General features: G+C 45.2%; 2 protein-coding genes across 6 annotated transcripts; both read right to left on the bottom strand.

Annotated features, from left to right (window-relative positions):
- Positions 1 to 825: 825 nt before the first annotated feature.
- LOC130871309 (cytochrome P450 2J5-like) lies at positions 826 to 5,242 on the bottom strand. The gene is made up of 5 exons (XM_057764664.1): positions 5,078 to 5,242; positions 4,604 to 4,745; positions 3,693 to 3,880; positions 1,133 to 1,274; positions 826 to 1,034 (listed from the first exon to the last, which is right to left on the bottom strand). The coding sequence occupies exons 1-5, from the start codon at positions 5,240 to 5,242 to the stop codon at positions 826 to 828; spliced, it is 846 nt and encodes a 281-aa protein (XP_057620647.1).
- A 21,776-nt stretch (positions 5,243 to 27,018) lies between these two features.
- Abcc5 (ATP binding cassette subfamily C member 5) lies at positions 27,019 to 115,299 on the bottom strand. Of its 5 annotated transcripts, none has more exons than XM_057763427.1 (30): positions 115,175 to 115,299; positions 109,250 to 109,430; positions 91,327 to 91,484; positions 90,984 to 91,139; positions 90,298 to 90,445; positions 85,594 to 85,827; positions 85,292 to 85,465; positions 84,593 to 84,740; positions 83,032 to 83,180; positions 82,105 to 82,212; positions 78,341 to 78,697; positions 74,684 to 74,755; positions 64,871 to 64,995; positions 64,684 to 64,756; positions 63,198 to 63,401; positions 62,166 to 62,309; positions 58,410 to 58,512; positions 56,177 to 56,361; positions 55,612 to 55,758; positions 55,235 to 55,364; positions 53,654 to 53,807; positions 53,047 to 53,175; positions 50,431 to 50,617; positions 49,008 to 49,097; positions 45,919 to 46,108; positions 37,948 to 38,107; positions 33,542 to 33,620; positions 31,485 to 31,598; positions 30,666 to 30,830; positions 27,019 to 28,358 (listed from the first exon to the last, which is right to left on the bottom strand). In XM_057763427.1, exons 2-30 carry the CDS (start codon positions 109,376 to 109,378, stop codon positions 28,257 to 28,259), a joined length of 4,314 nt encoding a protein of 1,437 aa, XP_057619410.1. In that variant the 5' UTR covers positions 109,379 to 109,430; positions 115,175 to 115,299; the 3' UTR covers positions 27,019 to 28,256. The 5 variants fall into 5 exon arrangements, with proteins under 5 accessions (XP_057619410.1, XP_057619411.1, XP_057619412.1 ...); XM_057763428.1 differs by lacking the exon at positions 115,175 to 115,299 and adding an exon at positions 114,772 to 114,898; XM_057763429.1 differs by lacking the exons at positions 53,654 to 53,807; positions 55,235 to 55,364; positions 55,612 to 55,758; ... (16 more) ...; positions 109,250 to 109,430; positions 115,175 to 115,299 and adding an exon at positions 53,302 to 53,317.
- Positions 115,300 to 144,179: the final 28,880 nt, after the last annotated feature.

Raw genomic sequence — 144,179 nt, 5'->3', positions numbered from 1 at the left:
GTGGGTGCTGCAACCACCACCAGCAGCGTGAGCTCTGCAGCAGTCACACCAGCAGTGTGGGCGCTGCAGCAATCACCAGCAGTGTGAGCACTGCAGTCATCACTAGCAATGCTTTTAGTTCTTTGCATTTAGTTCCTAGGATTGTCAGAGTTTTGTTTTTAGCAATTCTAGAAGGTGTGTTGTGGGGTTTCTCATTTTTATTTTAATATCCATTTCATGCAAGTAATTCTCTTTTTAATGAGATTTGTTTGGAGACATAATATTTCAAAGCACTGGGGTTGTTTCAAGGAAAGTAGATCCAGGGTCCTTGATGGACAATTTGAAGGGAACAGTTATCTAGACAACATATATAGGTACTTCTTCCCTCTAGTCCAAAGAGAGCAGGAAGAGGACAAAGAACACTGTGTGCCCCCCCACACCCCGCCCCATCCCACCCCCACCAGTTACCACTCCCCAGCGTTTTCCTGCTCTACTATTTATAGTATTGTGGGAAAGCCTTTCCCTTAGAATCTACTTGGCTACATTGAGCCACTTGACTTCCTCCAAATGATCTATGTGAACTGATTCAGTATCAAGCCTTACCAAATGCTACAAAATCCTCCTCTGCCAAAACATAATTATCTTACTCTAAGAACTGAACCCCCATGCCCAGTTAGTTCCTGGTGCTGGACCCCTGCCAAGTCCATTTGCTGGGATTACCATCGGATCAGTGTGAGACTGTGGGCAGCTGAGCTAGGTGAAAACCCACTTCTTCCTGTTGTCTGATTTTGCAGGGCTGAGAGCGTTGTTGGGGGCTGGAGTGGCAGGTCTGCTTACTCCTAGTGACTATGGACCCTCCTCCCTAGGGAGGCTGCTCAGGCGAAGCACTGCGCAAATCTTCTGGGGTTGAGGCTGCAGTGTCCCCCCAAAGACATAGTCCAGTCTGAGGCCCTGGCTCCCTTCTGGTAGCTGAAACTGGAAGGTCCTGAGGAGGGTGGCAAACATCAGGAAGAGCTCCATTCGAGCAAGCTGCTCTCCAGGACACACCCGATGCCCTGGAAGCAGAGGGAAAGGTCAGAGGGCAGCAGGGGACTGTTTCTGTCCCAATTATGTTCCCATCTACCACTCCAAGCCCCAGCTCTGTGCTTAATACCTGCAGAGAAGGGCAGGAAGGCCTCATTGGTCACAAAGTTTCCATCCTTGTCGAGGAAGTGGCCAGGGTTGAATTGCTGAGGGGTCTCCCAGCACTCGGGGTCATATAGCACAGAGGCCAAATTAGGCAAGATGATGGTCCCCTGCAGAGAAGAACTGGTGTAGCTCACGGAGGCTCAGACTCACCACTTCCCAGCTTTGGCCTGGGGCTAAAGTAATTCCAGTGTATGGGTAGGGGTGGCCAGGGTGCCGAGGACCCAGGGAGATCTAGCAGGCAGACCCTCAGTGGCTCTCCCTCCAGGCACACAGCCAATACGGAGCTGAGTCTCATTCCTCTGGATTCATGGCAGCCCACAATGGGGGAAAGGAAGAGTGGAGAGAATGAAAAGGTAGGGGGCTGGGGGGATAGGGGAGAAAGATCAAGTGTTGGAAAGAGAAAATGTCACGCCAGAGATGGAAACGTGACCGGGACAACCATGTGACCTTCCTCCATCAAATATGTCCTCACCTTGACACTAGCCACAGCCTTACTTCTAAGCCTTACCTACCCTGCAGCCCTAACCTCAGTGCCCACTCTGTCTCACGAGTGAAATGAATGTGTGACTGAAAAGACAACCACACTGAGCCAGTGGGAACAGAAAGGGCCAAAGGCCTCAGCCCCAGGAACCTCCAGTCCTTCCCAGGCCGGCCCTGGGCTAAAGAGAAACACCATTAGCAGCTAGGGACATAGCTCAGTGATCCAGCGCTTGTCTAGCACAAGGGCCTGAGTTTAACCCTGGAGTCCCAGCACAGCAAGGAAGGAGAGTGGGAGGAGCGAGAAGGGAGGCAATGAAAAGGTCCAAGCAAAGAAGAATGAGGGTTAGTTATGGCCCTAAGTCTTTGGATACTCAGCTTCAGTATTCGGGTGAAGGCTTCCTACCCTGTGAGTGCTTTATCAATTCCATAGAACTAGGCCGGTATCCCACGGACACCAAGAGACTGACATCAGGATTCTTGGTTTTGACAAAGAGAGCTTTAAGTTTAAAACCAAAGCAAAACAAAAACTTCTGAAGAATTTGAAGTCTGCGTCACAAGCAAAAACTGACGCAGAACACAGAAGGGGAGCCATGCAAAGACTTCCAACAGATGTGCGCTATTGCTGAGATTGCTGCACTACCTGGGCTGAGGGCACAGGCCAGACTCTAGCCATCTGGACCAATAGGACACCCAGATCTGGTCACCCTGTGGCTTTACATGGCGGTGTTGGGGAGGCGTGTGCTTCCACCAGTACCGGGGTGAGCGGCACATTCCCCCATTACAGGACTGGAAATGTCCCCGGGTCATAGCCAGATGCATTAGGACCCCTGCTCCCTCCCTGTGGTGCTGGGAAATACACCTAAGGTTTCATTCACATGCACTCTACCTCCAAGTCACACTTCAGTCAAGTCGTCAGTCCCTGTCCTTTGGATTGTGGGCCTAAGCCTTTCTAGCCCAGCTCAACAGTTCCTAAGAACCTCCTTTGGGTGAAGGAGACATCTGCAAAGAGGCTACGGTCTCTCATAGATGCCATCCCAAATTGCATGTAGTGCCATGCAAAGCACGGACTGATCTTGGTTGGTGGAGCTGGGTCAGAACACCCCATATCCACACATAAAAGACCAGCATGCCTTTCCCCCAGGTTGCAGACCCATCTGCCTCCTGAGGACTGTTCTAGCCTGTCCTGGGTAAATGGCAGTTTGAAGTTTACCATCACGCAGACTGTCTGAGCAGAGACACCTGGAAGGTCCACTGTGGTGGACCCGTTGCTGTTAACTGTCCCTCAGTTATTGAATCAGCATGTTGATAGTGGTAACTGTCAATTCACCAAAATCTAGAATCGCCTGGTAGCTGGGCCTCAAGCTTGGCTGTGGGGGATTTTTCTGGTTATGCTAACTGAGGTGGCTAGACCGACTCACAGTGGGTAAGGTAGCACCATACCTAGGCAAGGGACCCAGGCCTTTGTAAGGGTAGAAAAAGCAAGCTGGGCACTAACTTTGATTGGTTCATTACTCTCTGCTCCTGACTGGGTAGAATTACCAGTTCTCTCAGATGCCTTGACTTTCCCTCACTGATGACCAGGGTCCTCTGCAAGATCAAGATGCACAGAACCATCACCCCAGTCCCTAGTTTTGGGTTTTGAGACAGGATCTCATGTAGTCTAGCCTGGCCCTGACTATGTAGCTAAAAATGACCTTGAACTCCTGATGTTCTGCCTCTGTTTCCTGAGTTCCAGGTATGTACTACTAACTTTTATTGGTTGGTTTATTTGATGTGGTTGGTTATTAAACCTAAGGCCCTGTACAGGGTAGAACTACATAAAATATGTGTGGACCACAAGCACTAGAAAGAAAAATTACCCCTGAACCACAGGGAACTTCAAGATTATCAATGACCGCATCTTATCGTAGTTATATCCCAAATGCCACCAGTGACCGAGTGACTGCCAGTTGTCAGGGTGACAGAAACTGCAGCAAGTGGCTGTGCTGGGCAGGTGTGCTTCCTGCAGGTGCTGGGTCTGGCATGGTCCCATTGCAGACACTTACCTTGGGCACATAGTAGCCGTGTACCCAGGTGGAAGTCACACACTGGCGCACAGCACCCACAGCCACAACACTGCTAAGTCGCTGCACCTCGTGGAGGACAGCGCGGGTGTAGGGCAGTCGCTCTCGATCCTCATAGCTGATGGCCTGCGAAGCGCCCAGCACCTCGTCCAGCTCCTGCTGCACTCTCTCTGTGGATGGCTCAGTGAGGGTCTTGGGAAGGCGCCTGAGGCCCAGCCTCCCTCCCCATCCCACTGCACACCTCGATCCGGTTTTCCACCCAGAGAGAGCTGCTCAAGTCCACAGCCCTAGGTCATACCCCCACCCCACTACCAGCTGTTCCATGGGAGAGGCCCCGGATGTAAGTCCCACAGCCTAAGAACTGTTGTCTTCATTTGACATGTGACGAAACCAAGGCTCCACAGGGCAGGTACTTTTGCCCTCATAGCTGATTATAGCTTGGTTTGTTCCTTGGAGAACTCCAGCTACGTTCGTTCCTCACAACTGTAATCTTAATGTTAACCCAAAGCCTGGACTTAGTGGGTGCTGAATCATCACTGAGTGAGTGGAGCAACGCTTCCCCGGTTACAACAGTTCTGAGAGGTAGAATGAGCTCCCTTGGTCATGCAGCAAGTCACAGGCTGGCAACTGAAATCCCTCACATCTGATGCTGTGTCAGATCTGTCAATGATCTCTGTGCGACAAGGGATGAGAACAGGACCCTCCCCCATGACCACAGAACGGAGTGATGGGGAGGGGCATGGTGCCTGAACCCTGTGCAACAGAGATGAGAACAGGACCCTCCCCCATGGCCACAGAACAGAGTGATGGGGGCATGGTGCCTGAAGCCAAAAGCCTCCATTGGGACTAACAGACTAGGGAAGTTAGGTGGGACATAACTTAGGGCACCCTACCCTGGATGACTCTGTGATGGACCAGGTATATGAGTGCCCAGTGCAGTGTGGTGGCCGTGGTGTCGGTGCCTCCCAGAAACAGGTCAATCACCACTTGTATCAGGTTCTCCTCGTTGAACGTGGAGACGGGGTCATCCATGGTCTGGTGGGGTTGGAGAAGGTGCAGCCCTGGCGTCTTTCTAAGGTCTGATGTGTCCCAATATTTATAGGACCAGAGCTTCTTGAGGGTGGGACCCCTTGGACGGTCTGAGTACTGGGACTAGATTGGCTTCAGTAGAGGACTGAGGTGGAGTTCTGCCCCCTCCAGCTACACCCTCTGCTTCATGGCGTCTCATCTGCAGAGAAGCCAGCTCTGGTCTAGAAAGACCCTTTCTTAACCCAAGTTTCAAGGTCCCCAAAAGTTTGCACGAGTCAAACATGAGAAATAGAGCTCATGGCTGAGAAAGGAGGGACAAACCAGGAGCCCAGGCTAACCTTGGTGATCTGTGACAGGTAGCAGCTGAGGAAGTCCTTGGGGGCCTCCGGGGCCCTGAGCTTGTGTCTGATGATTTCATGGCGGATGAAGCCCCTCACAGCCTCACGGTACCGAAATATCTTCTGGTGGGGCCCCGAGAGGTAGCAGAGGGCCCAGGGAAACATGTCGTATAGCTACAGAGAGAATGGTCCACTCAGGGTCTGCTCAGGCACCAGTCCCGTGTTAGGACAGCTGAGCACTGCACTGGTACCTCCAAAATGGGCTAGGCTTCTGACTTAAAAGCTCAGGGCTGCCTTTTATGTGGAGAGCCCCAAATTGTCTAGACAGAAATGAGAGCCTGCGGAACCCAGAGTCAGACCCTGCCACGCCTCCTGCCTATGTTTACCCTCCCAGCCAGACCCTGGCTGAGGCTCCTGCCTGACTTGGATCCAGACATTCCATGGCCTGCATACCAGCCTCCCCCAAAGCCAATTACCCGGCGCCAAATAGTGCTGGCAAAGGCTAGGCCAAGGTTGATGGCTTGAATTAGTTCCAGGAAGATGGGCTCCTCCAAGAGGAAGTGATGGCCAAACACCAGGGCCCCGATGACTCTTGTTGTAGATCGGACAATAGGGACCTGGGGGTCAAAGGGTCTACCTGTGAGGAGAGGGACAGGGCTCAGTGTGAAAAGCCACAGAGAGCTCCGCTTCAGCGTTCATCCAGCCTCAAACACTTCTGTTTCTTTACTTAATTCTTTCTCATTCCTCCTTCAAGCGCCTGTCAGGTGCTCCTCAATACCTTCTGTGGGCCATGCTCTATGAAAGACACTGTGAAAGGCTGATTAGACCCTTAATAAGGGGCAGACCTGTCACTGCTGGGAAGAAGGTGGGATGGGAACTAGCTGTGTTTTTCTCCCCCAAGACAGGGTTTCTCTGTGCAGCCCTGGCTGTCCTGGAACTCACTCTGTAGACCAGGCTGGCCTCAAACTCAAGAGGTCTGCCTGCCTCTGCCTCCCGGGTGCTGGGATGAAAGGCGCGCACCACCACCCAGATTTCAGGGAGAACTTAAGTCTTTTGAGGCCTGACAGGGTGAGTATTGGTTCCACACAGGGAAGGAAGGGTTGTGGCTTATGAAAGTCTGGAAGGAAAATCAACATGTGCCCAAGGCTGCCAGGATGACCGGCCCTAGGTGCTGATGGAGAACACACCTGCCTTTCCACTTACTCAGGCATTCTTTGAGACAGGGTTTCTCTGTAACGGCCCTGCCTGTCCTGCAACTCGCTTTGTAGACCAGGCTGACCTTGAATTCATGGAGATCCACCTGACTCTGACTCCAAGCGCCACCACTGTTAGGCTTACTTAAGTATTCTTAGGTCTGTGTCCACCACTCACCTTGGGGAAACTTACAGTCAAATCCACTAGTAATGTTCTTAGGCTTCAGGGATACAACATACACACAACATACACACACACACCATGTATGGACACACACCCTGCACACACACACACACACAAGCCTCTGCAATGGTGTGTATGAGTGTGGGGGCGCACAGGGATAGCCCCACTTGCTCATACCCTGCTCCTGGTTGAACACCTTAGCCAGTTCTGCTGCCTCACGTTGCAGCTGCAACTCCAGCACCTGCTTGCCAAGGCCCAGCTCTCGAAGAGTCTTCAGACAAAAGCGCCTCTGTTGCCGCCACGTCTGCCCGTTGCTGCAGATAACTCCTGGGCCCAGGGAGGGAGAGAGAGCAGTCACCAGCCCCACTCCCATCCCTTAGGCAGCTCCAACAGGCCTTGAGAGCAGACCCTCAATAACCTTAAGCTGCGGGGGGCTGCTGCTCTGACCAAGAGAAGAGGGGGATTGTGGGGTAGTAGCCAGTGAGTCTAGGGCTCTGAGGGTGGGCTCCGATATGCCTGTCCCCAGCTCTCCAGTCTGTTCTGCCCAAGTCCCCCCAGAAGTGAAGGAGGAAATAAAGGAGGAAAGAGACAAAGAGGCATAAGGGGAGGACAGGAGGGACAAGGCCCCTTCTGAGATGGCACAGTCGTGGGCTCTCTCGGGTATTCTGGACGGCGTATTCTCCAACACCCGGGGAAGGAGAACAGTTTCCTAACTATGATGAGCAAACACAAGAGGGTCTGAGCAGGAAGAGGTGCACTCAAGGCCATGAAGCCAGGGAGGAGCTAAGCTGGGCTGGGATGTAGGCCTGTTTAACATCGCCCCTCACACAGAAGGTTTGAGTACGTCTCCCTGGTAACAGCCCTCTTGAATGCAGTGATGTACAGCTTCAGTCAAGTGCCCTTCCATACAGCCTACCCCTCCCTCCCTCCCCGCAAGGGCAGACTCACCTTTTTCTCCAAACAGGTCTCGGAAGAATGGGGTGAGAGGCCTCCCCGAGAACTGTTCTGAGTTGGAGACCAGTGCTTCCTTCACCGCCTGGAAGCCACTCAGCACTACAACGGGTGTGGAGCCCAACCACACGGTGAACACACTGCCATGAGTCTGAGCCAGCTGTGGAGAGACCAGGCAGCACAGGCCTTACTTGCAGGGATCGCCCTCTTGGCAGCAATCCCTGCCTTCCTGCACCCAACGCTCAACTTCCAGGATACCTCCTCAGAGCACTTACCCACTCCTCAGGAACCAGCCCAGGGTACAGACTCCCTGGAGTCGGAGGTCAGCACTCACACCCCACCAGTCCTAGGAACGGGTGTGCTCTAGTATTGTACATGCCGTAAACAGCCAGAATTTCTTGGATGGGCTTCTCCTGTGCCTGAGCTCCCCATTCTCCCAGCCCACTTCCATACGAGCTCGGTATGCCCCTGCATTTGGCAGGTGAGGACACAGAGGCTCAAGGCTTCAGCACTGAGAGTGACAAGACTAGGATCTCCTCCTTCTCACATTTGGCCCTAATTCTTCCTTCTACCTCCAGTGTCCCTAGGCTGAGAAGACAAAGGTTTCCTGTCTATCCCTTTAGGGCTTCACACTTGAGGTCCTTCTCCATACCTGAAAGAGTGTCTCTGGATGCAACTGAAAGTTTAGCTGCCATAAATTCCCCAGGAGGGGGAGAGGGAAGGGGCCAGGAGGAAGGTGGCTCCTTTTCCAGCAGAAGGTGGCAAGCTTCAGGACCAGGAAGGAAGCAGCCAGGAAAGCTAAGCCACTGAACAGGGAGAACATGTCTGCAGTCCTACGCCTCGGCCTCTTCCCTTTGCTCCCCAGTCATGAATCAGGCCACCTTACTGCCGTCTTCTCTGGTTTTTATGCTCTCAGGCCGCTTGGTAATGGGAGGCAAATCAGCAGAGTCAATCCACTCAGTCACACTACCCACACAGGAGCCATGTCGCTTGGCAGGGCGCAGGGCTGCAGTGGGGGGCAAGTTGCAACCAGCCCTGCTGCTGTCCCATAGAGCTCCATCTTGGGGAGGCTCCACTCAGCCTCTAGCCAAACGGTCTGTTAACAGACTACATTAGCCGGAAGGAGGGAAGCAGTAACTATGAATGATGGCATCTCCTCTGGGGACAAACTGCTCCATCAGGATGTAATTAAAGCTGGGCTTTTGGGCCTGTTCTTCACCCAGGTGCACAGAGGTTCTGAATCTCTCTCCCCTGCCTGTCTCCACCTGCTCTGCCCTCTGCTCAGCACGGGTCCTTCACTGTCCAGGATTTCAAAAGTTCCAGAGTCTTTGTTTATTTGTTGACTGTGCTGGGAGTAGACTTCGGGGGTCCCCTTGCCTCAGTTTTTCATGTGGGGTGGAGATGTCCACTCGCGTTAGCTAACTCCCCCTCAGAGCTGTCACACCAGAGCCCAGCCACAGAACAGTGCCACCCTCCAGTTGGGAAAAGGAGGCTCTGTTAGTCCAGAGACTATTGGCAGCGGCATGGACAGGGCAGGGCATCCACAGATCAAAGGTTAGCACAGCGGGAGTTCCTCTCACTCCAGGCTTTGGCCCGAGAAGATGAAAGAGTTTTGGGGATGAGCCGTGGTGGTGGCCACACAATGATACGAATGCACTCAGTGCCTCTGAATCACGCATTTAAACATGCCAAATGTTAGGGTAAGCCTAGTGTTTTGCTATATTTCTATTGTTACTGTTACATTTTTCTTGAGAATGTCATAAATACATACTTTTTAAAAAAATAACATAACTACCCCTATTCTCACCTTCCAACTCCTCCTGGTACCCCCAAACACATCCCCCAAACAACATCATGTCCTTTTAAAGATGATGTTTTGATTAACCTACTGGGTCCACCTAGTGATGCTCATATGTGTGGGCAGGAGACAGACTCTGGAGCATGGGCAACCTGTCGGTGATCACACCCCCCACAATATGATTCTCCTTCCCAGCAGCCATCAGCCGCCACTGAGGGAACAGCTTGATTGTGCCCAGGAAACCACAGCGGCGGTGAGTTCATGATTGCAACAGCCTTGCATGTCTAGAAGACAGTGGTTCACAGCACTCTGGCTCCTGAAGCAACAACAGCCTTGCATGTCTAGAAGACAGCGGTTCACAGCACTCTGGCTCCTGAAGCAACAACAGCCTTGCATGGCTAGAAGACAGCGGATCACAGCACTCTGGCTCCTGAAACGTTTCCACCCTCTCTTCTATGATGTTCCCTGGGCCTTTCTGGGTAAGGGCCTGGTACAGATGTCACATCAGGGCTGGGCACTCACCAGTCACATACTCTTAGCACTCTGGCCAGTCAGTAGCCTTTGCATCAGCTGCTGCCCATGACATGGGAGAATTGGGAAGAGGAGCTTCTCTGATTAACGTGTTTTGTTTTGTTTTGTTTTGTTTTGTTTTGTTTTGTTTTGTTTTGTTGGAGAAGGAATTGAAGGTAACCTAGGCTGCTCTCAAATTTGCTACACAGTGGAAGATAACCCTGTTTCCACCACACAAGTGATGGAATTAAAAGTGTGTGTACTACTGTGTCCAGCTTTGCTACATTGTTTTCCTAGACGGTGTATGTAATCTAGAGTGGTCTCAAACTCTAAATGGTTGAAGCAGGCCTTGAACCCCTGATCTGTCTGCTTCCACTTCCCAGGTGCTTGGATTACAAGCAGGACTACCATGACAGACTTTGTGCGACAATTTTCAAAAGGTCAGGAGGCCAAACTAGGGGGGAGCTAAAGTTCTTCAGATGGGTAGACTTAGATAGACAAACCCAATCAGCTTCCGGTACCCAGGACTTCCCTGGCATCTCCACTTCTGGGGGTTCTGGCCCCAGGTTCTTGACTGGATGTCAAACAGTGTTTAACTTGCTGGTCTCCTGGGAGCTGAGCTAAGGCAGTGAGGGGTTGAAACACTGTAACAAACAGTTAACGCTATGATCCAGGGACTAAGCCGCCTTCCCACTAACAAGTCCTGCTTCCCTTTGCGGAGATGTTTCTCAAAAGACTACAGGTCTTCAGCGACTGAACTTGGGAGGCTGAGTGTTATGATTTTAGCCAACCAGCACGGCTGGCACTTCTGGGTTCCAGGGCCGCGCATATGAGTTGTGGACCCTCAGGCAAAAACACCTAGCCACCCCGGGGACCTTAAAAGGCAGCATGGTTGCATCGCCTACATATGGTGCAGCTACGTAAACCCTGGCATGAGCTCCATCATCTGTGTATGACGTAGCTACATCATCCCCCTGTGCACATGTGCTAGGCAGCCTTTAAAAGCTGGACGCTCCATCTCCAGCCCTCTATTTCTGCACACTAACTTCACCAGGCCTGTACACATCTCCTCTAATAAACTCCTAAGCGGGTTTGTTGAGTGTTTCATGCTTCCTTTGCACTCATGCCAGGCAATTTCATTGAGGCAGGATTGTGAGCTGGAGACTACCATGAGCTACATACTAAATCCCTTTTCTAAAAACAAAACAAGGAAGAGACTTCTGGAAGAAAGTAGAACATTCATCAGCTTAGCACCACTTCCCCACACTGCATGTCTCCCACAGTACCCCTGGCCTCACTCGGGGCTGATCTCCTGGCTCTGGCAACCTTGCCTGTCCACCCCAGGTTTTTACAATGTGGCTAGCTCTAAGGATGGATAGCATCAAGTTTCCCTTTCTTTGGATTTGTCAGAAGTTGCTTGGTTTTTACTGTGGAAGGACTTGGTAGTCCATGAGTCCCTGTCCCTCGCTGTACTGTTCTACATGAGTACATGACAATCCTTTCATGTGACAGCCTCCTCCTGTCCCTACTGCAATGAGAACTCTTTGATCCCAAGACCTGTTCTCAATCTTGTCATGGCACAGTACATAGTGCCAGCATTCAATCGAACCTTTCGCTGACAGTCTAGGGTGTCACGGGGGGACTGCTGAAGGATATCAGAGTTTCGTCAGAAGCTTTGGTATAATGAAGATGTTCGTGCAGCAGCTGAAGCAATGACTGGGCTCCAAGGACAGAAGTGACATATGAAGATGGCTCTGTCATAAGTCTGCATGCTCTACCTGGGCTCCCTCTCCAGTTGTGTGGAACAGGCATGTTCCTCAGCACCTTCTCAAGTCAGATATAACATTTAAAGGCTTCTCTTTAAGGTAGTAAACCTATCACCCTAATGGGAAACATGTCCGCCCAACCCTCTCTAGTGTGTTGACCTGTGGCAGGCTTCCTCCCTCCCTTGCCCAAGGGTTACAGTGTTCTGGCTGGTGGGAAACATGGCAACCCAACCCTCCCTAGTGTGTTGACCTGTGGCAGGCTTCTTCCCTCCCTTGCCCAAGGGTTACAGTGCTCTGGCTGCTGAGCCAGGACTCAGTCTCTGAGACACACCCAGTATACTGGGCCACCATATTTCAGAGACGGCAGGCAACAGGGACATGGAGGCCCCCAGGAACAAACGTCTTTATTACTCATCTTCAGTGACTGAGCAGTGGCCATAAGGTTCTCTTTTAAAGGGATCTCCATGTAGCATGTGGCTCACATAGGTATAGCTGCCAGCAAGTTGTGCCAGGCCATTGGTAGACTCTTAGCTAGCATTGCCACCCAGGCCATGGGACTATTTTCTTTTTAGAATTCTGCAACGAGAATGGACAAAACTCAGACTGCTTCCCATGCCGTTCCTCTAAAGTCTTGTAATAAACCAAGATGCCCTCTCTGAGGCATCCACACACACTTCTAAGCGACTTCTACCCAGAGGACTGGGAAGGATGTTGCACTTCTGTTTAAACTCAGCAAGGTGAAGTCACTTGCACAAGGTGGGAATTTCGTAATTCAAACCCAGGTCTTCTGTCTCCAATTCAGTGTTCTCTCTTCATGGCTTCTTGCAGCTGGGGCAGAGGAGGCCCAGAACCAGCTCCTAATGGTAAAGAGGAGACGTAGAGGAGCCCAGAGCCTGCCATGCTTGTGAGGTTCTAATTCAGCCACAGAAGATCAGACTCTCCCAGGCTGCCACCATTAGACAATCCCTCCTGTGAGTAGCTGCATCCGGAATCTCTCTCCCGCTGCCGGAAGATACAGGGCCTGGGGATGACCACTCTTTCCTCTCTGCCTACAGACTTGGTCAACCAAGGTCCATTTCCATGACATTAGATAAGAGCAGATATGGAAGATTACAGCCTCAACCATGATGGCAGCGGAGTCTGTCTCTCACTGTAGAGGCCCCCAATCCATGTCCCCACTAAGCACAAAGAGGATCAACAGAGGTGCCCCAAAGGCAGAGAGGTAGACAGAGATGCCTGAACTGATCCCTCACCCACACAAAGAGGAGCTATTCCAGTGCTTCTTATGAGTTCCAAGAACAAATACAAGGGGACTGACCCCTCTGATGGTGAAGTCTCCAGAGGAGAGAAGTCATTTCTGGAGAAGGGTTGGAGACCTGAGGAGTCCTAACTGAAGAAAGGACAAACTCAGACAGTATTTGGTTTGTGAACTTTATTGACAGTGCTCTCTTTCCCTCTCTCACACTCATCGGCACGACAACACCGACACTCAGTGTCCAGTTGTGTAGTTCGGGGACATGCTGTGAAGCCGACCAGCCTGCCCTGACTCAGTGGTGAGAATCTCCAGGGTGTCTCACTGGGATGCCAAACTCACTCTGGAGAAAAGGGAGCCAGAACAACAAAAAACTTCTCCAACATGCTATGCACCAAGGTGTATGAACTCAGGGCTCAAAATAAAATTGCCTCCCCAACCACAGTCAGTCCTACCCACAGTGCTTCTGCTGTTGGAGAATTCCGGGGCTTGGGGGCCGGAGAGATGGCTCAGCAGTTACGAGTACTTACTCAGAGGATCTGAGTTCAAATCCCAGCACCCATATTAGGTTGCTCACAACTGCCCCTAACTCTGGCTTCAGGATATCTGAAACCCTCTTCTGGTCTAGAATCAGATTCTGAAAATGGACTGAACTACCATGTGCTAGACACAGGATCAGTGGAGCCTATGGCAAATACAGGGGCAAAGCAATGATGACTTCCTGTTTGGACAGCATAATTCAGGAGTGGTGGTCTCGGGGTAGGATGTGAATGCAGGAATGGGGGATAGTGTAGCTCTTCCCAAGGTATCGTTGCTTCTCTCTCTCAAGACAGTGTTTCTCTGTATAGCCCTGGCTGTCTTGGAACTCGCTCTATAGACTAGATCAGCCTCAAACTCTGATTCACCTGCCTCTGCCTCCCAAGTGCTGTGATTAAAGGAGTGCACCCCACCTCCTGGCAAACATTGCTTTGCCTAAATACAAATGCCAGTATAAATGGTACATGGCTGGCCCAGCCCTGCATTCTCCACTCGTGTGGGGAGGGATGGCCACAGAGGTGTTTTCGTCTCCACTGCCAAACAGTTGCCTGGCACTTATTAGATGTTTGATAATTTTTTTCAATTAATATTTTTCGGGGAGGGGACATACTAGGGGGTCCAAGTACTGGGAAACTAGGAGAGAAGAAAGTGGTGGAACAAGAAGTTAGGCAGCTGAGGGTCCTGAGGGCTGGAGGGAAGCCCAGTGGGGGTGGAGCAAAGGACACAGTTCTCAACAGAGGTCAGAATGGCTCCGGGAGAGTAACTTGCTAGATTCTGTCAAGGGCATAAAAATGGGCCAGACCCATGTCCCCAAACCTAGAAACCAACTGTTCTACGCAGTCAGTATATTCACCCCAAGTATTTTGTGTCCACAGGTCTACTTAGACGAAGCTGGGCCTGTCTCGACTGGGTGATGGGGCTCCCCTTCCAGAAGATGCTGTCACAGAGCTGTGGGGACCCTATTCTCAATCTGGGCAGCAGCTGACTAAGCTCTGCCAAGCTGAGTCACCTGAGAGGGAGGAAGAGATATCACCTGAACCAAGGGTGATGCTGTGCCCAGGCCAGAGAAAAATTCTGGGTACAGAAAACAATCCATGGGAAAAGGGGACCCCTATTCTCCTTCCTGGGACCTGAAAGTGACTTCAGCACAGATCTGACCTTACACGACCTCAGCAAAATCCAGGCTTTGCAGGTTATATATGCTAACATCAGTCATGTGTAGAAGCAGACGAAACTGTAGCTAACACCTAGTCAAGCCCTGGGTGACATCACAAGATAAAGAGCAGGACTTCAGGGTCAGGCTGTTCAGACATGACTTCCATGGGCTTCACCATCTGCTGGAAAGACCGCCTGACACAGCGTCTTCATCAGGTTTTATGCCACTTAAGTCACACTTGTAAAATAGTTGAGAAACTTTAATCGGTCAGCTCCAAAATGCTCAGGACAGGGGTTACCACACAGGGTTTACACAGATTTGTCAGCAGAACCTCCACAGGTTGCTGCGTACGATCTCCAGGTCAGGCCCAGACATGTTCTGCTCAATATTTCACTCCCTTTCCAGATCTACAAACCCAGTACAGAGGATCCACTGGGAACTTCTAGTGTAGAGGTTAGGAAAGTGGCCTCGGTTCACCTACGCCTACAGGAGCAGAGATCACAGATCATGGGTGACTGAGAGAGCCTGGGTCTACCGTTACACCGACAGCCTACTGTACTTAGAAACAGGGTAGGAACTGCCTTGAAATATATCAAATTCAGCCAGGAATGGAGCTGTGTCTTTAATCTCAGTACTCAGGAATTGAGACAGGCTGATGTCTACGAGTTCAAGGCCAACCTGGTTTCACGCAGCAGGCTCTGAGCCAGCCAAGGCTACCCAGTGGACGCTGTATCAAAACAAACATGCAAACAAAACAAACAACTCAAATGTAAAGGTGAACCCTGTGAGTTCCAGGACAGCCTGGTCATCAAAGCTGTAACACAGAGAAACTCAGTCTCAAAAAACTGAAATAAATAAACAACATTTTTTTGTGAGGGTAAAATCCCTGATCAACCTGCATTTTTTTCCCTTACAGTTTATCTGATGGTTCAGGACTCTGAGACAGTTCAGAGGCTGTAACTGTAATACGGAAAAGGAAGAGAGAGGACCTTAGTCAGGGAGGAGACAGGGAAAGGGTAAGAGTGATAATAGTTGGTGCGGGAAAATTGTCTGTATTCTGTTAATCATGTTTTAAATAAACACTGATTGGCCAGGCAGGAAGTATAGACAGGTCAACCAGACAGAAAGTAGAGGCAGGACGAGGAGAACAGGAGAATTCTGGGAAGGAGGAAGCCCATTCTTCGCAGTCCTGCCCAGACCACCAAAGAAGCAGGATGTGACCTGACCTTCTGAAAAGGTACTGAGCCATGTGGCTAACATAGATAAGAAAAGTGGGTTAGTATAAGACAAGAGTTAATGGGCCAATCAGTTTATAATTAATGCAGACTCTCTGTGTGATTTTCTTTGGGGCTTACCGGCTGTGGGAACTGGGCAGGGCATAAACCCCAACAAGCAAGCTTCTCATGTTACAAATATTGATGACATACAGTACCTGGAAGTGGCTGCGTATGGAGCAGAGTATTATGGATTAGCTCAGTGGTACGTGTTCCTGGCATGTGTGATACCTAGTGATATGCCCTTCTGAAAGGGTCCAGGGATTTGGAAGTGAGCAGAGGGCTGCCAGTCAGGAAGACTAGGTCAGTGGCACCACTAACGCAAAGAGTACTGTTGTGGTGCCTGGTATGTGGGACATGCCCAGTGGGTCCTTCGGCAGCTAGTGAGGGGCAGTACTATGAGAAGCCATACTCACATCTAAAGGTTTGCCCCTGTACTGAAGAGGATACAGATATAGAAGCCAGAAAAGTACTTTCTTCCATAGAATGAAGCAGGAGTGAGGTAGGAGGGGCCAAGAGAGGAGAGAACGAATCAGAAGAAAGTGGGCGTAAACTATAGCAACAAGCAGCATTTGAAGAGGCACCCTCTGATGTTGGAGGAACACAGTGCCTAGCAACAGTGGTTTTGGTCTAGACCAGTGCTGTGAGCAGCGCTTTTGTAGTGACAGAGAGGTTCCACATCTGCGCCATGTAACACGGGAGTCACAGGCTATCTGTAAAATGAGCGTTTGAAATGTGACAATTAGCCTGGCCGTGATGGCACTCAGGAGGCAAAGGCAGAGACAGCCATATTTCTGTGAGTTCAAGGCAAGCCGGATCTGCACAATGAGTTCCAGGACAGCAAGGGCTACACAGAGAAACCTTGTCTTGAAAAACCAAACCTAACCTAAACAAACAAACAAAACTCCCACTCCCCCCCCAAAAGAAACTGTTGGAGAATATTATTTTAAAGTGTGATTTTTGTTTATGCTGTATTTGCTTAACTCTGTGAAGCTGTGTTACTGTGCCTGTCTAAAACACCTGATGGTCTAATAAGAGCTGGCTGGCCAATAGCAAGGCAGGAGCAAGGCCAGGCGGAGTTGGCAGGCAGAGAATAAACAGAAGGAGAAAGGAGGAAGAGAAAGAGCTACAGGGGAACAAAAGGAGGAGAACTTTGGAGGCCAGCCACCTCCAAGCCACCTGCTACACAGCCAGACACGAAGAAGGAAAGAAAATGTATACAGGAATAGAGAAAGATAAAAGCCCCAAGGCCAAAGATGGGATAATTTAAGAAAAACTGGCAAGAAACATTATTTTTATATATTTATTTTTTATACTTTTAATTTTTATTAAATATAGTTTTTTATACAAACTAAGGCTGGGCATTCATAACTAAGAATAACCTTCCATGTGTGATTTGTTTGAGAGCCGGGTGGCGCCCCCCCAAAGCCAGAATAGTAAAAGACCCAAAGAGTAAAAAACAATACACAACAAAAACAAATGTTACAATTTTGATTTTCGTCCCTTGAAATGGGGTCTCCTAAGTAGCCAAGCTGGCCTGTAACTTGAAATGCTCTTGCCTCGGACTCCCAAGAGCTGGGACTGGAGAGGGGCACTGCCACATCTACCCAAGCACTGAATTTTTTTTTTTTTTTTTTTGGTTTTTCGAGACAGGGTTTCTCTGTGGTTTTGGAGCCTGTCCTGGAACTAGCTCTTGTAGACCAGGCTGCCCTCGAACTCACAGAGATCCACCTGCCTCTGCCTCCCAAGTGCCACCACCGCCCAGCTTTTTTTTTTTTTAAGATTTTATGTATTTATTATATATAGTGTTCTGTCTGCATATATGCCTGTATGCCAGAAGAGGGCAGCACTGAATTTTTAACTTGAGCCATAGTAGCAAGTTCTCAGTTTCAAGACAGTGATTATTTATTTTTATATATTTATTTTTATACTTTTTTTTATTAAAAATAGTTTTTTATACAATGTGTTCTGCTCATAGAGTCCCCTCCCCCAATTCCTCCCAGTTCCTCCCCCACTTCCCCACCCACCAACTCCACACCCTTTCTTTTTCTCATTTGAAAACAAACAGGAAACAACAACAAACCCAGAATAGGACAAAATAAACAGAGAAAACAGAGCCAAACAAAAAAATCACAAGAAACACATACAGAGACACACACTCTCACACACAGAAATCCCATAACACAAAATCAGAAATCATAATATATATGCAAAGTAATATTAAGAAGGAAAGTCCAGACAAAGCACTATGTTCACCTTTGTCCTATAGTACTGCACAGATAAACACCCTCCAAAAACACCAGACTTCATTTTGTGTTGGCCACCTACTGCTGAGCATGGGGCCTGCCTTTAAGTGTGGTTTGTGTACCCAACGGTATCCCTTTGGAGCAGATGTCAGCTGGAAATCGCCTCTGGGTTAGTGATGGGGATTTGTGCCTAATTCCTTTCTCTGCCCTGGGACCCCATCTGGGTTACACCTGTACAGGCCCTGTGCACGATGCCAAAGTCTCTGTGAGTTTATATGTGCATCTATCCTGCTTCCTTGGTTTCTTTCATCCCCACTGGCTCTTACAATCTTTCTGCTTCCTTTTCCATAGAATTCCCTGGGACCTGAGGAGAGAGATTTGATGGAGACATCTCAGTTAGGATAGAGTGTTCCAAGGTTTCTTACTCTGGGCACTATCCAGTTGTTGGTCTTTGTATTTCATCCCTTCTACTGCAGAAGCTTCTCTGATGATGGCTGAGTAAGACAGATCTTTGAGTATAGCAGAATGTCATTAGAAGTCATTTTATGTTGTGTTCCTTTTGCAAAACAGTAATATTTGGCTATCCCCTGGGTCCCTATCCAGTCTCAGATTCTTGGTCAGCCAAAAAGTGCCAGGCATAGATTCCATCTCATGGAGTGAGCCTCAAATCCAATCAGACAATGGATAGTTGACTCACGATGTCTGTGCCAATATTTCACCAGTTTATCATTCAGGCAGGTCACCATCGTAGGTCAAAGAGTTTGAAGCTGGGTTGGTATTTACCTTTGTTCCCTGATAACATACCAAGTGTCTTCCAGTACCATGAACACTAGTCAGCAAGGGTGAAGGATCTAGGTAGGCATCAACTCGACTTCTCTTCTATCGGATCTGGGTATCTAGCCTTATGTTGAAGTCCTTCATCCATCTAAAGTTGAGTTTTATGCAGGGTGATAAACATGGATCTATTATTCATCTTCTACATGTACTCATCAAGTTTGACCAGCACAATTTGTTGAGGATGCTGTCTTTTTCCTAGTGTATATTCTGTCTTCTTTGTCAAAACTTAAGTATCTATAGGTGTGTGGATTTATATCTGGGGCTTTGATTAGATATCACTGATCAATGTGTATGTTTTTATATCAATACTATGCTGTTTTTATTACTAAAGGACCATAATACAACTTGAGATTGAGGATGGTAATGCCTCCAGCAGTAATTTTATTATTGAAGATAGTTTAGCTATCCACTGTGTGTGTGTTTCCATATGAAGGTGAAAATTGCCCTTTGAATTTTGTGAATCATGTTGGAATTTTGATGGGAATTGCACTGAATCTGTAGATTGTTTTTGGTAGGATGGTCATTTTTACAATCCATGAGCATGGGAGATCTTTCTGTCTTCTGATATCTTCTTCAATTTCTTTCTTCAGTGTCTTAAAGATTTATTATACAAGTCTTTCACTTGCTTGGTTAGAGTTATTCGTGTGTGTGTGGGGGGGTGCGCACACGCACATATATTGAGGCTATTGTAAAGGGTACTATTTCTCTGATTTCTCTGCCTGTCATCTGTATATAGGAAGACTACTGATTTTCTATGTTAATTTTGTATCCTTGCTGAAAGTGTTTATCTGCTATAGAAGTTTACTGGTGGAGTTTTTAGGGTCATTTATCTATAAAATTGTATTATCCATAAATAAGGATACTTTGACTTCTTCCTTTCTAATTTCTAACACCTTTGATCTCTGGCAGTTGTCTTATTGCTCTAGCTAAGACTTCAAGCATTATATTGAATAGGCATGGGGAGAGAATACATTCCTTAGTGGATATATTTTTAAGTTTCTCTTCATTTAGATTGATGTTACCTGTGGGCTTGCTGCAAACTGCTTTTATTATGTTGAGGTATGTCCCTTGTATCCCCAGACTCTCCAGAACTTTTATCATAAGTGGTGTTGGATTTTTGTCAAAAGTCTCTTGTGCATCTGAGATGATCATGTGGATTTTGTCATTCAATCTATTTACATGGTTGATTACATTTACCACTTTATTCTGAACCAACCTTGCATTTCTGGAATGAAGCCTATTTGATCACGCTGGATGATGCCCCTTCCCCCATGACAGGGTTTCTTTGTGTAGTCCTGCCTGTCCTGGAACTAGCTCTGTAGACCAAGCCAGCCTTGAACTCACAGAGATGTGTTTGTCTCTGCCTCCCAAGTGCTGAGATTAAAGGTGTGCGCCACCACCATCCAGCTTTTAATGTGTTCTTGTATTCAGTTTGGAAGTATTTTATTGAGAAAATTTGCATCTATGTTTACAAAGAAAACCAGTACGTATTTTGGGGGGTTGGGGTTGGGTCTTTGTGTGGTAGGTATCAGGGTAACTGATGAGTTAGCCAATGTTCCTTCTGTTTCTTTTTGTAGTTTTTACTTTTCGAGGCATGGTTTCTCTATGTAGCCCTGGCTGTCCTGGAAGTCACTCTGTAGAAAAGGCTGTTGTGCAGCAATATTTCTGTAAACTGTGAAGATATGTCACTCAAATTGGTTTAATAAAAAGCTGAACTGCCAATAGGTAGGCAGAATTTCCAGGCCTAGAGGATGCTGAAAAGAAGGCGGAGACACCAGGAGATGTGGAAGAAGCAGCATAGCACTACAGAGTAAAGACAACCAAGCCACACAAAAGAACACAGATTAAAAGATATGGGTTAATTTATGTTATAAGAGCTAGTTAGAAATAAGCCTAAGATATTGGTCAATTAGTAAGTCTCCATGTCATTATTGGTAAGCCAATGGTCCTGACAAAAAAGTCCGACTACACTAGGTTGGCCTTGAACTCAGAGGTCCACCTGCTTCTACCTCCCAAGTGCTAGGATTAAAGGCTTGAGCTACCATGCCTGGCTTCTGTTTCTATTTTGCAGAATATTTTGTGTATTATTGGCATTAATACTTCTTTATATGTCTAATATAATTTTTTGCTAAACTTATCTGGACCTGGACCTTTTTTGGTTGGGAGACTTAATTACTGCTTCTACTTCTCTAGAGGTTATTGGTCTATTTATTGTTTATCTGATATTGATTTAACATTGATAGGTAGTATATTGTTTTTTTTGTTTTGTTTTTTATTTATTTATTATGTATACAACATTCTGCTTCCCCCACACCAAAAGAGGGCGCCAGATCTCATTACAGATGGTTGTGAGCCATCATGTGGTTGCTGGGAATTGAACTCAGGACCTCTGGAAAAGCAGTCAGTGCTCTTAACCTCTGAGCCATCTCTCCAGCCCTAGGTGGTATATTGTTGTAAGAGGCTGCTTGTTTGTTCCCGGCTGCTCAGCCCCAAAATAACCACACAGAAACTGGATTAATTAAATCACTGCTTGACCTATTAGCTCTGGCTTCTTATTGGCTAGCTCTTGCATCTAATTTAACCCATTTCTATTAATCTCTGTATCACCACATGGCTGTGGCTTACCGGCAAGGTTCCGTCTCATCTGTCCCTAGTGGTGGCTACATGGCATATCCCTGACTCCTTCATCTTTCTCCCAACATTCAGTTTAGTTTTCCCTGGATATCTTTATTCTGCCATGCAAAGGCCCAAGAGAGCTTCTTTATTCATTAACCAATAAAAGCAACACATATAGAGGACTTCCCACACCAGTATATGCCTTAAGAAATTTATCTACTTCTTTCAGGTTTTCCAATTTGGTGGACTACAGATTTTTGAAGTACATCCTTATACTTGCTCTGTGGACTAGGCTGGTTTTGAACTCAGAAATCTGCCTACCTCTGCCTGGGATTAAAAGAATGTGCCACTACCACCCAGCTACATATCTTTTAGTGCTATAGTAACTTGCCTTTTAGAACTGATTTCATTGTGTCCCATAGATTTAGGTATGCTGTTTTCATTTTCTTTTAATTCTAAAAGTTTTTAATTTCTTTATTTCTGTCTAGACTAATTTTTCATTCAGTAGTGAGTTGTTCAGTTTTCATGAGTTTGTGAGCTTCCTATTGTTGACATCCAGCTTTAATCTGTGATGGTCAGATAGGATGCATTTGAATTTTTAGATAGGTGTTATTTGAATTTTCTTCTTTATTTTGAGACTGTGTCCAAGTATGTGGTCAGTTTTGGGAAAAGTTCCATAAACCACTGAGAAGATATATTCTTTTATGTTTGGGTGAATGTTCTGTAAATATCTGCTAGGTCCACTTGATTTGTATCATTTAACTACAGCATTTCTCTGTTTCGATTTTACTGGATGACCTGTCTATTGTAGAGAATGAGGTATTGAAATTTCCCACTATCACTGCGTGATAGTCAATGTGTTTGCTTGATGACTTGTGTGCCTTTGTGTTTGGTGCATATATGTTTAGAGTTACAATGTGATCAATTTTCCCTTTGATGAGTATGTAGTGTCTTTCCCTATCTCTTCTGATTAGTTTTGGTTTGAAGCCTATTTTGTCAAATATTAAAGTAGCTACACCTGCTTGTTAGGTCCATTTGCTTGTAATATCTTTTTCCATCCTTTATTCCTGATGTCTCTTTAATGGAAATTAGTGTTTCTTGTATGTAGCAGAAGGATGGATCCTGTTTTTGAGTCCAATCTGTTAGTGTCTTTTTATTGGGGAATTGAAACAACTGAGGTTGAGAATTATCACTGGCAGTTTATTGATTCTATTATTTTGTTGAGGCACACAAATGGAATGTCACTACACTTCGTTGTCGTGCCCCCCTGCTGGTCTGGGATTCTTTACTGTTGCGTTTTCTTGGGTGGGGCTAATCTCTTCAGGTTGAATGTTTTCCTTCTAGCATAATATGTAGACCTGGATGGGTAGATAGATACTGCTTAAATTTGGTTTCACCATAGAATGTTTTTCTTTACCCATCTACTGTGACTGAAATTTTTGCTGGATAGAGTAATCTGAGCTGGTGGCATCTGTGGTCTCTTATTAGAGTTTGTAGAACACCTACCCAGGTCCTTCTGGCTTTAGTCTACATTGAGGAGTCAGGTGTTACTCTAATAAGCGTGCTTTTTTTTTTTAATGCTATTTGTTTCCCTCCTTGCAGCTTTTAATAATGCTCTTTGTTTGCTCTGCATGTTTAGTGTTTAATTACTATGTGTCGTGGAGAATTTCTTGTCTGGTTCTATTTAGTGTTATGTATGCTTCTTCTACTTTGATAGGTACCTCTGTTCTTTAGGTTAGGGAAATTTTCTCTATGATTTTGTTAAAAATATTTTCTGTGCCTCTGACTTTTTCTCTATTACTATTATTCATAGATTTGGTCTTTCGGTGTCCCTGATTTTCCGAAAGTTTTTAGGCTGAACATTTTCTTTGACTGCCATATCCATTTCTTCTGCCTTGTCTTCAATCCTGAGATTCTCTCTTCCAAATCTTGGATTCACTTGGTGAGGCTGTCTCTGAGGTTTTTGAGTACTAATGATATTATCTAAGTTCATGATAATCTCAACTTAGTGATTCTGTTTTGACTTTCATGTCTTGAACTCTTCATTTCATTCACAGACTTCATTAAGGTATTTATTCATATCCTTTTTAAGGCCCTTGAAATATCATAATAGCTAATTTTGAAGTCTTTGTCTTGTGCTTCAGTCATATGGCATTTCTCACAGACTGCTGTAGTAGGGCTGCTAGGTCTGGTGGAGACATACTGTCTTGGGTGTTAATGACAGTATTTTTCTGCTGGTGTCTCAGCATCTGGGTTTGGGATGGTTGTGATTCTAAGTGTTGATATCTGGTCTTGTCTTTGTTGGTGTCTGCTGCCCTCTCTGGAACTCAGGAAAGTGTGGTGGTTTGGGTTTTTTTCTGAGTTCCCACCATGTCTGTCCACGTGGGGTCCTGGGTAGAATGCATTTCTAGGTATTGGGGATTGACACAAAGGAATGGGGATGGGCTAGATTGGGGGTGGGGGTCTGTGAGGGTGCTCAGAAAGGAGGAAAGCTGGGTCCACTGAAAAGTTTGGTAGAGTCTCCAGGGAGTGAAGTCAGAAAGGGAGGACAGAACCAGCCTGTGAGTGATCTGCTACAAGGCTAGGGATAAGGCTGGGGAATCTGCACTAAATGACAGGAAAGAGAGTAAAGATCACCTAGCCAATGTCTAGCCTGGTGTGGCCATGGGGTTCCCAGATAGACAGAGTTTCTAGCTTTGGCAGTTGGCTCAAAGGAACCAGAATGGGCTAGAAGGAGGTGCTGGTAGGGTCCACAGAAAGAAGGAAAGCTGGGCCCACTGAGAGGTGTGGTGGAGTCCCCAGGGAGTGGAGACTAAGAGGGAGGATAAATTCCAGCATGTGGTCTGTTACAGGGCTGGAGGTAAAACTAAAGGCAGGAAGAAGAGTGCAGATGGTCTACTTGACTCCAAGCTGGCAGGGAGTGCACTTCTGGGTATTAGCAGCTGACACAAGGGAATAGGGATGTGCTGTATGGGGTAGAGATGGTGAGTGAAAGTGTCCATAGGAAGGAGCAGAGATGGGTGGGCTGAGAGGTTCAGCCTCAGAGATCATTCTAGCCAGGACTTGACCATTACCCTAATTTTCTTAGGGTCCCCCAAAGATGTCAACACCCTTAGACAACAGGAAGCAGTCTAGAGAACACAACGTCCACATTCCCGAGAGAGAGAGTGGGTGGTTTTTGGCTATTTGATGGGTTATGGATGTTTGTCAATATTTGGGGGGGGGGGAACACATAGAAAAAAATATAGGATAAAAAGACAACTATTAACCTCAAATATTTTATATTGGTATGAGTTTTGGTACACCGATACAAATTTATTTTCGTTGTAATGAATGTATGTTTCTACTCTTGTTCAGGGTATTGTGCATGTGCAGTTCATTTAAAAATGTAATGTGTAATTAAGAAATGCAGGTTAGTAGTTAGTCATTTATAATAATCAAGCCTGTAGTCATATTACGTATGTACTGAAGGCCAAACAGATATATTTAGACATAGACAGATAGTCTTCAAAGACCTACAGAATATGGCATTTAAGATGTTTAATAACCTGAGGCTTTTCATGATAGTGAGACACATCTGCTCCTGGCAGCACCAATTTAGAGAGGATGACGGGCAGCAAAGAAACTCCATATGGAGTTTGCATTTACTATGGCAAGGTTAGTTGCTGGGCAAAGAAACTGTTCTTGCCTTGACTGCTGACAAATATGCTGTCCAGACTGGACAAACAGGACAAAGGAAAAAGACTGTCGAACTTTGCCAAGATAGGGCAAGAGGGTTCTTCAAAATTCCTGCATCACAGAAAAGTCTGCTAGATAATCTAGGCCTATACACCAAAGAATCACCAGTAACTGTCAAGGCAGCCAAGATGCCAGTTGTTTCTATAGGTGTCGAAGTGGCTTGCACTGTTCTTCCTGTTTACTCTGGGGTCTTTGATGAAGACTAGTTATAGTTATACTTTTCCTTAGTTATGACAGAAAGTAAATTAGGTACAAAATTAGGATTCACCAAGATAGAATAAATAATGGAGTATTTCCTTTGAGGCTGCCAAATACAAATGGACTGGATATTGTAAATGTAATCCTTACTTGTTAATTGTTCTTACTGTATATAGGTTTACTATATTAGAGTTAAAACCCTTTCGTTTTAATTAAACAGTTCAATTGAGAGGCCATTCGGAGGCTAGGTGAGCCTCACTGGTCTCCACAAGAAACTTCTCCCGCCCATGCAGTGCCCTTGACAGCCACAGACCCCAGAACCGGCGATGACATCTATACCTGTAGCTGGCAGCTGGAATTGTCTCTACCCCAGGTCATTCCAGTCACCTAATGTTGTCACTGTCCTGTACATAAAGAAAGGTTCCGTATCTTCAGTGAGGTGCCACCTCATTCTGTCATACTAGTGATCCAGAGCCACTTGGGGGTGCTCCAGTGTTACCCAATAAAGCTGTGCTCACAGAAAAAAAAAAAAAAAAAAAAAAGGAGGAATATTCCAAGATATTTGATTACACTGTGTAAAGGTATGTCACTCTGCCTGGTTTAAATAAAAACTGAATGGGCTGGGCAGTGGTGGCGTACGCCTTTAATCCTAGCACTCATGAGGCAGAGGCAGGCGGATCTTTGTGAGTTCGAGGCTAGCCTGGTCTACAAGAGCTAGTTCCAGGATAGGCTCCAAAGTTACAGAGAAACCCTGTCTCCAAAAAACAAACAAAAGACAAAACAAAACAAAAAGCTGAATGACCAACAGCTAGGCAGGCACAGAGGACTCTGGGAAGAAGGGTGGAGCTGTGGGAGACATGGAAGAAGCAGGAAAGCCGGATGGACAGTCTGTAGAGTCTTGGTAATTAGGTAAATGAGTCTTGGGACAGCACATAAATTAATAGAAATAGGTTAATTTAAGTTATAAGAGCTAGTTAGAAACAAGCCTAAGCTAAGGCCAAGCTTTCATAAATAATAAATATCTGTCATTATTTAGGAACTATCTGGCAGAACAGAGAAAGACTTGCTACAGGGTCTCACTGTGTAGCCTTGGCTAGCCTGGAATTCACTATGTAGACCAGGCTGTCCTCAAACTGACAGAGAGCCACCTGCCTTTGCCTCCCAAGTGCTGTGATCAAAGGTGTGTGCCATTTTTAGAAAGTGATCAGATTAGGTCTAAGAGATAATTTCTGATGATTGGTGGCAGAATCAACATTAGATTAACAATTTAAACACATTTTTTCTGGATTCAATGTAACACAAAAGCGGTAGGACGAGTACCCTTCTGAAAGAACAGCAACTCTCACTGGGTCAGTCTGAATGAAGTGGGTGAAAGGCAGTTACATTGCTTTGGCTGAAATACAAACTCCTGGCCTTGCTCACTCTTCCCGCTCTTTGACCTCTTATGGTAGAGTGGGTGCTTCATTTGGTGATTACACCGAGGAAGGCGGGCTGTAGAGCCGTAAGGCCCATCACACACAGCTGGGGGTATTTGGGGCCCTGTGCCCCCTGAAAACAGCCCTTTGAACATGATTGCATCAGCAGGCGCTAGAACCCAGGGCTCTAGTACTGCAGAGCCATTTCGAAACACCTTGCCCCCTCCCAGAGAACTATTTTATACCACGAGAGTTTTACAAATCCAAAATAATTTTATTCACTTTTTCAGATTTTTGCTTTCATAAGGTGTTTAGCAAACATGCTAAGGCGACAGAATGTCTAGTTGGTCACGACATGCAACGCTGACCACTTGACAGATGACAGTAGCGACCACACCCACCCAAGCTACGGGCCCCAGAGCACAAAGGGGGTCTGCAGGAACACACCAAATCACACAGCAATCAGCAACCTGAGGTAGGTCTCTTTACAGTACAAAAAACTTCTACACCAGTGAGACACTGGCTAGCAAGAGCTGCTGAGGGCCGCAGACTTTGCAGAGGACACTCACGTGAGGAAGGGCGGACCCCACAATCCTGAGCCCTGTCACTGAACTCTGGAGGTGTGGGATCAGGCAAAAAAAAATGCCACCTACAACAGCAGCAGTGGACCCTAGAGCTGGGAGAGCTCTGTGGTGGCCAGCGCTAGGAACCTGAAGCATGGGACACTGGGAGCAGTCTGAATCTTTAAAAACAACAGCAGGAGGAGGAAGGCAGAAGGAAACTCTCCCCTCTGAGGAATGCTATGGTGCTCATTCCTGAGAGGGAAAGGGGGCGGGCTTTGCCCCACCGCCCTAACAGAAACAGGAAGTGACAGGAAAGCAGGAGCCCTGAGAAGCCGCGGTGCTCGGCAAGGCCTCACACAGCTCAGCTGCACCGGGTCCCCACTGGGAAGTCCAAGGAGCAGGCCAGGAGGGCTCACTGCTGTCGCGTGTCCTCTGGACACCTAGAAAGCCCAGCACCGTGAACCGAGCAGCTAGAGAACGAAACACTGACTTCCAACAGCTAAGAGCAAAACGAGATCTCTAGTGCGATCGGCTGTACAAAACGATAGAAATGAACGCGCACTGCCCGTAGTGCAGTGCTTGCTTTAATAGAAAATAAACTGCTTACATTTTTCCTGTAAATATAGGCTATTTACAGAATTATATATAGACATAGCTACACATATAAAGCTTCATTATAGGCCACTGATACATTTATAGTAATGGTTCCCTGAACCTCTTAAGAGTGCAATTAAGAACAAAAAACTAAATTTCATTTACATGAATAGGGAATAAATACAATAATCAAAATATGATTTCCCCTAAAAGTGAAACACACCGCTAATCCTGAACTGTTGTGTGAGAGATAAAACCGGGAAAGGCAAGGTTTCAGCAGGACAGGATGAGGGGTCCAAACCAGGAAGAGAATGGCAACGCTCTGAGGAGAGACCTCACGGATGGCCTGAGTTAGCCCTTGACAGCCACCTTGTTCTCTGCAGCAGCAAACATGGCATAGAACCTTGAGCTGTCGTTGGACAGAAGGACCGATGGTGTGTCGAACTCCACCACCTGCAAAGAGGAGACATGTCAGGGTGTGACTGACTCAGAGGATCCAGGGCCGGGCAACAGTGGCAAACCTCAAAGCCCTGGGGACAGGACAGAGGACAACTGAACTGGCCTACAGCACCCAGGGAGCGAGAGAAAGGCTGGAGAGATTGGATGTGTGCTTCCTTCACATACAACCTAAGTCTGTGAGAGTATAAAGAAATCCATCAGTATGACTCTCTAATACAAACTACTTAGGGAAAGTACAGCTCAGGTTGAAGGCAAACTGATCTGACTCCAGTCAGGAGAGGGAGCGCTCAGGATGCCTCATTGGCAGGTAGAAAAAGGAAGCAAGGAATGAACACACCCAATGTCCATTTTCTTGGTTTTTCTTCCTTTTAAAAGAGTTGTATTCTATTTAATACCTACATCCACAGAAATAGCACTTCATATCAAAGTTATAACAGAATCTTAGTACAAGAATCATTCAAACAAGAATAAAGTCCTAGCTAGATGTTGCGGGAGGTCCTTCCGCTCCTCCAGCCAATAGCCGCCAAGATACCAGCCCATTGGGGCGTGGTATTTTTCCCTTTAAAAAAAGCGGCCACTTCCCTCCTCTCTCTCTTTACTTCCTGCTCCGGTTCCGGCGACTAGACTTCTTCCCAATTGCGTGCGCAGAGGGCTGTTGTCTGGGACCGTGATCTGTAAGTTTATTCCCCTTTAAATAAATACCACCCTATTAATCACAATTCCAAACTGGTGTGGGATTGTTTATGACTTGCGCCTTCAGCTAGATTTTTGTCAACTTGACACAAGCTAAAGTCATCTGGGCGGAAGGACCCTCAGTTCAGAAGATGCCTCCCTAAAATCAGTCTGAAGCAAGCCTGTAGGGCGTTTTCTTAATTAGTAATTAATGGGCCCAGTCCATCGTGGGCAGTGCCATCCCTGACTGCAGGTTCTAGGCTCTATAAGGAAGCAGGCTGAGCATGCCATGAGAAGGAAGTCAGTAAGCAACACTCCTCCATGGCCTCTGGATCAGCTCCTGCCTTCAGGTTCCTGCCCTGTGTTGAGTTCCTGTCCTGACTTCCTTCAGTGAAAAACAGTGATGTCAAAGTGTCAGCTAAATAAATCCTTTCCTCCCCAGCTTGCCTTTGGTCATGGTGTTTCATCATAGCAATAGAAACCTTAACTAAGACAGATAATCACAGAATATTAATGTTAAACCGATTGCAATATATGGAAAAAAACTTAACTTTAAACTTTCTTGAATCAGCTTTCAAGATTAGGCAGAACCTGCCCTTATCAATGCTTCTCTCAATACGTCTCACATATCAAGAGAGAGTGTGGCATCGGGGGAGTCACGGGTCTGAGTTCAGTGACAACTCTTCTACCTTCTGTGGTCCTGAGCTCACCTCTAACACACAGAATTCTCTCTGCTTCTTCTCATTGTGAAGAATTACTAAGCACTGAAGATGAGACATAGACTCACTGAGCATGCCAGGCTACACACAGTAGAAGCAGATATTATGGTGCTATCACTACTATATTTTATAATATGGATATATTATAATATATATTATAACAAGTTACCCACCATACATGGCTTATTTCACACACACAAAAAGGTATTTATCTGCATCATTGTACTCAGCAACTAGCTATTATGCAAAGAACTACAACAGTGAGCATTAATGGGGGCCTGAGGGTGAGTGAGCCTGAGTCCCTTTCTTAAGAGCTCTCCAGGGAGGCGGAGCTCATACAGATGATGTCAGAGATCTACTATGAATGGATGAATAAGGCCCCAGGTGTTGTGGAAGCTTTGACATTTAAATCATGTCCTCTTCTAGGGACAGGCAGGTTTTTAAGCCGGCAGATGGAACAGTCGTGTGAAGACAAAGGTGAAAATGCAGGAAGGGATACACAGGCAGTGGCATCTGAGTGGGAAGTAAAAGAAGGCTTGGCTACGACCAGACCGTGGGAAAACGTGGAGAAACTGGAAGAGAAGTTTGGCACCACCACATGGTAGCATAAAGCAAACCCAGTGTGGCTGCTGCTGTGGTGGCTTTGAGAAATTCTTGTGCACGTGACCAAGTCACTAAAGTGCAGGTGCTACCTGGCCTGTCACTGCTTATAAGTCACAGCAGAATAAGTCATAAAAGCATCACCCCAGGCAGGAGGACCCTATCTGATCAACAAGACCCAGAACTAAGCTGCCATGGCTGCTATCTGAATGCCCAGAAACATGAAGATGACAGGCAGTCCCTCAATGACAGGAGCCTCTTTTCTTCCCAAGGCCCCGGGCCAAGCTGAAGCTCCCACGGAGCCTAATACCTGTCCCTGGGCTAGCACCATAATCCTATCAGAGCCCAGAACTGTGTGCAGGCGATGGGCAATGGTCAGCATGGTGCAGTCTGCAAATGCTTCCCGGATGGTCTCTTGAATCAGTAAGTCCGTCTCTGTGTCCATAGCAGCAGTGGCTTCATCTAAAATCAGAATCTGCCAGGGAAGCAGAGGACAAACAGATCCAATTACTGCCTTAAGCATCCTTGTTAATCCCAGTTCCCTAACGTGTATTTCAGTATTTAAATCCTATACTATGTAGTATTACCAATTCATAGGGTCACACATAGATGTGAAAATGCCCCTTGCTTACAATTCACAAAACCAATGGTTTTCTCAATTCCTACAAAAGGAACAGACACACATGTAACAGTGATCTAATCTAACACTCCCACATTCTCCACGGTCTCCATGTCTAGGTTAGCTTTTCTGGACATCCTTTCCTGTTTGTAAAATTAAAGGTTCATGAGGGGTTCCACCTGATGAAGTCTCCTTCAGCCTTAAATCTGCTGGGTCTGCAGTTCTACAAGTCCTCATCAGCCAGAAACAAAGTTGACCTTGAATTCCAAAGGCTTGGGGGGAAGTTGAAAAACAAGGGAGGCAACGACAGGGAATGTGCTCAACACACATACGCATGCAAAAACTTGAGATCCCTCAAACCGGTATGCCAAGTGGTGATAAGATTAACTTCGAAACTGCTGGTCAGAAAGTACCGCTGGGCTCAGAGTCCAGTGCCTCTAAGCAGGGCTGCGTCTTAGGGCTCCAGCATTTCACCACTGCCCACCTCATGGCACCTGCTGTGACACTCACCTTACAGTGACGCAGCAGGGCCCTGGCGATGCACAACAGCTGCCTTTCGCCAACTGAGAAGTTGTCCCCATTCTCCATCACTTCAGATTCAAGTTTCAGAGGTAGCTGGGCAATCTAGAAAGAGGAGAGAGGTCAGAAGTGTGAAGATACAAACCACACCTTTCAGAAATCCAGGTTCAAAAGAAATTCTTCTAGCCAGGGGTGGGGGCTCACACCTATAAGCTAGCACTTGGGAGGCTAAGACAGGAATACTGCTTAAGTTCAAGCCAACATGCACTATACAGAGAGACCCTATCTTTTTTTTTTTTTTTTTTTTTTTGGTTTTTCGAGACAGGGTTTCTCTGTGGTTTTGGAGCCTGTCCTGGAACTAGCTCTTGTAGACCAGGCTGGTCTTGAACTCACAGAGATAGGCCTGCCTCTGCCTCCCGAGTGCTGGGATTAAAGGCATGCGCCACCACCGTCCAGCAAGAAACCCTATCTTTTTTTTTTTTTTTTTTGATTTTTCGAGACAGGGTTTCTCCGTAGCTTTTGGTTCCTGTCCTGGAACTAGCTCTTGTAGACCAGGCTGGCCTCGAACTCACAGAGATCTGCCTGCCTCTACCTCCCGAGTGCTGGGATTAAAGGCGTGCGCCACCACCGCCCTGCTGAGAGACCCTATCTTAAACTGCCCCACCCTTATAAGGAAATAAATTATTCTGAAGCAGATGAAAAAGAATCAGTCTGATCATCTGAAAGATCCATGTGGTCACATGTGCACAGGACCTGTATTTTCTAGGGCCATTCACCTTTGCAATATACTGTTCTGTTGGTTTCATACCGTGAAAATATCCCAGAAATTCAAGATCCCATTGGATGGTAGGCCCTTATGTTTGGTTCTAAAAGTACAGTTTTGCATGAGATGGGGCCCTACTCCCAAAGTCCAAAGTCTGGCCCACGCTGGGAGCCTTTTCTTTTTCTAAGCATCATGGAACCCATTCTTCAAATGAAACTGAGACTACTCGACGGAAGATGGAAGCAAGGCCCATCTAACTGACCAGGGCAGCGGACACCAAGCTCAGGGTCAGTGGTGCCATCTGCAGACTGGGGGCTGGCAAGGGTCTTCGGGGTCGTTCCACTACTCCCATGATCTATGTCACATCGCATGCTACAGAGTCAGCAAGAAATTACAGGTCTTTTGTGTGTATATGGATGTTACACTATTTCTGTTTGTTTGGTTTTTTATTTATTTATTTATTTTATTTTGAGATAGGGTTTCTCTGTGTAACAACCCTGGCTGTTCTAGAACTCCTTCTGTAGACCGGGTTGGCCTCAGATTCACAGAGATCCACCTGTCTCTGCCTCCCCAGAGCTGGGATTAAAGGAGTATAATTGCCCCACCCGGCAGATGTTATACTACTATAATTGATAGAATTATTAAGTTCTGAGTAGCGATCATTCATATATTCTTAGTCAATGGAGAGTATGGGGTCAAATATGGCCATGCACAATGTGGGAGGTGGGGCTGAGAGACCAGCTTTAAAATTTTATTAAATTTGTGTATGGGGGGGAGAAAGAGAGAAAGGGAGAGATTCTACAAGTGTGGAGGTCAGAATATCTGTTGGGTAATAGAAGATATATGGGAAGTAGTTCTCTCCTCCCTCCATATGTATCCTTGAACTTGAACTCAGGTGGTTAGACTTGTTGGCATACACCTTTACCAGTAGAGCAACTCATCGGAGAAGACGCTGATTTGGGGGATGCATGTGAAATGCCTGCGTAGAAGTGTTCTTCTCCAGACCTCTGGAGGAGGAGGAAAGGATAACTGCTGGAGAAGAAGCCAGACAGAGGAAGGGGTGGCGACCAGCACAGCCCTCCCTCAGGTACAGAGAGACAGCAGCGCCCCCACAACTCCATCCCGCGATCCCAGCACAGCCCTCCCTCAGGTACAGAGAGACAGTAGCGCCCCCACAACTCCATCCCGCGATCCCAGCACAGCCCTCCCTCAGGTACAGAGAGACAGTAGCGCCCCCACAACCCCATCCCGCGATCCCAGCACAGCCCTCCTCAGTCACACTCACACATTCTTTCATGTGTGTCCTCTCTAGTGAGTCCCAGATCTGGTCTTCCGTGTACTGGTTGAAGGGGTCCAGATTTGATCTAGGGAGAAGTGTAAGAGAAACTGCTCAGAGGCCAGTGTTTAACAAACCATATTCCAGTGTCTGTCTGTAGTTGAACAAGCACACACAGAAAACGGGATTCCAACTCTAAAGGTCACAGGTGCCTCATGGAGTCACAGGACAACACCTGAGACTGGGGTCCCTATTCTATAAAATCTAATTTAAAGTCTTTGATTTTTAATGCAAAGAATATAAGTTGAGAAGAATTTATAAATACAGATATGAAAACACAAAAGAAACACCAGTATGTTTTAATTACCTTCAATGACACCTAGAAACATGATATCCTTCAGACATCTTTCTGTAAAAATGTAGAAAAATGCCTTCTTCCTTACTTTTTATTAGTTCTTTGAGAATTTCACATTATATGAAATAAACACCACACACACACATACACACAGAGTGGGACTTTGTGCCCACCTTCCATCTTCATACCTCCCAACTCCCTAAGGACCATACAACTAGGTGTGAAGAACCACTCAGCTCTTCCCTGAGACCCTCTTAGCTCAAGCCATTCCTCTCTGATACCCACTGACCTCCAAACCCTTGGTACCAGGCAACCTACAGCCATGCTTTCCTAAGATCCAGAGAGAGCAACAGAAACCAAGGAAAGGAACACCCAGCCAACAAAGACAAGACAAGATATCAACATCTAATTTCACCTTAAGCATCCCAACCCCAGACGCCCACACACGAGCACAAAAACGGGATCATTAACAGCTGCAACAATATGTAGCCAGCCGGGCGGTGCTGGCACACGCCTTTAATCCCAGCACTTGGGAGGCAGAGGCAGGCGGATCTCTGTGAGTTCGAGACCAGCCTGGTCTACAGAGCTAGTTCCAGGACAGGCTCCAAAACCACAGAGAAACCCTGTCTCGAAAATACCAAAAACAAACAAACAAACAAACAAACAATATGTAGCCACCAGAATGCAGTGACCCTACCACAGTAGGCCCTGAGAATGCGATACAGCTGAAGTCCAAGACAAAGTCTTCAAAATAGTAACGTGAATGTGCTCAAGGGCTTAAAGATGCTATGAATAAATCCCTCAATGAAGTCTGTGGACACAAATGCTTGAGTGGAACAATGAGAACACTTCAAGACATGGAAGTGGATTTTAACAAAGAAATAGGTTAACTAAACAAAGTCCACAGTGAGATAAAACTGGACATGAAAAATTTAGGTAGTCAAACAAAAACCTCAGAGGTAAGCCTCCCCACAGAGTACAAGGGCATTGAAGACAAGCTAGAAGATAACGTTGGATGCAGGTACAAAACATCCAGGAAATCTGGGACACTGAAATGACCAAAACTATGAATAATAGAGATAGAGGAAGGAGAGAAAAATCCAGGTGAGAGAAACAAAAATATTTTCAACAAAATCATAGAAGAAAATTTCCCTAACCTAAGGAAGGAGGTCCCTACAAAAGTATAAGAACCATGCAGAGCACCAAACAGACAGGACCAGACAAGAAAGTCCCCATGACACATAATAATCAAACATTATACACAGAGAATAAAGAAAGAATATTAAAAGCTGTAAGGGGGGAAAAAGCAAATAACATACAAACACAGACCCATTAGAATAACACCCAACTTCTCAGTGGAGACTTTAAAAGCTAGAAGGGCCTGAATAGATGCTCTACAAACTCTAAAAGACCACAGATGCCAGCCTAGACTTCTGTGCCCAGCAATACTACTACTCCCAAGATGAAGAAAGAAGAAACATTCCACAATAAACCCAAATCTAAGCAGTACCTATTTATTTACCAACCCTGCTCTACAAAAGGCACTAAAAGAAAAACTTCACCCCTACAAGGTTAATCACACTCAAGAAAACACAAGTAACAGACAATATTACAATAGTCACAGTAACAGACAATATTACAATAGACACAAGTAACAGACAATATTAAAATAGTCACAAGTAACAGACAATATTATAATAGTCACAGTAACAGACAATATTACAATAGACACAAGTAACAGACAATATTAAAATAGTCACAAGTAACAGACAATATTACAATAGTCACAGTAACAGACAATATTACAATAGACACAAGTAACAGACAATATTAAAATAGTCACAAGTAACAGACAATATTACAATAGACACAAGTAACAGACAATGCCAGACCAGCAAATCCAGAGGTGGGGGGGGCCCACAACAACAAAATAACAGGAATGAATGAGCACTGACCACTGATAACTCTCAATATTAATGGCCTCAATTTGCCAATAAAAAGAAATAAATGGACAGAATGGATTAGAAAACAGGATTCATCATTCTGCTGCCACCAAGAAACAAACCTTAATATCACAGACTGACGACTGACATCACCTCAGGATAAAACGACGGGAGAAGATATTCTAAGCAAACATCAAAGCAGGCAGAGTCACTTTAATATCTTCCAAGACAGGCTACCAACCAAAACTAACCAGAAGAGATAGGTAAGGACACTCCATATGTGGGGACAGACCTAACCCGATGACAAAGTGTCACTGCCTGCTCTATCCCAATCAATTAGACACTTCCCCCAGAGTTCTCAAACCTGTGTAATAATTTACACACATAACTCCCCTGTGATGGCTGAAGAAATTTGGCATGGTACCTTCTCAGCAGTTCATGGAACTTCTTTCAAAACTGACTACACACTTGGAAACAAAGCAAATTTCAACAACTACAAAAAATTCTAGTAACACTCTGAAATCTATCTGACCACCATGGATTAAAGCTGGATATTAACCATGGAAAGTACACATACTCATGGAAACTGAACAGTGCACTGCTGAATTAAAAAGAAAAAAAAGATAAGACAAAAATTAAGAACAAAAACCTTTCAGAACTGAAGACAACATGAAACAATGAAAAGCCTTCTAAGAGGCAAGTGCATACAGCACTAAGAACCTGCATCAAAAATCAGAGAGCTGCTGTTAGCAGACCAGGGGGAGGCTGCAAGAAATGATCAAACTCAGAGCTGAAGTCAATAAAATACAAACAAAAAACAATACAAAGAATTAATGAAGTGAAGAATTGGTCCCTTGTAAGGCTAATAAACTTTTTAGCCAAATTAAATAAAAGATGGAAAGAGAAGATCCAAATCAATAAAATTAGAAATGAAAGCTGGGCAGTGGTGGTGCACACCTTTAATCCCAGCACTGGGAGGCAGAGGCAGGTGGATCTCTGTGAGTTCCGGGCCAGCCTGGTCTACAGAGTGAGATCTAGGACAGCCAGGGCTACATAACACAGTGAAACCCTATCTTGAAAAAAAAAATAGGGAATTTTATCTTTGGTATGTTAACAAATTTCAGAAAAAAACATATTTGAGACTAAGCATCAAAGATGGAAAAAAGTGTTAAATATATCAAACTATGTGCTTGCCAAAGGGAGACTCAGAAACAGAAGCTCTGCTCATTGGTAGAGTAGCAGCTTTGCAGAATCCTGGGTTTGAAGTAGAATGAAGTAGAAAAGACCAACTCTTAGACACGGGTTCATTTATTCACTTGGAGCATTGATTGTACTGTCCATTGCCAAGCATGACTTCAGTTGCTACCTGGAACACAATGACCTGGAGAAATACCTGAAGGAATATGTCATTGCCCTTAGCAACCTGACCCCAAAAGCTTACTTATACATGTCAACTGTAATATACAGCTTTGAAAGTCATGCATGCTTCTGTTCGCTAGCCTGCTGACCCCACCTTGAGGTTACAGAGGATAAGATGAACATGCAAACTGGACTTCGGACCCAAGCCTTCAGGAGCTGTCCTGGCTTTGCCACTCTGACGGGTGTCAAGAGTGCTTAATAGAGATTCCCATAATGGGCTCAGCTCCCCGGCACAGGAAGGCAAGAAAAAGAAAAAGAAAGCTAGTTGAAAATGAAAGAAATGACGGGCGATGAGTGGAAGCAATGCAGGAAGGAGCTCTCGGCCTGCCGCAGAGGTGGCGTGACAGGACGGGACACGGAGTGATGGTGGCGCCTGCCATTCGCGCTCTTATCGCTGGCTAGGCTCGGAACTTACAGTGTGCTTAGGAATTTACTCACTCTACACCACAACAGGCCTTCAGAATATCTCCATTTTAGGGGTGAGAAAACAGACTCAAGAGTTGGAACTTGTGGAAAGTTCACGGGACAGAAATCTGAGCCACACCTCTCTGCACTCTGGACCCCTGAGGCAGAGCCAGGGTGCACTTAACTAAGCAGCCTGTGAAGCAGAAGCTCTCATCGCTGCAGAGAAATCACAGACTCCTGAGGAACACTGGACCCAAGGACATGGGGTTTCCACCCCAGGGGACGGCTCTCACCTGACAGTGCCGCTGAACAGGACGGGCTCCTGAGGAATGATGGACAGTTTGCTTCGGAGGTCAGCCAGGCCGATGTCACTGATTCTCACTCCATCAATCTTGATGCAGCCTCCAGATAACTCCACCAGACGGAAGAGCGCCATCCCCAGAGAAGACTTCCCTAAAGAGTCAAACAAGCAGGACAGCAGCTCTGTGAGTGACTTCTGAAGGACAAAACTAGCTAGTATCAAAAACATCTGGAGTCAACGAAAACCTAAGCAGCTGGGCACCGAGGTGAGGGGTTTCTTGATTGGATCCTTTGAGGCAGGACCCACCCTAACTCCGGATCACACCTTTTGAAGGCAGCCCACATCAAAGGACATGGAAGAAGGGTTTGCTCTTTCTTGCCTTCCCTCTTGATGGCAAGTTCATCTGTTCTGCTGCTAAGACATTCCTTTGCCTGTGCCTACTTCTCAGGGAATTCCATGTAGACTGATGGCCATCTGAGACATTCAGCCTTGTGGACGGAAGAACTACCAGATTCTTGGCCTTCCTGTCATTGCAGCCACTGTTGGACTAGCCAGACTACAGCTAATGCCACTCTAATTAACTGCATATATACAGATATCCATCCCACCAACTCTGTTCCATTAGAAAACTCTGACTGTACAGATTGTGATACCAGGCGTGGTTCTAGAGAAATAGAATTCTAAGAATAGAGTTTTTTCTAATAATTTTTATCATTTCATTTTACGTGCATTTGTGTATTGCCTACACATATGCCTGTGTGAAGGTGTTGGATGTCCTGAAACTGGGGTACAAACAGTTGTGAGCTGCCATGTGGGTGCTGGGTACGGAACCCGGATCCTCTGGAAGGGCAGCCAGTGCTCTTAACCACCGAGCTATCTCTCCAGTCCCCAGGATGGATGTTTTAAGTATCTGGAATAGGCTATGCAATTTGCCAATACCTACAGTTACTGAAGGCTCTTCTAGAGGAATGGAGTGCAAAAAAATCCATGGTGTGAAGCCAGGCAGTGGTGGCACACGCCTTTAATTTCAGCACTCGGGAGGCAGAAAGAGGCAGATCTCTGTGAGTTCAAGACTAGCCTGGACTACAAAGCAAGTTCCAGGACAGGCTCCAAAGCTACAGAGAAACCTTGTCTCGAAAAACAAAAAACAAACAAATTCCGTAATGTGAACTATTTAAGTAACTTACTGGATTTACACAACTCCACTACCCCATTCTACACACAGACTTCCCATATCCTCCTCCAGGATCTAGCCTGACCACCGCAGCCATGTCTTTTCTGAAACTTCAGATCTATTCTGGGTCCCACAAGCAGTGCAGCAGCCTAGTCCGGGGTCAAGATCCTCCTTACCTATTCCCCAAACCATAGGACTCTCCCACATCATATTCAACCACACAGACCTACCCATCCCCACACTGCTGGCTGAACAGGAAGTACATACTGTGTCAACACCAATCTCCTCTGCCTACCTGATTTCATTCCACCCAAGTCATTCCCAACTTCCAGACCCAACCCACTTCATCTTCTCTTCTCCCCAAGCCTGCTTCATCTGCAAAATACTCAGAACTAACAAAATAACAAAGGAAGTTCATATGCACAGATCTCGTCATAGGAACACCAACAATATGAAAGATGAAGTCAGTGTCTCCTCTCCAAAATCCACCAGTCTTGCAGAAATGCTTGCCGGTGAGAATTCCCATGTGAACTACAGGACACAGACTTAAGAGAGCAATCCCAACCTTATAAAAAATGAGAACAAGGGGAAAGAGCTCAATAAACACCCGAGTGAATCCCAAAACACAGACACAGGGCTGATGGAAACGAGGGGGGAAATCTAAAAATTGAGAGGAGACAGACACACTGAAGACGACACAAGCCGAAATGAGGACGGAATGGAAAAACCCAAAAGCCCAACAAGAAAATACAAAGGAAACCATTACAAGAACAAATCAAGCGGCAGACAGAACATCGGCTCTTGAAGATAAAACAGAGGACCTAGACCAAATAACGGATGTTTCCCTGCAGAAACAAAATCCATCTATCTGCAGCCTGTTAGAAACACATCCTGCCTTAGAGTAAAAGGATGAACAAAAGTATTCCAATCAAATGGGACCAGGAAGCAAGGAGGCATTACTACCTTTTTTGTTTGTGTTTAGAGACAGGGTTTCCGTGTGGAGCCCTGGCTGTCCTGGAACTCACTCTGTAGACCAGGCTGCCCTCAAACTCAGAGATTCACCTGTCTGTTGTGTTTCTTATCATATTCTGGTAATAAAGTTTGCTTTGAGTCAGAGGGCGGAGCTGGCTGACCAAAATCAACCAATGAGGTCTTAAAGGACTGAGGATAGGAGCCAGGAAATGGTAAGGCGGGGTGAGAGAAGCTCTCAGCCCTTTGGATTGAGAACTGAAGAGAGAGGAGGTCACTGGTGGCTTCTTCGACACTTCTTACCCTGATATCTGACTCCTGATTTTTTTTTACTGAGAAAGAATAATTAGATAAACACTTCACTTGCCTCTGCCTCCCAAGTGCTGAGATAAAAGGCGCTGCACCACCATCGCCTGGCTGGCATTGCTAACTTAATATCTGACAAAATGGACTTCAAACAAACTAATCAGAAGAGGACAAAGGGACACTTCATTCTAATCAAGGAAAAAATTAACCAAGATGACATCAATATCCCAAACATTCACCAACACTGTGGTACCCAATTTCATTAAAAAAAAAAATCTATTATTCGATTTAAAGACATAGATAAACATTGTCTATTAATAGTAGGTGATTTCAATACGTAAAAGGTCAAAGAAATCATGGAAGAAATAAACTTCCTGGAACTACATGAAAATGAAAATATAACACAACAAAACTTCTGAGATACACTGAATAGTCCTACAAAAGAATTTTATAGCTCTAAGTACCTACATTAAAAATCAACCTTCCTCTGGGGCTCTCTAACTGTTGTGCCTTCTACATCGCCCCTTTGCCAACCACAAGAGAGGGGTCTCAGCCTCCAAACCCTTAACAGCAGTTTGACCTCTGAAAGTGGACTAATGGACCATCCAACTCATTCCTCTTCTTGCTACTCTAGACATTTTCCTGGGATCGTGATGGTCACATTTGGTTGTCAACTTGACTACATCTGGAATTACCTAAAACCCAAAAATGGAGGACATGCTTGTAATGGATTTTTGCTTAAAGTAGGAAGATCTACTTCTAATCTGGATCTTTGAGGTAGGAAGACACACTTTTAATCCAGATCTTGAGGTGGGAAGACATATCTTTAAACCAGATCTAATCTAGGCCAGGCCTTCTGCTGGAAGCCTATATACAGTATATATACAGCCTATATATAGTATAAAATGACATGGAAGAAGGAAGCTCTCTTTTGCCTGCTTGTCCTTGCCTTGCTAGCACGTCCATTCCTTCACTGGTATTAGAGTCTCCTTCAGGACTCCAGCATACACTGAAGACCAACCAAGATATCCAGCTTCATGGACTGAACAACTACTGGATTTCTGGACTTCCTGTGCACGGCCAGTCATTGTTGGATTAGCTGGACAGAAGCCTGCAAGTTGTTCTAATAAACCCCTTTCGATATAGATTCTGTATTATAGAGAGATTCATTCTATAAGTTCTATCACTCTCTCGAACCTTGGTTAACTCAGAACTCACACTAAAGCAGCTGGGCTAAGGGTGTTTTTTGCATCAGTTAACTTCTGTCTCACTAGCTCATTTCAGATCTGCTTACCGTCCTTCAGGACCAGCTTCATGCTCTGGCTGCTGCACTACTCCAGAATCAAAGAGGACTGTCTGACTACTGCTCAGGATGGGATCTGTGCCCTCCCAGAAACAATGCTGCTTCTGTACCAATAAATCCAAATTGCTTCCAGATGAGTTCTAAAAACTTAGACACCAGACAAAAATTCAGTACATGCCTCCGTCTATGTATGGGCTTTTGGTTCCCTCTCACTCTGGCTCCTCCCCTTTATCACTTCTTTCTTCCTTATTATTGTCATATACAACATTTTGCTGTTGTTTAAACTTTTTAATGGCTTTCCTCTTGGAGCAAATCATTGCCATTACTAGTTCCACAGTAGGACACTGGTTGCCTGGCTAGGTTCCATACAGGGTCTCCTAACTCTTATCTCATTTTACTCTCTTGTGCCCCCCCCCCCCCCCGTCCAATTGACTGTTTGCAAAGGTTTCTCTGGAGGGCATGAGGGCAACTACATAATCCAGCACAGCCAACAAGTAGGAGCTATTCCTGTCAAGTGAAGTCAACCCGACCTAGTCCTCCACAGATCCTGAAGACAGACCCCCAACAACACAACTTTGTCCCCACTCAACAGGAAACAGCATCCACCCCCCTTTCTTTCTGATGCCCTCTGGGTATGGAATAAAGGGCTAATAACCCAGAAACCTCAGGTGAGCCAAGAGACTCCACAAAGAAGCCTGTGGATGATAACATCTACAGGAAGTTGAGGACAGAGGAAGTATCTGATGAGATCATCAAATATTTCCATTGGTATTTACAACACTAAGCTGCAGATAGAATCTTCCACCCTCAAACTTCCCCTTTCTGCCTATGGAGCACCAAGCCCTCCATGCCTGGGCACATGCTCTCCACTACCCTTCACTGCTCTGATAGAATGGCAATCTGCTTCTCTAGAGTCTGTCTCCTTTTATCCACAAGTATTCTAGCTGGTTTTGTGTGCCAGCTGGACACAAGCTGGAGTCATCAGAGAGGAAAGAGCCTCAGTTGAGAAAATGCCTTCATGAGATCTAGCTGATGGTGGGTGTTGCCATCCCTGGGCTGGTGGTCCTGGGTTCTATAAGAAAACAAGCTAAGCTGGGCATTGGTAGCACACGCCTTTAATCCTAGCACTTGGGAGGCAAAGGTAGTTGAATCTGAATTTGAGGCCAGCCTTGTCTACAATGCGAGCTTCAGGACAGTCAGAGCTGTAACAGAGAAAGCCTGTCTTGAAAAATAAATAAAAGAAAAAAGTGAAGTAACCCAGACCCAAAAAGATGAATTTGGTAAGTACTCACTCATAAGTGGATTCTAGACAAAATAAAGGTCAGTGAGCCTATAATTTGTGATCCTAGAGAAGCTAAATAAGAAGGTGAACCCAAAGAAAAACATACATAGTTATTCTCCTGGATATTGGAAGTAGACTAGATTGCCAGGCAAAAAATTGGGATCTTAGGGGTGGGGATGGGATGGGGGTAAGGGAGATGGGGAGAGAAAAGTGAGGAGGGGAGAATGGGGAGACCATGGGGGAATGGGATGGTTGGGATGGAGGAAGGGTGGATATGGGAGCAGGGAAGAAGATATCTTAATTAAGGGAGCCATTTTAGAGTTGGCAAGAGACTTGACTCTAGAGGGGTTCCCAGGTATCCATGGAGATATCCCCAGCTAGTTCCTTGGGCAGCTGAGGAAAGGTAGCCTGAAATGGCCCTATCCTATAGCCATACTGATGAATGTCTCGCATATCACCATAGAACCTTCATCTGGCAATGGATGCAGACAGAGACAGAGACCCACATTGGAGCGCTGGACTGAGCTCCCAAGGCCCAAATGAGGAGCTGAAGGAGGGAGAACATGAGCAAGGAAGTCAGGACTGCGAAGGGTGCACCCATCCACTGAGACGGTGGGGCTGACTAATGAGAGCTCACCAAGGTCAGCTCGACTGGAACTGAAAAAGCATGGGATCAAACCGGACTCTCTGAACATGGCGGACAATGAGGGCTGACTGAGAAGCCAAGGACAATGGCACTGGGTTTTGATCCTACTGCATGTACTGGCTTTGAGGGAGCCTAGTCTGTTTAGATGCTCACCTTCCTGGACCTGGATGGAGCGGGAGGACCTTGGACTTCCCACAGGTCAGGGAACCCTAACTGCTCTTAGGCCTGGAAAGGGAGGGGGAGGGGAGTAGGGGGAGGGGGAGGAAAATGGGAGGTGGGGAGGAGGCGGAAATTTTTAATAATAATAAAATAAATAAATAAATTGTCAAAATAAATAAATAACGGTCTCTCAATTCTCAAAAAAAAAAAAAAAGAAAGAAAAAAAAAGAAAAAAGAAAGAAAGAGAAAGCAAGGTAAGCAAGCCAGAGAGCAGCTCCCCTTAGTCCTCCATGGCCTCTGCATCAGTTCATGTGTCCAAGATCCTGTCCTGTTTGAGTTCCTGTCCCGGCTTCCCTCAGTGGTGAACAGCAATGTGGAAGTGTAAGCTGAATAAACCCTTTCCTCCCCAGCATGCTTTATGGCCCTGGTGTTCCATCGAAGCAGCAGAAACCCTAACCAAGACACCTGTCACCTCAATCAGCCCCACCTAACCACCTGCACATCTGAAGAGCTTCACGGTTCTTCTCTCTTTATAGCGGACCTTGGGGCTGGAGATGGGGCTACTGAGCTGGATGAATTACTATCCATGGATTTAACTGTGCCCGAGTAACCAAGGCCAGAGAGCAGCACTGACTGCCAGAGACAAGGTGAGTGCATTGACCATAACAGGCACCATAAGCAAAGCCAGGTCCATAACGGCCTGACCTGTAATGAACAGCGTGCAAGCCAAGTGATTTTTACGGTGGTATGATTTGTATAGACCTTCAGTGTTTCTAAATATGAACTAGATAAGAAGTCTACTGCATTTCTGTTTGATCTGTGGAAGCAGAAAAAGTCTTGAACAAATGAAAGAAAGGCTACACTGGATCATAGCAATAAGGAACCTCAGCCTGTGAACAGACTATTATTTTTCCTTGAATTCAAAAATCCTCCCTCCTCACCCTCCCTAGTAGCTGGAAAGCTGCACTTAGGCCTGGCAATTACTTAAGTCTTTACTAGAAACCTCATGCAGCAATCTTCACAGTTATCTCCCTGAGACAACTGGGGCACCTGGCCAAGGTAGCAAGACTGGTCTCCCAGAAGTGAATGACAGTCACAACACAGGGCCTGCTTGCTTCCCGTGGCCTAAGCACAGGGAGGGAATGTGCCCGTAACACAGTAGCACATTTCTGAGAAAGAGGATGTAAAATGCTTGACAAGAAAGTCATTTTATTTTCTTTCTGTTGAGACAAGGTCTACACCCAAGCTGCTTTGAATTGGTAGTGATTCTCCTGCCTCAGGTATGTGCCACCAGGCTCGGCTCCAGGTCAAGAAAACAATTTCTGCCTTCAAGGGAACACAGCCCCTTATCTACAGTCACATGCTTCTGCAAACAGGAGGCTACAGTGACATCTTACAAAGGCCTGAAAATTCATCACACAGTTGACTGCAGTACTTACTATTCAGGAAAAATCAGTAATGCTTCAATTCTTTGCAAACTTGAGATAGTTAAATATAAATTATGGTACATCCATTAAATAAAATGGGGGGCACCATGTTACATAATAATCAAGACTCTGATGGTTCTAAAAAAATAAAAAACTCAAAAAGGCCACAAAACCAGTGTATAAAACAAACATACTCTTTTAGAAACGTGTGTTAATAGGAAGTCACTAATAAGAGCCCCACCAACATGCCATTAGTCCTGATCTACGGTAACCGGTTCTGGTGCCACCAATGCCTGGTCTGTGGTAACCGGTTCTGGTGCCACCAGTGCTGATCTGCGGTAACCGGTTCTGGTGCCACCAGTGCTGATCTACGGTAACCGGTTCTGGTGCCACCAATGCCTGGTCTGCGGTAACCGGTTCTGGTGCCACCAGTGCTGATCTGCGGTAATCTCTCTTCTACTGTCCTTTGCCATGTGCTCCAGGCACTCTGTTCTGAGAATATAATGAGAAAGCACTGTGTGCCTAAGAGCAAGGCCAAGGGCAAACTCAGAATGGTGGTTTCCGAGACAATAAGGACTTGAGTACCAGGGATTTGGTTTGTGAGGATGAAAGCAAACTCTGACATACTGCTATGTGCCAACCAAAGGTTAAATGTGGATGACTTGGAACACTTCTCCAGGACCAGTGCAGTCCTTACCTGACCCTGTGCGCCCCACAATGCCAATCTTCTCCTTGGGCTTGATGGTGAAGGACACTTTCTTAAGGACCAGCGGAAGATTTTCTCGGTATCGCATTTCTGCATTCTCAAAGGTTACTTCTCCCTCCTGGGGCCAGTCCGGGGGAGGAGCCTTGTTCTTGATTCTTGCAGGTGCTTCCAAAGACAGAGTCTGAGGAAAGAGTGGGTGCTTCAGATTCTTGTGGGGCAGCAGAGTTTACCAGAGAGTAAAAAGAGGGCATGAATAGCAGCCAAGGCAGCTGCCACCATGTATGAAAGAATATGTTGACAGTAAATGTTCACACCCTAACAACCAAGACGGAGACATGGCACAGAGCCACTAAGCCACGGTCTGCAAGTGCCAGCTGGCACAACACTGCCGCAGACTGAGGGAAGACCTAAGGCTGGAACGTGAGGCCTTCCCACTCCCCAACACATTTTCACTGAAATTCATTGAATTCCATTAACTGAATACCACTGGCCTGCATTAAAACTGGAATAAGGTAATTAACATTTATTGAACATATAATCCAAGAACACAGACTACACTTCCAGCTTGCCACCCACAGTGGTGTGACCTAAACATGCCAACCACAACAGTATGACCTATGTAAGCCATTTCACCTCTCTGTGTTTTAGTTCCTCATCTTCAGGCGGCACAGAATGGATCTGGCCCTGGCAACCCATCCTGCTTCCTGTGTAATTCTGTCAGAGCATCAACCTTCTTGTTTTAAAAATTCTCTGGCAAGCACTCTTTGGTTTCATATCGTTAAGGTGAAGAGCACCAAATTAGTATTTGGGGTGTATGCTTGTGTGTGTGTGTGTCTGTGTGCTTGTGTGTGTGTGCGTGCTTGTGTGCGTGTGTGCATGTGTGTGTTGGGGTGGGGAATGGAATGTGACACCGCAAGCTGGAAAGACTATGCTGCTGTGTGGGGACAGGCATCTGGGTCATATTGTGGAGTGGCATCAGGAAGGCAATCTTCAAAAGAATCACTGATTTGAGCGTGTCCACTGTCCCACCGCTGTCTATCATCTTGCTCTCTCCAGCAAAGGCCTCACCAAGAGCAGTATTTTACTCTGTTCACGCATGCTCTCCAAAGACCACAACACTGGGCAAAGCCCAGCTAAACATAAAGAACAGCTGTTACCAGGTCCATCACATAGCTATCTGGACTTTTTATGAGAACAGTCATTTGTTATGTTTGAGAAATATCTGCTAAAGCTGGGCAGTGGTGGCATATACCTTTAATCCTGGCACCTGGAGGCAAAGGCAGGCAGATCCCTGAGGTCCAGGACAGCCAAGGCTACATAAAGAAAACCTCTGTCTCAATAAATACAGACATAGCTGCTGAAAGAGAGAAAGGGAGGAAGGGAGAGAGGGGGAGGGAGGGAGAGAGGGAGAGGGAGGAAAAGAAAAGAAAGGAAAAAGATGAAAGAGTGGCCAGCAAGATGGTTTGGCAAAGCTCGACAATCTCAGTCGGAACCCTGGAACCCACACAGTAGAAAAAGAGACCAGTTCCCACGTTGTCTATCCTCTGACTTCTGCATGTGCACTGTGGCATGCACACCACACATATATACAAACACACAAAAACATATAAATGAATGGATAGACAAATAAAGAAATGAATATATGTTAAAAAATCTCCTAAGGAAGCCAGGTATGATGGTGTAAGCCCACACTTGGAAGGCTAAGGCATGAGCATCATGGCCTCAAGCTAGCCTGAGCTACACAGGAAGACTCTATATCAAAAGAATAGTAAGTAAACAATATCTTTTAATAACTAATGAAGTTCCTTACAACAGTTAAGATACACATCACTGCTAGAACATGAAGTTTTCAAGTAAAAGAGTTCTTCAAAACTGCCTGCACATCAGTTATTTAGAACATAAAATGCTTTCTTCACCAAGAGCAACAGTAGAAATGCTGTGGTTCTCAGGGCAGTTTACAAAATTGGGGATCTTGAAAAAGGAGCAAATCCTAAAAATCCTCACTAGCACCTACAATGCCTCTTTTTACATATATCACATTCAGAATTGCAGGAAAGACACCAGCAAGATACAAAACACAAAACTGAGAGGAAGAACTAGCATTCTCAGTAACAGTCAAACATATTAGTTCCTAAACAGATGAGAATTCACTATGCAGCTTCACAGCCACAGAGCCTGGCTCCGATCTCAGACCAAGGACATTCGTCTCCAGAGATGAGACCCATGCCAATCTCTGCCAAAGGCTCAGCAAGGGACCCTGGTGGCCATCCTTGGCCAAGGACAACTAGGCCAGACTAAGAAGTAAGATGATGTATAGTGTGCACTTCAGAAACAGGGCCCTGAGGCCCCGGAACTGAAACTGACCTGAGTGCCACCTCCCTGAGGACCAGTCCCAATGGGCATATCTACAAAACATCCCTACCAAAGGGACACTGTGGAAGAGAGGGCAGAAACTGTAAGAGCCAGAGGATCAGGGACTTTGCTGTAAGACTGTGTCTCCCAGAAACATCAGAAGCCATGCCCATAAAGTCTCACCAACATGACTCCCGAAACATGAGTTGAACAAGGAGGACACCAGTGAACATGCCAAACTGCACAGGGGAAAGCCCAGAAGTCTCCACCCTCCAAAGAACTAGAGGCAATGGAGGGAAGCTGAGAGTGTGACAGGTGGCCTTCCCCAGGGAAGAGCACGCCAATTGGTTTTCCAGTGAAAGACAGTCAGTCCTAAAATCAGATATGAAGTACATTATATAACTCAACAGGCTATATTTGGGAATGTGTATGGATATACAAACATGTATATGCATAAAACTAAAACTGGTGAAAAAAGATACCATGAACTTGAGGGAGAGTGGGAAGGGATATGTGGGGAAATAGAAGGAATGAGAACAGAGAAATGCTGTAATTTATCAGTCTATTTGGATACTTTTATGGTATTCCCTTTTCTATTCCCAAACATACTGTTGAGACTACTAATCCTCTTAAGTGAGGTGAGGCAGGGGGAGAACGTAAGGCTCCTCTTCACCCACCGTCCATGACGGAAGGAAAAAGGACCCCAGAAGGGGCCTCCTCATCCTGACCTTTATGTAGTGGTTGATCCTCTCCACTGAAGTGAATCGGGCTTCTGTCTCGGATGCCAGTCTAACTGTAAACTGGAACAATCCTGTTAACTGAAAATGGAAAACAAAAACCAAGAGAAAGTGTATTGGTACAGGTCAGGCAACAATAGAGAACTTCCTACACAGGCAGGGCCATGACACACAGAATAGCCAGAGCTCACACATGCAGCGTGAGGTTTCGGGCCCAGGCCTTTTCCTGCACTTAATACCACATCACTACCCTCATCAAATACAGTGCTTAGTGCATACACTCTCGAAGCCAAACGCCGTCTAGCCATCCATTTTCTTTCCAGTAACACAGGTCTGAAGCAGTGTAACTTCTGAACCATCTATTTGACCTCACCCTGTTTGTGGCAACCAGAACAAATGGAAATTTCAACCTGTGAGCAACGACTGACAACACTATGAGGAAAGACAGTGCACAAGCCGTGCCCCTCACACTGCTTACTACAGGACACACGGGCGACACCGGGGCATCCATGAAGACACAGTTCTTTGAGCTCATTTGCCTCATTTTTCTCTTTACAATATGAAAAAGAAGCCAGAATGACACAAGAGTACAGCAGTGTAATAAAAACCCGTGTACCAAACTCTATTTTAGTAAACAACCGCCAGTGTTGCTCACGTACACTCTGTCACTCCTCGGTTCTACCCCCCAGACTACGTGGAAGCAGAGTCCCCATATTCTACCACGGCATCTTTAAGTGTCTTCTAAAATAAAACAACTCTAAAAAATACAATTCCAATACCACTTTCAAAATTTAATAGAAATTACTTGTGTGCACTTGATGTCAAAATATCTTTAAATAGTCAGTAGTCAAATTCTCAAATTTATCTTGAGCTATCTGAGGACCTTTAACCATCACTAGTGATGAGAAGGTTTGTGCCTGTAATACTGGGAACAGCAAAAGTCTAAACAGAGAGTAGATGTAAACAGCAAAAGGGGGATGGCATACACTCAGAAAACCAGAAGATGCCAGAGATGAGACGAAATCACTTTTAAATGTTTCTTTATGAAGATAACATGTATGTCCCCCTCCCTTTTTTGAGGCAGGGTTCTATTTGACTGTCCTGGAACTCGCTATGTAGACAAGGCTGGCCTCAAATCATAGCGATCAGCTATTTCTGCCCACCAACTTCTGGGGTTGAAGGCATATAGTTCTGCCAGGCAATATGGCATACACCTTTTAACTCAGCACTCAAGAAACTGACGCAGGTGGATTTCTGAGTTTGCGGCCGGAGCAGTCTGCAGAGTGAGTTCTAGGACAACCAGGACTACACAGAGAAACCCTATCTCAAAACAAACAAACACATGTATTTCATTAATATATATAGCAGATTGTTTTAATTCTCAATTCTATCCACTTCCAGCCCAGTCTCTGACCTGCACGGCATAGGAGATGGCAAGGCCGGCGTAGGCTGGAGGAATCTGCCCATGCATGAGGACAATCATCAGCCCAGTAGTGGTGATCAGGGCAATGCTGATGAGATCCAGCCGCACTGCCAGCCACCTCATTGCGCAAGTGAACAAGAAAAAAGGAGCTTGGTTGTCATCCAGTAGCTCCTGATACCTGTGGTGAAGAAAGAGAACAACAAAAGGGCGAATAAAATACCACATAATCTGATTTACCACCTTAGTGGTGGCTTGACACTTCAGAGTGCAGGGCAAGTAGTTTCTGGTCTTCAGTCAAAAGAATGACCTGCAAGTTTCAGCAACACAGGCTCACAGAAGAGGACATGGGTGTTCTAATGCTAGTTACCCTTTGAGAAACAAAGAAACTCACATTGAGGATGTTGGGGGGGGGCAGGTGTGGGGGTGCTGTTGTTAATCCCAGCATTTAGAAAGTGATAGCACGTGGATCTTTGTGAGTTTGAGGTCAACTTAGTCTAAATAGGGAGTTCCAGACCAGAGAACATAATGAGACCATGACTTAAAAAGTAAAAAACTAGGGGCTGGAGAGATGGCTCTGTGGACTGCTCTTGCAGAGGAACTGGTTTGGTTCTCAATACCCACAAGGCAGCTCACAACCATGTGTAACTACACACAGCTCCAGAGGACCTGATGCCCTCTTCTGGCCTCCAAGAACTCCTGTACACACACCAAGTAAACTCATTCAAACACAACACACACACACACACACACAGACATGGACACGCGCACACACACACATACACACACGCACAAGCATGGACACACACACACACACACAAAGAACATTAAAAGCATCAGCATACATGAAGGAAAACATCTACTACATGAGAGGCATGGGCAGAGAGGCCAAATCCAAAGGTCTGTGCTGAACTTTAGAGAAATGTTTTAGGGCAGGGGTCATTTCCTCAAAATAAAAGGTTTCAAAAGCAATCAGCAGAGTAGTCCAAGGTCAGGAAAAGGAAACTCTCAGAGCGACTGTAGGATCAATGCTGAGTTTGCGAACATGCTACTAACAGGAAACTGTTTCCCAAGGCCACAGAGCCAAGAAGCAGTGAGCTGAAGCCAGGCAGGAGGGGGACAGGCAGTATCCACCAAAGAGGGCACAAGGCCCCGCAATCACAAGGAGGCTCAACACCACAGGTAAGCAGAGCTCTAGAGAGGAAGTTCTGTTAGGCACATGTGTTTGGCTTTTAAAAAAAAAAATCACTTTTCTCCTTGCAGTAAAATACAAAATCTTCAGAAAAAAATGCAATAAGAAGAAAGAACAGAAAATGTAGAATTCCAGACATTAACATTGTACCACTCCTCCCATGAAAACACTCGTACAGTTCATTATCTTAAATTAGGAAGGCTTTTTCTAAGCCACTCAGAGTAATTTTCCCTAATCTATTTTCCTCTACTATTTTCATGAAAAATGACTTAATTTTTAATACGCAATATACACACAAGTACAAGTGCATGTGCACACACACACACAAGAGAGAGGTTTTTTTTCACATGTCTGTGTGCAGAGTCTGGGCATTTGTGTGCATGTGTGCACATGTATGATGTGGGATTCCCCTCTGTATGCTGTGAATATCATTGGTTAATAAAGGAACTGCTTTGGGCCTATAGCAGAGCTATAGGGGAACAGAGCTCGATGGGGAAAACTAAACTGAATGCTGGGAGAAAAAAGGGCAGAGTCAAAGAAGCCATGTAGCTCCGTAGGAGACAGACACCAGAACTTTACCCAGTAAGCCACAGCCACATGGCAATACACAGATTAATAGAAATGGGTAAATTAATATGTCTGAGTTAGCCAATAAGAAGCTAGAGCTAATGGGCCAAGCAGTAATTTAATTAATACAATTTCTGTGTGATTGTTTTGGGGCTAAGCGACCAGGAACTAACTAGTGACCTCCTCCAATACATGTATGTGCATATGTGCACGTGTGTGCACACGTGTGCCTGTGGAGCCTTGAGGAATCTTCCTTGATCATTCTTTCACCTTAATGAGGCAGGGTCCCTCAATCAAACCTAGAGTGTGTTGACATGGCTAGTCAACCTCACAAGCTCACTCTGGGATCTTCTGTCTTAGCCTTTTAAGGCTCAGATTACAGGTGGCCCATCTGTCAATTACATGGGTCCAAGGGATCTCAACCCAATCCTCATGCTTGTATAGCAACTGCTAGACAAGCTATACATGCCCCTCAAGTTTTAAAAGAGTCATGACAAAAATGTCAGTCTTTTTCTTACCAACCTCTAAGTACCCAGTTCCTCTTTCCAAAGACAGCTACTGTTACTTGCATAACCTTTCAGAGATATCTAATTGTACACACACACATCCTAAAAGGCCAGCATGTCATATATCCGCATTGGTCCTGGTCTGTGTTTCTGTCGTCTCATTTTCTCAGAAAAGGTCTTACCAAGTGGCTGAGTTTTAATCAGAGACAGTTGGGTTATACCAATAAGGCCTTTTGGGATGAGTTTTCTGATCCCAAGCTCTGGCTTTGAATGGCCTCTCACGGCAACTCTAACAGTTGAGATACCAGTTCCCCTTCAAAGCCTTCGGCCCCAACCAACACTAACCTGTGTAGAAATTCCTGCCCTTTGTTATAGGCATGGATAGTAGCGAGGCCCTGTATGCTGGACGTGATGTGTGAGAGGAAAGGAGACTGTGTGATATTGTCCAGGCGCTTCAGCTCACGAATCAGGACCCTGCAAGAGAACAGGTTCTGTGTCATGGCAGGAAACGAGCAACCACGGCCTTCTCTCTGGCCCTGCTATATACGTCCTGTTCACCTGGAGACTGTGCAGAACTGGCCCTGCATATGTCCTGTTCACCTGGAGACCATGTGCAGAACTGGCCCTGCATACGTCCTGTTCACCTGGAGACCATGTGCAGAACTGGCCCTGCATGCATCCTGTTCACCTGGAGACCATGTGCAGAACTGGCCCTGCATGCATCCTGTTTACCTGGAGACCATGTGCAGAACTGGCCCTGCGTACGTCCTGTTTACCTGGAGACCATGTGCAGAGCTGGCCCTGCGTACGTCCTGTTTACCTGGAGACCATGTGCAGAGCTGGCCCTGCATGCATCCTGTTTACCTGGAGACCATGTGCAGAACTGGCCCTGCGTACGTCCTGTTTACCTGGAGACCATGTGCAGAACTGGCCCTGCGTACGTCCTGTTTACCTGGAGACCATGTGCAGAGCTGAGAAGAGGATGAGCAGAGGCCCCACTGACACGAGGAACCACGGGAAGACTCCTGCGATCATCCCGACACAGAAGAACACCAGGATCACGTTCTGGATGAACATCTCGGCCTGGAACGGCAGGCGCACATCCACTGCAGAGACCATGAGAAAACAAGTTTCAGACTCTTGGGACCCATGAGCAAGAAAAATGGAACTAAATTGTTTTAAAAAAATAATAAGGCCCCATGAAATTTCCAAGGTCTGTGATAAAAACTTTTAACAGTTTTATCAAAGAAAAATAATCCCAGTTGCTGTCATTTCCTTGTTTGAGTGGTCTTTTCCATTATCCTGTTCTGGTTTACCTTTTCCTACCCCTGCTAAACTCTCCCCTCTACAAAGTATTTTATGTGTATGTAAAATACTTGGAAAATAAACATGTAAAAAGGAAAACAATGATCGTCTATGTTCTTACCAACACAAGAAAAGTTTAAACATATATAAGATTCAAAAAAGTGTACAGAACCTTCAACAGCAACATCTTCAAGTCTTTTGGGCTACTCTCCCTACACCCCTTTCTTCGGGCAGAGGCATTTTCACGAAGACACAGCTATGTCACAAGCACTGCTGTTTTTCTTTCCTTCTTCTTGAGAAAGGGTCTTAATATAAAGCTCAAGATGGCCGCAAACTCAAAATTCTTTTGCCACAGACTCCAGTGCAAGGACTGAACAGTTCTAGTTCTTTTGTCTATCTGCTTGTGTGTGTGTGTGTGTGTGCATTTGTATGTGCATGCATGCAATGTGTGTGCGCACAGGTGTGCATGTCTAAGTGTACATGTGTAAATGTGCACAGTGTGACTACATGTGTGCAGAAGCAGAAACATGTCATGCACCAGTTCTGGTACTGGGTTTGTTCCTGGTTCCTTTGGCTTCTTGCCAAAGCCTTACACTGGCCTACTGAGTCCTGAAACAAGGTCCTCCTATGGAGCTGACCACCATGCAGCAGATAAAAACACTAACTCTGAAGTGAAAAGATCTGAGCCCAATTCCCAACTTGGCCACCAAACAGCTGTTTAATCTTGGGCAAATAACTTAGCCTTTCTGGATATAACTGTCTTGGGTACTTGATGGGTACCCAATAAATGCCTTACAGCTGTGTGTGGATTAAGACAAGGTACATAAAACACACGCTGTTGTTTGCTGCACTGCCATCCCAGAGTGAAGGTCAGGAGGCAATACTACACTCTGGATGATGGAAAACTTTGAGATCTGGTGCAGTGTAGCCCATGTTGCATGCAGAAAGCTCATCAGAAGCTGCAGCTGCATTCTGGGATTGAAGACCACCCTTCCAAAGCCCCTCTGCTAACTTGACCCTCTGACTTTATGTTCAGGTCAGATAGGCAGAATGAGAACTCAAAACATCCCTGGTGCAGACGCCAGAACTCTGGTTTCACTTGCAGGAGCACAAAGCTGCACGTTCTTTTTATTTGGGGGAGGGTAGGCGTGGGTGGCACCCAGGAAGGCAGGAGGCAGTGAGCACTGTTGGACTCCAGAGCAGGAAAGAAAGGACCAGTAAGAGATACCTTCATCCATGTCTTTGGAAAACCTGTTGAGAATCCTTCCTGTTGGGGTGGTGTCAAAAAACTTCATGGGACTCCTAAGGATCCTTCGGAAAAGTTCATCATGGAGCCGGGAGGAGGCTCTCAGTGTGCCCTGGGGAGCAGAGACAAAATGATCATGGCCCAGAGACCTGGGTACTCAAGGAAGGCCCAATTCCTCCTAATGCAGGTGACCACTTTTCAGGACACCCATTCCCAACACTGGGGTCAGTACAAATGGTCAGAAGACATAGGTGACTAACAGGGTCCGAGTGATTTCATCAGGGCCACCCAACTGCATACAAATGCCACACCAAGCCGTTCACATGATTTGGGGAGGGGTACACCACCCACTGGTATACCTTGACAAAGACAACTCCTCGAATGGCTTTCAAGATCAGCATGACTGCCATGGAGAGGGCGTAGATGCTGGCATAGTACTGCATGTACGGATTGTCCTTCATGCTGTCACTCACAGAGCTTCTGTTTCCTTGAAATACTGTAGTGTTCTGTTTGGAGGTAAGGTACCATGGGGTAAGATTCCTGAGACACCTAGGTCATTTTCAGCTCAAGGACAGAAACACAGGGAATGACCTAGGACCTGGTCATGGCAAACACAAAGAACCTGCCTACTGTACATAGCTGTTCTACTTACTGACTAGTTCGACAGACCCTGGGGTAGCCAGGGGCTTTTTTTTATTCTGTGAGACTACATTAAGCATCCTTTCCCCAATTTGCGCACATCCCTGCTCACTGCTTTCTCTCCTTCAAACTGTCTTTTTACTGATACACAAAACAAAGTCAGACAGATTACTGGGCTCTCGTACGACGTTTCTAATGTTTCTCTTTAGTGGAAACTACGGGAGAGCCCTAAGAACAGTCAGGGGCATTTTCAGACACAGAAGTCTCAGTAACGAGTAATCTCACCCCACTTCCTTGCTTGATCCAGTAGCTCAACCACCAAGTGCTGAAGGCAGTGCTGCCCACATTCAGCATGAAAAGGACCATGATGACCAGAAAAGCCAAAGGGCCCCCTGCTGCCTGGATGTAGACACCATAGACTGACCAAGGCACCGAGCCTTGCCCTTTCTCTTCCACCTGCACAAGTTGCCCTGGGAAAGAGGGAAAAAGCATGACTTTAGAAGGGAGGAAAACTCTGTAGGAAGCTGTGGATTTGGTGAGGCGCTACACCCCGCCCAAACAACCCACCCATCAGAGTTTAGTCATAGAAACCAGCTTTGGTGGGCAGCAGGAAGACCTGATGGGCCTGGACCTAAGTTAACTAGTCAAGCTACAGCCAAATAATGAGGTAACTGGGTAAGTTACAGCCAGCAACTTCTCTCCATAATCGCCTGAGCACACTGGCAGGGGTCTTCAGAACCTAGGGTTTGGAACTGTTCAATTGGTGAATCCAAGTTTTCCCCAACTAGACTCTATTCCTTCCACTCCTCTGGCTGTAGTGGCACACACCTTTAATCCTAGCACTTGGAAGGCAGAGGAAGAGGCAGGCAGATATCTGAGTCTGAGGCCAGTCTGGGCTACAGCGTGAGTTTCAGAACAGACAAGGCTACACAGAGAAGCCCTGTTTTGGGGGGGGAAAATTTTACTTCCTATCAAAACACTCATTCATTGAACATTTTTTTCAGCACCGTCTATAAGACGAGGCCACACAGTTCCCTGCCTGTCAGAACCACATTGAGGACAGTTGTCATAGTTTGGCGGACAGACTGATGAAACATAGAAACATGTACTAAACGCAATAACAAAGCCTATTTCATTCCCCAGGCTGAAGGCACCAGGATTAGGCTGTTTTCTAAACTTTCACTGATGGCTAACATTATGTTTCAAGTTTAAATTACTGTGCTCAAGAAGTCTGTAAGACAAAATTCCCTCTAACCTAAAAGCCTCACTGGGCTAAAGAGGGATGCTTCCTGGAATGCTAAGGCAAGTTAAGGGGCATCCTGGCTTGTACAATTTTAATGAAACTGTTGTTTACTCAAGAAAATGGTCACAATGTTAACTACTGCTTCCACCTCTGTAAACAAAGCTGCTTGATCAAGATAACCAGGACTCCTGCTTGACTTATTTTTTGCTAAGGGCTTGGGACCGCACTTAAACACAACGTAACCTTCTGACTGCAGGATGCATGCCTGCACATAAATGGAATGCAACCGCATGCTTCTTTGCCTTTATAAACCCCTGACTCTTTGGGACTTGATGCTACATCCTGGGAATCCTGCATCCCAGTTGCAGCCCTAGCCGCCTAGGATCTAAATAAAAAGCCTCTTTGTTAAAATTATTCTTGGTCAGACTGGTGAATCTCTGAATGATCCCAGACCTTTGGATTCCAGGAAGAATAAAACATCACACGATAGTTCCCCTCCCAGGAGGGTAGTTATCCATACAAGCAGGGCTGCAACAAGGAACAGAAGTGACCATCTGTAAAAACCAGACAGACCCCTCAAGACCCAGGACAAGGATGGGCAAGAACCACTGACGAGGACTGCACGCCGCTTGTCCCAGTTCTCCCTCTGTTTAATCCGAAAGCTTGTGTCAGAACTGTGAAGTGAACATGGCGTCACTCAGTATCTCTTCCCAAGAAAATACTCGGAATTTGGCTGAGCCGTTAACTGGTGTTACCAGAACCCAGGCTTTTGTCCTAAAAATTCTAGTTATTAGATAAGGAAGTTCAATGATTTCATTAAAGAGATCATTGAACAATGGCATTTCCTCCTGATTTCAAAGGTGACACACGCTTCAAATTCACAAACATGACAATGCCTCCATTGCTTCTGAGACTCTCAAGAAGTCTGAACAGGAAAACTGACACCTGTACTTTCTCTGGCTGCTCTCTGCAACAGCACCAGGACCAGGTAACAAGTGTGCCAGTCCAGCACCAGGACCAGGTAACAAGCCTGCCAGTCCAGCAAAGACTCTAACACGAGGCACACTGAACACCCAGCTTTGAATGGGAAGCAAAGAAGGAAAACAGGCACCCGGGTCAGCTGTAATCACCTAAGCTGACTCCACCCTTTGCTGCAGAAAGGTCAAAGGATCAAAGGTTATCAGGCTTCCCTTGTTTGGGCACACCCCAGGGCACACCCACCTCCACACAGCATTGTTCCTGATAAATGACAAAACTCTCACAAACCGTCCTTACCTTCCTCTGACTTCACTGCCTTCTCCTTCTTCACTGACCCTGGTTTGGGGCCCTTGTCTTGTGATTTCTTCTGTGAACCACTAGCTTCCTTTTTTGAATTAATCTAATAACATTGAAAAAAACAACTTCAGTCATAAGATGTTCATTCAGATGAATGTCTACAGGATACATTCTAGAGAACCATTCACTGACTAGAAATATAAATAAAAGATATACCCAAGTTCTTACTTATTTTTGATGCCAGGTTTCTGTGTCTAGTTCACATTAACCCTGATCTATTCAGCCTCATGAGTGGTGGGATCACAAGCCAGATGCCTTGTCTAGCACACCTACATTCTTAAGAAAGTCACCTACAATAATCTACATTAATTTCTTGTACTAACTCAATCCCTTCAATCTTTTGGGATCCAGGTTCCTACCCTGATAGTCTACTGACATTTATTCTCTACTAAGCCATTCAAGACCTAAACTCAAAAACAAGATGTCAATAATAATTAATATACCGTCACTATATAATTATTAATAATATAATTGTATTATTATTAATTTTCTATAATTGTTATATTAATATAAATCATTATTAATACTATTCTTCAATTTCTCCCAGTGATTAAGTAGCACTGGAGTCACTTCCATTCCTGTTTCTGACCTGCCACTACTCACTCAAATCCAGAGATGCCACCATTTCCCGCTGCTCCCATAGAAGAACCCCAAACTTTCCTGCTTGCTTTTGCAGGATCTCTGCAGTCTGGCCTGGGGCTGCCAATTTCTCCCTCATTTCACTACTTCCCATAGCTCCTACTCTCCTACACTTGACTTCACACCATTCCTTAACTGTAGTTCAAATTCCCACTGCTGTATCTTTGTACAAGTTAGGTCTCGGCCTCATTCCAATCTCAGACATGGACGCCCCTATTCAGATAGGTTCAAATATTACGCCCTCTAAAGGCAACTTACATTCCTCTGCAATAAAGCTCACACTCCCCAGTACTCTTTAGCACACTGCAGTATCTGGTTAGAATTAACTGCAAGCATGAAAAGCACTGGTCTGCCCTGCGATAACTAACTCATGCCTTCCAAGGCAAGGATGAGTTCTCTCACACAGGGTTATCCACTACTCCGTGCCTACTGCCAGAACTACCCAGGACAGGGCACAAAGGTAATAAAAAAGAATTCAACAAACTGAATCTGAGGCAAAACAAACAAACAAACAAACAAAAAACCACCAACAAAAAACCCTATTCAGTGCTCTCCAAGTTCCTTCTACATCTTTAGAAATTTTCCTCTGTACAGGTCACTGAATTCAATTTTATATGATATTATCATATCCCCAACAGGCTTACCAACTAGACTTTCCAAACACACAATGGTCTGTAAACTGTCACTTGCATTTTAAATAAACACTGATTGGCCAGTAGCCAGGCAGGAATCATAGGCAAGGTGACCAGGCAGGAAGTAGAGGCAGGGAAACGAGAATTCTGGGAAGAGGGAAGTTTCAGTCTGCAGTCATCACCCAGACACAGAGGAAGCAAGATGTGACTTCTTGCCCAAAAAGGTACCAAGCCACGTGGCTAATACAGACAAGAATTATGGGCTAATATAAATTATAGAATTAATAAGAAGCCTGAGCTAATAGGCCAATCAGTTTATAATTAATGTAGACCTCTGTGTGTTTCTTTGGGACTGAACGGCTGTGGGATCAGGCGGGTGCAGAATCCTCTGTCAGCAAGCACCAGTGTTCATTTAAAATACAATGACAGGGTACAGAACGCGAAAATTTAAAACTATGAAATCCACATAGAGCTGTATCTAGGACAGAAGATAGGATTCTAAAGATACTTACTGCACTGCATGAGTAAATATTTCCATCTGTGGATCACTTACTCGGGGACACACATACATATTAATGGGTGCAGCAACCTTAAGTAGTTAAAATGATATGTGTCAGGGTGCACGTGCCATGGTGCACATGTGGAGGTCAGAGGACAACTTGCTGGGTTCTGGGAGTTCTGGGAGGTGGCCAGGCTTACAAAGCCAGTGCCATTATCCACTGAAGCATCCTGCTGGCCTCTTAAACAAGATTTGGAACACATACTTCTCAGCTAAACATTCTAGCTATTCAGTGTCTAGCTTTTGTTCCTTGGACAATTTCATATTTTAGTTTCTCTCCTTCATATTTTCCCCTCCAATTCTACAGTGCTAAGGTAATAATCTGGTGAGTGTAAAGCTTCCCAGAAGTCATGGTGGATCATAAAACTTAAACCTGAATCAAAGTGTCTCTATGGATGTCCCTGGCGATCCCAGGAAAGCTGAAGTCTATAAAAGGCCCAACAAGTCAGGTATGGACGGTTAGCTGCACTGCCTATGCAATCACAAGAATGAAACACTGAGGTAAGACACAAGAGAGGGTCCCTGTTACCTCATGTCAGTCTCAGAATGACCTGGCAAGCAACATGGCAGCCTGAACCCCAGTGCAGTCACCCTCAGGACTGCAGGAGACAGGGACGCTGTCAGAGGGAAGCATGGCCTCTGAGACCACTCCACACATGCCGTGTCTGTCCTAGCTTGGAGCCACATGAAGGCATGGGAAGCTGGCCTCTGGGTGCTGCACAGGAGGTGTGCAGCTGCAGATACAAAGAAACCTGGGATCAAAGCATCCACATCAGCAAGCTGTTCAACCCAGCTGAGCCTCAACTTACCCTTTAAGGGAGAGAGAACCATATTTGATGTGGGATTCACCTGTGCATGCAATAAATGTGTTTTATTACCACTGGTTAATAAAAAAGCTGCTTTGGCCTATAGCAGGGCAAAATATAGGTAGGCGGGAAAACTAAACTGAATGCAGGGAGAAAGAAAGGCGGAGTCAGGCAGACACCATGTAGTCGCCCAAGAAGGAAGATGTGAGGTAACAAACCATGAGCCTCATGGTAAAATATAAAATAATAAAAATGGGTTAATTGAGCTGACGAGAGGCCAAGGACAATGGCACGGGGTTTTGATCCTACATCATGTTCTGGCTTTGTGGGAGCCTAGACAGTTTGGATGTTCACCTTCCTAGACCTGGATGGAGGGGGGAGGACCTTGGACTTTCCACAGGGTAGGGAACCCTGACTGCTCTTGGGACTGGAGAGGGAGGAGAAGAGGAGTGGGGGGAGGGGGAGAGGGGTGGGAGGAGGGGAGGGAAATGGGAGGCGGGGAGGAGGCAGAAAATCTTTTTCAATAAAAAAAAAGTTTAAAAAAATGGGTTAATTTAAGATATAAGAACTAGCTAGAAATACGCCTGAGCCACTGGCCAAAAAGTATAGTAATTAATATAGTTTTTTATGGTATTTGGGTATAGGTGACCAGGAAACAAAAATGCAGACCCTTTTTACACATATTTGGCCACATATCTCTAATAAAATGCCAATGGAACAGTATCTCAAGGACGTAACCCAGAGCACCTAAGTGCCAAATCAAGGTCCAAGACATCATAGGTCATTTTCAAATGTACACAGCATTTAATTCCTTCCTGACACCTCACCTGTACATGCAGAAAGCCTCACACTGCTTTAATCATGGTATAAGGAGCCTAGTTGAGACCACTTATTAGCACACAGTCTTTCTAAATTTCACCCTCATCCTGCTCTCCCACGGGAGAACGAGCAGGTGAGCAGAGCACAGAGGTCTGGTCACGGGACACCACAGGCTCTTTCCATTTTGCTGTCATCATGTCGCCCTGAGCAGAAATGAGACCACAAACCCAACAAACCTTACCTCAACCGGGGGTGTCTCTCCCAGCAACAGGTTATTAAAAATAGCAGCGTAATCTCCGTTTAAGTTCATCAGCTCCTCGTGGGTACCTCTTTCTGTAATACAGCCTTCTCTCATGAAGATCACTTCATCACAGTCCACAAGGTACTGGGGACAATGGCAAGGAGAACACAGAATTGCTGATATTTACGCAAATACACCCAAATATCCTATCTTAGTCTGGTATGTCTCAATCAGAGATGACTCAGCTGTCCCTTGGCAACACAAGGATATTTTAGATTGTCAAAACAAGGGGAGAGATACCACTGGTATAGAGTGGATCAAGACCTGACTGCACAGAGCAGACCACCCCCAACCCCCATCACACAAAGAGTCACCAGTCTTCGGTGTTAACAGTCTCAAGACCGACAACCTCTACTTTAGTTTACTGCACCCTATGACACAGGCCAGATAGTATTTCCTATGATTCTGAGGGTGGAGCTGCACAAACTTCCCATTAAATTTCTGAGGACGGTGGCACGGGCCAGCCTGGTCTACAAAGCGAAAGCCAGGTCAGGGATAGACAGTGAGACTGTCTCGTATCAAATAACTAATTCAAATCCTTTCACTACATGCAGAAGTGCACAGGTTTTCTAAAGCAACAAGGGACACTGGTCTGCCAAATTTAAACTGACAACTCAGACAGCGACAGTCCTGAGCAGACCTGAGATGACCGTCTTCCCGGACTGATGGAGGGAAAAGGCAAGCTGCTTGCTGTCTTCCCTATAGACGCGACCACAATGCTTTCTATCAGACTAACCCATTCCCAACCACACTCTATGTCTAGCTGCTCTTCTCAGCCCTTTTACTTGCTGATCTACATGCAGAACCAGTATGTTCCAAGGACTCCTGATTCAGACAGCCAGCTCAAGTACTGGTACATTGGTCACGAGTTTTTTTGCGAGGAAATGAAAACACTAGGAATCTCTAGTTGTCTCAGAGCTAGCTGGCCCAAGCCCTCCTCTTTATACCAGTCTAGAAGAGAATGTACCATACCTGTAACTGGTGTGTAACAAACAGAACTGTCTTCGACTTGAGGTGCTTCCGGATAGCACTGTTGAAGATGTGGTTGGCTACGTGGGCATCTAAGGCACTAAGGGGGTCATCCAGGATGTAGATGCTTCTGTCACTATACAAGGCCCGAGCAAGGCTGATTCTCTGGCGCTGTCCACCACTCAGGTTGGCTCCTCGCTCTCCAATCTATGAATCCAAAAGCAAAGGGAAGCCTCTTAAATCTAGAATGGTCATCTTTCCTCTCCCCTACCCAAACTGACTCGATCTTCCTAAGGACTGGAAGGGTCCCATCCCACAATCATCTAAGTACCAATCAGACCTACACGTGGCTTTGACACTGCCCAGGTGACTTTTCCACACAAAGTTTTCTAAAACAAAAAGTGGACCATTCTTCATCCCTGCCTAAAACCCTTCAAGACCCCTGAAAGAATCCAAACAGTTACATACAACCTCCCATTCCCTGAGATTTAGGACATGGACACCAAGAACCCACATGACATCATCCCTTTTTCTGCACTGTGCCTGCTTGACTGTGGTGCCACCTCTTCTGGGAAACTCCTCCAACTTTTTCTTACTCATACCCATAGAAAGGGTCTCTTTTTATTTTGTGCCAACTTATCTGGGTCTCTTACCCCCTTACCTACAAGCTTCTTCTGCATACAAACTACAGTCCTATTCCTTTACAGTTCCAATACCAGGCAAAATAAAACATGCTAAAATCAGAGATTCTCAAACTTGGTATGTAGTTTATTAAAATAGGTTGCTCAAGAGTGTAACCTAACAATGTGCATTTCTAACAAGTTTCCAAGTGATGCTGATGACCTGATCTGGAGACCAAGATCTGAGAGCTTAGAAGCTAATTAAACTATTACTAAATCCGTCTGGTTTGAGGGTTTAACTGAAGTCAGCTCAACAAAAGAGCCAGACACAAGAGCCTACTCAGGACAGAGGATGGAGATTTATTCTAAGGCTCTCCTTACCTAGTAGAAGGCAGATGAAAGGAGAAAGAAGCTCAATATGTAATTGCTTTACTTGTAGTTTAAAAAATATTTACTCAGTTCTTTCCACCACCCCCACCTCTCAATGGGGTCTCATAATATAGCCTTGGAACTTGCTATGTAGACAAGGCTGGCTTCCACCTGCCTCTGCTTCCCAACTTCTGAGATCAAAGGCATGTACCACCATGGCCTGCTAAAAAATATTTAAACAGAGCAAAACAAAACAATTTGGAATCCAAACATGGTATGCTTAGGATCTGCATGTCATGTGTTTAGGTATATTCACTAGTATGAGGCTGACCAACAAAACGCCTTACTGGCATACGGTTGATGAAAGCAAAATTCCCCGTGTGGCTCTCTCCTAGGAGACACTCTCCTAGGAAGGGGCTCTGCCACAGTCATGCAAAGTCCTCTAAAGCTCTTCCTACAAAATGTGCTACGGTGGCCTGTCAGGGGCAGAAGGCTTGTACCTCGGTCAGGTCGCTGTTGGGGAGGATAGCCAAGTCAGGTCGCAGGCAGCAGCTGTTCAGCACTGAGTTGTATCTGAAGGACACAAAGTAACAGCAATCAGGGACGTGGTTACAAAGAGCCTCCTGAGAGGGGCTGCCTTCTCTGACACAGCCAAGGGAAAGATGACAGAAACCAAACACATCTCACCTTTCTTCATCAAACTCCTTGCCAAAGAGAATGTTGTCTCTCAGAGTGGCATTGAGGATCCAAGCCTGCTGGGCCACATAGGCAAAGGTCCCACTGACCGCAATGCTGCCCTCTAGAAGTGTCATCTAGGGAGACAGACATCATCTGTCACAACACAACACTGCCTGAACCAACAGAAAGCACTTCACACCATCAGTGGGGATGAATGGAGCCTAAAGTCTGGACCACTTTTAGGATTTTTTGGACATAACTCCAGATCACACATTGCTCTAAAGAAAGCTACAGCAACAAAGAAAACGTTAGCCTTACTCACATGAGATGGGAGTCTAGCACAAGTCACATGACTGCACACACACTCTGCACTCAGCAACCCATGGCTCTTTCATACCCTCTACCTGTAAATTCATCTCACTATGAAAGCACAACTTTAATCTTGGTTGTCAACTTGACTGCATCTGGAATAACTAAAACCCAAGCAGCTGGGCACACCTGAGGGGGATTTTCTTAACTGGAGCAGTTGCTGTGGGCACCCGCCCCATGCAGGGCACACAGGCTGGGCAGCCCACATGAAAGGACATGGAAGAGAGCAGCTTTCACTTCCTGCTGGGAAGTCCATCCAGCCCACTGCTGAGGCACTGCTTCTCTGGTATTAGGACCTATTTCTCTGAGATCCTAAAACAGGCAGAAAACGAGCTGAATCCAGCCTCCTGGACTGAATAACTACCAGATTCCTGGCTTCTCTGTTGGCGACAATCATCGTTGAACTAGTAAAATCTCAGTCTGTAAGCTACTCTGAAAAAACACTGTGTGCGTGTGTGTGCATGTCACTATGTTAACAAATAAATCAATCGCCAAATGGTACCTGATTTTCTGTTGTACATACACTTGTTTATTCTCTATTGTATATACATTTATTCTACCTGTTCCTCCTAGAGAACCAAAATTAATACAGATTGTGGTACCATGAATGATTCTAGAAAAAAAAAAGATGGTAAGGATGAATTTTTTTAAGTACATAGAGTGTAGGCTTTGCAATTTGCCAATGTCTACAGTTATTGAAGCCTCTCCTAGAAGCAAAGAAAGCACTAAAGAGTTATGGTGTGAACTACTTGACAAAGTTATCGAGGTAAGTTTGATTGCCCTGGTTCACCTACTGTGAGAGACAAGGAATTCAGTGACTCAACATATAAAGCTTTTGATAATCTGTAGAAGTTCAGGAAGATAATGATGCTGGTTGGTTGCTTCTAGCATCTCTGGGTAAACTGACAACAGAAAAGAATGACTTCTAGGTGTTGGAGAGATGGCTCAGTGGTTAAGAGCGTTGCCTGCTCTTCCAAAGGTCCTGAGTTCAATTCCCGGCAACCACATGGTGGCTCACAACCATCTGTAATGAGGTCTGGTGCCCTCTTCTGGCCTGTAAACATACACACAGACAGACTATTGTATACATAATAAATAAATATTTTTTAAAAAAAAAAAAGAATGACTTCTAGCACTGCAGGAAGCAGTACAAAGGAAAAGAATGAACCCTGAAAGAACTGACTGGTTCCAGATGTGAATAAACAGTCTAAAGGTTTCTAGTGTGCCCTGGAAGAGAATATGAAGCCACAGAGTTGTGGAAAACCAAATCACAACCCTTATTATAAGACTGGCTGAATTACAACAAAAATCCAAGTCTCAGCCTTGGAGGCTATCCATGGTTAAAGGGCACTGACTGGTGAGGAATGGGATCCTATAACTTGGAGATGTGGGGAGGGTCCCTAACAAGGCTGGGGACTTGGAACACTGTTCCGAAGGATGTGTCTCATCTGAGAAAGCAGTATCTCCACCTCCAGCGGAGGATGCGTCCCCACCTCAATCTGCTTTATTGTCCTTCTCATCTCTGCCTGGAGAATTAATCCTACATTATCTGCAGAGTGCCCAGTGACCTTCCCTGAAGGAGATGTTGGGGAAGTGTAGTCCGTGAGGAGGAACACTACACTATCAAAGAGTTTAATGTATTTGTTAACTCATTCAGCACAAGTCTGCGGAATATGTGTGGGGTAATGGTGGAGAAGGAACATAAAACTGGATCAGGTTGCATTTTTCAATATAAACGGACTGAGGGAGACTCTCAGTTTAACAGAAAGTTTAAAAAGGGTGCCAAAAGTTCCTTCACTTGGGTCCTGAGCATTTGTCATAAGATGGCCTGTTGAATAGGAGCTAGAGATGCCTGATATCCCTTGCTTATTGTTGATGGAGGATGTGAAGGCTCGGGAAATTGCAATGCTAGAATTTTCCACTGTGTAAAATTTTAATCCTCCACAATGTGAAGGCCCAGAAGACATGCCCAGCACTAATGCTATAAGGTACAAAATGTTGAGAAGGGAGAGGGGTGTTAAGGCCAAAGCCCCACTCCCCACCCCCACTCCCCCACCCCGTCATGGTGCTGGTGACAGATGACACTGGCCCTGGTAAACAGAAAAATTGTTATTGGATAAACAGAGAACTTCCTTAAACCATCAGGAACCTTTCTTAATCTGTGCTCCAAGGTCAACGTAACTCAGACAAAGTTATCTAGCTCCTGGTTGCGTAAATCAGAACAGCCTGCATCAGCAAAAAGATGCCCACCCTGCTGTATATAAAATCTGCTTTTCTGGCATTTTGCTCTTCTGTCATCCCCACCCCCCAGCCTTGGCAGTTTGGTCCCCAATAAACCTTTTTTTCTACCTATGGAGCGGTCTTATTCAGTGGGCTCACTGCACCCTTGCTTACAGGAGCAGCTGCACACTTGAAGAACTTTGTCGTCACCGTTTTCCTTGTGGCAACCTTAGGATTGCAGAGGCTGCAGTTTAATCAGATGAAATGAACGCAGTGTGCTTATTGGGCCCATGAGTAAGGGGGTGGGGGGGACCTAACAACACTGAATCACCAGAGGTAAGGTGATTGTAGTTACTATATTGGCAGCCCAAGCAAAGTGATGGACATAAGAAATAGCCTGACCTATGACAGGCAGCACAGGCAAAGTGATTTTTTTTATGGTGGCACGATTTATATGAATTCTTCAGTCTCCAAGAAAGAAATAGATAAAAAGTCTATCATGTTTTTGTTTGATCTGTATAAGCAGAAAATTCCCAAATTAAGCCCACATTTGATCATAGCAATAGGGAATCTTAATCTTAGTCTACGAACCAATTTCCAGATTTGAGCCAGTTTGCAAACCCAGAACCCCGAGAATGAAGAACAGCCAGGTCCTTGACTGAGGAAGAACCCTGATAAAATATCTAAGAGTTTTACTGTTTACCTTTCCCCCATCCTTCCCCAGAGGGACCTATGACCTATGACCTTTTACAGGGCAAACCATACGCTGGGAGAAAGGAAACAGTCAGACTTTCAGGTGTTATGGATACTGGTTCTGACTGACCCTGATTTTGAAAGACCACATGAAATATTGTGGCCATCCAGTCTAAGTAAGGGCTTAGGAGGTCAGGGACTGATGGGGCCTCAGCTAATGTCGGGGTTACAGTAGGACTAGTGGATCCCCAAACTCATCTTGTACTTACTTCCCAGTCTCAGAATGTGTGGCGGGGATAAATACAATTGCAAACTCACAGCATCCATGACCTGTGGAGCGACAGCTAGCCTAGCTGGAAAGACCAAACGGACATACAGGAGTTGCCTCTGCCAGGGATAACAGGGGACCAAATCCATGCTGCATCCCTGGGGCAATGACAGAAATGACACTGCCGTAAGAACCTGAAGATGCAGGGGTGGTGGCTCCCACACCTCTCTTTAATACCCTGTCTGGCCTATGCAGACCATGGAGAATGCCTGCTGACTTACTGAATGAAGGGTCCAGGAATACAGGAATATAAAGTTATAAACTTAGAGAAATGAGAACAGAAGCTGGCAGCTCTGTCAGGGACCAAAGGTTAGCATTTTTACAATGGCTCTCTGCAGCTGCGGGTTAGATTTTTACAATAACCTCCTGCCACTTACAACTGACAACTGCCATGGACCAAAGTTAACTTTTAATAAAGGTTTGTATGAGACTCCTAGCATACATCCCATCCCATAAACTTTAACTAAACATTCCTACGTGACTTTCGGCTTCACGATGTTTTGTATCCTTCCCTGCTATGGGAAACGGTTGTGCCAGAAAATCTGTCAAGTTCTCTGCTAACAGAATTCTCTGTGAAGAAAATCTGCAGGCTTCTGTAAACAACAATTTAGCTAAAACTTTGTTAGTGAAATTGTAAGTCTTAAAATGCACTATGTCTCTAACTTTGAAACTGTAAAAATTCCTTTGCTTGCACCTACTGGTTACTTCTTACTATAAAAAGGGACATGGAAACCATCCCCACTGCCACAATTTCAGAAGCCTGAACTCTGGCTATGGTCCTAGGTAAGCTTTGTGTAGCCCATGGGTGATTTTTGGAATTAAGTTTGCTTCTGGTTTCATAGACTTTGGTGGTCTGCCCCCCATTATTTGCATGCCCCCAGACCCAAAAGAAAACTTAAAGTCGTGACCCCTATTGCTGCTGCTATACCAGATGCAGAGCCCTGACTTGAGCAGATTGGCCTCATGTTTGCAATAAGAACATAAGCTCTCGCTGCTGTTCTACCACCATGCCTGCCCATGCTCTACCATGACAGCCATGGACCCCCCCCCCAAAAAAAAAACTATTGGGAGCAAGCCCTAAGAAACTCTTTCTTCTATACATTGCCTAGGTCATGATGTCTTTTCATAGCATCAGAAAAGGAACTAAGATAGTGGGCCTATTTGGCTTTGGAGACAGCACATCCTCACGTGGTGTTACTCTGCTAGCTCTGTGTGGGGCCTAGAACAGGAGAAGGCTCCTAAACAGGTCCAGGCTGCTGGGCAGGCTGCTCTACTGCATGGACCATATTACTCAGCAGACAAGATGGTTCTTGAGGTGCCAGTGACTGAGAGGGATGCTGGTTGGAGCCTTTGGCAGACCCCTGGAAGTGAATCACAGAGGAGTCCCTTGGTATTTTGGAGCCAGGCTCAACCACCATCTGTAGGCAACTGTTCTCCCTTGGAGAGACAGTCTTTGACTGTTATTAGGTGTTAGTGGAAAATGAACATTACAATGGATTACCCACTACCATGCAACTGAGCTGTGTATCATGAGTAGGGTGTTATCTGACCCACGAGTCATGAAGTAGGACGTGCACAGCAGCAATCCTTTACCAAACAAAAGTAGAACATACATGATTAGGCCTGAGCAGATCCTGAGAACACAACCAAGAATCATGAAGAAGTTACCCACTGCATCTGGTTTCTACTCCTGTTAAAACAGTCTGTTCCCAAGCATGCACCTATAGCCTCATAGGGTGTGCATTAGATTAGCTGAAGAAGGAAGAGAAGATGAGGGCCTGGTTTACTGATCGTTCTGCACATTATGCAGTACCACTCAGAAGTGGACAGCTCAAGCAATACCACCTCTTTCTGCAACAACCCCAAAAGACACCAGTGAAGGGAAATCTTCAGAGTGGGCAGAACTTCAGGCAGTACACATGGTTATACATTCTGCCTGGAAGGAGAATGGCCAGAAGTGTAATTTACTATTCATGAGCTATATCCAATAAATTGACTGGATGATCATGGACTTGGAAAGAACATAATTGGAAAATGTTAAGAAAACATTTAGGGAAGAAGTATGTGGACAGATCTCTCCAAATAAACAAAGCATGTGGTGACACTTGTGTCACATGTAAATGCTAACCAAAACATGACTTCAGCAGGAGGAGTTCAATAATCAAGTGACAGGATGACCTGTCCTGTCAACAGCCAGCTTTGTCCCAGCTGTCATTACCCAATGGGTACATGAACAAAGTGGCCACAGTAGCAGCAATGGAGGCTATATGTGGTGGTCTGAATGGGAACGGGCCCCAAAGGCTCCTATGTGTGACTACTTGGCCCCTAATTGTGGAACTGTTCGGGAAGGACTAAGAGGTGTGGCCTTCTTTTTTTTTTTTTTTTTTTTTTTTGAATTTTCGAGACAGGGTTTCTCCGTAGCTTTTGGTTCCTGTCCTGGAACTAGCTCTAATAGACCAGGCTGGTCTCGAATTCACAGACATCCTCCTGCCTCTGCCACCCGAGTGCTGGGATTAAAGGCTTGCGCCACCACCGCCCGGCTCAAGGTGTGGCCTTCTTGGAGGAAGTGTCTCTCCTCCTTTGGTAAGAGGTGTTATCTTTGTCTGGTTGCTCTTCCCAGCAACAGAACAGCAGGTAAGACACTATGCATGGGTTGAACATCAAGGGTTTCCACTTAGCAAGGTTGACCTGCCTACAGCTGCAGCTGTGCATCAGATCTGCCAGCAGGAGAGACCAGCACTGAGCACCCCCAATACAGCACCATTCTCTGGAGTGACCAGCCAGAGTCCTGGTAGCAGCTTGACACTGGACCTCTTCCTTCGAGGAAAGGGCAATACTCTGCCATTACAGAACAGAAACTTACTCTGGCTGTAGATTTGCCTTTCCTGCACAGGATGCTCTGCCCAAACCACCATCCATGGACCATACAATACCCATCTACCACCATAGTATTCCACACAGCACTGCTTCTGACGAAGAAACCCTCTTCACAGTCAGAAGTGGGCAGTGGATCCAGGTTCGTGGAATTCATGGGTTTTTACTATGCTTCCCACCATCCTGAAGCAGCTGGCCTGAGAGAACAATCTATTAGCAGCTGGCCTTTTGAAGACACAGTGCCAACTAGTTTGCAAAAGGCTAGAGGCCTGGGTTAAGGTTCTCCAGGAGCAGGTATATGCTTTGAATCAGCATTCAAGACATGGTACAGTTTTCCTATAACCAGAATCCACAGGACCAGGAATCAAAGGGCTGAAAAGGGAACAATTCCACTCATCATCCCTAGTGACCCACTAGGTAAATTTCTAATTCTGTTTCTGAGACCTTCGGTTCTGATGGCCTGGAAGTTTTGGTTCCAGATGGTGGGGCACTCCTGCTTGGAGACACAATAAACATTCTACTGGACCGGAAGTCCAGAGCCCCCCACCCCCAGCCACTGAGTACTTCTGGCACCCTTAAGCTAACAGAGCTGAGAAAGGATTATCAGTGTTAGAAGGGGTGATTGATCCAGATTACCGGAAGGAAACTGGATTGCCTCTCGACAAAGGAGGCAAAGAGGATTATGTCCAGAGTGCAGAAGACACTTTAGGGTGTCTATCCATGCAGGATGGCAAAGGGCACACAACACACCCTTCAGGAATGAAAGTATGGGTCACTCCTCCATGAAAGTCAAGACCTGCTGAGGTGCTGTCTGAGGATGGAGGGAATGCAGAAAGGGCAGTGAATGAAGGTAGTCATAAATACTATCTAAGGCCATGGGACCGATTGCTGAAACCTAGACTATCACTGACATGAGTGTTTCTATTTTGTTAAGAATGTGCTGGTGCATGTATACATCTACATCAAACGGTACTTGTGTTTTATTTCTTCACCATGTAATGTAACCTGTACTGAAATAGTAACAGCAGTTACTACACTATGCTATGAGACACCAAAAGATCAAGCATTCCTCAAAGGATATTGCCACCTAGTTTAAAATAAATAGTTTAAATTGTGACCCTAGTCATTGTGTTTTCTGTGGAAAGCAAGCACGATGTGACGGTGTCAAGTTGACAAGGGGTGGACTTGCGACGGGTAATCTTGTTTTTCAGCTTGACTACATTGGAAGCAACCAAAACCCAAGCATCTGGGAGGGATTCTTGACTGGATCATTTGATATGGAAAGACTCACTCTAAATCTGAATCATTTGAGGGCTGGAGACCCACCCTAGATCTGGCTTCCAACTTCTGGCGGTAGCCCACGGAAAAGGAAATGGAACAAGGAAGCTTTTACTTTTCGCCTGCTTGCCCTCGCTGTTGGCAAGTTCATTTATCCCACGGCTGAGACATTACTTTGCTGGTATTAAAACCTGTTTCAGGATTCGAATGTAGACTGAAGACCACTGAGACATCCAGCCTGGTGGATGAACAACGAATGGATTCTGACACTTCCACTGGAGACAGCTACTGTTGGACTAGCCAGAAGGAACACAGCCTGTAGGTCATTCTAATAAATACATACATATATATTATGAATATATATAATATATATCCATTCTATCAGTTCAGTTCCTCTACAGAACCCTGACTAATACAACAAGCAAGAAGGCCCATTTTTGAAGTTCCCTGTGGAGGTAACTTGACAGCTAGAGCCGCCTGAAGGGGAAGGTGGCCAACTTATCTACCTGACTCGTTCAAGACGGTGACTAGACCAGCTCCTTCTGTGAAGTAAGGACCAGAGAGGAGAAAGAATTCCAGGTTAGCTAGCAATCGACGTGAACAGCATTTAAATAATGATTAGCAATCTTCCTTTCAACACGCAGAGGCTACACAATGAGCCATGGCTTTGATGTGTTTTCCATCCGAGCCTGGTATGAACTGATCCAGCAGTTTTGCCATGGTTCCTTTGACACCAACAGCAGACTTCTGTTCTGAGCGGAGGATGCTAACGCTGTGAAGCAAAGCCTCATTAACCAGTGCATGGAGTGCTTGACAAACAAGCCTGTCCGGGTGAACAGCATCGCACGCAGTGTGTATGCAGGCTTACCTGTCTACAGACTGACAAGCAATCTGCTATGCACAAACGTGTTCACAAGTCTACCTCTCCTGGCTGCTCATAGCAACACTGTCAGCTAAGAGCTACACTCTAAAGAAAGGGTAGGGAGAGGGAATGACCAGCACTACCACCCTCCATGTCAGACAGGCTGCCCGGGTTTGTTCCACAAAAGCCAAAACCCACTTGGTTTGAGCTTAACCACTGCCCAATCACTTGCAGCATTAAGTAGCACTTTGAAAACGACCTGTCCTGCTCCCATGAGCCCCAGTGTCATCACAGGTCCTCATGGGTCCTCCAATCCGGCTGATTATGAGAAAATACCTAGCAGGCTTTTGCTTTTTATGAAGACCCACAGCCGGGCCAAGGACAGGAGTTATAAATAATAAAGCACACACAGTTCCGTGCTCGAGGAGGACCACAGTACACCATGATAGCTGGTACCAAATAAGACAGGAAATGGTCCCCAATATAGAAGTCTCACTGTCCTAACACAGGTGAGTTTCAGAAGGCCTCACCTGTCAGGAGGTAGCAAAAACTGCAGGCCTATCCTCATCTGCATCTAAGTTAGCTGGTTAATCCTTGTTTAAAGGCATGCAGGTACCTGCTTTTCTCTGATAATCGGGTTCCATGCACTCGGAGAATCTGCGCTCACCCTTCCTCCCTCCCTCACTCTACAGAAAGCATCTGAGAGGCCCCCACACTCTTCATTTGCTGTCTGCTGATGTACTTGTGTATCTATATGACTGAGCCTCTCTCTGGAAATGAACTCCCTGAAGGAATAACCACCGTGGACTTTAGGCTGAGGATCAAGTGACTGTGCTTCTGAATCCAACTGTGGTGGCTCCCTTAATCACTCTGCTGTGGCGGGCAGTGTGTGGTCATCTCTCTTCCCTGTTACTTCTACCCCTCACACACCCACGGCATTCCAGTACTTCCTGGATAAGAAAAGGCACCGGGAACAAATGACGCCAGTGGCACATCTATTTGCCACTCATCGGGTATTTATTCTATTGTATCCCTTGCTGATAAAAGCTGATCGATTAAGAGGCACAGCATACACCACTGTCCCATTGTCCCCACCTCTACTGACTCTTCAGTAGTTGAGTTTGTTTTTCCTGAGACATCTGCTAAGCAGAGCCTGAGAAAGAAGCAGGAAAGACCAAGGAAATAACAAAAATCTTACCTGGCCTAAGATGGCTGAAATGAGAGAGGTTTTTCCACTTCCCACACTGCCACAGATTCCAACCAGCTTGCCCTGGACAAAGCACACAGAGGAGGAGGACATCAAACTACAGCCAATCTTCCTGCGAACTTCCAGGAAGATTAACCACTATATACATCACGGTACACCACAGGGAAGGCTACTCGCTATACACATCATGGTACACCACAGGCACTTGGAGAAAGCCAGCCTCGTGCCTACTTTAAGTAGGCCAAAGTTTTGGGGTTTTTTATTTTTATTCTTTTATTTTTGTTTTCCCAAGGCAGGACACTTTAAAATTGTTTTATTGTAATCTTTCTCCAGAATTTATTTTCAGTAAAAACTACATGTAATATATCCCATTAAAATATAATTTTTATCCATTGTTTTACTAATTTTGTTTGTTGTTTTGTTTTTTAAAGGCAGGGTCTCTCTATGTAGTCCTGGCTGCCCTAGAACTCACTCTGTAGACCAGGCTGACCTCAAACTCACAAAGATCTGCCTGCCTCTGCCTCCTGAGTGCTGGAGCTAAAGGCATATACCACCACACCTGGCTCAAAATATAATATTTTTATACATCAAGCTTTTCTGTGAAATATTTTTCAAAACATGAGGAATATCTACACTATCAATACCCCAGAAAAGTAGAACACAAAGTCTGGGAGTTTCTAAGTAGACATCTTCAGTGTCCTCAGACAACCAATGTCAAGACCCCAGCCTACAGATGCCCAAGGTCTGTGTGTCTGTATACCACGTGTGTGTCTATATACCATGTGTGTGTCTATATGCATATGGCTTGCACACACACTCCTAGCAACTATAAATCACCCCTAGGTTACATATAACATATATAATACAATGGAAACAGTTGCTATAAATTGTTTAAGGAATAATGTGCTCAGTATATACAGCTGTTTCACAAATGTTTCTAACTGGTTGGTTTGGATGTATAGATTTGCAACCAATAGGTATAGAGAGCCAACTGTCTAAGAAGGTACGATAAGTCCCCAATCAGTAATGCTGTAAGTTTTCAAAGACCATTGACTTTAAAATGTCTTTTTCTTTTTATCTTATATGTATGTGCATTTTGCCTTTATGTATGTCTATATACCCCTTGTGTGCAGAGACCAGGAGAGGATGTCAGATTCCCTGAAACTGGAATTACACTCAGTTGTGAGCCACCTGGCTTTGCTGGGCATTGAACCAGGTTCTCTGGAAGAGCAGCCAGTGCTCTTAACTATTGAGGTATCTCTATAGCTCTGGCTGTCCTGGAATTCACTCTGTAGACCAGGCTGGCCTCAAATTCACGAAGATCCACCTGCTTCCGCCTCCATAGTGCTGGGATTAAAGGCGTGCTCCACCGTAGCGTGCTTAACAGTTGACTTTTAAAGAGAACTACTTGCTTGACAGTCCTATGTGATAGTGATCAAGGCCCCAAGAGTGGGAGGTAGGGTAGGGCAGTAGGTGACTAGAATTCCAACTCTACCCACATCTGCTAATTGTGTGTCCCCATGTCCCAGAGCACCTCTGTGTCTCTGTCTCTCTCACTGGGCTCTGAGCACCGGAGAAAGGTTAGTTAGTCACTGAATCAAGTATTCCGTTTCAAAACGGAAGAGTAAATTTCAGTTGAATATGAGAAGTCATTACCTAAAAGAGCTGACCAGTGATACTGTGGAACTGCCCCGACAATCAGGAACAGTTATCAAATAAGACGCTTGCTGCTAGGAGTGAAATGAAAACCGGCAATGAGCTGTAAGTGATGAACTGCACTGATAGTTTCAGGTGACCATCAAGGACTGTCTTGCTAAGAGCAGAAAGCTTTCTGCTGTCTCCTTAGGTCTGCCAAAGGCACCACTAGTCTCCCCGATGCTGCAATACCCTGCTTCAGAGCCTCCTTCCAGCATAGGAGATGAGCATTTCTTACCACCTCTGTCTCCATCACCTTTGCCTACAAACTCGCCCTTCTCCTGCACTAGAGGAGCAGTCCTTAGGGCTCTCCCCGTTTCCTTTCTTGTCTCTTTGCACATTCTTCTGAACCCAGCAGGTCATGTGTAAGTCACAGCTACCTTTGCAAATCCTCCACCACCCTTCTTCCTCCACGGGTGACGCCCGAGTGTCATGGGAGACTCAGCCCCACTGCTCTTCATCTTCATGGCCTGCTGTCATCTTCCACACTCCTTGTGCTTCAGCAACCAGCACACTCCTGATGGCAGCCTCTATGCTTCTGTTATGCCCACCCCATCACCTTTTTAGACAGGGTGTCACCATGTATCAGGCTGGCCTCAAACTCATAGTGATTCCACCTCAGCGTCCCCTGAGCTGGGACTACTGACGTGTATCACCTGGCCTGGCTAAAACACTCTTCAGACAGAGCCTCTCCTTAGAAAACCAGTTGGAAATGCGAGCACAAGAGTCGCTGTCCCAGCTCCTTTGTCCTTTGCATAGTCCTCATCACAGCCTGACACAGAATGTTCCACTCACTTCTTTGTGTCTGTCCACTAGAATTGAAATGCCAGAGAGGGAGCTGTGACTGCCGAGGTTTTGCTGCTGGACTCTCAACCCACCAACAGTATTTGATGTAAAGTTGGCACCAGGATGCCTTTAATCCCAGCACTCAAGAGGCAGAGGCAGGGGAATCTCAGAGAGTTCGAATCCAGCCTGATCTACAGAGTGAGTTCCAGGACAGGTTCCAAAGCTACACAGAGAAACCCTGTCTTGAAAAACAAAAAACAAACAAACAAAGAAAAAGCTACTAAATGAATGTCCATCTGGGGCCCCTAGATGCAGTCATAGTCTGAATCTTAATTAAGACCTAAACCTGAAATCTGTTCCAGCCATGCTTTGAGAGTCCAGGTCTGTATTAGCTGAGCGAGCTATATTAGATACCCAATTCATCTTTCACTTATATTTAAAAATAATCACAATATCGTCGTTAAGAGCAACACTGAGGGGGCTAGAGATGTGGCTCAGTGGTTAGGAGCACATGCAGCTTTCCTGAGGACCTGAGTTCAGTCCCCAGCACCCACATCAGTTGGCTCAGGACCACTTGTAACCCCAGCTACCAGAACCTTCACCGTCTTCTGGCCTCCAATGGCACCTACAGGTGGTAAAATTATAAAAAGAAACAAGGCAGCACTAAGAATACCCTGTCTGTGCCAAGTTCTCTGTGATGTACAGCCTGTTGGTAATAAGGACCCACACAGTTACAGCAGTGGCTGGAAAAGAACAGCTTACATAGAGCAGCCAGAAGATCGCACAGAGCAGGGGCTTCAAGAGCCACGTGAGGGCTTCATCTCCGCATCAGTAAAATGAGCATCTCAGGAGCTCATCAGTTATGAATCCTGTTGCTCGTTATCTACTCTTGATGCAAAACCACTCACAGCCAGAGTACTCTGCTTAGAGGGAGGAGCCTGCAGAGTGGGGTGACGCAGGAGACAGTGGGAGTGGGGTACAAGCAGGGAGGGTCCTGCAGAGTGGGGTGACGCAGGAGACAGTGGGGAGTGGGGTACAAGCAGGGAGGGTCCTGCAGAGTGGGGTGACGCAGGAGACAGTGGGGAGTGGGGTACAAGCAGGGAGGGTACTGCAGAGTGGGGTGACGCAGGAGACAGTGGGAGCAGGGTACAAGCAGATGGCTCTCACCTCTTCAACTTCCAGGTCAATGCTGTACAGCGTCCTCTGCAGGCGCGGGCTCCCTGTATGGATTTGCTTGCCTTCTTCCTCTTCCGGACTGGGCCGCTCATCACTATCCAGAAGGAGATGTCCTTTCTGCTCTGCCAGCACCGCCTGGTGCTCAGTGTGTTGCAGCTGCCTCGACTTTTCTTTCTTGCCCCTGGTAGCCCTCTTGTCTTTTTTCATTTTGGGGGTCAGCTTGGGCGAGTTCTGAATACTGGAGTGGGAGGAGTCCCATGCCAAGGTGGCATTTTTCATCTCTATCTTGATGTGAGGACTGGCCGGTTTGTTCGTTATCATGTGAACCTCTTCCATTAGAAACAAACTCTGATAGGAGTTGTGAGAGAGGTGCAAAGGTGAGTCACTGGATCAAGACCAGGGAGACAAGCTTATGGCGTACACTCACGTAGCAAAACACATCAGGCTATACAGTGGAAGGAAGCTGAAGAGCAAAAGGTAGCTCATTAGTGTAGCCTCACCTCAGGACTGACAAGGGGTCTCAGGGCCTCGTCCACTGACCTATCCCCCTAGGCGAAGTTACACACTAAGGTACACCTGCTTTTCCTGCTGGCCTAATGTGGACCAAAGGACACTTAATAACTGATGGGGATGTGGAGTCCCTCGTACGATCACTTGTAGGTTCCTGAGTGATGGCTGGGAAACCCAAGGGGTAGGCTGACGCTGTACACAGACCGTCACCATACCATTGTCTTTCCAGACCACTTCTGTAGAGCGAATGCCTGCCTACTGCCCTCATCCATGGCCTGGCACCTATTGAGAGAGGCTGAACTGAGACAGGCACCAGCCTAATGGCTGGGCTTAGAAAAAAACCTAAGCTGAGGGCCTGCATGGAAGAGAAGATACCTCCCTGAGAACCGCTTCATGGGAGGAGTGTAAGGCTTGTAAGGCTCTTCTCGCCGCTTCTACTGAGTTATTTCAGAGGGAGGAAATGGAACATCACACAAGGAGGCATGACCGAAGTTAGAGCTGAGACTCTGACTCTGGTTATACTCAGACTCCTCTTAAACAAGGAATTTTTACATTGCTCCATTACAGAGGGATTTTCAGAATGGTTTTTTTTTTCTTAAATTTAACTTAAAACATTTTAAAATCTTCAGAGAAGAGATGGCTTGCAGGATGAGGACTCTGCTTAATCACTAAGTACCCCAACTTAAAGTTCGCAGGCACTATGTATGTAATGGAGTATGTCATTTTCCCCTTTCTCCTGGATCCTAGAATCTGCTTTCAAGGAGAAGGGTTAAACAAGGGTCTCGCTGAACTGAACAAGGACAGCAACAGACATGCTAACACGGACGGGGCTAGGAAGCCTACAAGGCCTCACCCCTACACAAAGAACTATAGGTAACTAAGAAATTCTAAAGAGTCGAGACATAGTCCTTCTCAGGGAAGAGCACACTAACTGGTTATCCAATACCAAATGGTCAAGCTCTGAAAACACACATAAATAACATTATACAGACTGAGCAGGTTGTATTTATATATTTAGGAATATATGTACATACACATATATACATACACACATATATGCATACACAGACAGACAAACATATATGTATATAACATCTATGACAACAATTAAAAGAACAGGCCATAAATTTGAAAGAGAGCAACAAAAGATATATGTGAGGGTTTGGAGGAAGGGAAGGGATGAGGAAATTATGTAACTATAATTTCAAAAATAAAAGAAATAATTAAAAATAAATAAATCTTAAAAGAGAAAAGGGAGGGTCTCGTGTAGCTCCAGCTGGCCTCAAGCTCCCTAAGCACCTGAGGATGACCCAAGTCCCGGACCCTCCTGCCACCACAGCTGGGACCACAGTCTCTTGCCCTGTAAACCATCCCAATTGCCAAATTCCCACATTGCCCAGAGAGCCTTCACTGTGGCTAGAGCCTAGGGGACACCCATCTGTGAACAGCTACGGAATTCGCATATCCAGAGCCTTCTAGACACTGGGCTGAGGATGGCATCAACTGTCCTGACACCTCCACAGAACAACCCACATGTGGCTGAAACGTCATCCATGTCCTTCCCTAACGTGTCATTAGAAGGATGAAGACACGCCTCACTAACGGTTAGGAGAAAACTGGTGCCTGTTACTATGCACAGCTTTCCCGGTCCTTCCACCTGCTTCCCACAGTGCTGACAACGCTGAGTCGGACACTCAGCTGAGAAGTACACCCGCCAGGACAGCAGTCTCAGACACAGACACTGCCAGCACCACTTTCCACGAGGGTGCTGACCACTGTCACCACTTCCGAGCCCCTCGGTGGGGGGTCCACCAGTCGCTGAGGCAGAAGAACTGTGAATGAGCAGCCAGCTTGTCCCAAAACAAGGCCCTCTACAACCAAGGGAGAAAAGCCGCGCACTGTCGCTCATCAGAAAACTTAGGTGTCAGTGTGGGGGAGAGGGAGTGCTCAGGGAGCTGCCAGATACCACACAACACACTGTTACACTCAGATTCCAGCCACACAAAACTCCTTTTCTAGTATAAATATGCCTGTGCCACCTGACAATACATGCTCTCACTTAAGAGGAGAAACTTCCAAAAACTAGGGGGTCACGAAACTACTTTTTATCTTTTATTTTTTTATCCAAACCTTGAGAAAACCCATCCACTACCAAGGATACAGAAGCAACTGGGACCTTTGGTCAGAATATTTGCTTTCTTCCATGACTGGATACTGTGGCTTCAGAGAATCAAAGCTCTGACTGACATTAAATCAACCTAATGTGACTCCAGCTCCTGTTTGAGCAGCCAGGAGGGGATAGGAATACAAGACAGGGGTACACTCTGGAGGGACGGTTTTCTCATGCAAGTCACCTGGTTAACTGTAGAAGGCAACAATGGAGATAATTCCAACAACTGCTCTCCACCTTCTACAGGGACACCCCGTCCTTCCCCAGCCTCTTAAGGTAGTGACATAATCCTTCCACCCTCTACAGGGACACCCCGGTCCTTCCTCCAGCCTCAAGCCCTGGAACTTCACTCTCCACATCACCAGAGCTGCTCCTAAATTAACCTCGCTGGCCAAGGGCGATAATCAGTGAATTCTAGCTCACACAGTGCTTCTCCTTGTTTGGTAGTAAGTGTTAACCACTTTCAAATCAATGCCTACTTCCCTCCGCCCTCCCGGCAGCTCCCTCTTGTGTTACACAGTTGCATTATTTGGAAGGTACACAGAACACAAAAGGTCTGGTAACCACGCAAGGAAGAGAGCTGATACTTACTTAACTGTATTTCTCAACATGAGCTAGCTTTATGACTATTTCCATGTCACTGCGTTCCCTGCCTCATGTAGTGGCAATCACTGGGTAGGAAAAAGAAATATCAAAAGGACTCAGCATAGCGACCAATCCAAGTGGCAGCAGGAATGAGGAAGGGGGTGGGGGAACCCGACAGCCACTTGGCTGTGCTGGTCTACAGTTAAGCCACTTAGAGGCTGAGGAAATGACAATATATGTCCATGTTGGGCCTGGCAGAAGAGTTCCCTCTGGAAAGGGAGCACCGCCTAGAACCAGGCCAATCAGGAGAGATAAAAATACATTCATTTTAAAAGGCATTACTCTTGTCCCTTAATTCAGTTGTCTCTACCAGCTCCTAGGGCAAACCAAGGTCAAATGCAGCTGGCCTACGTGGACTCTTGGAATACAGGACGCAGTGAGCTGTGCTGAGGATAGCTCCTGATACAGGAGAGGTACAGGAACCACTTACCTTAAATCTGTCAACAGCAACTGATGCTTCAGAGAGGGACTTCACAGAGAATGGTGTGACTTTTAAAGCAAAAGTCATGGAATTGAAGACAGTCACCACTGTGAAGGCCTTAAAACACAAAAAGAGGTGAGAGCGAGCCTCGTGAGGTTAAACCCTAGACAAGGCGGCACCAGTCTCCTTTCGGGAGGCAGCAAGGCTGGAACTATCAAATGTTAGCACAAATGGTTACACTAAAATAACCTGTTTTGTGTGATGGGAGGTTCATATTATCACAGTGCATGTACGTCACAGCACATGTGTGTCACAGTGCATGTGTGAAGGTCAGAGAACAACTTACAAAAGCTGGTTCTCTCCTTCCCCCATGTGGGTTCAAGTGACTAGACTCGGTCACTAGACTTGGTGGCAGGTGCCTACACCCACTGAGCTATCTAGTCAGCCTCAATTACATATTTTAAAGTTTTATTTTTTAATCGATGTGTATACATATGTGAATTATGTGCACATGAAAAGGGTGTCCTCAGAACCAAGAGGTGTCAGATCTCCTGGAACTGGAATCTCAGACGGTGGTAAGCAGCCCATCGTGGGTACTGGGAACTGAACTCCAGACCTCTGCAAGAGCAGTACATGCTCTTAACCTCTAATCCATTTCTCCAGCTCACATTTGTATTTTAAAGGTAGGGTTTTTGTTTTATTTTGAATGAGACTTTCATTGAAAATTCTTAATAAACATGAAATACAGGCTCTTCTGTAGTCCCAAAACTGAACCCAAACACAGGCTGACTGAAAATTAGCCACATGATTTCTGTATAAGGGGTAGCTCCTTATTCTTCCACTTTTCAACTTAAAGACGTGAATGAAAAAAGCCACCTAATTCTTGGTAGCAGTCCCGATGCAATAACAAGAGGATCGTACGCAGTGTCTCCTCACCTGCGCGGCTGTCAGGTGGAAGCCCAGGCTCATGTGAACAGAGAACGTCACCACGCTGGCGATCACCACCACAATGGGGGCCACTCCAACGGTGATGCTCTGAAAGTACCCTGCTTTTTCCAATATCCGACGCTCCTCCTCTCGGATTTCTATGGAAAAGCAATCCATCCTCAAAGCAAGTCAAAACACACTTTGGGATATTGTTCTCCACCACCAAAGAAGAATCAGGTTTCAACTACAATTTTTTTTTTTTAAAGACAAGGCTTGCTACGGAGCATAGGTTGCTCTGAAATGGAAATTTCCTTCTGCAGCCCCCAAGAGCCATGATGCTAGGACACACACAGGTTTTTAAGCGACTCTTCAATACCTATGATGGAAAAATATCAATTCTTTTCTATCAGTTCTTCAGGTTGGACCTAGGGTCACATGTGTATGAGGCAAGCATGGTACAGACCGAACCCTGGGACTATCAATGCTGTCATTACAACTGAGGTGGAAATGGACCAAGTCATCAGCACATTGGTCCACTGCCTTCTGATTGGCATCAGTCTACTGGGTTTCAATGAACAAACCCTTTACTTGCATTGACACCTGGCAGTTTTGCTTACCTTCTTACTATTTATTATTTGCTCTGGGATGCTTAACAGCCTTATAAAATCAGAGTCTAGATAATAAGGTCCTGAAGGTTTAATCAATGTAACCAAACCAGCTGCCTTAGAATCAACAGAATAATTTTTATTCTACTTAAAATGCTATGAACTGTTTACAGCATTAATAGTCAGTTACTATGCCATTTAGTTCATTAACAGTCCTTTTTTACTAAAATTAAAGTTTATATATTTATGTTATATAGTTATACTTATATAAATATATTTTATATTTATAGACAAACTTTAATTTCAGTATATATATATTAATTACACACACACATTAATCTGAGGTATCTTTAAACTTCTTCTTCTTAAATGCCACTCTGTCTCTCTCATGTTCAGACCTATGTGAACGCCAGTGCCATGCTAGCTACCCTACAGGCTAGTACTAGGTACATACTTCACATGCTGTGCCTGTGCTGAACGTGAACATGGGAATGGAGCCGGCACTGAGAACCCTGTAACTGTATCAATCATTTTAAAAGCTAACAAAACGAGTCCCTAGTAAGTAACAGAGGGAGGCACAGAGTCCAGGAGTCTTGAAGCCCAGGTCACTCCTCAAGGTCACACATGTCTGGCACCTGTGCACCAAGAGGCTTAAGAGCAGGGCTCTTGGCAATTGCCCTGACAGTGCTTCCTGCAATAGCTTCTCAGTCAGGCCAGAAATCAAGTACTGGGTAACAGCTGGATTATTACAGCTAGATTGGTATTCAGCATTCTAGCTGGCTTGGGCAAAACTCAGTTTCCCAGGTTCAAACCCCTAAGTGCTCTTTACACATAAAAGATTCTATAGGAAGATTCTAGACATCGGCAGTCTAGTTTTTAATGTGCTCAGGAAGCAAAGCACATGAATGAGCAGCCCACGGAATCCAAACTCCTCGACTGTACACACAGGGGATCTGTAAACTCACTTTGAACACTCTGAGAAAATGCCTTGACCCAGGCATACATTTTAATAAATTTAATGTAGGTGAGAACTTCATTCATCTTCTGGACACGGTCATCTGTAGCAGCTACACACTTTCTCCTGAAATAGGCAGTAAGCCGTGACACGAACATCTGGAAGGAAAACAGCTCCTGGTCAAACAGGCACCTGCTCGGACTGCAGCAGCGCCGGGTCTGCTCACAGCAGTCTAAGCCGGGTGGGCATATAATCCTGCGCCGGGGCAAACCAGATTTCTGAGTGGTGCTGCTTTTTAATTAAAGGGGCTTCCTGAGTTACAAAATACTTAATTCTCATCTCCTTGGAGGGCAATGAAGGCAGTTAATAATCTGACCTCACAGACAGTGAGTGCCACCGTAGTGGAATCAGGACAGTTACGTCAGCATCAGCTACACATGGGGCAACTCAATTTGAAGGCTCCTGTGCTAGGAGGAGCCTTCTGCTCCACCTAGACACACACTGCTTTCACACAGCGCCTGCCTTTTATGTAAATGACAGCTATTTCCCCTCCAGCCCAAATCCTACCCATATGAACGCAGCACTGCCCAGCACTGGACTTTTCCCACAAGGTACCTTCTTTGAGAAAAGTCCCAAAGGATGTGCTTCCTGTAACTCAACACAAGCACTTTGTCCCCTGTGAAGATGCAGCTGAGAGAGGCTCACTCACCATGGCCGGATAAAAGAGGATAAAAACAGCTGATCCCAGGAAGCCTGTGGGTCCCAGAATGATCACATTATAAATCATGCCCAAGATGGCAACAACAGGGCCTCCGGCCAGCAAGCTGCCCACAGCGGCCGCCTCGAACATCCTCTGCCCATCATTGGAGCAGATATTGATGAGCTGCAAGACATGACAAACAGTGAAGGATCCTGTAGGACACGGGTCATTCAGGAGAAAGGTCAAGGAAAAGAGGAACTCAAGCTGAGAGCTCGCTCTGGGAACAAGGCACACACAGTTTCCGAACTCACCTCACCCAGAGACTTTTCTTTAATGTTCTTCAACTTCAGGATCTTCTTGAATGCCATAGTCAGGATAGCCCCCCGCAACCGGACGCCAGTTCGATAGTTCAATGCCCAAGTCAGCGCAAGTGACCAGGAGCGTACAACTTCTGTCAGAAAGAGGCCTAGGACTAACAGCAAGCTGTACTGCAGGTTAGACTCTGTTGCCTGGGTGTACTCCAAGAGGTGTTTCACCATGAAGGCCTACAGGGAGAAACATACACCACTGTCAACGTCCCCCATGGTAACCGCACACAATGCCACAGTGTTATGTTAGGTTAGAAAGAGCAGGCTGCTCCACGGCACAGTGATCAGCGTGTAAGCAAAGAAAAAACTGTGATGTTGGACCAAATATTACCGGCAACCTGCCCGCAGGTGCAGGACACAGGGATCATTTGCTTTACTCCTGAAGGGCGCCACCATGACCATTACTCTTTCTAATGTAACATAAACCTGTCCATGAGTGGAAATTTATTCTAGACACATGGTCATCCAAAAGTATATAATGACCTTACTCCAGAATCTTCACACATGGCTACATTTCTTTAAATGAAATCAAGACCTTCCTCTTGACACGTGCTTATTTGATAAGAAGGAACAGTGTACCTACAGTTGTACGGGGAAGAGTGAGAAGTGCAAAACATCCCTGAAAACAAACACGGGCAGTTTAATAGGACAGAAGAGAGCAAACAGCAGACTAGCAAACTCCAGAGACCCTCCCTCCAGCCCTCCCCACGCCCACGCCCTCTCAAAAACAAAAACATGTTACCTCAGGTAGCATATGTCTAACACCACCTGCAGGGAGGGAAGACAGCCAGCCCCCAAGAACCACGAGTGCACCTCCAGCTCTACGGGTCCTGCAACGCCGGGGCACACACTCACACAGGCACATTCAGCAACAGCATTAAATACCAGCATGTGGGAAGCAATGCACTTTTATTGAAAATGATATAGATATATGTATAAAGATACCATCTTTAAAGAGCATCTCACAAACACTGTACAATAGCAGGGGCATTGGGAACATACAGTGGGAACATACAGAGTCATACAGGGATAGCCATCACACGGGCCGTCTGGCCTCCAAGTTGTAACTGTACACAGTAGAAATACACAAAGAGCCATGTCTGCTTCCAGAGTCTGACGTAGCACATCAGGCTGGCAGCGTTCATCAGATGGGAATCCTGACGCTGCCGTCAAGGAGATTCTCTAGCAATAAAGACCTTGCTGCTAAAGAAAGAAGATTAAGGGGAAAAAACGAAACTAAAAATCCCCTAACGAGGTACCCTGCATAAAACTGCAGGTGCTGTTGGCGTGCTAAGCTGCGAGGCGACACTCTGCTCCAGAGCACAGAATTCTCGGGCGGTTGGGTCAGGGGAACTGACATCCTTCGGAGTCTTTTCAGGTCCTGCTAGCCAAAACTGATGTTGGCAAAAATCAAACCAAACTATAACAAAATCCAAACCAAAGCCCACCTTAAAGGAGAAAAGAAATTAAACCCATGTACCCATCTACTCTGGTTCCTACAGCAAGGAGCGCTGGCTGGGTCCGTAAGCTACTAAATGACATAGGGCAGAAGCCAGCTGCATCAATCAATCACCCTCAAGTACCTAACACTAAATTCCAGAACCCAGATTCTGGGGTAATTCTTCCTGTCAACTGTCTACTAGATCCCCACAGTTAGGTTCACGTCAAGCCCCAGTAAATAAGCAACCTGATCAAACGGGGGGTTCAGACTCTAAGAGCTCCTGTGATCCAACTCTACTCTCCCTCAGAATTCTGAGATTCGCTCTTTGGTCCTCACTGCACAGATTTACTAGCAAGATTGGCTTCTTTTCCATTATGCATCCAAAATGTGGAACTGGGTCCCAAGGCCAAAGCCCCTCTTCCTCTGGTGAAGCAACTCAGCAGGATGGCCTGCGGTGAAGCACTTTCCCACACAGGGCGGCAATGAGGAGGTCTCCAAGGAAGGCCAGCAGGTGGTCTGGAAGGACTCGGTCCCTCCTATACCTTTAAGGCGCCCCTTTCAGCACAGGATAGGCAGTCAGCCCGCCCCAGCAGGGAGGAGAAGGGAAGGTGAGAGACAAAGGCACATTTACACTATACAAAACTTTCAAAGGGGGAGAGAAAGAGGTAAAGAAATGTCCAACACAGGGTTTTAAAAAGCAATGACATTTCAAATGAGCTTGTATGGGAGAAAGAAAAGCAGGTTTTCATGAAAAATCCAAACAAACTCAGTTTTGTTTTGTTTTTTTTATAAAAAATAAATATATAAAAAGCCCTAAGTTTATCATTCAAGTCTAAAGCAATTGGAGGGACTGGCAACTGCCAGCACAGCTGTCCTGCTGCGGGAAGCATTCCCAGGGAGAATGTTACCTTACCTGAGCTCTTGGAGAGATTCTGCCCAGCTTGACTCTCTCATTCTGACCGCAGAATACAGCCATCCTGAAAATTCTAAAGAACAGCTTCTGTCACTGGTCCCACTACAGAGACGCTCCCCCCACGTCCAGTCCTGACAGCATCAAGCGAGCTGTGGCCGGAGAGAGGCTGGAGGGTGGGGACTTACCTCTCCCAGGGCTTCTCACTGTGCTTTCCCCCACAAGGCCTGGAGCAGTTAGCGCTGCAGAGGGCAGGCTGCTCTTGGAGGTCTATGGCGGGTGCTAACTCTCTGGACACAAACCCTAGGCGAGGCCCGGCCTTCGACAACTATCTTAGTCTAAGAAGGCCCTCAAAACATCTCTGTAAACGTAGTGATGGGCTCTTACAACGTCTGGTAGCGTGCTAACATTATCACGACCCTGACACCCTACTTAGAGGGCTGGTTGCTGGCGCTTTAAGAACCTTGGGGTATTTTTGAGGTCAGCATCAAATGACCACATTTAAACACACACAAACACAACTTAGTTGTGTTTCATTTGTTCTATATATGACTACCAAGGCTCAATGAGACCTAAAAGGATGTTTCGTGTTTGGAGCCTATAATTTAGGGTAAAATTTTGGTATGAACAGAACAAGCCAATCTGGAAATCATGCTCAAACAGAAAATGTGCAAAAATCTAACACAGGATGTTCCTCAAAAGGATCCAGGTCCCACCTACAGGAGATTTGCAGACCACTAATGCTGATTTCATTTTTATTTTATTTTTTTCAAAACCAGCCTGATTCTCTAATTTCCAGTCAAAAAACCTTATCAAGATTAGGGTTCCAAAAAAAGTTATATTGTTTACACTTCCACATCATTTTCATAAAGAGACAATGGACAAGCCTGCAGCTTTCTCAGGCTCATTGACCTTTCTTCCCAAAGGGCAGAGTGAGGTGTCATGTGCTCCTGTCCTGGAGAGGCCCTGGGCTTTCTGTGGCCATCTAGAACAGTTGTCCAAGTCAGCACCCTGCCTGCTGCAGCAGAAGTGAAAGATTAAGAACTTAACAGACGCCTGAGGGAGTGACCACGACAACAAAGGGAGCATGCATTTTGTAATTTCGTTTTCTGGAGTAAAGATGTAATCCCTAAAATCCCTGGCTTTTTGTTTTTGTTTTTTGTTTATTTGTTTTTTAAGAAAAGGGGAATTAAGAAAGCCCATTATGATTGTGTGGACAAATGCTGCACACTCTTCTACCTAGATGAAAAAACCTCTGTGACAGTCAGAGCAGCCACCAGCCCTGTAGGGAAACAATGACAGAAGCTCTTCTTGGGGGAAGCTGGCTCTAGGAAACATTTGCCATCTTAGCTAATAACAACATTTCAATTACATGGTCCCTTTTGTTTAAAACTTATATACAAGTGTTAGTTGGTCAATTAAGAAACCTAATACCAAAACTTTTATTTTTTAAAAGATCACACATTAAAAAGAAGAAGGAAAAAAAAACAAACAGGACACTTGAAAGGTATAAATTAGTTTTACCTAGTCACCATGCATCTTAGACACATACTTACCCCACCATGAACCTCCAGCTTACCACACATGGAAACGCACATCTAAACAGTACTACTGCTCCGATGCCTCAAGGCAAATATGCAGAGAATGAATTCAATCACAGTCTCAAGAGTCAGGCAGCACAGCAGATGAGAGAATGGTGCCCTGAAAACTCCTCTCCAAAGCCCCCTTAGCTACTGCATTGTCTCCACGTAGGCTGGGAAACCACGCTGCCACCCAGTGTCTGCCAGTTAATGCTATGCAAAACTAGAACTGACTCTTACAAACCCTGAGAGCCTCCCGGCTTCTTCAGGGATCATTTCTTAGAGTCACTAAGCATAGTAACTGTGCCCCTAGGCACCTGGTATGTCACCAAACTTGCTAGCCCGTGCCACACAACACTCGGCTTACTTCCTCACTCACAGCCCTACCACAACATCTCCGTCCTGTCTGAGGCTGCTGCATCATATCTGCACACAGCTAACAGCAGGTCCTGTGCAGGCCCAGGACCAGCTCAGATTCACCCAGCCCCAGGAAAACAAGCCAGTGCTTTCTTCTCCTCCAGCTCTGTGTCCTCATCCTTCTAACTGACAAGCCACCATTCACACCCAGATCCACTGACCCTCTTCAGTAGCCCTAGAAGGACCTCTGAGGCTGCTTATAGCCCAAAGGCGATCACAACCTCTGCAACAGAACAACAGGGTTAGCGCTGGCCATGGCTGGGCCCCTGAGATGTTCAGAAAGGATAGTTAGAACTTACTGGTCCACTGAAGCCAGCCAACTGCGTGATCATCAGGCACATGATGGACAGGATGAGCCTGGTGCGGCAAAAGATCCACACAACCCTTCGCAGGGAGGCGGCGGCGGGCCCCACTTCATTCAGCTCTTCTTGCCACAGTCTCTCCAGTCTTAACAAGGGCACAGGTCCTTATGTTACACATCTCCCCAGGGAAGGACACACCCTTGACCCCTCCTGCCATCACAGGCTCGGTCGCTGCATACACAAATCTCTCCTTTACAGTTATACACACAGCCTCCATCTCGTAGAGAAAAAGTCCCTCCTGGCCCGTGAATATTCACTCCCAAAGGGGAGTGTTTGCAGTATAGAAAACAAGGAGAGCAGGAGCTGTTCCCACCACCCCTCAAAGGTCTCTCCCTCAATAAAGTGTGCGGATAAGAACTTCCTTTCTCAAGGGCTCACAACCCTTTCTGAAGGATCTTGTGATAGAACACAATGCTACGAACTAAGTTTTAATGAGACTACCACCAAAAATGTACTGTCACAAGGCAGCGACAAAATCTCCCTGCCGGCTCAGGAAGAGAAGCGGGTTGGGAGAGAAAGCCCTTGGTTAAAACACAATTAGAGGGAAGCAGAGATACGGAAAGGGAAGAGTCCACAGGTTGGCCCACCCACTAGCTCAGGCCTAGGTGGCCAGAGGCGCCTACCTTCTGCAGTTCACATCAGAAGACTCATACTTGGACAAAGGCCACACGTCCTCCATTAACAGCTCCCCCTTCTTGTACACCACGCGGGCCAGAGGAGAGAGCCATGAAAACGTCATGAAGGAGAAAAGTCCAGCATTGTCAACTGGGTGCTCGTGCCTGCGGAGAGAAAAATCCGACCACAAGGTGTCAGCACGTACTGAGAGGCTGAGTGCCTGTGAACGGTAGTTTTTGGTAAATAGCTCCCGACAAATATTAGGGCTCCCCAGCTGCCCTCCCGCTAGCCCAAGACTTCAAATGCACTTAGAGTGCTCTGTGCATGAATCATTAGCTAACACAGCCTTACTTGGAAGTGGTCCGGAAGGGCTTCAGGGCACTCAAGCCATGGTGGTACTTTCCCTTGGTATGCTCCTCGTCCAGAATTCGGAGGTTAGAATGCACAGAGACATCCAGGGGAAGGCCCTCAACTCGGGCTGCTGTTTCTAGGGCATCTTGGCATTCCAGCTGTGGGTGGGGAGGAAAATGAGTAAATACCGAAGAGAGGCAGATCCACCTGACTACAACTCAAAATACACCAGTAGCAAATTACTCATCAGCAATGCAAAACCCCACAACATGGGTTAGACATTGACTCTGCATGCTAAGAACCTATTGAAAAACTTTTGAAAGAACACATACACACACAGAGACAGACAGACAGACACACACACACACACAGACGCATATACACACAGACTCACACACATACATACACACACAGAGACAGACACACACAAACTGACGCCTATACACACAGAGACACACACACATGCACACACAGAGACACACACCACACATACCCGTGTACACACGTACACATACATGCACACACATACACACACAGTTTTTGAGTCTTTGGGTTTGCAGAACTGAGTAGAAAGTAGAGTTTGCATATTATCTCCCATCCCTTCCATCTCTTCCTCCTATATTAATAACTTCCAGTAGACGGCACAAATGTTACAAGGACAGGTGAATGCTGACACATTAGCTAACATCCATGTTACATTTGGTTCATTCTTGGTTTTATACAGTCAAGGTTTTATATTTTTACCGCTCATACCTTTCATCATGGGCTAGGGATGATAGTTCATGGTAGAATGTTTCCCTAGAATGCATGAGACCCTAGATTTGATCCCTAGCATGGTGGGGAGGGGGCTGGAACACAAAGGCCCTGAATAATTCCCTACCACACACAAAATAAATGATTTTTAAAAATCAAATCTTTGATCTTCTGTTTCCCAACAGACACTGGTCGTGAATCCTTGTACCAATAACAGCAAACTGTATTGCAAATTTTCTACTACAAAACTTCAAAGTCAGTCCCAATTAGCCTGAGAGGGAGCATGTTCTGTCTCCTTCTCTCATTCTGATCACACTCTGACACTCCGAAGACTGCCCAAAAAGGTACACCTTGAATGGGGAGAGAGGAGCAGAACCAGCGACTAGCCGAGTAAACTGCCATAGAGAAGTCAGCAGTTTGGATGGAGAAGATGCACAGGAAGGAAAGGGCAGGGACTAGAGTGCGAGCTCTCTTGGCTCTTGGACAAGGGAAGAGGTGTGTCTCTTGCATCTCCAACCAAAAAGCAAGGCCAGCTCGTTACTCAGCCTCTCTGAGTTAGTAGGTTTTCACCCCATCCTCTGACTTCTGAATCTTAATGAAAATAGAACAATAGAGATTTAATTGAAACCTACATATCCCTGCTGTGGCAGAGCTGGGCCTGAGTGGCCGGCAGGGCACTGACTGAGGGGCTGTGGGGAAGCAGACGATAATTATCGGTAGATTCATGCACAGCAGCTAAGCTGGCAAATGAACACCAGCCGACACATGTTCTTATTTGCTCCACTGGGCAGGTTACACTGTTCTTGTTTCCTTTTTCGCTCTTGAGCAGTGACACTCACAGTCACAAGTGAGGTTAAGAGCATTGCCTGCTCTTCCAAGGGTCCTGAGTTCAATCCCCAGCAACCACATGGTGGCTCACAACCATCTGTAATGAGGTCTGGTGCCCTCTTCTGGCCTGCAGGCATACACAGACAGAATACTGTATACATAATAAATAAATAAATATTTAAAAAAAAAAAAAAAAGCCGGGCGATGGTGGCACACGCCTTTAATCCCAGCACTCGGGAGGCAGAGGCAGGCGGATCTCTGTGAGTTCGAGACCAGCCTGGTCTACAGAGCTAGTTCAGTTCCAGGACAGGCTCCAAAGCCACAGAGAAACCCTGTCTCGAAAAACCAAAAAAAAAAAAAAAAAAAAGCACAAGTGTTTCCAGTGATTATGGTAACATAATGACAAATAACAGATCCCCCAATCAAGAGAGAGTAGTGCAGAACCTAGCGCGCCACGGCTCACGCAAAGCAGTCTCTAATTGTGTAAGGCCATCTCTTTTCCAAAACGTACAGGGGCCACTCGAATATCAGAATTAAAAATGGTCTGTGCATAGGAGTAACCTGGACGCCTGAGCTGATCAAGTCTAATAGCGTTAATTCATAGACTAATTATCTACCTTCAGACAGTTAAATGGCCAGCACTGGGAAATCACACGGTTCTGGAAAAAACGTTCACTTCCTCCTGTCAGTGGCAAGTTAGACTGGATTTCAAGAAAACAATAGCACAAAATGGCAAACAAGTCAACAGTTCACTCTGACATGAAGTCTTCACAAACAGTTTAGTTGTTAGTCTAAAAACAGTGGAACAATGGAAAGAGGGGTGACAGATAAGGGTGCAGGTGAGGTAAAGGCTCTTCTTCCAAGCACGCCTGGGCTCTGCATGGGAGGTATACAAAGTCACAAGCACCCACGGCTGCAGGGGACAAGGGACATGAGAACAGCACTTCACAGGCACAGTGAATCCCTGTCACAGGGACTGTATGCTGCCATAAAGCAAACCTAAACATTATTAAAGACTGGCATCATACAGTGTATGCAGTCTTTTTTAGTTGACTGATTAATTACTTTTTGTCAGCCCGGTCAGTTTCCCCTCCTCCCTCCTCTCCTCCCAGTCTCTCCCACAACCCTCCCACATCCACTCCTCCTCCTTTCTCTTCAGGAAAGGGCAGCCTCCCATGTATATCCTCAGCCATGGCGTATCAGGTGCGGTGAGACTAGGCACCTCCTCTCCTATTGGTCTTTATCACATTGTATTTCAGAGTTTTGAACAAAGACTACAAGAAAATCCCCATACACTCAAAAGTTACATATTTCCAAATAATGAATTAAATAAGACATTAGCAAATGGAAATTGAAAACATTTTGAGTTAAACGACACGAATTTGTAATATATCAATATTGATGGGCCACAGCTAAAGTAGAGCAAAGACGGAACCTGTGATTGCTATAAAAATTGTTCTAAGGTAGAGGTGGATTTTCTGCAAAGGACCAGAGAAAATATATTTAGACTTTGAACCAAGAGACAAAAATTAAGGACATTTATGTAGGTATCCCTTTTATGAAAAAAAAATTTCTATAAAGTGTTTACTGGTAAGATTTGGGTTATAATAACAGTATTCTTTCCTTCTGCTGTTTTGTGTATTTTTTTCTTTCCTTTTGAAACAGGGTCTTGTGTATCCCAAGATGGCCTTGAACCCGCTATGTAGCTGAGGATGACTTGAACTTCTGATCTTCCTGCCTCCACTTCCCTAGTGCTAAGGAACCACCGTGCCTGGTTTAAGAGGTGCTGGAGACTGAGCCCAAAGCTTCTGACACTCGAGCTAACAACTGAACTTTTTTTTTTTTTTTTTTTTTGAGACAGGGTTTCTCTGTAGCTTTGGAGCCTGTCCTGGAGCTAGCTCTTGTAGATCAGGCTGACCTCAAACTCACAGAGATTCACCTGCCTCTGCCTCCCGAGAGCTGGGATTAAAGGTGTGTGCCACCACCGCCTGGCCAACTGAGCTTTTTTATTTTTTTTTTTTGCAATATATATCTATTAATAAGAAAAACTGATTTATTTTATGGCAAAGTCACATTTCACCTATCTGGAATTTTTTTTTTTTTTTTGGTTTTTTTCAAGACAGGGTTTCTCTGTGGTTTTGGAGCCTGTCATGGAACTAGCTCTTGTAGACCAGGCTGGTCTCGAACTCACAGAGATCCGCCTGCCTCTGCCTCCCGAGTGCTGGGATTAAAGGCGTGCGCCACCACCACCCGGCTTCTATCTGGAATTTTTAAAAGTTGTCTCTTTTATAGCAATCAATTGCAACTCACCTATTACTGCTTTATTCTCAAGTATTTTTCAATTTATGAGTATGTGATTTTAATTCTTCACATTCATATCTCAGAAGATATTAGAGAATTACTACATTTTTCTCTTGACATTGTCCTTTATCGTATAACTGAGTCACATTTCCATTTGGAAACTGTTAAACGGGTATTTTAGAGAGTGAGTGCTATCAAATGTTTCTCTCCTGCCCACCTGTTCCCAAATATGGGGTGGCTACTTCCCAAATAATCAACTCAGAGGTTTAATATTACTTATAAATGCTTAGGCTTATTACTAACTAGCTCTTACATTTTAAGTTAACCCATATGTCTTATTTACACTCTGCCACATGGCAGTACCTTTAATAGCATGGCACATTCATCTCCTGTTCCTTCTGCATCTGGCTGGTGACTCCTGACTCCACCCTTCCCCTTCCCATCATCCTCAGTTTGGTTGCCCCACCTATACTTCCTGCCTGGCTACAGCCAATCAGCATTTTATTAAATCAATTTGAGTGACAGATCTTTACAGTGTACAAGAGGATTACTCCATAGCAGTAGAGGCTATAGCAGTAGAGGCCATGCAAGCAGGAGTCTGATCCCCAGCATCTACATAACCATTCAGGGATGGGGATGCCTGTGTTTGTGTTCTCAGGCTGGGGAGGCAAAGACAGGTTGATCCCTGGAAGCTTGCTGGACAGTGAACCAGCAAATCAGCAAGCCCTAGGTACCAGTGAGAGACCTTCTCAAGACATAAAGTGAAAAACTAGGGAAAACAGTGAAGTTTGATCTCGGGCCTCCACATGTACATGCACACATGTGTACACAGCACCCAAAAATGCAAACACATATAAGCATGTACACACACACAGGCTGGGTAGTGTAACAGCTCTAACCTTTTCAGAATAGTTTTTGCTATTCTAGTTTTTTGCCTTTGCTGGGAAACTCAATTCTAGAGTCAGTAAATTTTATAAACATCTCCTGACAGCACAGCATCAGAAAGAGAGAATCCAGAATGTGTCATGGTCAGGGTGTCTGTTGCTATAATAAAACACTGCCCAAAAGCAAACTTGGTATAGGAGGTTCTTCTGTCTATGTGTTGCTTTCATTGGTTGAATAAAGAAATTGCCTTGGCCTTTTGATAGGGAAGAGCTTAGGTAGGCATGGAAAAGAAAATTGAATGCTGGGAGGAAGAAGGCAGATGAAGAAAGATGCCATGAAGCTCCTGCCTGAGACTGATGCTGGTTAGAATTTTCTCTGGTAAGCCACGACCTCGTGGTAATACACAGATTGATGGAAATGGGTTAGATCAGGATGCGAGAGTTGGCCAAGAAGAGGCTAGATATAATGGGCCAGGCAGTAACTTAATTAATACAATTTCTGTGTGATTATTTCAGGTATAAGCTAGATGGGTGGCAGGAAGCAGCCCGCCGCTCCTCCTCCTCCACAAACTGAGAAGAAAAGGGTGTATTTCAGATTACAGCTTGTAGACCATCATCCAGGGGAGTCAGGAAAGGAACTGAAACAAAGGCCATGGAGGAATGCTGATTACTGGCTTGCCCTCCCCCCAGCTTGTTCAGCCTGCTTTCTTAGGCCAGACATGGCACTACCCACAGTGATAGGCGCCCTTCCATATCAACATTAATCAAGAAAATGCCCCAAGGCCTGCCCACAAGGAAACTTACTCAGTTGAGATTCCCTCTTTCCAAACGACTCTAGTTTATGTCAAGTTTACATAAAACTAGCCAGACAACTGACCCCGTCAATTTCACATCCCATCACTCAAACAACCCATAACTACTCTTTTCTTGCTGTCCCTAAGAAGTCACTATCACAATGTAAAACATATTCCAAACTTTAAAGGTCTCACAATCTTTACAAATTCAAACACTCCAAAAGTTCAGTCTCTCTAAAATATCCAAGGTCTCATAACTGAGCTCCTGTAAAATCAAAACTAAGTTAGGTACAAGCTTTCTTAGTCCAAGAGGGAAGAACCAGGCACACGCACAATCATACCAAAATCCAACAGCATAAAATTCAGAGTCAGATTTCTGGGACTCACGATCTTCTGAGCGCCACTCCACAGCTGCTCCACGCCTTGGTGGTCATCCCATAGTACTGGCATCTCCAAAATACTGTGGTCTCCTGATGGTGAAGGCTGTACCTTCACCAATGACCTCACTGGACTGTCCTCTGGGACTCTGACTGTCACATGGTACCGAGCCTTAACTTCTCTCCATGATGCTTTCATTCCTGGGCCTTCTACTCAACTGAGGCTGTACCTTCACCAATTACCTCTCCTAAACTCTTCAGGACCACAACGTGCCAAGCATCAGCTATTCTCCATGAACCCTTCATGTCTTCAAAACCAGTATCACCCAGACGACACTACACATTACCAAGTTTAGCTTCTAGCATAAGGTGCAGTCTTGGCCCTGAACCACGGCTTCTGTATACCGGCCTTGAGGAAATACTCCCAGATTTCACCCCAGTGATGCTGTGCTCTTCTAATCACCATGAATTTCTCAGCTCCAGCTGATCAGAACTGATTATTCCAGCAAAGCAAAAGTTTCATTTTAATGCCTCTGGTCTTGTTAGTCAGCAAATATTTTTGGCTACTGCTAACCAGAACCACAGACTCTTAAAACTCAAAGCGTTCTATGGCTTCAATGGAGTCTCTAAAGGATTCTCAAACATCTTTCTAAAGCTTTATAGGTCAGGCCTCCCTCGCCTACATTGCTCTCCATGTTATCTTCCAAACTCCACAGAACAACCCACTGAGCTCTGAGCACTCAATGGCTTTCCTACCCCAAAGTTCCATAATCTTCCCCGAAAACAATATGGTCAGTGTGTCACAGCAATAGCCCATTTCTGGTAACAATTTCTATCTCAGTTAAGGTTTCTGTTGTTGTGCTATAACTCTGACTAAAAGAAGGTTCAAGAGAAACAGGTTTATTTCCACTTAAAGCTTGTCTTCATTACTATTCCATTGCTGTGAAGAGACACCATGACCAAAGCAACTTATAAAAGAAAGCATTTAACTGAGGGCTTGCTTAGAGGTCCAGAGAGTGAGTCCATGACCATGATGACAGGGAACATGGTGCTGGGGCAGTACCTGAGAACTCACACCCTGATCTAGACAGGAGGCAGAGAGAGAGACAGAGAGACAGAGATAGACAGAGACTGGCCTGTGTGGAATTTAAAACCTCAAAGTCTATTCCAGTGATACACTCTGCCTTAGTTAGAGTTTTCTTGCTGTGAGGAGACACCATAACCATGGCAACTCTTATACAGAAAACATTTCATTGGGGTCGACTTTATAGTTGAGAGGTTTAGTCTATTACCTTCAAGGCAGGAAGCATGGTAGCATGCAAGCAGACATGGTGCTGGAGAAAGAGCTGAGAAATCTGTATCTGGATCCACAGGCAGCAGGAAGACAGAGCCCCTGGGCCTGGCTTGAACATATGAGACCCTACCACATATGAGAGCCCACCTCCAGTGACACACTTCCTCCAAGAAGGCCATTTTCTTCAAACCACCACACACCTCTTCTTATAAGGCCATACTTTCTGATCCTTCCTTAACAGTTCACCAGTTGGGGGCCAAACATTCAAATTTATGAACCTATGGAGCCATTCTCATTCAAACGACCACAAAGCTTGTGTCCATCATCTAGGGAAGTCATGACAGGAGCTCAAGGAAGGAACCTGGAGGGAAAACTGATGCAGAGGCCATAGGAGTGCTGCTTACAGCTTTGCTCCCCGTGATTTTCTCAGCCTGCTTTCTTATAGCACCCAGGACCAACCCGCCCAGACATGGCATTGCCCACTGTGAGCTGGGCCCTCCCACATTCATCATTAATCAAGAGAATGGACCACAGGCTTGCTCACAGTACAGTATGGTAGAGGCATCTTCTCAGTTGAGGCTCCCTCTTCCCAAATGACTCTAGCTTGTTGACAGAAGATTAACAGCACAGTGTATCATCCACTAGTACTAAGAAACTGGAACTGTCTCGTTCTCGTAACTACAAATTCCCGAGCACCTATGATATTTGAGACTGTTTCAGATGAGGGGAAGAAAACTTGACAATTCTGATGTGCACAACCCATTACCTTCATTTTCTTTTTTTTTTTAAAGATTTATTTATTTATTATGTAAACAACATTCTGCCTCCATGTATGCCCGCACGCCAGAGGAGGGCACCAGATCTCAGTACAGATGGTTGTAAGCCACCATGTGGTTGCTGGGAATTGAAATCAGGACCTATGGAAGAGCAGGCAATGCTGTTAACCACTGAGCCATCTCTCCAGCCCCCTACCTTCATTTTCTTCACTAGCCTTTGGCTAAGAGTAATTATAAAATACCTACTGACCGTCTTTTTTAACCTATTAATAGAAAAGCAAAGGACCCAACAATTTTTTTTGACCCGACAATATTTTAAAATGCATTTTTCTTTGTTCACATTTAATGACTAGGTTCCATTCTTTCAGAGTTATGCTATTTCCTGTACAGGCAGGTACCAAACTCAAAGAAACTTTGAAAACTTCAAAGAGAGTTGCCAGGCAAGGCTGTTTCCTGTAGGTTTTCTAAGTGCCACGTGGCGTCAGTCACGTGACAAGATGGCTGGGCTTTAGAATGTGCACTTCTTGCGATCTGTCCTGACACTAATCCTCAATGTTCTATGTAATAATAAAATATGAATAGGGAGTCCTATAGTAAAGGAATAGAAAGGATTTTTTTATCTAAAAATCAAAATTTGCCACTGTTGCCTCACTTCTGTTACTCTTCACAAACACTTGCCAAAGGGTCAGCCATGCCGTGTTACTAGGCACTGTCCATGTCAGACAAGGAGAATGTGATACAAGAGCCACTCCTCTGAAGGAAGGACACACGGTCCTGCACCTGGATCCACTCCTCTGAAGGAAGGACACACGGTCCTGCTATGTTCAGGCACCTGAGAATCTCAGAGATAGATTTCTTCCAAACAAGAAGCACCAGATATTTAGATTCTAGAAAGAACTTTGGAATGCTAACATGAAAAGAAAGAAGGGGGGAATGAAAGGGAGGGAGGGAGGGAGGGAGGGAGGGAGGGAGGGAGGGAGGGAGTCTGAAAGGCTACCTGTCTACTCGAGTTGGCACATAGAACTCGGCCCCTGTTACTGAAATGTTAAAGGTTGCCTCACAAGCAGTATGGTCAGCATCCAATGCTGTTTAATAAATCACTTTAGAGATTTTTGCCATTACACTTCTCCTTAGAGTATCTTATGATTAACAGTTGTGCTGGCTAGAGACATTCTGGAAGGGGAACCTCACATAAAAATGCCTCTACCACACTGTTCTATGGATAAGCCAGTGGAGCATTTTCTTGACTCATGACTGATGTGGTGGGCCCAACCACAAGGTGGTGCCGCCCTGGTCTGGTGGTCCTAGATGGTATAAGAAAGCAGGCTGAACAGCCAGAAAGCATGCACACTGGGAAGAAGAAATCAGGTCAGCTCACACTGCCATGCCCATCTATCGGTGCAAGTCACAAATAAGGGCAAACACATAAGCCAAAGAATGAACATGGTATTGGCATGGTAAAAAGGTATTTTCTTCAGGCTGTAAACTGGAATTGCCCCATAATGAGGAAGAACTTATAAGTTGTTGTGTAAGCTTGATTCGAAGCAAATCAAAGTTCCTGTCACACCATGGGGGGGGGTCTCGATTTCAATTTGTTAATACCATGATTAAGTTTCAAAGGATTAAACTGCAAATGAATCACAGGATGAGGAACTACTTGGAGCTCAGTGGTTAAGAAAGTGGTTCTCAGCCTTCCTAATACGGTAACCCTTTAACACAGTTCCTCATGCTGTGGTGGCCCCGACCAACCACACGATTATTTTCGTTGCTACTTCATTAACAGTAATTTTGCTAGTTATGAACGGTAATGTAAATATCTGCTATTCAACCCTTGTGAGAGGGGTCGCAACCACAGTCGATAACTACTGACACAGGGGTTGAGAACTGCCTTTATTCCATGAGATTTGGAGGTTTCCAGGGCAGTTAAACCAGGAGGCTTTAAAATTCCATCAATACCTGCATTCCACTTTGCGGAGACTGGTTGGTGTATCGAGAACAGGGCCCTATTACTCCTTTTAACATTCTTCAAGTGACTTTAATATGTAGTTTACTACTACTAATTGAGATACTAAAACTTGCAAATGTTGGTCTTTTTTTTTTTTTAAAGATTTATTTAATATGTATACAGTGTTCTACCTGCATGTATACCTGCCTGCCAGAAGAGGGCACCAGATCTCATTATAGATGGTTGCCAGCCACCAAGTGGTTGCTGGGAACTGAACTCGGGTCCTGTGCTCTTAACCTCAGTCATCTCTCTATTCGTGTAAATGTTGGTCTTGCTGAAAACTCCTTCAGGATTTTCAGTTTTTAGATTCGGAAAACAGATACAATACTAAAATAGAACTTCCTTCATGTAGAAGCCAGGGTCGAGTGCAGGTTCCTCAGGACCCACAGTTGGACAATCAGCCCCAGGGATTCTCCAGTCTGTCTCCCTCGCTGCTGCTGTACCTGGCTTTTCACATGGGTACTGGGAATCAAATTCGGATCCTCACACTTGCAAGACAGGCACTTTACCCGCTGAGCTATCACCCCAGCCAGTTTTTATCGGCACCCAGATTGTGTACCTACTTCTCAAAACCAAATAGAAGTATTTCTCTGACACAGACTAGCACACAAATCCTTTGGGCAATATTTGCTCCAAAAGCAAACGTATCTTAACGTCGAGTTCAGGGACCACAGTCTATACTGTTGACTTTGGCCGGTCATCCAAGCTCCTTCTGATGATCCCACACACTGGGCCAAACTGTAGGCAGGCAAAATTAACATTTCAAAGAGAAGTCGACAGCTCTGATCTGAGTCACCCAACTCCAGAAATACCACTTGGAGAAGATCACACCACTCTACTCAGGTCTGCTGATAAACCCTGTTGAGCCACACCCTCAAGGACGGTCTGTCTGGCCTTGACGCTGAGAGCCTGATAAAGTGCACACATTTGGAAGTGTGTGCTTTAGGCCTTCATGAGTGGACTTTGTCAGTCGTGGTTTTCTATCATTTCTGCCAAGATCAGGTTGATTCTTTGAATGACAAATGCAGAAAATAACCTGCTTGGTGTCTGAAATATGTTTTTCCTGCACAGCCCAGGCTGGCCTCAAATGTGGGATTATCCTTCTACCTCAGCCTTCCAAGTGTGAGGATTAGAGCCCACGTCCAGAATTGTGAAAAGAGTCCTGAATCATGAGAGCACAGTGACATCTAAACAGCTGACTCTGTCTTTTAAAACGGAGGAAGGAAAGCTTAGACAAGTTTAATTCTACGAATTAGCGGACTTCAGTGGACCTAAAGAACTGCACGTCACCACGGTTGAAGCATACAGAACCAACCATTGCAAAGGCTTCTGGAGAGACCATTTATCTTACAACTGACACAAGACTGCATTAGCAGAAGCCACCAAACACAGAACCAACAGCTTACTGAAAAAGTTTCCACTGGCCATTTGTAATTTCCAAGTTACCTTAATAGACAGTGGCGCTTAAAATTACTTTAAGAACAGGAAGCTATGCCTGGTGTGGTGGCGCACATTTTTCTCTCCCAGCACTCCAGGGGCAGAGGCCACATCTCTCTGAGCTTGAGGCCAGTCTGGTCTATAGAGTGAGTTCCATCTAGGGTTACATAGTGAGACTCTGTCTCAAAAGAGAGAGAGAGAAAAAAAATCAAGCTCCTTCAAACAGTTTTCTTTTCCTGTGGGACTCAGTGAGCTGTGGATATAGACAATCAATCCCCAAGCAGTTCTCAGCAGCAGCAGCACTGTGGCCATCTCTGCCTGGAAGGCTGGGGCCAGCACCGAGACCCGTATCTGATGCAAGGCCAGCTACCGTGTCATTCATTCCCAGCAAGCTTAGGAGACTCCTGAGCCTTACAGAGCTTACAGATGCTTACAGGGAGGAAATGGGGTAGGGACAGGGGTTCTTATACTCCAGAAAGTGTAAAGTTACTGCAGACCAAACCAGATAAAAATGTAGAGATATAAAATATTAATTTTTATTCTGCTGTCCTTCCTAAACTGAGATGACTCACGGGCAGCAAAAGCAGAACAAAATCACATGCCTTTCACCCATAAAAGCTTTTAGGGTCAAATTCCCTAAAACTGTAATGTCATATGAAAGCTTTCTATTGTCTCTGGGTAGAGAGGAGATTTATTTTTTTGATATAATCTTACATACTTCACACATGTCTATAATGAGCCCCTATTTCTTTATAAATGGCTTAGAGTAATTTCTGTAAGAGATTAGACTTACTTATATCCTAAATCCCTAAATTACAACTTGAACTCACCAAAATGATCTTGAACAGCTAACTATGGAAACTACAGCCAATGCTAAGAATCTGCCTCGGTGCTAAATGAAGACCCTGGGTTTTCAGATGCTGACTTTGTCACCTTCCTAGGTGATGCAGAATACTCTGGCTGGGAGGACAGTTCCACCAATGAGAAAAGATAATACAATCATGACGGCATATGAGCTTTGGCTGGCTTCTGGTTATTTCCCACTCTTACCTTTCCTCAGGTACCCGGACTTTAATCTGCAACCATCTAGAAGAATCACCACACAACCAAAGTTCAGGAAAGCCCCCCCAACCCCCGACACACACACAGCTTTATCTTGCTCAGGGCAAATGTACAATGGCAGTCAGAGCCTAGGTGTGGCTTCTTAGAACTCTTCTGCCTCCATGGTGGGGATCATGCAGCGAGAGTTGTCTTGAGACAACAACCACAGGCAGAATGAGAAAGAGCTAACTGGCCCGCCATCACTGACAGATCTTCGACTCCTCGCCAGACAGTTCTACCAACTGGGGACCATTCTCCTGCAAATCAACAGACTTACTAAATAAATGAAAACATCACATTATAAAATAAAAAAAGTCAGTACTGGGGAGGTGCAGAGTGCTTGCTTGCCTAACGTGTGTAATGCCACAGGCCGAACACCAGCACCATCAAAGCCACTCCTCAGAGCTCCTGGACTCACTCGTACTCTCCACGTGCACACATGAACACAACGCCAGAAGGGGCTGTGCTGGAAGAACCGTGCTTCAGGCTAGGGACAATGTGCAGCAGTGGTCCAGAGAAGCCTACAGCTGAGCTCAGACAATGCCAACCAACACTCACACCTAGACTCAAGGCACTGACCGCCGCAGAAGACACCACTACCACGTGAGAGTAAAGGATGTCTGCTAAGACTCGGGCTATGTGTGGCAATCTGCACAAACTTTATAGTTCTAAAGGGTACAAATTCTGACCCTGTTATCTCCTAGTATCTGTAATAAAGATATTTAAATGTAACTGATTAACAATTTTCTCAGACTATTAAAAAAATCTGATCACACACAATACCAAGAACTGTGTGAAGGTGTCGTCAAGGACCTATCAGGTTCTCCCCACAGCGCTGTCCTGCTCCTTTCTGCTGCTGCTGTCTGTTTGGCGCTGTGGTCTGCTTACATGTTAACTGGAGAAGGAAAGTCAGGAGTGGCCAAGAAAGTCTTCTTTTCTGATTAGAAAAACAAAGTGCATCTGCCTTTCGTTGTGCAGAGAGATTGTTCTTCGTTTCTGATGAGCGCAGGCAGACCAGCACCTAAGAACTCTGACCCAGAACTGCTCTCTAAGGACCATGCGGACCTGATGCGCACAAAGTTGGAGCAAGAAGCTGCACTCTGCCCAATCGGCTAGCTGTTCAGGGTTTTGTTTTGTTTTCTTTCTTTTTAAAATGTATTCTTATCCCTAAAAACATTAATATCATTTCAAGTCTGAAAACTTCTGCCATTACGCTGGCTCTGCCATGAGCAAGCTGACATTGCTGACAAGATTCCAGTGCATGTATTTGGGAAACCATGGCTTTGACTGGAGGTAGCCAAGAAGGCTTGAGATGATATGTGTACTTCTAAAGACACTGAACAGCTATACCATCATTATAATGTATTCACAAAAGCAAGATGAAAAAAAACTGGTTTTATTGCTTAAGTCAAGACTAAGCAGAAATTTTTAAAAGTATTTTTTTAAATATTTTAAGCCAAAAATGTTAAGAAAATCAGGAAAATAGCAAATTTAAGAGATTGGGAAACAAGAAAAAGTTCCTGAAATTTGACAGACTTCCTACCAATCTTCGGTTTAAAAAAAGACTTCCTGGCCGACTTAGTAAAGCTGGCTTCATTGGCAGGTCCTCTCATTGACAGAAGAAAAACCCAGCGAAGCCATTGCACACCCTAGCCAATCACTTCAACAAAATGGAGAGGACTGGACATTAGCATCATGGGTTCCAACGTTTCCTGTCAAAATCACTCACTCTTCACACTGGATGTTGTCAGCCATCACTCTTCACACTGGATGTTGTCAGCCATCACTCTTCACACTGGATGTTGTCAGCCATCACTCTTCACACTGGATGTTAGCCATCACTCTTCACACTGGATGTTAGCCATCACTCTTCACACTGGATGTTAGCCACCACTCTTCACACTGGATGTTAGCCATCACTCTTCACACTGGATGTTAGCCACCACTCTTCACACTGGATGTTAGCCACCACTCTTCACACTGGATGTACACCATCACTCTTCACACTGGATGTTAGCCACCACTCTTCACACTGGATGTTAGCCACCACTCTTCACACTGGATGTTAGCCAAAGGCCCAGGGGTGGTCAAAATCACTCACTCTTCTTCCAGTTTTTCTTTTTCTTCCATTTTAAACTTAGTCAATCTCAGACTCCTTGCCGCCCCAGAGGTACCCCTCAACCTCTCCAATTCCTCCTTCCTCACCTGCATCTGAAAGCAGACCCCAGCTTCTCCCACATGACGCTCCCTCTATTTATTCCCTCTCTCGCCTCTGTCTAGGGTTTTTCTAAGTTATTCCAAGACCGGGGAGCAGGGAAGGGAAAAAAAAAAAGTGAATTCTCAGAGGCAAGGTGGTGTCATGCACCTCTAATTCCATTATTTAGAAGGCTAAGGCAGGAGGATCAAAAGTTGCATGCCAGTCAGGGCTATATGATACTGTCACTCCTAGAGGGATAGAAAAGAGAGCAAGGTCTGGTAAGCACAAGCCAGATACTTGGGAGATAAGTTCCAGGTCCACCTGGTAAAGACTGAACACACGGGTAGGACTGGCCTAGCATGCAAGAAATCCTAGGGTCAATCTCAATACTAGGGCCAAAACAAAAGGAAACCTTAAGATCTCTGTTTTAAGTTCAAGGCAAGTAGTCATTAAGGAAATGCAAACAAAAACCAAACTGAGGCTTCAGAAGCATCTACGGGATTGGCTAAAATAAAAATGACAACCACCCCTAATTATGGGTAAGAACACACAGGAAAAATGGATGACTGCATGTATGTAGTGACCTAAGCATCCTAACAAAGAACACAGCAACTTGTGTGTGTGCCCACAGGAGAACTCACCTGTGCCTGAGGGCGGGAAAGCTATCCTCTATCTCTCTACTGCATTCATTTATTTACATGCAGTTCTAGGCTAAAAATCCCCTCCATGCTTTTTTGGTTTCCCCAGTATCAAATCTTGCATAATTTTAGTCCAATATCACAACAGGATTAACATCTCATCTCCCCAACCCAAACTGCTGAACTTTTCATAAATCATTGGGACCAATGTCAATCCAGTAGTGGTTTTCATTATTATTTTTTATATAATTGCATGCAAATTCAGTTATCTCAAAATTAGTGATTTTTAAAATCTCATTCATTTCCAATGGTTTCCTTATGCCCATAAAAAAAGGCTTCCTGGCATGACAAGCAGAAATGTCCCCAGCGCACCCTTTTACACACCCCATGCTACAGACAACTAATCTAAGGGCAGGTTATCCACTGAGCGCTGGCCACATCGCGCACCACTCCTAAGTCTTCTGTGTTCCATCTCACTTAATCCTACTGCACAAAGGTGCAATGGCACAAGCAGGTAATTCAAAGTCCAACACGCCAGGCCCTTTCCAGTATCTCCATTGCCTCACCACCCCCATCATCCTTCAACACTCTGCTCCAATGTACCCTTAAAACTTTTCTAGATTTAACTCCTGGACTATTGATATCCTGACAAGCACTAGACATCCATTCAATAAACGTTTCACTAACACAAGATCTCGATCAGCAGTTCTCAATGTGTGAGTCACAAACCCTTGGGCAAACCTCTAGCTCCAAAAATATTTACGTTATGGCTCATAACAGTACCAAATTACAGTTATGAGGTAGCAACAAAAATAACTTTATAGTTGGGGGTCACCATAGCATAAGGAATTGTATGAAAGGGTGGCAGAATTAGGAAGGTTGAGAGGCACTGTACCACATAATAAAGATGCACAGTTATAAAAGTGGTATCAATGAACACTAGATACTGAACGACAACAAGGCATTCTCTACCACAGTGGGGACAAAGAAGACACTGGTGAGTAAGCAACGACTTTCAACCATGAAGAACCAAAGCCACTTCAGGCTGATGAGACACCAGCGTCAGCTCCGAAGCCCACAGCCGCCAGTGCTCACATGGCAGAGGCCCGACGGGCGTCCCCGTGGCAGGGGCCCGATGGGCGGCAGAGGCCCGAGAAGTGTTCACATGATGAAGACCTAAACAGAAACCTGACCTTTCCAAACCTAGACACCCTTCCACACTACTGGCTTCTTCTACCAGTCAGAACAGATACAATGCTTTTTTTTTAATAAAAAAGCAGGAAAATAAAAAAACAACACATCCACTAACTTAAAATGATTATCCTATAGCTATCTAGAATAATTATTCCAACTGCTCTGAAATCTGAGCAAATATCTCCAAACGATTCTTTTGTTCTGCTTTGCTGAGATAGGAGGTGCCTGATAGCTTTGTGTCAACCTTCAAGCTAAAGTAATCTGAGAGGAGGGAACCTCAATGGAGACAAAACCTCCGTAAGATCCAGCTATGAGGTATTTTCTTAATTAGTGATCAGTGGGGGAGGGCCCAGCCTATCGTGGGTGGTGCCATCCCTAAGCTGGTGATCCTGGGTTCTATAAGAAAGTGGGCTGAGCAAGCTATGTGGAGCCAGCTAGTAAGCAGCTCCCTTCCATGCCCTCTGCATCAGCTCTGGCCTGAAACTTGCTATGCATACCAAGGAGATCCTCCTGCTTCTACCTGAGTGCTGGGATTAAAGGCATGAGACACCATGCCTGGCAAAATAATTCCTGTTTTAAGCACAAAAAAAACAAAGCCTGGAGAAAAAAGAAGCTGTAGCACATGGAAGAAGCCGAATGGGTCCTACTCCCTCTGTCCTCCCCCACCCCGACCTCTTCGTCTTTTTCTTTGTTCAGTAACGGGTACTGAACCCAGCCAGGGCTTTACACATGCCAGGCAAGCGTCTATCATTTGGCTACATCACCATTCCTCTTTTTAATCAAGGAATTTTCAACAAGTGTGAAAATAGAGGTATGAAGATGAAAAAGAGGGGATCCCGGCATGGTGGCACATGCCTTTAATCTCAGCAGCTTGGGAGACAGAAGCCGGCAGATGTCTACAGAAGCTCTACATAGGGAGTTCCAGGCTAACTAGGGTACATAGTGTGACCCTGTCTGTCTGTCTGTCTGTCTGTCTGTCTATCTCACACACACACACACACACCACACATACACACGCTCACACAGGAGTGCACACACACACACACACACACAACACTAAGAAGAAACAGACAAATGAATGGCACAAGACAACTTCTCACTCCATTGAACTGAATCAGCTCTTTCTGGTGGTGCTGGGGATGGAAGCCAGAGTCTCGTGCATGCTAAGTAAACATCCCCTCTACCACTGAACTACACTCCAGGTCTAAAGAGTCATAAATTTGTAACATTGATCTAAAGCCAATACAAAAAAATAAAATTATAAAATATGTATCATATGAAAAAAAGACATGGTGTAGCCCAACAAGCAGGTAAGGAACGGAGTCTGGGGAGGGAAGAACTAACCGGTCTTGATCTCTGGAACCTGGATTCCTCACGGTCTCTGTGTGGCCCAGCTGCACTGCTTCTCTCCCTGACACTTCTGTACCCAGGACTGGGGATGATGTACTCCTTTCCCATGTCAATATCCTTCATCTTCACCAAGTGGGGTACCAGAGCTCACACTCCTCCTCTCACCGCAGAATTTCTGAAATCAAAAAGCAGACATTTCCTGGTCATGATGAAGCATATGTCAGCGTGCCTTACATCAGGAAGAAGGGACAAGGTACAGATACTTTCTCACCACCACAGTCACACACATTATTACAAACACTACTTCACTTTTGAAAGGAGAAAGGTTAGCACTCCAGTGTCAAAAAAAAAAAAATGACCTAGCCAAGCACAGTGGCACACACCTTGGGATGCAAAGGTAGGTGGGTCTCTGTGAGTTCAAGGCCACCCTGCTCTACAAAAGATTTCCAGGACAGAAAAAAAAAGAAAGAGAGAGGAGGAGGAAGAAGAAAGGAGGAGAAAAAGAGAAGGGGAGGAAAAGAGGAAGAGGAGGAAGAAGAGAAAAATTACCTTCTCCCAACTCCTAGGAAAAAATAAACTTAAAAAACATAAGCCTAAGCCAGGTGGTGGTGGTGCACGCCTTTAATCCCAGCACTCAGGAGGCAGAGGCCGGTGGATCTCTGTGAGTTTGAGGCCAGCTTGCTGTACAACTAGTTCCAGGACAGACTCCAAAGCCACAGAGAAACCCTATCTTGAAAAACCAAAACCAAACAAACAAACAAAACAACAATAACAACAAAAAAAAAACCCACAAGCCTCCTAGTAAATGAATACCTTCTTTGACTGAGAATCTAAGGAATGGAGCCGTGAGATGATGTGGAAAGGCGTTCTGAAAGCCCTTTTAGCTTCTTGCATATATTACAAACTCCAGGACCTCTCACCTACCAAATTTGACTAGATGCAACTTACAAAGACACTTACCCTACCAATGATAAATCCCATCCCTGCATTCCTGTAATTACCTAATGGATGACCTGATGTTATTTTAAAGCTCAGGAGTTACACAGCTAAAATAAAAACAAGAGGGTAACAACTTTAAACACAAATTCCCCATTTAGCATTTAGTTCTCAAGTCAGACAGCAGTAACACTGTACAAGTCTGTGAGCACACCAAAACCACCAACATCACTTGTGTACTTCTAAAGGTGAATTCTACAATGCACAAACTATATCTCAATAAAGCTGTCATTAAAAAAACAGTAACAACCCAGCGGTGGAAGTAAGCACCTTTAATCCCAGCACTCGGGAGGAAGAGGTGGTAGATCTCTGGGAGTTCTAGGTCAGCCTGATCTACAGAGTGAGTTCCAGGACAGTAAGTCTGTAAGTACAAATTCTAATTAGTCTTAATAATAAAAACTTGGAGTAAGATATCAGGGTAAATGCTGAAACACCAAAGAAGTGGAGCCAGTCACTAGAGAGACTTTTACCTCTACCAAATCCTCAGACCAAAGGAGGCAAGATCTTCAAACCCCCTAAGTGAATGTCTCAAAGTCTCCTCCCGCCTTGTAGTCCTCTCTCTACTCAGCCTTATCCCTTTCTGTCTCCACCTCCCTAGTGCTGGGATTAAAGGTGTGAGCCATCACCACCAGGTTCTGTTTCTCTTTGAGAATGGAGCAATCTAGTGTAGCTGAGGCTGGCCTTGAACTCATAGAGATCCATCAGACTCTGCCTCCTGAGTGCTGGATTAAAGGTGTGTGCCACCACAGCCTGGCCTCTGCGGCTAACTAATGGCTTAGCTATGATCTTCAGGCAAGCTTTATTTGTTAGATCACAAACAAAATATCACCACAAATAACAATAAATTAAATTTAAATGAGCATGGTGGTGCAAACTTTTAATTCCAGCACTCAAGAGGCAGAGTCAGGTAGATCTCTGAGTTCCAGATTGCCGGATCTACAGGGCAAGTTCCAGGACAGCCAGGACTACATGGTAAAATCCTGTCTCCAAAAACAAAAACAATATGTGTGTGTTATGAATATGTATGTGAAATGGATTAATTAAAAATGCTGTGGATAGGCCGGGCGGTGGTGGCACACGCCTTTAATCCCAGCACTTGGGAGGCAGAGACAGGCGGATCTTTGTGAGTTCGAGGCCAGCCTGGTCTACAAGAGCTAGTTCCAGGACAGGCTCCGTAGCTACAGAGAAACCCTGTCTCGAAAAACCAAAAAAAAAAAAAAAAAAATGCTGTGGATCCCCGATTAGCTGCAGTAGCAGAAATGCTTCAGGTCCCTGGGCGGTGGCAGGCAGCGGGCCATGTGGTGGCAGGCAGGGGGGGGCAGCAGGTCCCGAGAGCAGCCAGTCCCAGCAGTCCCAGGCAGGGACTGTGCATGAGACTACATCCCAGGTCTCCGAAGGCTGCTGGTCCTGTGGTGGCAGCAGGCAAGAGACAGATAAATAGGCACTCCATGCATAGTGAGGTTGGATATTTATTTAGTGTGTTATGGAAGTATGGAAGGGAAGGGGAAGAAGGAAAAGAAGGGAAAGGAGAGAGAAGAGAGGAGAGAAGGGAGAGGGGAGAGGAGAAGGGAGAGACAGAAGCTGCCTCTGGGCGGGGGAGAGACTCAGGCTACAAGCAGGAAGAAAGATCTGCCTGCCTCAGCGGATGGGGGGAGTGGGTGTGGCTTGTCTCTTAAAGAGACAGAACAGATCATTACAGTATGTAAATTACCTTTTCTTTTCTTTTTTTTTTTCTTTTTCTTTTTTTAATGGTTTTTCAGACAGGGTTTCTGTCTTCAAGACAGGGCAGCTCATGCTGTCCTACAACTCTCTCTGCAGACCAGGCTGGCCTCAAACTCACAGACTCACCAACTGCCTCCTGGCCCAGTTTACATTTTACCTTTTCAAGGTCTCTTCGCTTCTTCCTGAAACCCAGCTCTATAGCTTTGCACCACTGCCTGTCTGGCCAATTGGAGTCAATATTCTGTATCAACTCTGGTCACTCTGGTCACTTTAAAAAAAAAAAAAGTTTGACTTTATTTTATTTACTCTGTGTGTGTGTGCATGCGCGCACACGCAAGAGAGAGAGAGAGAATTGAACCAAGCAGAGAGAGAGAGAGAGAGAGAGAGAGAGAACTGAACCAAGCATGTGCAACCACGTGCACTGAGATCAAAGGCCGGCTTGCAAGAGTCGGTTCTCTCCTGCCATTCTGGTTCTGGAGACGGAGCTCAAGTCCTCAGGCTTGGCAGCAGACCAGCTCACTGGCCCTCTGGCCACTTCTTAAAAACTAAACACATACATGTCCCTCTGTAAGTATGGCCGTGCTACACTGTAGTCCATAAACCCAGGTATGACGGCCACTAAGGGGTGTGCCTCTTGGAACACAAAATTTTGACAACTGTAATTCATTTTTGACACAGAGGCTCAAGTAGCCCAGGCTGGCCTCAAACGTTAATTTTTGAAGGATGACCTTGCACTTCTGGCCTTCCTGCCTCCACATCCCAAGGACGGTGACTGTAAAATCACATGACTGTACCCCGGTTTATATGGTGCTGGGGAATCAAACCCAGGGCCCTGCACGTGTCAGGCAAGCCCTCTGACAACAAAGCTACATCCCAAGCCCCTGTTATTCACTTTTAAATTATCAAAAGAAAATATTTATTGTTCTTGGGATTTAAAAAAAATTAAACCCCCTTAAATCTCCAAAGAGGGCAGGACTTTTTACTTTTCAGAATTTTGATACAGAAAAGGTGTTTGTTTAAAAATAGCATCTCCAATGAGCGGTAATGATTCAAGCCTTTAATCCCAGCACTTGGAGGCAGAGGCAGGAGGATCTCTGTGAGTTCAGCCCAGCCTGATCTACAGAGTGAGTTCAGGACAGCCAGGGCTGCACGGAGAAACTCTGTCTGGGGGTGGAGGGAGGCAACACCTAGTCCAATGACCACACACTAAACAAAACCAGCCTCTAAGCAAAAACAGTGCCTGTGTCACAGAGGTCCCAGGAAGGCTAAGCTATAAACAGACCTCGCATCTGCCAAGGGCCCCGCTGTCATCTGGAAGAAGAAGATTAGTGATACTTTAAAAATAGGCTCGAGGGAGTTAGTGGAGCTTGAGAAGGAGGCAGCCAAGGGAGCCCATTCACGATACCGAACACACCAAGATCAGAAAAAGGGTCTCCAGCATCTAAGACCCGAGAGGAGGCAGACCGTGTCAATCAATGGGTTATGAAGCAGAACCTGTAGAGCGTAGACACTGTGGTAGCAATGACCCTTTTATGAGAGAAACAACTGTTGGCTGGGGAGATAAGATAGGACAGTAGTGACCTACCCTGAACTCCCCTCTCCTTCCAGACAAAGCTGGTTTCCAGATGAAGGGCGTGGGAAACAGTGTCCCATTGCCGTGAACTCCACTGCTTTACTTTCAAAAAAAAAAAAAAAGAAAAAGAAAAGAAAAGCACAGCTCTGCATACGCAAACACCTGAGTAGCCATAAAATTACTGCTTCTCCACAGTAAACACAAGGAGGACACTGTCTTCTGTGTCTGGGGTATGACAAGGACAAGGCACAGGAGCCGGTGGAGCAGCAGGAAGGTAACTGACCGGTTTGGGAAAGAAACAAGGCCTGAATATGAAGCTAGCGACTAAGGAAGGATTGCTACACCCGGCTCCCTCTCCAGCCCCAAACACTTTTCACTTCCTTATTTTCTGAACTTTTCCCTTGCAGTTGACAGGAAGTCTTTTTTTAAAAAAATTAATGTTAACTTGGGCTCAGTGATAAAGCATGTAAGTCAGGGGTTCTGTTCAGTCTCCAGGGATGCCAAAACCAAAGCTAAGGCCCCCAAGTATCAGCAAACTAGCAAAACCGGAATGTTTCAGTCTGTCAGTACTGTAAAGGGATAAAGAAGAATAAACGAAGTAGGGACCCGCACATTAGTGCCCCGACTCAAAACTGACAAGGTTGGGGTCACTTGATCAGCCTTTTGCTTAAAAATTCTCTTTCCACTCATTAAAGGGTAGTCATTGGCACTGCATAAGGATGCGACGGTTCTGCGGGGGGGAGGGGCGTTGCGTAGGACTAGAGAACTGGAACTAGACAGGCTGGTGTTTCCAAGCGATGTTATCACAACATCCATCAGTAGGCTTCCAGCGCCTCAGGAAGCTCCTTCAGGCCCTGTAGCTACAGCAAGGAAGCTGAAGGATACCCACTTACCACGCCCCCCAGAACCCACCTGTACCTCCAAGCTCCCTCACCTTTGACTTACTCCAGAACCCAGTAAAACCTATCCATGTCTCCCTTCAGAACTCAAACTTCCCTGATCATCCCTGTGCCTATCTGCATCGAGACTTCCCTATCTGTGCGAAAACACACGACCCAGGATGATAAACACAAACCCACTAGCAGCTCTGCGTGCCAGCAGCAAAAAGGGCACCGATAACTGGAGACCTGGGCTCCCATCCCGGCTCTGCCACGGATTCGTTGTGTGTGCTGATGTCACGTGCATTCACATAGCAGCTCGCAAAAAAACGAAGATAATGACTTACATCGTAGGTGGCTGGCACTGGGGCCTCAGGTCCCGGGGTGTTGGGGCTTCTCTCTGGCCAACTCCGCCACCCCGGCCCTAGGGCGTTCCCACGCCAGCCCGGGCCTGGCGAGCACAGGTGCCAAGACTCACCCAGTGCGGACGCAGCTCCCCCTGGTGGCCGCGCTGAGAGCAGAGCCGGCCGCGACCGCCCACCAAACCTCCCCTCCTGCCTTCTAACAGCGGGACCCCCGCACAGTCCGCCAGGTCGTCACCCAAGCCCGGGACCGCGCGACACGGGGACGAGGCAGGCCCCGCTTCTCCCGCCGGTGTCTTCCCACCACCCACCACGCCCCGGGAAGCCCAAGGGAGAGAGCCCGTGACAGCGCGGACACTGCACAGGAAAGGCGAGAGCCATCACCTACCTGCACAACAACCTCCCCAAGGGAGAGCGGACCGCCCGGGCTCGCACGCGAACATCGGACCCGGAGCAAAACAAGCCTTTATAGCGGCATCGTCCTCAACACTGCGCAAGCGCGCTGCACAAAGCTTGCGCAAGACCGAAGGGAATCGTAGTCCCTTATCCGGCAGCCCCGAGCGCCGCACACCACAAAGGACTACGTTTCCCAGAAGCACCACTGGTGCCCGGGATAGGGTGCAGGCTGCTCACCGTCCCCACGCGCGTCCCGTGCTGCCCCCATCCCACCTGGCCTCTGACCCGGTCTGGAATCTTCTCTAAAGTCCTAAGTACCTGGGGCGGGACGGGCAGGTCCGGATGGCCGGTGGCGCTGTATTCCCAGACAACTGGAGATTCAAAGTAAGACATTTCCAAATACATGCGGCTGCTCCACGTGCCAGAAAACATCGTGAAGGTCATTGTAGCCAGCTTCTGTCCAGCCCCAACTATTAGCTGTGGTATCCCTTATCATTTCACGTTTGCTGGTGCATGAGTCCCCCGCATTCTACATGAATAGTATCTTCTCCCTCTTTTCTCTCACCAGTCCATTACACCTGCCTGGCTTCAAAGTAATAAAACGCCAGGATCATAGTTTTCAAAGTGACAAGAGATGTAAAAATGATGTGCTAACTAATTGATTTGTTTTTATAAATGAAATTGAGGCTCCGGAGGCGTTCGTCATTTTATTTATTTATTTTATCTATTTTGGTATCATAAGGACTGCTTGCTGTTGTTGAGTGCCTCCCTACCTAAAAGTGCCAGGAGCTTGTTTCTGGTTATCTATTTAAGGGACTTAAAAAGAAGGCTAATGACACTGTCCATCTTCATACAACTACCTACTTAGCTAGGGTGAACACTGACGTCGTAAAGCTGGAGTAATCGACAGTGTATACCTGACACATGGAAAGAACAGACCAGTTCTATAGAATTAATAGGCTAGGAACTAGGGAGACTATTCCGTAGTAAGAGTGCTTGCAGATGAAGCATGAAGATGTCCGTTCAAATCCTCTGCACCCAAAAAAAGCCAAGCATGGCTGGGCATTCACTGTAACCCCAGGACTGTGTGGAGCAAAGACAGGATTGCTTGGGCTTGCTGGCTACCAGGCCAGCAACACGTTCAGTGAGAACCTGGCTTAAGAGAGTAATAGTGAAACTAGAGTACCCCCAAAGCTGTCCTCTAACCTTCCTGGTGTGAATGGGCACTCACATTTGCACCACACACGTGAATATACACAGATATACACAAATAAAATTACACCCTAGAAAGAGCATGGTATAATGGCATACCTCTGTCATCCCAGAACTAAGGAAGTGAATACTGGGGCAACTGATGATCCATATTAAAGAAAATCTCTGTTCAATAGCAGGTTTAGGCAGATCAAATATCTAAATGTGCAGAAAACTTTTGGAGAAAACATGAAATACCTTTATGAACTCGAGAATAGGAGAGAACTTCTTAAGATAAACAAAAGGGAGAGATAGAAATGGGCATTGTGTTGTGTGGATACTGAGTATCCCTTTCCCCAACAAAGTCTCATGATGCTAGTGTTCAGAGGTGGGGCTTTGAGGAAGTTGGATCGTGAGGACTCTGAACTAATGAATGGTTTAATCTTGACGATTAACAATTCCATGGCATTGTTGGGAGCTTGTGTAATATTAGGACTTTGAGCCTTGTTAGAGGGAGCCGGTCACTGGCAGCATGCCTTTGAGGGATGTATGCTCTCCTTGGCCCCTTCATGTCTCGAATGATCTCTGCCAAGATGGTCAGCCTTGTGCCAAGCCCCGAGTAATGAACCCAGCCCACTACGGACCGAAACCTGAGCCAACATAAATACTTCCTCCTTCAGGTTGACGGTTTCTCAGGTATTTGTCACAATAACAAAGGGCTGGCCCTTTCTCACTATTTTAAAATTAGAATATATACAAGATATCATTAAGTGAGAAGATAAGCCACAATTATAACCGATTTTTGTTTGTTCTGTTGAGGCAGACTCTCAGGGATCTCAGAGGCTGAACTTGTTATGTAGGCAAGGGTAACCGGGACCTTTTGGTGTCTCTACCTCCCTAGTGCTGGAATTATAGATGATGGCCACAATGCGTGGTTTATGACTGTACCATCATGACTCATTTTACACAGGGCTGGGAACTGAGCCCGGGGCTTGGTGCAGAATAGGCAAGCACTCTACCGTCTGACCGACGTCCTTGTGAGTGACGATTTTAATGCAAAGAATTTCTATCACCAAATAAGAAAAGGAAAATAACGTAACTCGTTCACAGCAAAGACAATAGTCACTCAAATTTGAAAAGACATCCAGGCTCACTCATCAGACCAAGGTTAAAACAGCAGTGAGAGCTCATATCACTCTTGTAGAACACGAAAGCTGCAGATCCAATACCTTCATAAAAAATGCAAGGCTCCTAAAATCTCACTGAAATACTTCAAATATTGGTTATTCTTTCTCTTAGGAATGGTGTGCCCTCAAGATGTACCACACAAGGTGCTAAGGGAGAAGAGCCAGGGGGAGGGGGGTTCTACTGCAGAAGAGGGAACCTTCCCAGACAGCACAGAGTATTTTCCTTCTGCATCATAGAAAAGGCAACAAAGGCTACTACAATCTACACAGAAGTAGACTCTGCCAGCACAGGTGCCCCATAATTACCTGTGTGTGTACCAGTGTGGAAAGATAACGGTGGCACAGATGTGCATGTAGCAAGTACGCCTTAAATTTGAAAACTCAAGTCCCATATGTCCCTACCTCGTTACTTCCCTTAGCAATGATTTGTGACCGCCTGAACCTTACTAATACCATGAAGAGAAGAAATCTGGCTTGGTTGCCAGATTTGTCACTGACATCACCAAGATAGTTCAGGAACATTCCATGCAGGTGGGGAGGTTTGTGGTGAGGCTGGAAATGTTGCAGGACACTGGATCAGAGGAGGCAGGGCTGAGTCTGGAGACATTTGGGGAGGTTCGCCCTGGTAGACTAAGAATTGAAGGCAAATCCCTGACTCAGCTCACAGCATCAATATCTACTGTTTTCTATCCAACTCAACTCCACCCCCCACCCTCAGCCCCTGCTCTCTTGTCCTTGACCCAGGTATGTAGAGCTGCTGTGCTTTTTCCACCAATCCCTCCCTGGCTCTCTCTCTCTGGCATTCCTTTTGTAGGTCCCTGCTCTGTACAGGGGTGCTAGTTCCACCCTTAGTTTCCGACTGAGGCCAACATGGAGTGGATACTGGTATGCTTGACAGAACAGTCATGCAGAGTTCGACGAACACCTTCCTCACACATGGCAGCTACACCAACCCCATTCACACCAACGTCTCCCTCACTCTGTCTGTACCCTGGACGTGATGGGTTCTGAACCAGCATTGCAATGGTGAGGCACACCGCTCAGTTAGGAAAGGCAGGTCAAAACCACAATACCCGTCAAGGCGGCTACTATTTCAACACACAAAAGCCAGGTGTGGCACTGCACACCTGCAGCCCCATCAGAGGCAGAAAGATTGTGTGCTTGACAACAACCCTGACCATGAAACCCTGCTTCAAAAAGAGAAAAGAAAGACCCACGGATAACAAGATTTGGTGAATATGCAGAGTAGTTGGGACTCAAGCGTGCTCTTGGTAGAAATGTAAGGGCCGCAGACAATTGTATAAGAGAACTTGACAATTCTTCAGAAAGCCAAAATTGAACTGGGTGTGATGACTTTGACCAGCAACCCCAGCATTCAGGAAATAGAGGCAAGAAGGTTGCTGCAAATTGAAAGCCAGCCTGGTCTACATATAAGACAATGTCGCTAATAATAATAATTATTATAATATTGCCATCTATCTCAGTAATTTCATTTCTAGTTATATACCCAGGAGAACTATGGAGCTGGAGAGATGACTCAGCAGTTAAGAGCACTGATTCTTCTTCCAGAGAACCTGGGTTCAATTCCCAGCACCCACATGGAGTCTTACAATCATCTATAACTCCAGTCTCAGGGGATCAGACATCCTCCTCTGACCTCTGGGACACAGCATAATGTGCTACCCAGCCCCACAAGCAGGCCAGACCTACATGCTCTCAAAACGCCCCTGCACATGAAATAAATAAACTAATAATATAGGCTGGGCATGGCAGTGCACACCTTTAATCTCAGCACTCAGGAGGTAGAGGCAGGACAACCTCTATGAGTCTGAAGCCAGCCTGGTCTATAAGCAAATACCAGGCCAACCAAGACTCCATAGAGAGCCTGTCTCAAAAGGCATCAAAGAGAGTGAACATTGATGTTCTTAGCAGAATTATTCGAAAGAGTTACATATGGGAGCAAAAGAGCTTGGAGGTGAATACCTGTAATCCCAGCACTTGAATTTAGAGCTATTTTGGGCTACATAGTATGCCTCTGGGGGAGAAAATGAGAACAACTCAACAAGTAACTGATAAGTAACTAGACAGACAAAATATGGAGGGTGTACCCCTCCATACAATAGGTATGTGTTGTGGGAGGTCCTTCTTCTCCTCCAGCCAATAGCCGCTGAGATACCAGCCCATTGGGGCGTGGTCTTTCTCCCTTTAAAAAAGCGGCCACTTCCCTCCTCGTGCTCTCTTACTTCCTGCTCCAATTCCGGCGACTAGACTCCCTTCCTGATTGCGCAGAGGGCTGTTGTCTGGGACGGTGATCTGTAAGTTTTTTCCCCTTTAAATAAATAACCATTATATTAATCATAATTCCAAACTAGCGTGGGATTGTTTGTGACTTACGCCTTCGTCTTCATCTGGCGCCCAACATTTGGTTTTAGGACCCCTTTTTCCCCCGCTCGGCTGCCTGCCGACAGGTCGACCGCGGCCTGTGCCTTGCGGCCTGTGCCTTGTGCGTGGAGCCAGCAGTTTAACATAAATCATCACGCAGTGGCTTTTCTTGCTGCAGTTCTTTATATTTTCCCTTTAGACACCTCAGATTGACTTCAAGTCCCCACGCAGCCTATCGTTTGCCTCCCCATGTGGATTTAAACTCCACAGGACCGCGTATTCTCTGCCCACGTGGTTTGCTCTTTTCTGAGTCGTTTTCAAATCTCCCTTGCAAGCTCAGCTCTTAAGTGGTGCGAACCAGAGCACGCGGTTACCAGTTGCTGAAAGCTACAACCCCTTGGGATGACTCTGTCACGTGGAGGCATACACGGCTTCCGGGTTACTCTTCTCTACCTCTGGATTCTGGGTTTATGGTTCCGTGTACGGAATTGATTTAATGATATTTACTTTGTTGAGCAACCTGCATTTCCCAGTTTTTAACAAATACTAGGCAGACACTGAAACAGGACCCCGTTTTCGTCGCGGCTTGGCAACAGCGCCACCTGCTGGATAATAGGTAATATGGCAGTTTTTGTTTCCAACACAAATTTTACTGTTTTGGTTACCAAAACAATGGGTTATATCATGCAAGGTTTATATGACTATGGGGATAACTTAATTTACTGGTTACTAGGTTTCAGTATTCTTTTGCATATTCTATCATTTAGGAAGATTATGGCACTCCTAAGAACCATACAATCTTTACTAGAAACTCATGCAGGTCAGGAGATTCAGGATTCAAAAGCTTTGGAATCACAGGTGCAGAATGGGGACCAAAAAATTGATACCTCAGTGAAATCACTAGAAACACATGCAGGTCAGGAGATTCAGGATTTAAGAGAGACAATAATAAAAAGACTTGAAATGATTGAAGAAATTATTGGAGCTGGTGAACAGAGTAAGAAGGCACAAGGACAGGATACAATGCCACCACCAGCTATTAGAACTGGCTTACCCAGGGTTTTAGCGACATATCCTGTAATTCATTCTGACAAAGCATCAACTTCTAAAGGCTCAAAGGGAATCAGAGAAGCTAGATGGATGCCAATAGCAATGAATGATCTAAAAGAAATTAAGCAAGCTATTGTTACCTTTGGCTTGCACTCTGCATATGTTAAGGAAATGATAAGGACTTGGGCTTCTAATGCTAGAGCTAACCCCCCACGATTTCCATCAGTTAGTGTCTGCAGTTTTAGATAATGGACCTTCCTTGATGTTTGGAATCTATTTCAGAGAAGAATTCAAACATATGGAACAGCAAGGAAGAGAAAAAGGTGTGGAGGTTTCCCAAGATCAAATTCTTGGTGCAGGAGAATATGCTGATCCACAGGTCCAAGCTCTTTATGATGATGAAGTACTGTGTCTATGTCACCAAGCAGCTTTAAATGCTTGGAATAGGCTACAAGATCCAGCAAAAAGGGTTGAATCATATACCAGAATTAGGCAGGGACAGAGAGAACCCTTTATTGACTTTTTGCAAAAATTAATTAAGGCTCTGGACATAGGGGTAACAGACCCAGAAGCTAGACAACTACTTCTTGAATCTCTAGCTTTTGAGAATGCAAACATAGAATGCAAAAAGATAATTGGGCCTTTAAAGTTTAGATCAGCACCTATGGATGAATGGATTCAGCATACAATGAATGTTGAGACGTTTAGCTATAATGATGAATCTTGGGTAGGAGAAGCGATTTCCAAAACAATGAGGAGACATCAAACTGCCAGGTGTTTTAATTGTGGTAAATTAGGACATCTGAAAAGGGATTGCAGGCACAGAAATTCTAGGAATAATATCTCCTCTGGGAATGACAAAAATAGGAGACCTCGGCCTTCAGGTATATGTAGGAGATGCGATAAAGGCCGACATTGGTCCAACGAATGTAGGTCAACAACAGACAGACAAGGCAACCCGATACCATTGGGAAACTCCTTGAGGGGTTTCTCACAGGCCCCCAAGCCGACAGTGGCCCAGTCATTCCCAGTCATAGTGGAGAATGTGCCTCACCAAGAAAATTAAAAGCTCCAATTTCTGCTGTAAAAAGTAATACTGGTCTAAATGATGGATTATGCGTGGAGGATGAGTCAAAAAACCCAGTAGGACAGAGTAAACGTATATTTTGGCAGACTTCTATTAACGATCAAAGACCAAAGCTAAGAGTCTGTATAAATGGCACTTTTATTGAAGGCTTATTAGACACAGGTGCGGATGTAAGTATCATTACTCCAGAATCTTGGCATCCGAATTGGCCTCTTCAAGAGGTAGATGTTCAGTTCCTGGGAATTGGAACCCTATCTCGTGTAAAACAAAGCAGAAGATGGGTTGAATGCATAGGGCCTGGAGGGCAAATAGGAAGACTAAGGCCATATATAGCCAATATTGCAATAAATTTATGGGGCCGTGACCTGCTACAGCAATGGAATACCCAGATTAACATTATAAAGACAGACAATGGTCCAGCATATGTATTTAAGAAAATGAAACGCTTTTTTGCTTATTATAATATAAAACACATTACAGCTATACCACATAATCCCACAGGTCAGGCAGTTACAGAAAGATCAAATCATACTATAAAGGATATGCTGAACAAACAGAAAAGGACCGAAAATACCCCCAGAAATAGATTACATAATGCTTTATTGACCTTGAATTTTCTTAATGCTAATGAGAAAGGAACGACAGCAGCAGAAAGACATTGGATAATGGAAAAGTCTGCTGAACTAAATCAACCGATTTATTTCAAAGATGTGCTGACCTCTCAATGGAAGCCAGGAGATGTGCTACGTTGGGGAAGGGGTTTTGCTCTTGTTTCCACAGGAGAAGAAAAATTATGGATACCATCAAAATTAATAAAGGTTCGATTTGAAGAGGAAAAACCTCTTGGAAAGGAGAAATGACAACTCATCCACAATGATGATATTCATACAGGTGGTAAGAAAAACATATAGAATGGGGGCAGGGTTCTGTTCTTATCTCCACAGGAAAACACTCATCTTTGAAAAATTCAAGGAACCCTGGATGTTTGGATACTGACAGATGGAAAAATACCTGCCCAATAGGAACTATCAAGAAAACTGAATAGGTTGTGTAAGTAAAATATATTAAACCATATTTCTAAATTTATAGAGCTGGTTTTGAAGTTGGACTCTGGCTCAGTCCCTCTCCAATTCCAAGACTGTTGGTAAGAGAAAAACCCAGAGTTTCTGGAGTTTCTGTCTCATGTCAAGAGCCATGATAGGGGACAGAAAGAAATATGAGTTTAGAAAACATCTTTGCTTTTCTTCATATCTATCATACTTTTCATTGAATATATCTATCATGCCTTTCATTGAATATATATATATATGTCTACATATGTCTATATGATTAATGTTTAAGTTTTTCACAATGAACAATGAGTTTTTCCTAAAGTGACATTTGAAGTTTCCAGGAAGAAGATGGGGCCCCATAACAACAACTCCACCTGGTTGATATGACGTCATGATACTGATAGCGCTACTACAAGACCTGTTTTGGGTACCAGCTGCACAAGACAGTTCCAACTTGGTTAGCTGAAACGGTGCACATCTTATACAACATTCTGGTCAGACCTGCACAAAATACTCAGAGACTATTTGCAATTTTAAAAGACATTCATCTTGAAATTTAACCATCATCTTACTTTCACAGGATCCCCCAGAAAGAACGTCACCCCCATGACAGCTGGAAGTAACTCTAGAGGACGATATCCCCTCTCCCAGTAAAGTTTGCCCTTGGGTTTAGGGACATCATTTAGGGGTTGATTATAATTGGTATACAGTTGAGGGTTGGGGAAGGAATTTTATAAGCCCAGGGATCATTTGAAAAAAAAAAAGAGGGATAATGGGATGATGGGATAATAGATTGGTACTTGTTGGTACTTGTGAGTTATTGTTTTGAGACAAATATATTGGTATCGATTCTTATATATTGATACAAAGTGAAATTATATTGCCTATTGTATGAATGCATGTTTATACCTCTGTTTAAAAACATTTTTTATGTATTGACATATATTGTATATATTTACCATGTTGCAGTGTACATTTCTACCTCTGATTAAGATACTTACATACTGTTTGTGTATTGATATATATTTACCATACTGCAATGTATATTTGTACATTGTTTATATTTGGAGGTCATTGTCCTCATTTTTTTCACAGTCGTTTATTGTCTTAGTCTTTAAGTTAGATAGGTATTGAGAATTATATAGATCAATAGTATTCTAAGTTTGTCATTTATAATTAGACTAATCAGGTTCTTTAGATACATAGAGATTATACTCGGTATAGATAGATAATCTTCAACCTCTTCAAAGAGCTGTAGAAAATGGCCTTTAATCTAACTCAGAGTTTTGTGAGACACAATTGCTCCTGGCAACACCGCTCTATTCCCGAGAGAATGTTGAGCACCAAAGACACTCCACCTGGAGCCTTTCTTCTTGGCTGAACTGGCCTTTGGGCAAAGAAATGCCCATACCTCAACCACTGACAGAAATACAGAGTATCTGTGAGTGGAAAAAACAGGACTGTCATATCCTGCCAAGACAGGGTAAGATAGTTTTGACAAGTTTCTTGCCTTTGAAAATGGTGTGTCACTTATGTTAGGCCTTAGCCAAAGTTGGTTGCTTCAACACTGCAAACATGACCTTGAGTGATTGCCCAGGTAGCTAGTTGTCTCTGATTTGTTGCATGTTTTGGAAGTTGTTTGATTGCACTTCCTAATTACTCAGGTAACATTATTTCCCTTCTCAGATCTTCGATGGGGTTGAAGACTATATAAATGTAGTTACTTTCCACTCATGACTTGGCCAAGCTATTTATTATACAAGACCTAAGCTAGTTAGAATAGGATATTTGTACTTATTGTATATAATTTCATAGTAGGTTTAGAACTCTCTTACTTAAACAAAAGGGGGAGGTGTTGTGGGAGGTCCTTCCACTCCTCCAGCCAATAGCCGCTGAGTTACCAGCCCATTGAGGCGTGGTCTCTCTCCCTTTAAAAAAGCGGCCACTTCCCTCCTCACGCTCTCTTACTTCCTGCTCCACTTCCGGCGACTAGACTCCCTTCCTGATTGTACAGAGGGCTGTTGTCTGGGACGGTGATCTGTAAGTTTTTTCCCCTTTAAATAAATAACCATTATATTAATCATAATTCCAAACTAGCGTGGGATTGTTTGTGACTTATGCCTTCGCCTTCAGGTATGCACACAGTGGAACATTATTGGGGCTTTAAAGGAACTGAGATACATATTGAAGAGCCTTAGGGACATTATGCAGAGAGAAGTAAGCCAGCCAAAAAGATGGAAAGCATATGATTCCATCATGAGACACTGGTCAAAAATCATAGAAGAAGGAAGTAGAATGGTGCTTGTCCAGGACCCAGGAGGAAGAAGAGGAAGTTTTTTAAATTGTTTTTATTTAGCTATATATATTTCTCTGCTCCCCTCTCCCCGTCCGCACTTTTACCCTTTCTCGTTCCCGCCACACTCCCAGTTTACTCAGGAGATCTTGTCTTTTTTTCCTTTCTATATATATCCATGTATGTCTAGAAGAGGGAATTGTTGTTTAACAGGTTAGGGTTTCAATTTGGCAAATGTAGTGCTCTGGCAATGGGTAGTGGTAGTATTGAAAATAAGATGAGTGGGTTCTTTGTTTGGTTGTTTGTTTTTCAATACAGGATTTCTCTGTGTAGCTCTGGCTGTCCTTGAACTCACAGTGATCCACCTGCCTCTGCCTCCCGAGAAATTAAAGGCACGTCCTACCACCACCCGGCAAGATGAGTGTTCTTAATGGTACTGAACTGTACACTAAAAATAGTTAAGATATCAAGTTTTATATTGAAAAATTTGTTTTTTAAGCTTTTTTAGTAGGAGTTTCATTTTCCAGGGCGAAGAGACATGACTGAACATTGCAGTGACATCAGAGGGGGTAAAAACCCATCCCCTTTGAGACACTGCATGAGAAGCTGCCCCAGTGGGCCTTCCAACTTCCGCCTGTTTCCAATTCATCTAGATTATGTACCTACATCATCCACTGGCTTTTCATTCCAAAAATAACTGTTTGGTGGAATATTCTTGAGTGTGAGTTTAAGGAAATGTGTCATCATATAGAGAAAAATTCAACAGACTCGCTGTATCTAGAGGAGACGTCAGGATGAATAAAGTTGTTTTTTAGGAGTACTTGGAACTCAAAGAAATGATTGTGGGAAACAGGGATAGTTCTCTGTTATCTCTAAAAGCTTTCGGAAGCAGCTTTCCAGCCATTGCATGACTTTGGTCATGAGACTATCCTGGCACACCTGGATATCTTGGATGATTAGGCACTATAAATAGTGCACAGTAAAGACTAAATATACAGAAAATACACGTGCAGAAAATAGATTTCCCTTCAGAAAATACATAGATTAGGTCAGGGGCTTTGGTATGACGAACATATCTTACCCCCAAAATAACTGTTGTATAACAATCAATAAATAAACCTTTGCATAGCTGTTCAAGGTTCAGTTCACAGAAACTGCTGCCAGAGCGAAAATTAAACCTGGATTGATCCTCTTTCCTTCGATCAACCCACACAATGCAGAACAAACAGACGGCTTTGGACCTACCTTCTTGGACTTAATAATCCGGAATGAAATATCATCTTATGATAAATGTGTGATGCCCGTGTAATGAACACCGCCCCCCCGCCCCAGGAGACCACCAGGAGTCCGAGTTCATATGCAAAAGCATAGAGCCTTTGTTACAAGCTCCAGCTTGGGCTCTACATGCATTCCAACACAGCAGTTGGATCTGGGAGAGCACTAACTACAGCTATGGCAGGGTTTATAAGGATAAAGGATGGGGGAGTAGGGGAATTCCAGATTCAAATGGAGGTTAGTTTAGCCTTCAATGTCAGAGATCTGAGAAGGAGTAACCGAAATCACAGAGGCTAGTTCATAGTCTTTACCTAGACAGATATCCCAGGCTCCTATGGACTCTGTGGTGATGAGGGCAGAGGTATCAGGACAGCAGTCATGGCTGCCAGGACCAGAGGATGAAAGGATTTCCTGTGGAGGAGGAATATGGGGATACTGGCCTTGCCTTGTTTAGGGAAAGTGGGGCATCAACTCTCCAGTGTCTTGCTTGTCCACAGTTTGGGCTGAGACTTGGCAGAAGGTGAAGCATTGGGCAGTCTCGACCAGTGGTCAGTTGGTCAGCATTACCATAGTCCACATGTGTCGCTGCCGCCTCGATGCAACACCAGAGCTCTTCTTGCAAGTAGTTTATTCAGGACCTTTTGACAATCGAAGAAGTCTCTTTCTCTCTGGGAAAACCTCTCCCAGCCCTTAAGTAGGCCTGAGCTACCAACCCTGGATTGCCACGTGGGCACCGTTCATTGGTCCACGCACACAATTGACCATCATTTGGATATATGCCCAAAAGTGGTATTTCTGGGTCTTAAGGAAGGTTGTTTCCTAATTTTCTGAGAAATTGACACACTGACATCCAAAGGGGCTGTACCAGCTTGTGCTCCCACCAGCAATGCAGGAGTGTTCTCTTTTCCCCACAACCTCTCCAGTATAAGTTGTCATCAGTGTTTTAGATCTTGGCCATTCTTACACGTGTAAGATGGAATCTCAGAGTTATTTTGATTTGCATTTCTCTGATAGCTAAGGATGTTGAGCATTTCCTTAAGTGTCTTTCAGCCATTTCAGATTCCTCTGTTGAGAGTTCTCTTAAGATCTGTGCGACATTTTTTTTATTGGATTATTTGTTCTTTTGGTGACAAATTTCTTGAGTTCTTTATATATTTTGGAGATCAGACCTCTGTCTGATGTGGGGTTGGTGAAGATCTTTTCACATTCTTTAGGCTGTCTTTTTGTCTTGTTGAATGTGTCCTTTGCTTTACAGAAGCTTTTCAGCTTCAGGAGGTGCCATTTATTAATTGTTTCTCTCAGTGTCTGTGCTACTGGGGTTATATTTAGGATGTGGTCTCCTGTGCCAATGCGTTCGAGTGTACATCCCACTTTCTTTTCTATGAGGTTCAGTGTGGCTGGCTAATAAAGAAGGTCTTTTTTAATTTATTTTTATTTTTATTGAGCTCTACATTTTTCTCTGCTCCCCTCCCTACCTCTCCACATCCTTGGTCTTCAGAGAAATGCAAATCAAAACAACTCTGAGATTCCATCTTACACCTTTCAGAATGGCCAAGATCAAAAACACTGATGACAACGTACAGCCCCTTTGGATGTCAGTGTGGCGATTTCTCAGAAAATTAGGAAACAACCTTCCTCAAGACCCAGAAATACCACTTAGGGGTATGTATCCAAAGGATGCTCAATCGTGCCACAAGGACATGTGCTCAACTATGTTCATAGCAGCATTGTTTGTCATAGCCAGAACCTGGAAACAACCTAAATGTCCTTTGACTGAAGAACGGATAAGGAAAATGTGGTATATTTACACAATGGAGTACTACACAGCAGAAAAAAATAATGACATCTTGAATTTTTTTTTTTTTTTGGTTTTTCGAGACAGGGTTTCTCTGTGGTTTTGGAGCCTGTCCTGGAACTAGCTCTTGTAGACCAGGCTGGTCTCGAACTCACAGAGATCCGCCTGCCTCTGCCTCCCAAGTGCTGGGATTAAAGGCGTGCGCCACCACCGCCCGGCGACATCTTGAATTTTGCAGGCAAATAGATGGAGCTAGAAAACATCATTTTGAGTGAGGTAACCCAGATCCAGAAAGGCAGTTATCACATATACTCACTCATAGATGGTTTTTAAACATGAAGCAAAGAAAACCAGCCTACAAATCACAATCCCAGAGAACTTAGACAACAATGAGGACCCTAAAAGAAACATACATAGATCTAATCTACATGGGAAGTGGAAAAGATAAGATCTCCTGAGTAAATTGGGAGCATGGGGAGCATCTTTCTTTTTAATCTGGGCTTTTTTATTGAGCTAAACATTTTTCCCACTCTCCTTTCTTCCTCGCCTCTTCCCTTCTATCTCCCTCTGCCACTCACACTTCCAGTTTACTCAGGAGACCTTGTCTTTTTCTCCTTCCTGGTGGGTCCATGTATCTCTCTCTTAGGGTTCTCTTTGTAGTCTATGTTCTCCAGGGTTTTGGACTGTAGGGTGGTTATCCTTTGCTTTATGTCTAATATCCACTTATGAGTAAGCACATATTATATTTGTCTTGCTGAGTCTGGGTTACCTCACTCAATTTGTTTTTTCTAGTTCAGCCCATTTGCTCTGCAAATTTCAAGATGTCATTACCGCCGAGTAGTATTCCACGTGTAAATGTACCACACTTTCCTTACCATTCTTCCATTGAGGGGCATCTAGGTTGTCTCCAGGTTTTGGCTATTATGTATAATGCTGCTATGAACATAGTTGAGCAATGCCCTTGTGGTATGATTGAGCATCCTTTGGGTGTATGCCCAAGAGTGGTATTGATAGATCTTGAGGTAGATTGATTCCTAATTTTCTGAGAAACCAGCTTAGTCATCTTTAACAGAATTTTTGAATTGAAGCTCTTTTTAGTATCAAGATAAGATTTTTAATTTAAAAAACAAGGCCAGCCGGACTGGGTCTAAAAAAGTATGGGATAAAACCAGACTCTCTGAACATGGTGGACAAGGAGGGCTGCTGAGAAGCCAAGAACAATGGCACTGGGTTTTGATCCTACTGCATGTACTGGATTTATGGGAGCCTAGGCTGTTTGGATGCTCACCTTCCTAGACCTGGATGGAGCGGGGAGGACCTTGGACTTCCTGAGGGAGGGGGAGGGGAGCGGGGGAGGGGGAGGGAAATGGGAGGTGGAGGCAAGGAGGAGGCAGAAATTTTTAATAAAAAATAAAATTAAAAAATAGTCTATAAACAGACTTGGAATTTTCCTGGTTTAAGTTTTGAGTTAACTTTTTTGTTACAAATATTAAAGACTTTAAACTATGTTCAATAATAAATTTATATACCAAGAATTTTTTGATTGTTCTGTTCTTATTCTTCCTGTCTGTCAATTTTTGATCCCAGACGTAGAGACTTTAAAAGCAAGTCTGGGTCTGAAAATGGTTGGGCCATAACCCAGTTCCAGAGCCAGCTTTTTAATAAAACAGAACAGTACAAAACAACCTTAATATTATCCATACCCAATTGACATTTGAATCCCTGTGACATTAGTTCCAATGACCAGAATGTCCAGAGGTAAATTCTGAGCCCGGGTGACTGTCTTCAACAGTAACAGCTGAGCTGTAACCAAGGCATACAGAACTCGGTAAACTCACACATTTACAACCAGTCAGACATAAACATGTAGGGGCTACATTTATACACTTAAACATTAAAACAGACAACTTTTCCTTTTTTTAGCTGTAATCTTTAAGGAGGGTACCTTGTTACCTGTTGGCTCCAATTCCCTGGGTGGAGAAAGCTGCCCACAAACCCAAGTACTGCATTCTGTAACCACACATTGTCACTGAATTGTTTTAGGTTGCAACTCCAGGCAGCAGTGATATTGATTTAAAGGAACAGTGGGTGCAGAGCTCCCATGGCAGAGCCAGCTTGTCAGTTTTTGTAAGAGTCTCTCTCTCTCTCTCTCTCTCTCTCTCTCTCTCTCTCTCTCTCTCTCTCTCTCTCTCTCTATATGAGCAACAATTAATCAATTAAACAAACAGAACGACAGACAAACTGACAGACATGGAACCCTGCTGCTTCAAGGAAACCAACAGAACTGGAAATGGTTGGGAGTGGCAGTACTTGGCTGCTGTCCCATGATGTCAGTTTTGAGTGTCAGACGCAAAACAGTCCAAAAGCAACAAAGCAATGCAGATTCCTCCTGGCCACCAGAGGAAAAACTGAAACCAAGATGACAGCTTCTTGCCGGTTGGCAGAGTGTGACCCCCACCTCGTCTATTCATTGATCCAGTCCCCCTCCCCGTGGTCCTCCTACACATCGGTTTAGACCTTTACAAGCACTTCAGACATGGGGCTGGTCAGAATACAATGCAAGACAGAGATGGTCCAATTTCACATGCAAAAGTAAGAGCCTTTATCTCAAGCTCGAGCTATGGCAGGGTTCTTAAGGAATAACGCTGTTCTTAATGTTCTGGAGTAACTAGTTCTTGTTTGTCTCAATTCTGATTGGTCCCCTGCAGGGTACAGTCTGTGGCTTTTCCTGGGTATTGTAAGGGTGAGGCCTAGTCCCGGCATTGTTAGTCTGCAGCCTGTCATGGTTGCACTGATGTTAAACTAGCCTCTTCAAATGCATTGTGATGGGATGCACCCACTTGTTTTTCCGTTGCCCCCGCCCCTTTTCCTCAGGGCTCCAACTTCCATTGCATTGAATAAAACTGTGGAACCATTTTCTAGTTTCTTTTCTGTTTCTATGACAAGCGCCGTACCCAAAAGCCACTTAAGGAAGGTTTATCTGGATTATACCTCCAGTGCATCACTGAGGGAAGACAAGACAGGAAGCTGAAGGCAAGACTGTCTGCTACTACCCACGGATTCCATCCAGCTAACAGACTCACAGCTGAGGAGGTATCGCAGAAGCCATGGCTGGGAGCTGCTTGATGCTCACTTTCAAGCTCAAGAGAGCAGGACTGTCTGCCTAGGAATGGTAATGCCCACAGTGGGCCAGACCCTCCCACACCAATTAACACTCAAAACAAACCCCACAAACATGCCTTTAGGCCAACGTGAGGCTTCTTTTCCCAGATGACTCTATTCTGCGCTAAGCTGACAGCTAAAGCTGACTAGGACACATTCCTAAGTTAGACAAGTTCAGATTGTAAGACCAACAAAGAGAAAGTTTCTGCTGATTCTACCTGTTGAGGATGAAAGATCCAGAATGTGAGGAGAAGGTGGCATAGATCAAGGTCACGGACACCGGTACTCAGATACTCACGTGCCGTCTCTCAGGGAGATGACCTGTCAACTTGGCGTGGCCTAGAATCACCTGGAAAAGAGTCTTAACTGAGTAGTTGTCTTTCTTGGGTTGGTCTGTTGGGTATGTCTGGGGAAAACTGCCTTGGTTATTGATTAATGCAGCAGCATCCGGCCCATTGTGGGTGGCACCATCCCTGAGAGTGACCCTGAGCTGTATGAAGACGTTAGTGAGAAAGCCAGCAAGCAATGCTCCTCCCAGATCCTTGCCTGCTGGTTCCTGCCCAGAGGTCTTCCCACAGTGGGTTGTGAAAGCCACATAAAACCAAGCTGTCCTATTTGTCACAGCAGCAGAGCTCAAACTAGAACACAAGTTCAAGGTCTTCCCTGATAGCACCAAAGGAGGCTTTGTTAGTGACATTTCAGTAATGTCACCAGAGGGGACTAGAAAGTGCCGACCTAAGTGAAGCAGGGTATGCCGGCTATATTTGTGTCAACTTGACACAAACTGTAGTCATCTGAGAGGAGGGAACCTCAATTGGAAAAATGCCTCTAAAAGATCAGGCTATAGGCCAGCCTGTAGAACATTTTCCTAATTAGTGATCAATGGAGGAGGGCTCAGCCCATGGAGGAAGGCCCAGCCCATGGAGGGTGGTGCCATCCCCAGGATAACAGTCCTGTGTTCTATAAGAATGCAGACTGAGCAAGCCATGGGAAGCAATAGGCAGCTCCACCACCACCACATGGCCTCTGCATCAGCTCCTTCCTCCAGGTTGCTGCCCTGCATGAGTTTCTGTCCTGACTTCCTTCAATAGTGAACAGCAATGTGGACGTGTAAGCAAAATAACCCTCTCCTCCCCAACTTGCTTTTTGGTCATGGTGTTTCAACAGTGCACTAGAAACCCTAGCTAAGGCGGGGTATAAAAATGCAGAGGAGGTAAAAAGGAAACCCCATCCCATATTTCTCTCATGCCACGGTTTTTATAGATCTTGTACAATCCACTTATAAGGTGGAACACTGCTGAATGTGGTTGCATCAACCTACAAGAACCTATGGCTCCAGGAGCCCCTCATCAAGAGCTATATTAAGACTGAAAAGAATCAAGAAAACAATCGCATCTGTAAGGAAGAGCACTGGGTAGCCATTAGGGTCTACACAAAGATTGGATTTAGAAAAGAACAGTTTAGGGGCCAATGAGATTAGAGATGTGATGGTGTGAATGAGAAATGGTCCCATAGGCTTATGTGTTTGAATACTAGCTCCCCGGTTGGTGGAACTGTTTGGGAAGGATTAGGAGGCATGGCCTTCTTAGAGAAGATGTGTCACTGGGCGTGGGCTTTGAGGTTTCAAAAGACTTCCACTACTCCCGTGCCTCTCTCTGCCTCCAGCCTGCCGATCAGATGTGAGTTCTCAGTTGTTCCTGCTGCCATGTGCTTGTTCTGCTATCATGGGCTCCGACCCTCGAAACCCTTAAGCTCCACATCGAATCTTTTTTTTTTATTTTTTTTGTAAATTTCCTTGGTCATAGTATTTTGTCACAACAGTAGGAAAGTAATTAATATGGAGGGAAAAAGCACTTGCTACCAAGCCTGAAGCTCAACTTGGGTTTAAACCCCAGGACCTACATGGTGGAAGGAGAGAACTGTGATGTATGGTATCCCACTGTATACTGTGGTTAGTTTTTGTTTGTTTGTTTGTTTTGGGTTTTTTTTGTACTGTGATTAGTTTTATTACCATTGATTAATAAAGAAGCTATTTTGGTCAATGGCAGAATAGAATATAGCTAGGTGGGAAATCCAAGCAGAGAGAGAGAAAGAAGGCAGAGACAGAGAAGGAATGGCAGCCAGCAACTGCTAGAGAAGCAAGATGTGAGGTAACAAGCCATGAGCCTCATGGCAAACTATAGAATATTAGAAATGGGTTAATATATGTTGTAAGAGCTACTTGATAATAAGCTTGAACTAATAGATCAAAAGTTTGTAATGAATAAAAGTTTCTGTGTGTTTACTTGAGACTGGGTGGCCAAGAACTAAAAGCTCAGCCTCCACTTACAGAACTGACTTTTGCAAGTTGTTCTCTGGTCTCTATATGAGCACTATGGGACTTGGGTGTGTGCACATGCTCACACACACATAATAAAGAAATAAATCTAATAAAAGTGTTTTAAAAGAGCAGAGTTTATATTGAGCAGTTTACAGTACCTCAGAAATTGGTGAGAAGTAGAAGAGAGAAATCACGTGAGAGAGAGAAAAACCAAAAATGGGATGACCTACGAGAAAACCCGGCTCTGACGGGGAGCAAAGAGGTCTCCTGGCTGTCAGCAGTCAATGCCGCTTCAAGTATAGAAAGCTGGCTCTGGTGGCATCTGCCACCTGGAGATCTTGTCATTTCCCTTTGATGAATGCAAATGTGCCTTTCCCTTGCCGCCCTCACCTGCTCCTTTAAGGATGCTCCTTAAAATAGAATCCACAGACAGTTTTGTGTGAGAGGCCAAAATGTTGGGAACAGTGAGTGAATCTCTGAAAAGGACCTACAAATGGATGCTCATAGATTTGAATTCTTTTTTTTGGGGGGGGGGTTCGAAACAGGGTTTCTCTGTGGTTTTGGAGCCTGTCCTGGAACTAGCTCTTGTAGACCAGGCTGGACTTGAACTCACAGAGATTCGCCTGCCTCTGCCTCCCGAGTGCTGAGATTAAAGGCGTGCGCCACCAACGCCCGGCTAGATTTGAATTCTTGGTCACCAGGGAGCATCACTACAAAAGTGTGGCCTTGTTGAAGTAGGTGTGACCCTGTTGGAGGAAGTGTGTCACTGGGGTTGGGCTTTGAGGTTTCAGAAGCCCAAGCCAGTCTCTCTCTCTCTCTCTCTCTCTCTCTCTCTCTCTCTCTCTCTCTCTCTCTCTCTCTCTCTCTCTCTCTCTCTCTCTCTCTTCCTGCTGCCTATTGATCTGAAACGTAGAACTCTCAACTCCTTCTCCAGCATCACATCTTCTTGTGTGCCTCCATGCTTCCCACCATGATGATAATGGTTTAAATCTCTGAACTGTAAGCAAGCACCAATTAAATGTTTTCCTTTGTAAGAGTTTCTGTAGTTATCGTGTCTCTTCACAGCAATAGAAAACTGACTAAGATTGGTACATAATGATTTCAAATCCCCAAAATCTCAAGACATCTGTCACTGCCTACTTTCCCTCCCTAATGTCTTGACTGTCTATCTGCAGTCCCTAGAGATTAGGTCTTAAAAGGATAAGCAAGCAGAAACAAATGGTGAGATGCGTGTGGTTCCCAGGAGAGCAGAACGGGATAAAAGCCTCAGGGGAGAAAGAGGGTACCTGAGAAGGAAGGGATGGCAGGTGTTTCTGTTGTAAGCGGCATGGGTGAGTCTAATCCTGTGGTCCGGGTGCAGAACGATAACAATGGGAGGGACACGCAGTTGCCTCACTAGGCAGACTGATCCGGTGTCGTCTTAGGGCTTCTTTTGCTGTGACGAGACACATGACCACGGCAGCTCTTATAAATGAAAAGCATTTCATTGCGGTGGCTTACATTCTCAGAGATTTAGTTCATTATTATCATGGTGCAACATGGTGGCGTGCACGCAGACATGGTGCTGGAGAAATAGCCGAGTGCCCTACATCTTCATTTACAGGCAAGAAGAAATGGTCTGTCTCATTGGGCGTGGCTTGAGCATATATGAGACCCCCAAACCCGCCTCCACGGTGACACACTTCCTCCAAGAAGACCACACCTACTCCAACAAGGCCACATCTCCTCATAGGCCACTCCCTTTTGGGCCATTTTCTTTCAAAGCACCACAGGTACCATCTCCATGTTTGCTCATCTGATGGACATCCTGCTCTTCCACCTGAGCATCCTCATCTCCTCTGTCATCGTCATCCTCTGAAGCACCTAGCAGATGTCCACCTGAGAACCCCAGTAAGGATCTGCTCATGCTTACAGGAGCCACCCAGCTCTCATGCTCATCCAAATTTGAACCTTGCAGGCCTGGAAGCAACCTCATTTTAAATTCAGGCCTCTGTGCACTTTCAAACCAGACAAGGATAGTTTCTATGTCTCTGAGGTACTTACTTCTATATGAGACGAACTCTTTGCCTTATCCCATGAGTCCTGATTCCTTGGCTCCTGAGGATTCCTAACATGCTTTCTTGAAGGATTCACCCCAATAAAAAAAATAAAAAATAAAAAAAATTTAAAAAATTAAAAAAAAAAAACCTTTGCAGAAAGTCCTGGATCTTCCCACACTTAAGAAGTTTAGAGGTCTCTGTTTCTCCCCATACCAAAGACATCTTCTCCTACATAGTAGGTTGGAGTGATAGATTTGGCTGTACTGAATGACTAGTCACCAAGCATGTCTTCTTCAACTCTGACAAAATGGATATCGTTGCCATTAGTGACCATTCACACTAGCAAAAACATGAGAGGAAAACAGGCCCTCAGCTGCTGTGGAGTCCCTGTCCCAGCTCAGCCCCCAACACTGAGGATCTCCTCTCAGTTTCCATCCCAGACCCCGAGAAGAAGGGGAGGGGCTTAGGGAACCCTTCTGTCTTAAATACTATCAGTAAAGATCACTGCATCTGAAAAAAAAAATCTTGGGCTTGAGAGTCTTCTTGCACCAACATCTTATTATTTAATTGATCAGGCATTCGAAAGCAGGGGAATTAGTAGAAAGGAGCTGGAGAGAAGGGGCCAAAACCTATTAGAAAGAATTATAATACAAATTAGTGTCCAAAATTCAGCTTCCCTAATTTAAGATTCAGAAATTAATAATGTGCTGGAACAAGGCCTCTCTGTGCCTTTTGTCACCGCCTGGCATATGACTCATCGATCATCAAGCACTTACAGTGTTAACGTTAACATAATCTTATATTACTGCTAATAGTGTCTGTGTTGCCATTTGGGTTGATCTACCCTTCCTATTCGTGCTAAGAAAAGGCACAGAGCTGAAGGAAGACAAAGTTTGAAATGGCATCTTTTGACATGGGAGAAGCATAAATGCTCCATATGAAAGGGAAACTCCCCTGGCACTGGCCTTATTACATTGAAAATATTTTGTGTACTGGCCTGTCTCTCTCATGAGCTGCCTTAGACAAGCAGAGGCTCCACCGATCGCTGATGTGTTGACATTCAGCGTTTAGAAAAGCAGCTCACCTACAGCTCAAACATGATCTTGTATTCCTTTCATTTATCCTGCTGTTTTGTTGTTGTTGTTTTGTTGTTGTTGTTGTTTCTAGTGGTCTAAAAATCTGCCTGACTTAGCCAGGCAGTGGTGGCACACTCCTTTCATCCTGGCACTCAGGAGGCAGAAGCAGACAGATCTCTGCGTTTAAGGGCAGCCTTGTTTACAGCTCAAGTTCTAGGACAGCCAGAGCTACACAGAGAAACCCTGTCTTGAAAAACAAAGCAAAACAAAAGCAAGAAAGGAATGGAGTGAAAGAGAGAGGGAGGGACAGAGAGAAAAAGAAAAATCCAGGTCATAATATCCAAGATAATAATAATAATCCCAGCACTCGGGAGGCAGAGGTAGGCGGATCTCTGTGAGTTCGAGACCAGCCTGGTCTACAAGAGCTAGTTCCAGGACAGGCTCCAAAACCACAGAGAAACCCTGTCTCGAAAAACCAAAAAAAAAAAAAAAATTGTTTCCTAAACAGTATTTTCTGATTTCTCCTCTTCATTGCCCTTCCTCAAACTCCTCCAGTCTTGTCAGATGATTGTAGATGCCCAAAAGGTAATGAGGCTGCCAGAATCCACCATGTTTGCTGTAGGAGATCTACCCAAAGAGTCAAAGCCACTGCAGGCAGGATCCTGGGGTTGCAGATACTTTGGAGGTTGAGTCAACAGGACATGCTGGGACTGCCCCTTCCTTGCAGTGTCCTGCTGGAACTCAGCAGTCCATGGGATGTGGCATGCTGGTCCCAGATTCCTGCAGTACTCCAAGTCACCCATTTCCCTCTGGCCCAAAGTCTTCAAATCAAATTTCTGTCTTTTCATTTTGCTTGTGGAATCATGATTCTCTGCTAATTCTCTTCCCCTCTTTCATCATTGGTTCTTCAGTCTCAGAACTTTCCTAAGTACTCTCTCACCACACCAGTTCTCCAGACACGTCTAGAACAGGTTGAAAATGGGCTGGATGCACAACAAGGGCTCAGATGGGGTGCTCCAGTATTTAATTAAATAAATTACTGCATCTATTATTATTTTGGCTGTTCTTCAACTCACAGATGTTTACAAGCTGGGCTGCCAGAGAGGTCATAATGGCGTTCCTAGCTTTGGCTCCCAAACTGAGCCCTTCATCTCCTCTTGGAACTGTGGTACTAGTAACAAGACTGAGTGCCAGCTGAAGAGTGAAGTGAAGCAGATTTTATTCTTGGTCAAGAACAGTAGAGTGGGAATCCAGGAGTGGTGGTTGAGCACGCTTCTTATCCCAGCTTCTGGTAGGTGGAGGCTAGAAGATCAGGAGTTCAAGGTCATCTTTGGCTTCAATAGTGAGTTCAAGGCCAGCCCATACAACATCGAGGTGACAAGACCTGCTGTCTTTAAAAAACAAATAGCTGGCCATAGTGGCACACATCTTTAGTCACAGCACTTGGGAGGCAGAAGCAGGTGGATCTCTGTGAGTTCAAGGCCAGTCTGGTCTACAGAGTGAGTTCCAGGACAGCCAGAGCTACGTGGTAAGACCCTGTCTCAAACAAACACACAAATAAACAAACTGGCTTGATGTCACCCACCTGTAAAACCCAATACTGGAGAGGCAGATCACTAGGACTTAAGCTATACTTTAAAGCTAGCCAAGGGCCATGAGTGTGCTATGTCAGAAAGAGGGATAAATATGTTTGTGTTTTTCAGAATTTATTAAAGAACAAATTCATAAGATACAGTGGTTTCAGTGGGAACAATTAACCAGAGATTTCCACTTTCCTTCCTTGATAGCCCTAGCCAACTCAAACACAATTTTATTTTGTTTTGTTTTTGTTTTTCTACACAGGGTTTCTCATGTCAGTGGTTTCTCCTCATGTAGCTATGGAGTCAGTCCTGGAACTCACTCTGTAGACCAGGCTGGTCTCAAACTCACAGAGATCCGCTTGCCTCTGCTTCCCAAGTGCTGGGATTAAAGGTGTGTGCCACCACCACCACGCAACTGCAATTCTTTTAAATTTTTCATTGATTCTTTGTGGGTTTCCCATTATACATCCTGATCCCATTCATCTCCCTATCCCTTCAATTCCACCATCAGCCCTTGCAACCTCCCCTCAAAACAAAATTTTAAAATAAAACAAAAATCAAAACAAAACAAAATCTTGGCATAGAAGCTGTAATGTGGCCCAGTGAGTCATACCCTTTAGTCCGTACATCTTTACTTGCGATGAGTCATTGGTCTGGTTCAAGGCCTCTGGCTTCTGTTACACCCTCAACACTGGACCCTCACTAAGACTCCTGTTGGTTATCTTATTGTTGTCTTGTGTCGTGGAGATCCTGTAGCTTTGGATTCATAGGTTGGTCCCTCCACATGCTCCAGCAGTTCATAGATGAGATGGGTGCTGGGATGGGCTGCTTCCCATCCTGAGCCACCCTGAGCTCAAACCTCCTGGGACAGTTGAGTGTTCTCTGTCGGTTGGTCCTTGATGCACAGACCGGATGCTCTGATAACAGTTTTTATTGGGAGGGGGGGTGTTGCTACAGTGGTACTAGGTGTCCACTTCTTCATAGTGTTTAAGGTGAAGGAGCCACAGCCCCTTCCTCGTCTGGTGTGTCTGATAAATTCTCAGGGCTTGTTTTCCAGACACAATTTTAATATGGCCCTGTGCCATTGCAGCCCCCAATTAACTGCAATAAAATTTATAATATGTCATCCTGTCTACTCCTGGGAATAAATTATTAGTCTGTGCCGTGCGGGTGGTGGACAACAGATGGTACTGTCCTCAAAATGGAATCAAAATCTGCCTGTAGAACGGAGTCTCTCAAGGCAAGGCAGTCTGAAAAACATCTGTTATACGGTATCAAATAACGTGGAGCAGGGTACAGTGTAGTGCGAGTTCTGATTGTATTAATAATAAAAACTCAGAATAAATGCTGAAAGATCAGAGAAATAAAGGAGCCAGCCACTGGAGAGACTTGTTACCTCTATCGAATCTTCAGACCGAAGAAGGTAAGATCCTGTCTCTACAAGTCCTCAGACTGAATGCCTCAAACTGAATATGCTGAGCTCCTATCTCCTCCCATTTTATATTCCTCTCTCCACCCAGCCATATTCCTTCCTGTCTCCACCTCCCTAGTGCTGTGATTAAAGGCATATGCCACCACTGCCTGGCCTCTGTGGTTAACTAGTGGCTAGCTCCGCATTTTTATCTTCATTCAGGCAAGCTTTATTTGTTAGATCACAAACAAAATATTACTACAGTACAGCATTGTCTCAATACCTGGTCTATATAGAGAACTCAAGGTTAGCCACCCTATGTGAAAGAAAGAAATAGAGAGGGAGGAGGGAGGGAGAGAAGGAGGGAAGGAGAGAGGGATGAAGGAAGGAAGAAGAAGAGAAGGAGAAAAAGAGGAAGAGGAGATAAATTTGCAAACCAACCTATCAGGCCTTTCAGGTTATAGATATACAGTTAAAGAAATGAGGGCAATAAATAGACTAATGAGATTGAGTTCTCAAGTGTGCTCTGGCAGTGTGTGACTTTCCAGGAATGTAGATGCCACATTCCCTCCTTTTATGGTTCTTACTAGTCATTGCATGACACTTGCAAATGCTGGTAGCACTTAATGGTGTGTGTTGAGATCAGCTTGTGTCCTGTCCTAAGCCACTCCATGTTGAGCATATGTTGTATATATGCCTGACAAGTTCACAGGGCTGTTTTCCCTGATGGGATGGGGGGCGCAGTAGCTTACTGGATACACTGTAGAATTCCAACATAGGAAGAGATGCACCTGAGACATTCAGCCTCAAGGATTGAACATTACCAGGCTCTTGGCCTTTACATTTGGAGACAGACACTGTAGGAAGAGCCAGCTCACAGCCTGTGGGTTACTTTAAATATACGTACATTCCACCTGCTCCATTCCCCTAGAGGACCCTGACTAACACAGGGCCTTCTTACTATTTCCTCTCTGTCCTTGTTCAGTTGTTCCTGTCGGTCCTTCCACCTTTTCTTCAAGGTCAGTTAGTTATTCTGCCCTCTCCTTGGTTTAGTGATCCGTCGGTGAGAATTTCCAGTTTCCTTTTGACTGATGTTTTGCACTTCAGCAGACTGCTTTGCATTTTCTCAGACTGGTTTTTCTTCAATATTCCTATAATTTAATGTTCATTTATGTCTTGCATCACCTTCCCTATTTTATTCAACTGCTTGCATTCTTGTTCCTAATCTTACTTTCTTCACCCTTTTTGAGTTATCTTTCTGGAATTTCATCTATCTCATGAACAACAAATGCCCATTATTATAGGATTAGTAATTTTTTGAGGGCTTGTCTTTTTTCTCTTTTTCATTTTTCTTATGTTATTATAGTAGGATTTACACATCTGGCATTATTTCTTTGCTTTATTTTTATCATCTATATTCTTTAAATATTTGCAATGTTCACATGAGACCTAGATGTGGTAAAGGTGAATGTATAGTTTAGAAAATAGTTCCTCATGGGCCTGGAGAGATCTCTCAGCAGTGGAGACTTTACTCTTCCTGATGACTTGAGTTCAATTCCCCAAAACCCATAATGGGTGACTCACAACTTCCTGTAACTCCAGCTTCATGGGATCTGAAATCTATGGTCTCTGTGGGTTTCTGAATCCATATGCAGGCAACTCAGAGAGACAGAGAGAAATAATTTTTTATTGATTGACACAGTTTAATTTATTATTATTATCATTATTATGTTTATTATTTTTAAAAGAAAACAAACTATCTTTTTTATTTTACATACCAATCCCAGTTCCCCCTCACTCCTTATCTTCCCATTCCCTCCACCTAACTCCCCACTGCACCCCCCATTCACTCCTCAGAGAGGGTAAGGCACATTGCTTTGGGGAAGGTCCAAGACCCTCCCTACTATATCTAGGCTGAGCAAGGTATCCATCCAAAGAGAATAGGTTCAAAATAAGCCAGTACAAGCAGTAGGGATGAATTCTGGTGCCACTGCCAGTGGCCCTGCAGTCTGCCCCAGCCATACAACTGTCACCCACATTCAGAGAGACTAGTTTCCTTCCCTATGCTGTTTTCTTCCCTGTGCGAATGGAGTTGGTGAGCTCCCATTAGCTCAGGTAAACTGTTTCAGTGGGTGTACCCATCATGGTCTTGACTTCGTTGCTCATATTCTCACTCCTCCCACTTTTTGACTGGACTTTGGGAGCTCAGTACATTGCTCCAGTGCAGGTCTCTGCCTCTGTTTCCATTCGTTGCTGGATGAAGGTTCTATGGTGATATTTAAGATATTCAGCAATCTGACTACAGGGCAAGGCCAGTTCAGGCATTTTCTCCTCTATTGCTTAGGGTTTTAGCTGGGGTCATCCTTGAGAATTCCTCTGAATTTCTCTAGTTCCAGGTTTCATTCTAGCCCCACAATGGCTCCCCTCAATCTCCTTGCTCTCATCTCTGTCCTTCCTCCATCTCTACTATCCTGTTACCTCAAGTTCTCCTCCCCCTTGTCTTCCCTTCTGCCCTCACTACTCCCCTCACCTCCATGCTCCCAATTTTGTCAGGCAACCTTGTTTATTTCCCCTTTCCAGATGGATCTATGTATGTTTTTCTTGGGATTTACCTTACTTAGCTTCTCTAGGATCATGAACTAAAGGTTCAATACCCTTTGCTTTACAGCTAGTATCCACTTATGAGTGAGTACATACCATGTTCAACTTTCTGGGTCTGGGTTACCTCACTCAGGATGTTATTCTCTAGTTCCATCCATTTGCATGCAAATTTCAATGTCATTGTTTTTTTACCACTGAGTAGTAAGTACTCTAAATGTGTAAATGTGCCACATTTTCTTTATCCATTCTTCAGTCGAGGGGCATCTAGGTTGTTTCCAGGGTCTGGCTATTACAAATATTGCTGCTATGAACACAGTTGAACAAATGTCCTTGTAGTATTATTGAGCATCTTTTGGGTATATGCCCAGGTGGTATTGCTGGATCCTGAGGTAGGTTGATTCCCAATTTTCTGAGAAACTGCCATTCTGATTTCCAAAGTGGTTGTACAAGTTTGCATTCCCACCAGCAATGGAGGAGTGTTCCCCTTACTCCATATCCTCTCCAGCATAAGCTATAATTGGTGTTTTTGATCTTAGATTCTGACAGGTGTACGATGGTATCTCAGAGTTGTTTTGATTTGCGTTTCCCTGATGGCTAAGGATGTTGAACATTTCCTTAAATGTCTTTTGGGCATTTGAGATACTTCTGTTGTGAATTCTGTTTAGTTCTGTCCCCCATTTTTTAGTTGGGTTATTTGGAATTTTGATCTCTAATTTCTTGAGTAGTTTATATATTTTGGTGATCAGTCCTCTGAATGATGTGGGTTGGTGAAGATCTTTTCCCATTCAGTAGGCTACCTTTTTGTCTCATTGACTGTGTCCTTTGTTTTACAGAAGCTTCTCAATTTCAGGAAGTACCATTTATTTATTGTTGCTCTCAGTGTCTGTGCTACTCATGTTATATTTAGGAAGTGCTCCCTTGTGCCCATTCATTGAAGGCTACTTCCCAATTTCTTGTCTATCAGGTTCAGTATGGCCATATTTATATTGAGGTCTTTAACCTATTTGGACTTGAGTTTTGTGCATAGGGATAGATATGGATCTACTTGCATTCTTCTACATGCTGACTCCCAGTTATGCCAGCACCATTTGTTGAAGATGCTTTATTTTTTCCATTGTATAATTTTAGCTTCTTTGTCAAAAATCAGGTGTTCATAGGTGTGTGGATTAATATCCAGGTCTTTGATTCAATTCCATTGATCAACTTATCTGTTTTTATGCCAATACCAAGCTGTTTTCATTACTGTAGCTCTATAATAGAGCTTGGTGTCAGGGATGGTGATGCCTCTGGAAGTTCTTTTCTTATACAGGATATTTTGGCTAGCCTGGGTTTTTTGTTTTTCCATATGAAGTTGATTATTGTTCTTTCAAGGTCTGTGAAGAATTGTGTTGGAATTTTGATGGGAATTGCATTGAATCTATGGATTGCTTTTGGTAGGATTGCCATTTTTATTATGTTGATTCTACCTATCCAAGAGCATGGGAGATCTTTCCATT

The sequence above is a fragment of the Chionomys nivalis genome, chromosome 3, assembly GCF_950005125.1.
Source record: "Chionomys nivalis chromosome 3, mChiNiv1.1, whole genome shotgun sequence".
Lineage (NCBI taxonomy): Eukaryota > Metazoa > Chordata > Mammalia > Rodentia > Cricetidae > Chionomys > Chionomys nivalis.
The sequence above is the reverse complement of the archived record's forward strand: the minus strand, read 5'-3'. Positions and strand labels throughout refer to the sequence as shown.

Excerpts from the sequence above, each read along its gene's own strand:
- LOC130871309 (XM_057764664.1), bottom strand. The coding sequence starts at position 5,242 with ATGTTTCCCTGGGCCCTCTGCTACCTCTCGGGGCCCCACCAGAAGATA. Across the intron at positions 3,881-4,603 it reads CCATCACAGAGTCATCCAGG|AGAGAGTGCAGCAGGAGCTG; the intron begins GTAGGGTGCCCT and ends AGCCATCCACAG. Across the intron at positions 1,275-3,692 it reads ACGGCTACTATGTGCCCAAG|GGGACCATCATCTTGCCTAA; the intron begins GTAAGTGTCTGC and ends TCTTCTCTGCAG.
- Abcc5 (XM_057763427.1), bottom strand. The coding sequence starts at position 109,378 with ATGAAGGATATTGACATGGGAAAGGAGTACATCATCCCCAGTCCTGGG. Across the intron at positions 46,109-49,007 it reads GGATCAACCACTACATAAAG|ACTCTGTCTTTGGAAGCACC; the intron begins GTCAGGATGAGG and ends CTCTTTCCTCAG. Across the intron at positions 28,359-30,665 it reads TGGTGCTAGCCCAGGGACAG|GTGGTGGAGTTCGACACACC; the intron begins GTATTAGGCTCC and ends TCCTCTTTGCAG.